Source organism: Pygocentrus nattereri, chromosome 2, assembly GCF_015220715.1.
Source record: "Pygocentrus nattereri isolate fPygNat1 chromosome 2, fPygNat1.pri, whole genome shotgun sequence".
Taxonomy (NCBI): domain Eukaryota; kingdom Metazoa; phylum Chordata; class Actinopteri; order Characiformes; family Serrasalmidae; genus Pygocentrus; species Pygocentrus nattereri.
The window spans coordinates 50,723,866-50,868,044 of NC_051212.1; the positions used below are offsets into that span (position 1 = coordinate 50,723,866).

At 41.6% G+C, this 144,179-nt stretch overlaps 4 protein-coding genes across 9 annotated transcripts; 1 reads left to right on the plus strand and 3 right to left on the minus strand.

The window, feature by feature from the left end:
• Positions 1–2,564: 2,564 nt before the first annotated feature.
• On the minus strand, positions 2,565–9,204 carry zgc:153115 (uncharacterized protein LOC768186 homolog). Its single transcript, XM_017714655.2, has 2 exons — positions 8,418–9,204; positions 2,565–5,163 (listed from the first exon to the last, which is right to left on the minus strand). Exons 1-2 carry the CDS (start codon positions 8,902–8,904, stop codon positions 4,937–4,939), a joined length of 714 nt encoding a protein of 237 aa, XP_017570144.1. The 5' UTR covers positions 8,905–9,204; the 3' UTR covers positions 2,565–4,936.
• Positions 9,205–18,921: 9,717 nt separating this feature from the next.
• Positions 18,922–91,449, plus strand: LOC108437497. Of its 4 annotated transcripts, none has more exons than XM_017714627.2 (63): positions 18,922–19,059; positions 20,761–20,811; positions 22,139–22,296; positions 23,837–23,907; positions 25,025–25,190; positions 25,829–25,966; positions 26,090–26,267; positions 28,952–29,091; positions 30,512–30,615; positions 34,289–34,454; positions 34,540–34,725; positions 34,837–34,989; positions 35,649–35,793; positions 35,983–36,141; positions 36,237–36,355; positions 36,456–36,671; positions 37,600–37,755; positions 39,642–39,826; positions 41,114–41,296; positions 42,590–42,681; positions 42,770–42,939; positions 46,048–46,201; positions 46,324–46,403; positions 47,547–47,727; positions 48,541–48,696; positions 48,776–48,909; positions 49,882–50,040; positions 50,405–50,588; positions 50,695–50,906; positions 52,182–52,370; positions 54,595–54,737; positions 54,921–55,080; positions 55,343–55,426; positions 57,929–58,054; positions 59,043–59,159; positions 59,269–59,486; positions 60,442–60,635; positions 62,455–62,649; positions 63,980–64,131; positions 65,285–65,362; positions 67,447–67,550; positions 70,638–70,719; positions 70,808–70,945; positions 71,743–71,872; positions 72,371–72,516; positions 72,703–72,849; positions 74,003–74,116; positions 74,629–74,760; positions 75,008–75,166; positions 76,428–76,592; positions 77,801–77,963; positions 78,331–78,512; positions 79,544–79,636; positions 80,153–80,357; positions 81,457–81,644; positions 81,753–81,850; positions 82,346–82,530; positions 83,684–83,886; positions 84,251–84,413; positions 86,181–86,290; positions 87,080–87,199; positions 89,083–89,230; positions 91,037–91,449. In XM_017714627.2, the coding sequence occupies exons 1-63, from the start codon at positions 18,984–18,986 to the stop codon at positions 91,042–91,044; spliced, it is 9,111 nt and encodes a 3,036-aa protein (XP_017570116.2). In that variant the 5' UTR covers positions 18,922–18,983; the 3' UTR covers positions 91,045–91,449. The 4 variants fall into 4 exon arrangements, with proteins under 4 accessions (XP_017570116.2, XP_037400847.1, XP_037400850.1 ...); XM_037544950.1 differs by having other exon boundaries at positions 82,349–82,530; XM_037544953.1 differs by having other exon boundaries at positions 36,243–36,355.
• A 1,817-nt stretch (positions 91,450–93,266) lies between these two features.
• Positions 93,267–109,534, minus strand: asip2b (agouti signaling protein, nonagouti homolog (mouse) 2b). 2 transcript variants are annotated; one of them, XR_005131603.1, is made up of 5 exons: positions 109,333–109,534; positions 100,387–100,469; positions 97,967–98,154; positions 94,253–94,354; positions 93,267–93,552 (listed from the first exon to the last, which is right to left on the minus strand). XR_005131603.1 is itself a non-coding variant. In XM_017714629.2 (3 exons), exons 1-3 carry the CDS (start codon positions 109,472–109,474, stop codon positions 97,978–97,980), a joined length of 402 nt encoding a protein of 133 aa, XP_017570118.1. In that variant the 5' UTR covers positions 109,475–109,534; the 3' UTR covers positions 97,539–97,977. The 2 variants fall into 2 exon arrangements, 1 of the variants encoding a protein (XP_017570118.1); XM_017714629.2 differs by lacking the exons at positions 93,267–93,552; positions 94,253–94,354 and having other exon boundaries at positions 97,539–98,154.
• A 21,507-nt stretch (positions 109,535–131,041) lies between these two features.
• On the minus strand, positions 131,042–142,294 carry LOC108437500 (sorting nexin-16-like). Of its 2 annotated transcripts, none has more exons than XM_017714630.2 (8): positions 142,169–142,294; positions 140,865–141,158; positions 139,418–139,504; positions 139,159–139,307; positions 135,070–135,139; positions 133,929–134,065; positions 132,515–132,652; positions 131,042–132,038 (listed from the first exon to the last, which is right to left on the minus strand). In XM_017714630.2, the coding sequence occupies exons 2-8, from the start codon at positions 141,126–141,128 to the stop codon at positions 131,924–131,926; spliced, it is 960 nt and encodes a 319-aa protein (XP_017570119.1). In that variant the 5' UTR covers positions 141,129–141,158; positions 142,169–142,294; the 3' UTR covers positions 131,042–131,923. The 2 variants fall into 2 exon arrangements, with proteins under 2 accessions (XP_017570119.1, XP_017570120.1); XM_017714631.2 differs by having other exon boundaries at positions 131,901–132,038; positions 132,497–132,652.
• Between the last annotated feature and the right edge of the window lie 1,885 nt (positions 142,295–144,179).

Consider the following 144,179-nt stretch of genomic DNA (forward strand, 5'->3'; position numbering starts at 1 on the left):
TGTATACAATTACCAGTCAAAATGGCCAGTAAGTTCAAGCTATTCATGTTTTCAGAGATATTTCTGAGGAGACCAGATAAAAAGATGATCCACATGAATAAAGAAAGGTAAAGCAAAAGTGAAAAAAAAAAAAACAGGAATTTAGAAAAAAGCTGGACCTGCGGTTAAGAAGCCATTACGTTCTCATAACAGTGGACTGTCCACCCCCGCATCCAGACCTCAACATCACTGTATGTGTTAATTTGGATTGTGAGAAGCAGAAAGTTCAACCAACTTCTCAACCGAGAAGTTGAGAACTCAACTGAACTTTTGAGGGGTGGAGAAATATCTCCTGCAGATTTCATTGAAAAAATAGGATTGGGAAAGAAATAATGGACATCTTGAACACCGAAATCTGGCCGTTTTGACTGGAAGTCAACCAAACGAAGAGTGGGCCCGATTAAGATTGTAGGGGGCCTGCGGCAAACCTGCGCTCGTCTTCCATTCACAGCATTCTCTTATGCACAAACCAACAAAAACCCACTCCAAACACTCACATAGTCAATCATTTTATTTATTATTTAAAAAGCACTGGCAGTTTTTTGTGGTTTGAGGCAAACAATTAACCCAAAAGTATTAGTAAAGTTTCATACCTCAAAATAAGCTATGGAAAAAAAAAAATACTTAAATCACACACAAATAATAGCATAATAAATAAATCAGCCGAATAATATAAAATGAAATGAAATTAAAAAAAAAAAAAAAAACAACGAAAGAAAAGAGAAGCATGCTTACACATCGGCGCTGCATATGAAGTATGGAGGTTTTCAGCATTTCAGTTTAGACACCTGAGGAGATGCATCAAAGCTCGTGTTCCAACCCGCTCCCTTTACCCCACCAATGCTGAGACAAGGCCGTATAGGTTAGAGACCTGGACGTGGTCTCGGGGGACATCATCTTAGTGTGATAACTGGCCTGAATGAGGATACGCATGTTTAGTGTGTAACGAAAAACGATTAAAAATAAGCTTGAGGTTGGACAAGGCCAAGATTGTATTAACACCAAGCAAGAAGGCAGCTTTAAAGGTTTTACATTCCCTCTCCACAAAACTTCCACTCTTGCCTCAACTGTGACCCAAACGCACAGAATTCATACGGGTTTGATGTACAGACATAAGCGACCTTGGGCACCGTGAATGATGCAGCATTATAAATCCACCCCCCCACCCCCTACCCCAGACCCCTACAGTACACTAGCGGTCCTCGCTAGCATTACAGCTAAGCTATGCCACTCTTGTGGACCTCACTCTTAACTACCTAGAAGGGCACTGCTGTGCATACTTTACAGGCCACTACAGTTCTGAGAGGAAACACTTCATCCAGAAAGGCTAACGCGGCCAGCATGATCATAATTTTAGCTAGGTTATTAGCGGCATTGACGCTTCTGCTGGAAGTGTTTCCTTCACATCTGAGCACTAACACACAGCACACAGCAGTGATGCTTTCCAAAATATAAAAAAATTAAGAAAATGCAAGGCATAGACAAAAAAAAAAAAAAAAAAAAAAAAAAGAATTCGCAGACTCTCGTTTTCTGTGGTGGCATTTACTGGTTGAGCGTCTGTGGAGCTGTGGATCGGCTGGACGTAGGAGGGATATCAAATGCAGAGTTTGATTCCGCAGCAAAAAGGAGGCTTTGTGAGAGTCGGACTCCAGTGACGCAGCGGCGCAGCGGCCTCAACTCGTCCAGAAAGAGATACAAGGCCGTGGCGGCCTACACACAGTGCGCTATTGATGGGGAAACGCGTTTGCCAAGAGCAGTACAACAGATCCAAAGACGACTCCAACCAAAAGGTCTGACACGTTACAGAGAAGAACAAAACTTAATGAGGCAAAAAAGAAACCCACACGACTCGTAGGAGGATCGTCTTTGATTTACAAGACACCTATTGAGGAAAAACGCTACCGTTGCTATTGAGAAAACTCCAAAAAACTGACTCCGTTTGATTTCTTGCTTGTTTAAAACTTGAAGCCATTGCTCTCCAGATAACTGCCAGCAGCCACCTGTTCAGCAGGGCGTATTGCATGATATGAGGCTTGAAGCCGTGTCAGAAGACAGAAACCACCAAAGGACTGTATTACAAAGTAAGGGTTTTGCTTGGGTGTAGAGGGGAAGACATTGAAGAGACTCAGTAGACGATGCCTATTTAGGCCGATCTACTGGGAATGGAGGCCTTTTTGAAAGGCAAAGCTTCTGTACCTGGAATTAGTTCAACTTGAGCAAAAAAAGAAAAAAAACATTTTTTATATAAAAACAGAAATGAATAATTCTCAAACAAGTCTATTTTTTTTGTCCTTTCTCACACTTGTCCAAGCACTTGGAAATATGTGCATACAGAGACTAAAGCATTGGGTTTATTGTGACAGGTCTTTCCAATTCCACAGTGTTCTTTTTTGTAGAAATACATTTTATACAGTGTTGCCCATCACACTAGCAGATAAATACCATCAACACCTATAAGAAAAGTGCAATATTGCATATGTGTATTTTCTTTAGTTGAGGAAATAAAAACAAAAACAACAGCCCAAAAAAAAAAAAAAAAAAAAAAAAAACCCAACATGCCTTGCGGTAAACATCACCTGTAGAAAAATGTACAACTGTTAACAATGGTGCAAAAGAAGTTGGATAGGATTAAGGCTTTCTGAGATTCCTGATGTGTTATATATTGTTCGCTGAGATAGATGTGAGACGTCCGCTTGTGGGACAGTTTAGAGAGAGACCTCTTTCCGCTCTCTCTGCTACGTACATACATACAGAGGCGAGACTCGCACACGTGCGCACACAAACAAGCGAGCAAGCAAGCAAACAGCACTAGCCTATCCATTAGAGCAAATACTGGACTGTGCAAAGGTCTGAGACCACTAATTTATGCAAATGTTTTACCCAAAAAAAAAGGTCATTAAGCAGGTGTTAATTATTAATCAGGACATTTTTGAGATCAGGTAAGATACGGAAAGAGAAGGACATAAAAAAAAAGTTTCCAATACGGCAACTGCGGTCAAAAAGATGTTAAAGGGAAGGAAAAGAAGCTGCTGGTGTTCTCAGGACAACGAACTGGCCACCACAAAGTCCAGACCTCAACATCACTGAATGTGGGATTATTTGCACTGTGAGAAGCAGAAAGTGCATCCAACTTCTAAGACTGAACTTTGCAAGTGAGGAAAACTAACCTGAACGCGAGGCTCTTGAAAAAGGATGGAAACCATAATAAAGGCAGAGGAGACACTAAACACTGATCACGTTGATATTTCACTCTGGAGGCTTCCGTGTTCTGTATATGCATTCTTTTCCCCTTGATCTAATATAATGAATGACTGGAAATTAATTGAACTTTAATTATTCAAATGAAGGGTGACTTCTGCACAGTACTGTATATGCTCTGTGTCCCCTAATATAAGGTCTACAACCCAACAGGCATCACTCCAGGTCATTTATATAACATCCCTACAGTAGAAGCTTTAGCATAGATATATATATACATACACACACACACACACACACACACACACACAAGCCATTTGCAACACTATCAGACATGGCGCTACATGTCTTAACGTGAGGATATTTCAAGGATAAATTATAAACGAAACTGCTCTATATGAAAAAGCAATAGGCAAACACCCTAAAAACAGAACACTGAACCGTTTCCATGGAACTTCAGTGTGAACTCTACTGGGAAATATATATATATTTATATATATGTACGTATGCATATGTAAATTGCCAATATAAGTAATTGCAAATTAAAAGAATAACTTATTACAACATTAAAGACCAAAAATAGCACAAAATGATGTTTCCCCACACATTACAGGCTATATTTCTACCCGAATGAGACCTTTTTGTAAGCTATCGCTTTCAGACGTCTTTTTCTTCATCTAGCTGTCTCGTCACATCAACAGAAAGTGAGAAAACATGCATCGCTGGGCTCTGTAAAGCTCAGCGGCTTAGTCAAATGTAAACCAACCACGAGAATGCATGATTTGAAAGATGACGCAATTCAGTGTATCTTAACGACTATGTTACAAGTATCACCCGACGATTACGTCTTACACCATTTCGATAATTCAGTCCGACTGCTGTGATGGAAAGACTGAGAGAAACTGAGCACCAGTGAATGCCTGCTAATGTCAACCCTGTTACCAGCTATTCTGGTCATGACAGGCATCGTGAGAAAGGACAGTGTGAGTGTGGTGTGCAAGATGTTTGGAATGACAGAGCAAAAGTGTCCATTTAACAGTGGCCTTACATCATAAATAAATCATAAATAAAAAAAATTTGGGTGACTTTTTATGACGCTCAAATGCGGCTGGTGAGTGATGCAATTGAACCAGATGTTGTGAAGGATTGTGCCGCCATCTCGTTGGCTTGGAACAGCTTCACCGCTTCCGAAGGAGTAGCGTGTTGTGCTTTTGTCGAGAGAGGCCTGCGCAACGTCAGCGGAATCGCTTCATCCTCTGGACACAAAGCAACCAAATCGGCATCACCCGTCAATCGTGCTGGAGTTTCTACAGTCTACAGACTCAAAGAGGAATGTGTTGAGGCAGATGGTCGTTGTTCTCTGAAGGGCAAAGGAACGTCGTCGCTGGGTGGTTTGGGAAGATTCTTGTGGACGACGACGCAGAGCTTCTCCCAAAATCATGAGAGTGAGGAGTATGGTGTGTGATCAAACACCGAAGTAATTCACAAGGCAGAATTTCTCTGTGAGCTCAATGTGAAGAACTATTCTGCTTTGTGAAATACCTCTCAGGTAGCTAGAGGGGCAGATAAAAAGAAAAAAATTGGTCGTGTCGTAGGACAAAGGGGTCCGACCGAGGTCCGGAAGGAAAGCTGGAGGAGACGTGAAGTGGACCACAGCGCTGACTTGCCGAGACTCCGTGCCGATCGAAGACCCTAAAGCCTAGGCTGACCCCTGCCCCGAGCCCTTGCGGCTGATCATGGAGGGCTGGAAGTCGGGGTGACGGCGGGCGTGCTTGATCAGGTGGTCGCTGCGCATAAAGCGCTTGTCACACAGCGGGCACTGGAAGCGCTTCTCGCCTGTGTGCGTGCGCAGGTGGCGGGCGAGTTCGTCAGACCGGGCGAACTTCTTTTCACAGCCGACCCAGGTGCAGGGAAACGGCCTCTCGCCTGCAACGGAGTGGAGAGGAAAACATCCCGTCATTCTTTACCAACACGGCCTGTTTTTCAAAGTTCATTACACTTAAGAGACATGATACAACGAGGTTTTTCACAGCAGCAGCTTGAGAAAAAATACACAATTATAAAAGTTTTCCCCCTGGCTCTAAACTAAAAGCTACGGTACAAATAGCTAATGTTGGCATGCTTGACATCTAAATCTTGTTCTGTCAGTTTTGAACTGGAGCTACGAGGCTAATATAGCGAAACAGGGGCAGTCGTGGGCTGGAGGTTAGGGATCCGGTTGCCGGTTCGACCCCCAGGGCCGACAGTCCATGACTGAGGTGTCCTTGAGCAAGACACCTAACCCCCAACTGCTCCCCGGGTGCCGTGGATAGGGCTGCCCACCGCTCCGGGCAAGTGTGCTCACTGCCCCCTAGTGTGTGTGTGTGTTCACTGGTGTGTGTGTGGTGTTTCACTTCACGGATGGGTTAAATGCGGAGGTGGAATTTCCCCCCGTTGTGGGATCAAAAAAGTATCGCTTACTTACAGTAACAGAAGCTAAAAATCTACCAATTATAACAACTGATTTTCTCAAGATTTTCAGATAATAGGTTGAAATAATGAGTTATTAGTAAGCAAATAAGTAAGTATTTAAAGATAAACAGTCATTATGATGAGATACTTGGTTACTACTTGGACAAAGCATGTCAATATTTTGACAGAATAAGTAGTTCAATATACCAAGTCATTATTTTGAGATACTAAGTCAATATTTTGAATAACAGAGAATAAACAGAGAACAAGGAAACCTGAATTGTGATTTTGTGCATTTATATATATATATATATATATATATATATATATATATATATATATATATATATATATTACACACACACACATAAATCCTCCTGAATTTACTGTAAGCAATCCCTGTATTATTACTATACAATACACCACAGTACACCAATGACAACAGTACGAACAGATGAAGCCACATGTCGTTAAACCTTTTCTTATTCAGTCACCTTTAATCACTATAATTAGACAGAACAAAGAGTCCTTCAAACTACTACTTTAAAGGGGACATTTATTCTGTAGATTTTGATGAAGGTAAATCATTGGCAAATATGAAAAATATTTCCTTCAGATACTGTTTTGCCTGACATGTTCCTCTCCACTATGAATGGATTTTAAAAATATATATATATATATATATATATATTTCAGCCCAAGAGCTTATATCAAAAACGCCCCAGGCATCATATTACACATGTATAAGCACTTTGGATGTTTGGTTCCTATCATCACCACTGTGAACTAGTTTTGATTTTTTTTTTTTTTTTTAAACACGGCACAATTTACATCAAACAACTCTGAATGACTGTTTACCTCTTGATGATTGAATCATGCAGAAATATGGGGGGGGGGTCTCATTTAAAGGGTAACTCACTCTTCAAAATTTCTCTACAATCAAATAATCAGGATGTAACCAAAGAAACTCAGAGCGGTTTGACGTCAAAATGTTCTGTTCTTTTCTTTCTCTTTTGCCATAATTCCATCATTGTAAATGTAAAGTCATTCAGAGTGGTCTGATGTAAAATTATTCATTGTAGAGACTCACTGGTAGATTTGGATGGTAAATAAAATGGTTATATCTGTGTTGCACACATTGTGACGCCCGGTTCCCATCACCACCACTGTAACGAAATCCAAACCGGTCTGTTTCTCGGCAAATGAACCATTTCACATCGAACCACTCTGAGTGACTGTATATGTATAAAAAACTGAATTAAGCGGATTTTTTTTTAGAAATGGTGGAATTCCTCTTTATGTGCTCAGCAGGTAGCTGAGGTAAAAGGAAATGGAACAAAAGTAGGTATTATAACCAACACTAGACCAAATAAAAAATATATATAACAATAATAATAATCCTAATAATAAAATTGACTCGTCTCCACACCTTTTTCCAACTAAACAAGTTAGAACCGAAGACAAAGTGAGCTCTGAGGCGAACATGTGCTGCCTAGGCAGCACCACCCCAGGGTCGAGCCTGAGCTTCATATGCAAATCTGAACGCCAGTCACAATTTCGGTCCTCCCTCACTCACTACTCCTTCCCTTTGTTCATAAATGTCTTTGTTCAGGATCCTCGGTCGGGAGTCTTAACCCTTTTTTAGTTCGCAACAGCCTCATAATGGCTAAAATCGTCCTTTTCTTATACAAATCGACCTTATTTCGACAGAAAGGTGGAGGTCTGGGCTGTGAGCGGGGTAAGAAGAGTCCATGACAACAGTAGTCAACAAACGGCCGTTACTACTATGTTAGCGTTAGCTAACGTTACCAAGTCAGAGCTCCTGCCCACATTTTGTCCGTTTCGCTTAATAATAAGTACATTTTACCCTCCCACCCTTTACTATAAAACTTCTTGGCACTACTGTCGAGAATTTCCATGAACAATAAGGCTTAGCCATCCATGAAGCCTAAAGGTTAAGGACCAATCTGGTGTTTTTAAGTTCGAATTCAACGTTCCACCTTAAATGGAGCAGCAGCGGCGTAAGCCATCTACATTCGCTAGACTATAACTGCCGCACCATTTAAGGTGGACCGAAAAATTCGAATAAGAAGGTCAGCCTCGTTATGTAAAGCACGATATTTGGTAAGTAACTACTACTAAAAGACAGGGTTAGGATTTTAGCGTCCGAAAGACTTCAGTGTTTTAAATCTGCAATTTTCCTAAAATCGCTAAGCTAACTACATACTAAAGACATCATGGTCCCAGTAACGTAGCTTTTTAGCTTTATTGCAGAGTCAACCTTCTTATATTCATCCGATAAAAAGTGGGACAGTTTGTTCACTTCCAGTTCTGCCTAACATTACATGTCCGGGACTTCTTGTCCGAGTTTGCCCGTTCCACCTTAAATGGCGCAGGAGTACAGCAATGTATCTTGCTGCACCATTTAAGGTGGAGCGGTAAAATTCGAACAAGAAGCCGGCGAATAGGATGCATCGGCAATATTCCACAATAATAATAACGGGAAGAATAAAATCAACATGTAAACACTCCAGATGTTCTCGGTAGCACATCAAGAAGCTGATTTCGCGTCGTATAAAGATCACACTTTTCAGAAAACGAAGTTGGAGAAGTTAACTAACTAGCTAGCGCCGCTAACTGGTCGTTAACCGGACGCCGGTGTCGTATTTTCCACTCTTTTGTTGTTCGCGTTGGAGCTAAAGCGCTAACATAGCCGTTAGCCTCCATACCTGTGTGGGTCCTGATGTGCGCCTTCAGGTGGGAGGACTTGCCGTACACCCTGTCGCAGCCGTCGAAGGTACACGGGTGACGCTTGGTGGGGGACCGGGGCGCCCCTCCTCCTCCTCCTCCCCACATGTGCTGCTGCTGGGGGACTGGGGTGGCCGAGGGGGTCATGGTTGGGGTGGCCGGGTCGGAAAGCGTGGTGTAGCCGCTCTCCCCGCACGACGAGTTGCTGCTCTCCGAGTAGGCGGACACGGGCCGCAGTTTCCCGTGTAGATCCGTCAGGACCTGGGCCACCGTGGCTATGCTGGATCCCTCCAGCCGGAGGGTTTCGCGGACCTCCCTGTCCTCGCTCGACCCGTCCAGCTCCCCGGGTGGAGGGCCCTGAGGAGGGGCCTGCGTGGCCGCCGGCCTGGGTCGGTGGAGGACCGGCCCGCTGGATATCGACACCAGGCACTCAGCCGCGAGATAATCCGAGTACGCGAACATCGACATTTTTTTGTGTTTTTTTTTGTCTCTGTAAGTTACTTTATTGTTCTTAACCTATTTCGCGGATCGAGATCACGCTGGTGTAACAGTCCCCCCACGACACTGATCCTCAGCCTCGTTTCCTTCCTCCTCAGCCTTCGCGAGTACACTTAAGTAACTCTTCGAATGCGCTAAACACGACCACGGTGAACAAAATGGATCATAGGAATGTTCAAATCAAACGAAAAAATAAAATAAATAAAACCGCCGGCTTATATTGTGCTCCGAGCCCCAACGTGGTGTCCTACATTGCCCCTCGTTTCATTGTGTCTGCGCGAAAGCCGGTGAAAACCACGCCCCCTCTCCCTTGTAAGACGGACTCATTTTTTTCCCCTTCTTTTCACACCCCTATTCCTAAAGGTCCCGCCCACTCGTGCGCTACAATTGGCCAGCTGCATCCCGTCACCTGCGCTGGGATTGGCTAGCAGTTCCAGTTCACAAGCAGTCTGACGCGGCTAGCCAATCGTAGCACAGAATGAGGAGGGTATGTCGGAAAAGGGGTGTGTAAAAAAAAAAGAAAGAAGCCCAACGCCACGCAGCGGATGACGTCGAGCGCGGCGTGGGCGTGTACCGAAACGGTGTATTGCGAAAGTAAATACTCGTTATTTTCATATGCTTTTTTTTTACTGCCTCGCCATGTGTTGTGCTCGATATGTTTTCATATTAGAAATATTAACATTATGTTCGACTGTGTTTTTTTTGTCGGCAGGGAAATGAGGATGAAAACGAGCCCATTTTTCATGTTTTCGTTACCTGAATATCTGCTCGTTCTTTCTAGTCTGTAAGCTGGAAGTAAACGCAGCTCCACATGGAATCCACCATAGGTTCTATAAGGCGTATTAGCGTGCTTTGTTGGGCCTGGGACCCTGAGTGAACGCCCATATGCTGGGGGGGGGGGCGGAGGAGGAGGAGGAGGGAGGGGGGTCTAGTTGGCCAGTAACCCGCTCCCCACTCCCACCCATAAAGTTTAGAGTGGGATGGGACGGGACAGGACGTCCGGCTATGGCCTCCTCAAATCTGCTTGTTTAGCCCAAGCCTGGTTCTCTCAAAGCAACTGCCACCCATGTTTTGATTGAGATCTCCACTTGTGGTCTACATGTGCTGTCCGTTTTCAGAGCCGGTGCCATCCGCTGAGAAATGGGGGGATGCAGCGGAGGAAACAAAATGTCCCACTGTCCATAAATGAGGTCACCAACTGTATAGAGGCTAGAGCCCCTCCTCCACAGGCCAGATTTTCCGTTTGTTTGTTTGGCTTAGGAAATCCTAGGCCAAACAGAACCCTTTTTGGTGCTATCTATATATATATATATATATATATATATATAGAGAGAGAGAGAGAGAGAGAGAGAGAGAACCAAAAAAAGGGTTCTGTTATTGTGTCAAGCTTGTAACAATAGAAAAATATCCATATAGAAAAAGGTTCCATATAGAACCATATACAATCTGCAAAGAACCTTTTAATCATGCAGATGGTTCTTTGAGTGTTCATGGTTCTATACAGAACCATTTTCTTTACTAAAGAACCCTTGAAGAAAAAGCATTTTTAAGCTTTTGCTTATAGGACATTATACACATAAAAAAAAGATGATTCTTCAAGGGTTCTTTAGTAAAGTGAATGGTTCTGTATAGAACCTTTTCATGCTTAAATGGTTCTTTGCATGGTAAAATTGTTCTTCAGATAGAGATCTTTTTATGTGTGTAGGTGTAGGAAATTATACACACTGAAAAAGATGATTCTTCAAGGGTTCTTTAGTAAAGCGAATGATTCTATTAGAACCACAGGTTCTATATAGAACCAGTCATGCTTAAATGGTTCTTTGCAAGGTGAAATTGTTCTTCAGAGAGAGAATGTGTATGTTGTTGGTTCTATGTAGCACCAAAAAGGGTTCAACTGTTGTTATGATGACATGCTTGTAACTACAGAGGAAGCATTTTTGGTGCTAAATAGAACTAGGGGTTCTTTAGTAAACGATGGTCCTTTGCATGGTAAAATTGTTCTTCAGATTGTGTTGTATAAGGTTCTACATAGAACCATTTTGAACATGGTTCTATATAGCACCAAAAAGGTTTTTCTGTTGTTACAAGCTTGACACTGTAACAACAACAGAACCTTATTTGGTGCTATATAGAGCCAAAAAAAGCACTGCTGTGTCTGATCCACTCAGACCAGCGCAACACACACTAACATGCCACCACCATGACAGTGTTAATGCAGTGCTGAGAATGACCCACCACCCAAATAGTACCTGCTCTGTGAGGGTCCATGGGGGTCCTGACCACTGGAGAACAGGGTAACAGAGTATCAGAGAAACAGATGGACTACAGTCTGAAACTGTAGAACTACAGAGTGCAGCTATACAGTAAGTGGAGCTGATAAAGTGGACAGTGAGTGTAGAAACAAGGTACCAGTGGAAATATGCAACAATACTCATCATAGTATACATCAATAAACAAACAAACAAACAAATAAATCAATAAAATTGAGGAAATGCTTTGTGAGAAAGGAAATAGGAAATGAGAAGCTCTTCTATAAAAGCTAAACTGCCTAACCATACGAGACACCAGTGGGAGACGAAGTACACAAACTATGGTAACCATGGTAACACCCAAGGTAAAATATCACTCCAGTAAAAGTAGAAGTTCCTCCCTTTAGACCTCCACTTGAGTAAAAGTACTAAAGTATTTCCCTTCAAATGTACTTAAGTATAAAGTAAAAGTACTAAAAGAGTAATTCTGGCTCTGATCTGGTCCTGTTATCATTTTTATAACCAGACTGGCTTCATGAACTCATTTCAGGTGAAAGTCCTCCAGCGTCTCTCTTGGTAAACCAGTCTTTTAATAGAACGTCATTAATTAGTGACGCTGACGTCTATTAAAATGATCAGAAGCACAAAACACTGAAGGTGAACAGTTTCCATCAGGGAGAACCGAGTGGCTCTGAAATCACTTTTTACACACAAGCAAAGTTTCAGTTTCAGATTTACTTACAACTTAGTTCCAAGTTTAAGTGGAATAAAAACTGGCTTTAAACTCAGGATCACAGATGAGCTCCTTTACTATGTTGATCTGTAGGCCTCTGTTCATAAACATAAACCAGCCCAAACTCATTTACTATAAAATGAAATGGTGTTTGTAGAAATTCAGAAAAAAGCCGCGTCAGTCTCGACTGCATATGTGGACATATTTCTATATTGTGCTCTATTTACACAAAGTTAGGTTAGTTCATCATTTATGTTGAACAGACTCTCCCAAAGTTTTACTCTGCTGCGCTGACGTTGAACCGCGTGCTGCACTGGGTCGGTATGACCAACAGGTCAAAACCAGCTCTAAACAAAGTGACCGCTGGGCCCTGATTGGTGCTCTGGCTTTGCGCTTCTTTCGTTTTGACATGTGACGTTTTTATACACACAGAAACCAAAAGGAGCGACAGATTTCTCAAAATGTAGGAGGAAAAAGTCGGATATTAGACTCTGAAATGTAGTGGAGTGAAAGGAAAAAGTCGCCCAGAAATGGAAAAACGTCAGTACAGATACACGAAAAAACTACTTAAGTACAGAAACTAATTACATTTACTTAGTTACTGTCCACCACTGTGAGACGCTATATATAGTGAATATGTGCTGACAGCATAAACTGGGAAAATACTGGGAAAATCTGCTTTTAGTCACAGCACCAGCTGGAATTCACTACAGGACACACTAAAACTCGGCTCACTGGTGTCACTCAGTCATTTTAAACTTTTAATATCAAACCACCTTCAGACAGCCTGTACCTGTTTTACTTAATCATATTTATTCGTAACTTTTATTTTTGTGTTAGTTCTCCTTAGTTCTTTATCTCCTTTTATTTATTTATTTATTTCCTCTCATTTTATTTTTAAGTTTTTTTTTTATCATTACTTTTTTTAATTTGTGATATTGTACTTTCCATCCATCCATCCATCCATCCATCCATCATCTTCCGCTTCTCCGGGGTTCGGGTCGCGGGGGCAGCATCCTGAGCAATGAAGCCCAGACCTCCCTTTCCCCAGCCACTTCCACTAGCTCCCTGGGAGGGATTCCGAGGCGCTCCCAGGCCAGCTGGGCGATATAGTCACGCCAGCGTGTCCTGGGTCTTCCCCGGGGTCTCCTCCCCGGTGGACTAACAAGATGCCCGAACCACCTCAACTGGCTCCTCTCGACGTGAAGAAGCAGCGGCTCTACTCCGAGTCCCTCCCGGATGACCGAACTTCTCACCCTATCTCTAAGGGAGAGTCCAGCCACCCTGCGGAGGAAACTCATTTCAGCCGCTTGTATTCGCGATCTCGTTCTTTCGGTCATTACCCAAAGCTCATGACCATAGGTGAGGGTGGGAACATAGATCGACCAGTAAATCGAGAGCCTTGCCTTATGGCTCAGCTCTTTCTTTACCACAACAGACCGGTAAAGAGCCCGCATCACTGCTGACCCAGCACCAATCCGCCTGTCAATCTCCCGCTCCCTTGTACCATCACTCGTGAACAAGACCCCAAGATACTTAAACTCCTCCACTTGAGGCAAGAGCTCATCCCCGACCCAGAGAGGGCTCTCCACCCTTTCCCGCGTGAGAACCATGGCCTCGGATTTGGAGGTACTGATCCTCATCCCCCTCATCGGTGACAAAGGGCAGCCCTGACGGAGTCCAACTCTCACTGGGAAAAAGTCTGACTTACTGCCGGCCATGCGAACCAAGCTCCTGCTTTGTTTGTACAGGGCCTGAATGGCTCGTAGCAAAGAGCCATGTACCCCATACTCCCGAAGCACCTCCCACAGAATACCCCGGGGAACACAGTCGAATGCCTTCTCCAAATCCACAAAGCACATGTGGACTGGTTGGGCAAACTCCCATGAACCCTCGAGAATCCTGGAGAGGGTAAAGAGTTGGTCCAGTGTTCCACGACCAGGGCGGAACCCGCACTGCTCCTCCTGAATCCGAGGTTCGACTATAAGCCGGACTCTCTTCTCCAGTACCCTTGCATAGACCTTACCAGGGAGGCTGAGGAGTGTGATTCCCCTGTAGTTGGAACACACCCTCCGGTCCCCCTTTTTAAAAAGAGGCACCACCACCCCAGTCTGCCAATCAAGTGGCACCACCCCCGATGTCCATGCAATGTTGAAAAGGCGTGTCAGCCAAGACAGCCCCACAACATCCAGAGCCTTGAGGAACTCGGGACGGATCTCATCCACCCCTGCAGCCCTGCCGCCAAGGAGCTTTTTAACTACCTTAGCGACTTCGGCCTCAGTAATGGACAAGCCTAGTCCCGTGTCCCCAGACTCTGCCTCCTCACTGGAGAACATGTTGGTGGGATTGAGAAGGTCCTCAAAGTATTCCTTCCACCGCCCAATGACGTCTTCAGTCGAAGTCAGCAGCACACCATCTCCACTATATACAGTGCTAGTGGCACACTGCTTTCCCCTTCTGAGTCGCCTGACGGTTTGCCAGAATCTTTTCGGAGCCGACTTAAAGTCACTTTCCAAGGCCTCACCGAACTCTTCCCACACCCGGGTTTTTGCCTTGGCAACGACTGAAGCCGCAGATCGCTTGGCCTGTCGATACCTGCCAGCTGCCTCTGGTGTCCTACAGGCCAACCATGTCTGGTAGGACTCCTTCTTCAGCTTAACGGCATCTCTCACCTGGGGTGTCCACCACCGGGTTCGAGGATTACCGCCCCGACAGGCACCAACTACCTTGCGACCACAGCTACAGTCAGCCGCTTCAACAATGGAGGAGCGGAACATGGCCCATTCTGAGTCAATGTCCCCCACCTCCCCCGATATCTGGTCAAAGTTCTGACGGAGGTGTGAGTTGAAGATCAATCTGACAGGTTCTTCTGCCAGACGTTCCCAGCAAACCCTCACTATACGTTTGGGTTTGCCTGGTCTGACTGGCATCTTCCCCCACCACCTGATCCAACTCACCACCAGGTGGTGATCAGTTGACAGCTCAGCTCCTCTCTTTACCCGAGTGTCCAGTACACATGGCCGCAAGTCCGCTGACACGACTACAAAGTCAATCATTGAACTGCGGCCTAGGGTGTCCTGGTGCCATGTGCACTTATGGACATCCTTGTGTTCAAACATGGTGTTCGTTATGGACAAACTGTGGTTTGCACAGAAGTCCAAAAACTGAACACCACTCGGGTTCAGATCAGAGAGGCCATTCCTCCCAATCACACCCCTCCAGGTCTTACTGTCGTTGCCCACGTGAGCGTTGAAGTCCCCCAGTAGGACAATCGAGTCTCCAGGAGGAGCACTTTCAAGCACCCCTTCCAAGGACTCTATGAAGGCTGGGTATTCTGAACTGCTGTTCGGTGCATAAGCACAGACAACAGTCAGGACCCGTTCCCCAACCCGAAGGCGTAGGGAAGCTACCCTCTCGTCCACCGGGGAAAACCCAAACATACAGGCGCCGAGTCGAGGGGCTATGGGAAAGCCCACACCTGCCCGCCGCCTCTCACCATGGGCAACTCCAGAAAAGAAAAAAGTCCAGCCCCTCTCAAGGAGATTGGACCCAGAGCCCAAGCTGTGTGTTGAGGTGAGCCCGACTATATCTAGCCGGTATCTCTCGACCTCGCGCACCAACTCAGGCTCCTTCCCCGCCAGTGAGGTAACGTTCCAAGTTCCAAAAGCCAGTTTCAGCAACCGAGGATCAGAACGCCAAGGCCCACGCCTTCGGACACTGCCCGATCCACAATGCACCGCACCCCTACTACTGCCCCTCCCATCGGTGGTGGGTCGATGGGAGGGGGGACTCATGTAACTCCTTCGGGCTGGGCCCGGTCGGGCACCATGAGTGAATGCCCGGCCACCAGACGCTCGCTGGCGAGCCCCTCCCCCAGGCCTGGCTCCAGGGTGGGGCCCCGGTAACCCTGATCCGGGCAGGGTACACGAGTCCTGCTTTGTTGTCCTCATAGGGGTGGTTATGGATCACACTTTGTCTGGCCTGTCACCTAGGACCAGTTTGCCATGGGAGACCCTACCAGGAGCTTTTGCTCCAGACAACATAGCTCCTAGGGTCCTTCAAGCACACAAACCTCTCCACCACGATAAGGTGGTGATCCATGGAGAGGTATTGTACTTTTACCTTACTAATTTCTTCTCTATTTTTGATCTTAATTCCTTACCATTTAAACCTCAAGTTCTATGTTTATCTACTTTTATCTTTTACTCACTGTTATTTTAAATTTTATTTTTAATTTAAAATGATTAAATGTAGTTATTATTTTATTTAGTTATTATTTAGTTATTATTTTCTTTGTCATGTCAATCCCTGTTTTTGTAAATGCTCGGCTACATTGAAAATGAGGGTTGCCCTCAATGTACGTCCGAGTCAAAATAAAGGTTGATTGATAAACAGCTGTATCCTGCAGTACACAGTGTAAAAGAAGAGCTCTGCAAAAGAGTGAAGCTGTGCAGTGATAATAGTGCAAACACACAGTGGTTCTGTGCCAAATGCATTGAGGTAAAAGCAGTCCGACTGCGCTGTCGCACTGCAGGACTGCTGTAAGCAGTTTTCCTTTGTAGACATGCATGCATTTCTGCAGCTTTCAGTGGAGAAATTCCCCCATAAAACACGTAATGACTCAGAATGGAAATGTTGAATTTTTAAAAGGAAAAAGAAACAATTTCTACCAAATGTTCTGAGAAGCGGGCGACACGGTGGCGTGGTGGGTAGCGCTGTCGCCTCACAGCGAGGAGGGCCTGGGTTCGATTCCCCGGCCGGGCGACCAGGGTCCTCTCTGTGTGGAGTTTGCATGTTCTCCCCGTGTCTCTGGGTTCTCTGGTTTCCTTTCACAGTCCAAAGACATGCAGTCAGGCCAATTGGACATGCTAAGTTGCCCCTAGGTCGGTCGGTCTGTCTGTCTGTCTGCCCGCCCTGTGATGGACTGGCGACCTGTCCAGGGTGTATCCTGTCTTCCGCCCGATGACTGCTGGCATAGGCTCCAGCACCCCCCGCGACCCTGACGGAGAAGCGGTTTAGAGGATGGATGGATGGATGTTCTGAGAAGCCTAATCCAGCAGAGCAGCAGAGGGCGCCAGATGATTGAGTTGTTCTGCGACATGAGCTGAGAGCTTTTAAAGAGCATGAACAGGAGCAGAGCCAGTGAAAAATGGCTGGTCAGTTAAGCCTAAATTTAAATTAAAAAAATTTTAAAAAACTAGTTTTAATCGACTCGAAAACTGACTTCGATTGAAGGAATCATTCGTTGACAGGGTTTGTTTAGGTTGAATAAAGCGAATTAATTTACTTCTAACCACATGAAGTCATTTTTTTAACTTGATATGACAAGTCATTTTTTCACAGTGTACAGTTTCACACTAATATGCCGCTGCTGTGGGAGCAAAACCTTGTTCCTGACATATTTTGAAAATGCCTGTTGGCCTTTGCATTGTGTGTACGCTTCACGATGAATGGACCGAAAGAAACGGCCCAAAATGACTTGGAAAAAGGTCTGGTTCCATTGACTTCCATTAAAGGTCAAGAAGGTTTTTTCCTTCTCCTGTGAAGTTCCCATTTTGGAGATTTTGGAGGTTTTTTTCCAACAGCAGCGATACATATATATATATATATTACACAGACCACATTTTAGGTTTTATTTTTCTCTACATGTAAAATTAGAACATCAACTAAACACACACACACACACACACACACACACACTCACACACCTAAACACACACAATCACACACACCCACCCAGACACACACCCGCTGACCCAAAAAACACAAAAGATGGTATCAATATACAAAGAAGAGGAAGACAAAAAAAGAGGGGGGGTGGGTGGGGGTGGGGTGTCCCTCCAACTCCCTCCTCAAGTATTTGCCCCCTTCCCAATTTCTTCTGTTTTTGCATATTTGCTGTTTTGCATATTTTTGGCATAGATGGTTCTGGATCATGCTCTATGTTTACTATATGACCAATGGCAGGTCTAGGCTGGAGATTATAGATGGTCTAGGCTGGTCTTCTTATAGATGCCTTCCTTCTCCTGTAAAGTTACCATTTTGCAGATATGCCAGTGATATATATAGTTTATTTCTGTCTCAATGAATGCCTTGACTTTAACATAATCATTAACCTCTTCAACTCCTGGAGGCCACCGGTGGCTTCAAACCGCACTGTCATGTTCTTCATAACGTTCATATTCCATAAGCTCCATTCAGAAGCTGGGAGTCGTGTGAGGCTGTAGCTCTTCTCTCCAGTCTAATAGACGGTGATGTCATTTTAAACCCTTATAATAAAAGAAGCTGAACTTTGTTTTTCTACTGAAAGTCGAGCCGTTTTTTCCCCAAATCTGGGCTCTAAACTATAAACAGATTACTTTTATGAAATAACAAATAGCATCTGAGATTTTTGGTTTTCAGCAGTAAACTGTAAGCAATTTGTGTAGATCATAAAACACATGTTCTGTTAATTTTACAAAAAATAAATAAAAATGGGCATTTATTTCATGCAATTACGATTTGGTCCCGAAAATTCAGATGGGCAAACCACAATATACTCTGGAGAATAAGGGGTTCAATAGTATAATCCTGTAAATATCTTAGTCTGAATGCTGCAGACCGTGGTTCAAACTGGTCCTCAAACTGTGGCGCTCAAAAAAATAGTATGAAAGCAACTGAAGCAAATGCACAGGCATGTCAATGAATGAATACATAAATAAATTCAGTCGTCTGCCAAAGTTTTGCTGAAACGACATGTTTTGTTGTTGTTCTAGGTAAAAATAAGTGAACACACTTCTGCACAGTTTAATGCACATTTACTGCTTATTTTTATAAACGCCGCCTGAGCAAAAGTGTCTAGAGACGATTTGCAAAAATAAACTGAGTTCAAAGCAAGTTTTTCACAGCTTTGAGCTTTAGATGGGCCAGTGGACTTCAGGCCTCCTGCTGAGGAACGTTCTCCTCATTGGTTTCTTTGGAGGTTTGCAGAGACTCAGCTCAGCCAGCTTCATCCACTGACCTGCCTGCTGCTGTCCAGAAATGTTCAGTCCTCACAGACGGTGTAAGACATCACACTGACCGCCCCGATGGCCATGTCTCCGATGGGTCTTCTGCTATTTGGAGATTCTCTCTGTGTTATGCTTCTGCTCAGCGTCTTCAGTGGTAAGTCGACTCATTTTTAGAGCTATTTCGAATATGAACAGAGCTTAATGACCTGAATCGCAACATGTTGAAGTTTAAACACTGAACGGGACTCAGTTCTGCTCCAAAGTGAAGAATCACTGTCATATTTATAAAGTTACTAGTAATTCAACAGTAAAAGATGTTTCAGGGTTTAAAAGTTATTTTAACAGAAAGTTATTGAATAATAAATAAAATTTTTATATATTGTCAAGTTTTCTGCCTTGACATCACCACTTTTACAAAATATATTATAAAATATAAAATATTATGGATATTAAAGGTATTACTTAATTTTAGATATTTTATGGAAACTTCATACTAGATATTAATATTATTAGAACTTTATACTTCATATAAATTTTACTTAAAATGTAATTCTAGATATTATTTCCTTAGATCTTTATTCTAAATATCACATTAGAATTTCATTCTAGACCTTCATCAATTTTATTAGAACTTTATTTTGGATCTTGATTTTATTAAAACTTCTTCCTGGATATTCATTTTATTACATTCTAGATGTTCATTTTATTAAAACTTTACTGTGGATATTCATTTTATTAGAACTTTATTTTAGTTATGTATATTATAACTTTATTCTGGGTATTCCTTTTATTGGAATTTTATTTAAAATATAAATTTGGAATTTTATTCTAGTTATTAATCTATTAGAATGTTTTTCTGATGTTCATTTTCCTAGAAATAAATATTCTAAATATAGATTTTCTTAGGATTTCTTAGAATATATATATATCTTTTAGTAGAACAGTAATTGTTACTTTGTGGATAGTTTACAGGTCATATGGATGTTTGTAATGAAGTAGTTCTGGTTTAAAGGACCCATTAAAAATTTTTGTTGTAAACTCCTCTTACATTTGTCAGTTTAACATACCAAAACAGTCTTAATTCATTTTTACATGACCATTTTATGTACAATTACATTTATTTACATTTGACCATTTTACCTCTCTTTATCTTCAGGCTGTTATTACTGTGCCTTTGATACTGATATATGTAAATGAGCTCACTTCTGATTGGTTACTCTTTATTGACCCTGTTCGAAAAGCAGTCAGAGCTGAAACAGTCCTTCAGTGTGAGTGGTTAGGCGGAGCTAAACTGCTGTAGGCTAAATAGATGGGGTGTATGTAAATGTGTTGCTTTTGCCACATCACAGAAATTTACAAACCCCATCAAACTCTTTTATTCCAAAAAAATGACATGGGCCCTTTGTCGGCTCACAGCAAGAAGGGTCTGGGCTCGATTCCCTAGCTGGGAGACCAGGGTCTTTCCTGTGTGGAGTTTCCTGTGTGGGTTTCCTGACATGTGGTCAGACCAATTGGAGACACTATATTGTCCCTGTGTATGCCTGTTTATCTACCCTGTGATGGACTGGTGACCTGTCCAGTATATTTCCTGCCTTCTGCCCAACGACTATTGGGATAGGCTCCAGCACCCCAACGATCTCAGAGGATAAGCAGTTTAGATGATGAACGAATTAACAACCGCACTTTTCATAAAGATGACCGTCAGGAAGATAATAACAGTTCTTAATTCTACAGTGCTTTTGGAAACTTGGTGCTGTCCAGCTAGTGATGGTTAATATATTTATGACTACTGTACTCATTAAATGATTTTTTTTCCCCGATTAACTTCTTTATTTTTCTGTTTCCTTTATGCTAGGCGAGTGCCATACAATCCATCATGGTCAACTCTGCAAACCTACTTGCCCTGGTGAGACAAATGATGCGAGAAAATCATCCATGTAAAGTGGGACAAAAAATATGCACCATCATTTATTAGCAGTTTGGACACTGACCTGACTGCGCATATCATCAATGTCCAAAAAACACACAAAAAACCCCATTTATCTCTGTTTTTATTTCCTGCAAAGTGACCGTTGTTTACTAAAGCAATAAGGCTCCACTTTGCATTGTGCCTAACAACACCCTTCCCTGTGGTAAAATTGTAGTATTGCAAGGCCTCAAGTGGCTTATTACTTTTATTAAATGGCAGCCATATCATAAAATATGATAAAATACACAATTTTTCTGAAAATAGTTCAAGTTATTATTAATAATAATCGTCATGAACAAGTATTCCGCCAAGAAATGTAGTTCCTTTAGCATATGGTATCGTTGCCAAGCAACCATAGAGCGCTGAATGAGGAGAACAGTCGCCCATTGTTGTATATTGCGGTCGTTTCATGAATTTTTAAAGATTTTGTTGTATAACGATGGACATATGATAACACAGCACTGTTTAATGCAAAAAACCTCACTTTATAAGTACCTGTTGGTGACCAAATGAATTTCAAATGGTGCCCTGCTCCCTACACTGTGCACTACATAGGAACATAAATACTGGATCCTGCAGCCCAACAGTGCAAAAATAACTAAGAAAGTCTTTTGGGATTCAGCCTGGGCTTTGACTCTGGTGACTTCTGACTGAAACACAAGCATTTGAAGTGTGTCAGTCAACTGATATTTTTAGACGTTTATGCAGCAGTTTTACAGTTAATCATATGGTAAACAAACCTGTGATATTAATGATGGACTATGCTTTAGCTGGTTAACTAGCTGACCAGCCTAGTTCTTGTGAAGAACAAAAATTGCCTCTCAGTTTAAACAAAAAAGGAGTTCTTACATCATGAGTATACTCGGTGGTCCATGCGAGCAGCAATAGAGTCAAAGATAGGTGTGCATACATAGTGGATTTTACAACGGCTTCAAGCACGGCTCAGCCAATCAGATTTTAGGACCGGAACCCTTTTATAAAATGTTTAAGCCCAAGTATAACATCATCCTAAACACTGTTGTACCTCTACAATTACTGGAACATGTCCTTATTAATATGTTTGAGCCAGGCAGGTGTGTTGTTGGCAGGGAGGCTGTAAAATCCAGTGCTTCTGATTTGTGTAACTTTCATAGTTTTAGTGACTTCATTATTAGTCTAAATTGTAGAACACAGTTATTAAAACTTTCTATGATTAGGTGCATTCCAAATGTTTGACTCCGGACCCAATGAGAAAACAGTTCCTCTTTATTGTGCACGGTTTTAGTGTCGGTGAACATACCCAAAGGTCAGAGGCACACGTACAGGTACAGCACCACCATCACAAGCTCCCTGAAAGGACCCTCGTCAGCAGGCAGCCAGCTGGCCTTCGACTGCGTGGTCGACATCGACGTCCATCCAGGGTGTCCAGATATGGTTTTAAGGGTACGTCTGTGGAATATTTACTTTGGATTTTATGCTCCTGCTCCCATTTCCTTTTTCACACTTATGGCAGAAGAGGAATTTATTCCGTTTAAAATTTTTCGATTTACCTCAAATGTTGATCAGCCAGAATGTGTTTGGTGTCTGAAGTTTGCTTCCTTAGGTTTACACTGGAGCTATGGGGCCAATGTAGCTAAGAGACAATGAAATCTTTTACCCCCCCCCCCTCCCCCCCAAATGATAAGATGCTAACAGCTTGCTTAAAGGGTTCATACCATGGAAAACTGAATTTTGCTCACTGATTTAAAATAAGACCCTATTCCATGGGGAATTTGCTTCGCTTTAAGCTTCAGCTCAGCTATAGCTGCTTTTCTCACATCTCTGGCAGGAAGCATTTCCCCAAAAGTGGAATAGTTTCTTGTAAAATGTCTCTTAATGTTCAGTTTTTTTATGAGGCTGAAGTCGGCGTCTCGTTTGCCAGCGTCTTGTTCCATTTTTCACCTTAAATGGTGCCGGAGACGCCTACATTCTGCATAATGTAACTGCAATGATGTTCATTTTAAATCTTTCTCTTTGCCTTTTCGTTAGCTACTAGCCGGGTGATACTGCTGCCTATGCTGCTATGGTGATGCAGCAGTCTGTGTGCCAAGGGTTAAGGTGTGAAAGAGCAGTTCTACATTAACTCCAGCATTTTAGACCATTTGTTGCTAAAACTGTTTTGCTATGATCAGCAGAGCTTTATTTTACTATAAAGGACGATTATTTTATTATTACCTAAAATCTAATTCTGCTCTGGAGCCGCAACAGGGCAGTAAAAGAGCCACATGCATCTCCGGAGCCACATGTTACCCATTCAGCCTACAGCAGTTTGGCTCCTCCCATTCATACTGAAGTTATAAGGAGTGTTTCAGCTGTTATATGTCTTTTATATAAATATATATATATATTAGACAATCTTGTGTCTCCATTTTTGTCATTTTTCAGTTTTTAACATGATTTAAACATGCCTGTGGCCCTTTATATTTTGTATAAATTTCATGATATCTGGATCAAAATAAGTGGCCAAAAATGACTTGTAAAAAAGTTTGGTTCCATTGACTTCCATTAAAAGTAAAGTAGTATTTTTCCTTCTCCTGTAAAGCTACCATTTTGATATGATTTTGAGATATAAGGTTTTCTTCCCACAACAGTGGTATATAATTGGATAAGAGTAAACATCTTGAAGCCTGAATTTTGTTCGTATCTGGTTTACTTTTTCAGCTTCAGACACCACACCATTAATTTACACAGACATATGTGTAAATTAATTTTTCACTGAATCATCGCTTCAATATTCACTGCGAGAAGTCAGCTATGAAGCAGTTTTTCCATTCCTTCCTCATTTTATCTAGTGCATCTAGTTATTCATTTAGAATTCCGTATTTATTGCGGTGTTCAGGCTGTTTTATGCATAATGGGATGGATAAAGTGCACTGTATCTTGATCTTCCATGATGACTCTGGTGCTGTTTGTATCACACTGAATGCTCTCTTATCATTTGCAGATAAGAAACCCACAAATTAAGCAAAGCTCATTGAAAAAGGACAATTCTGTGCTGCGTCTGAAAAACATAAGGTAAATCAGACACTCTTCTCTTTAAGACTGCCTGTGTTTTGTATCATATATTCTAGATATTGACTCACATTTGTCATTAAAGGTAACAGTATGGCACTTCGAGACATCGTGGAGTACAGCTCAAATGTCTGCTAATGTAGCATGTAGCTGTAGCACTCAAAAATGTGGTTTTTAAATGGTTAACTCCTCTAGGATGGCTTATTATGACAGACCACATGTGTCAGGCTCCAGTCCATGTGGGCCACAACACTGCACACTACCTCATTAGACACACTGATTCAGCTCATCAGCTAATTAGCAAAGCCTTCATGAACTGAATTCAGAGTGTTAGATGAGGGTAAACGTAGAACTTTGACTCTGAAGGTCCCCAGTTTGACATGCCTGATATGGACTGATACTTGTTTCCCATGTGTAACTATAGCATTCATGTTTTTCCATTGAAAACGCATGCATCATCTTAGCCTTGCTTTATACCATCTTAGCTTTGCTTTGTGGCATCAAATGAGCTTGAACCTATCAAGGTCCAGTATATGAAAATATGGTAAAGGCAGGATGAGGCAGGTGCTGAGGTGGGCTGCAAAAGGCAGCATAAGGCCAGCACATGCCGGAGCCCCATGTGCCAGCAATGGCCACGGGAAGCGAACTTAAGGTGCAAACGGTGTAAATGTGCCCTCAAAGGTACAATAGTGGTTTTAAGGGCCAACTGTGTTCCTTGAAATTCCTTGAAAGTTCCTTTTGAAGTTTTGTGGTGTGGAGTCGATACAACTTAAAAATCTATAATTACAGTGAAGTATGGCACTATTATGTTCCCTGACTAAAAGGTATTGAATATGTACTTTTGACGGTACCACCCCATTGACAGTTTAGTACCTTTTTTCTGGGAGTGGAGTATAAATTTCAGTAAAAATATGAAGATATGACCAGGCATCCACTTTCAGTTATAGTTAATGCAGTGTTCAATTGCTCTGCAGTACTGCGTGAAATCCACTATATTCCATTCAATCCGGTGATTAGTTTTTGATCTCTGACATAGTTTCTGTGCAGCAGTCAGTTGCACTGCAGTCATCTCCTATGGGTTGAGAGGTTGAGGGCCCATCTGGTGTTTTGCTTTTGGCAGAGAAGCGCTGGAGAAGAACCCCCTGCGATTCCTGCTTCAGGGGGGAAAGGTCACAGCCCTGTGCCAGCAGGAAGCCGAGCAGGTGTGGACGCTCAACATTAAGAGAGCCATACTGAGCATGCTCCAGACGTCCCACTCCGGACGAGCCAGGGAGACGGTGAGAGAGGTAAGAAATGTCTCAACAAATGGCTTTCCTTACGCACATGTATCGCTGTTGTCGCAACAAAACCTCGTATCTCCAGAATGGCAACTTTACAGGAGAAGGAAAAAAACTCCTTTACTTTTAATGTAAGTCAATGGGACCAGACATTTTTCCAAGTAAGTTTGGCCCGTTTCTTTTGCTCCATGCATCTTGAAATTAATTCAAAATGTAAACGGCAACAGGTATTTTCAAATGATATAAAAAACTGAAAAATGACAAAAATGGAGATACAATATGGCATCATGCTGGTGTTGTGGCTTGGTGTTGTCATGTTGAAATAAAAATGAACATCCCTGAAAAAGATGTTGTCTAGAAGGCAACATATGTTGCTCCAAATATGTATACATATCTTTCAGCATTAACAGTGCTGACACAAATATGCAAGTTACCCCCTAATATAACCCCAAACCATGACAGATATTGGCTTTTGAACTTTACACTGGTAACAATCTGAATGGTATTTTCTTTTATATCTGGCATGATTGCATCACCTGTGTGATGTTTTTGAACACTGTCTATACTCTTAAGTACTCTTTAATTTATACTTTCAAAAATTGGGTAAAAGTCTAAATCCCTTTACAAATTCTCTCATATCTCTACAGACTGACATATTTGGGACGTGTATGAGCTCATATGAGCAGAAGGGGCCTTTACTGGTGAAGACTCGGCATCTCCAGCAGTGCCTCAGAGACAGAGTGAATGAGTTTTGGTGGCAGTCCGTCCCACTGATGGAAGACACGGTAAGTTAATCATAATTCACTGTTTTGATGTGTTAACTAGAATAATCCAAGCACTTCTTTAAAAGGTCACAATAATTTAGTTTGAGTTTAGCTTTATATGGATTTATTATATTGTTCTATCAGACAGTGAACGCCAGCCTCAAATGCACCCAACACTACGGCACAACTGTGATGGACAGGGTGAACTGCACGGAGTCTGTGGTGATGATACCATTGTCTGGGTCACTTGATGTAGCACAGACGAGCACTGTCTCCACCCTGACTCTGCTGAGAACTCTGGAGGGGATACAAGTAGATTCAGGTAATGGCTATGGAGCGACTCACTTTTGGTCATTTATTTCTTTACTTCTTTAATTTTGCACTGGACCAAAGTCCTCATAGGAAGCTCCTGAGTGGCCCTATCATTAGGAGATCACAAGTTCGATCCCTGGTGATGCTACAGCCATCTGTGATCAGGAGTCCAAGAGAGCACAGTTGGCCTCGCTCTCTCTGGGTGGGTAGGATGGAACCCTGTCTCCCCCCATCACTCAGCGCAATGCTAGCCTATAACAGAACTGGTGGCTGGCTTGTTGAGCTGTCCATTGATGTTGTGTTAGCAGCAGTTCAAAAAGTGGCGTCACTTTCTATGAATGTCACGTTTGTAAGCCTCTATAGACACATTCATAGCATGTTATAATGCATTCATAAGGGATCATAACCATGGCTATAAATATTTATAAAAATGCATTACACATTATAGCCATGCTTATTGTGCATTATGAATTGTTAACATGAGTACTGTTCATAACACATTATAAGAGTTCATAACTTGTATTTGTCCGACTTAAGTAAAGTACTTACTGAAGGATTTATTGAAACACTAAAACATAAACAATAAAGCTCATTACAGGCTTCAAATGTCAGAGTTTAAACTAGAGCTGCCCTCAGTAATGTTTTTGTACTTGATTTGCTGTGATGTAATGTACCATTTAAAGTGAGACGCTGGTTAAGAAAAGCAAATTGTAGCAATAATTTGTTTGTTCAGGACCGAAGCCCCAAAGAGCCCCAACAACAACAATGGCGAGATATATAATACTGGAAATCTCAGGGTGTAAATAAACGTTGTATTTGTCTTTAGCTTAGGCTCTCCACGCTGGGACTGACCTCTTTGGCACTGCTAGTATAACATGTTATTAACACTACTTATAATGTATTATATTAACAATTCATAATGTATAATAAACACACACACGCACACATTTTCTAAGCCGCTTCTAAGGGTTGCGGGGGGGTGCTGAAGCCTATCCTAGTAGTCATCGGGCGGAAGGCAGTATAATAAATATGGCTATAAAATGTAATGCAGTGTAAATAATTTTTATAAAGTTTTATAACCATGTTTTTTAATGCCTTGTGGATGCATTATAACATGTTATAAATGTGTTTATACATGCTTACAAAGGTGACATTCATAGAAAGCGTTACCAAACAGTCCTTATAGAAAAGTCTGCTCACTCTGTGGCCATCACCATCAGGCAGTTATTTACAGCCATACAAGACCAGACTCCTCTTTTGTTGAACGAAAGAGATGAAAACACTTGAAATGTCCAATCAGCGTTTCAAAAACATATTTCACTCATAAAATCTGACAACAACCTCATAAATCTCATAACGTTTGTAGCTCAATATCTAGCTGCTAGCTTCAGGTTGTTCTTTCTACTCTGCAGACAACTAAGGGGGTTTCCCCACTCATGGCCTGGCCAGCAGGCTGGCTGGCTCTTTTTCTTGAAGGGTGGAAATTTCCCTGTAGACGCGATGTTGAGCATTACAAGCTTTCCCATTCATATTTCAACATTTATAGTCTCTGACTGGAGCTATGAGGCTAATGTAGCCAACAAGTAACAGAAGCTTCTGGATAGCAGTTAGCATTGTGCTAAACTGTAACCCTAAATCATCAACACTTGCCTCAAACTTCATTGAGTTGCTTAGTAATCTCAAATAGGCTTGACTGTGTGGTTTCTGGCCGTATATGACACTATTATCTATAAAAATGGACCAAAGTAAACTTCAACTTGAAGTAGACTTCAAGATGGCTGCTACAGCTACTGCTATAGGACAAGCTTTTGTCCATTTTTAGGTAACGGTATTCCATACAGTGTTTTAATTTGGGATCTTTGCTTATTTTAATGGGTCTGCATTGGGTATATTGAGCCCGATCTACTTCAGGTTCTTAGTGTCCATGAGGTGCTCTTTGTATTGACCACTAAAGTCGTGTTGTTATGCCCATATTAGCAACTCTGGGTCTAAGATGGATTTCTCCATTTCAAAAATGAATTGGATTTTTGAAAACCACAGCTTGCACACCCTGGAGTTAACAAGACGTTGCCAAACTGGATCCAACGTACGTTTTAACTCTTAATGCCACTGGGTCCTCTGAATTCCAAATTTGGAAAGTGTTCATATGAACGTTAATATGTCTAAAAAATGTCTTTTATTTTAAACGTTCATGTTAAATCTAGAAAGGTCAAGAAATGTTCATGTGAATCACCTTTAGCTCAGTGCTAACATACTACTAGAATCCCTTAGGGGCGCAAGCAGAAAATTGTCTTAGACGTGTTTTCATCAGTTTTGGCTTAGAGTCTCTTACAGTCATGGTTTGCTACGGATAAATTGGTGTGTCCAATCTACAGATTTGACTTTATTATCCCAAAACAACTTTCAGCTGAGTATCACCTGATACCCAGTGGTTGGGGACATCCATAGTTACAGTATAGATAGAGTGTTAGTCTCATAACTCTAGTGCAAAACTTAGGGAACATGCTTCAAACACCAAACATGTCTTGGCTCACTAATCACATTAGTGCATTTTTAGTGAATTGTGTTCATTTGATTTTTCACTCAGTTGTGTAAACTGGATTTTTCCACTTTAATATTCTGAAAATCCTGATAAATTAATCATGTCTACCACTTTATATGCCGGAGAATTGAGAAACTTTCATTTTCTATCAGGGTTGCAGGTTGAAGGTTACTTGACTGATCTGAGATTTACGGTGGAAGCTCTAAGCCCAGCGCGAGGAGGAGTTCGCTCAGTTCCAGACGTCTCCAACACTGTGAGGAGGCTGTGTGCTCACTCTGCGGATCAGCAACAGGTCAGGCCCTGCTTTGTCACCTGAATGCCTCTCATTGTCATTCGGCATTGAAGGTATTGATTAGGGAACTTCATAATTGATGAAGATCCTAAAGTATGAGCTCAGTACAAATCTGTGGCTATTTTCAAGCGTTGAAATACAAGAATAGCCTGATGTTTTGCTTTTGTATTCTATATATAGTTAAATTTCCTCTACTGTGGTAACATTTGTGTATTCAGGGTATTCTTAATAATAATGTTGGATCATACCAAAATAATACACTATATTGCCAAAAGTATTTGCTTGTCTGCCTTCACACGCAACTTGAATGACATCCCATGGCTTCTGGTACTGTGGCCAAACAGTTCTATCTGGGATTCATCCATCCATAGCATGCTGTTCCAAAAATCCTGGTCCTAGCCTAGATATCCCCGCAGATCAAAACTATTCTCAAAACTATTCTATATGTCTTTTTCTAATGGTAGATTCATGCACTTTGACAGCAACAGCTCATTTTTCACTAGATACGATGACACTGCAGACTCCAATGACAAAGAGAAAACCAGATCAGATATCTGAGGTTTAAATAAAACAGGATATTCGCTAACAGTGTTGTAATCATTAGCACCTGATTAGGTGCACTTGATTTCAAGTTGACATGTGTAAAGTAGTGATATACACTATATTTTCAAAAGTATTCACTTGTCTGCCTTCACATCCATATGAACTTGAGTGACATCCCATTCTTAATCCATAGGGTTTAATATGATGTCAGCTCACCCTTTGCAGCTATAACAGCTTCAACTTTTCTGGGAAGGCTTTCCACAAGGTTTAGGAGTGTGTTTATGGGAATTTTTGACCGTTCTTCCAGAAGCGCATTTGTGAGGTCAGACACTGATGTTGGATGAGAAGGCCTGGATGGCAGTCTCTGCTCTAATTCATCCCAAAGGTGTTCTATTGGGTTGAGGTCAGGACTCTGTGCAGGCCAGTCAAGTTCTTTCATACCAAACTCGCTCATCCATGTCTTTATGGACCTGCTTTGTGAATGATTCTGCAGAAAGTTGGTGACCTCTGCCCACTATAAGTCTCGGCATCCGCTGACCCCGCACTGTGACCGACCACTTCGTGGCTGAGTTGCTGTCATTCCCACTTCTGAGAGCGATCCATTCTTTCACTAATGTTTGTAGGAGCAGTCTGCAGGCCTAGGGGCTTGGTTTTATACACCTGTGGCCATGGAGGTGATTGGAACTCCTGAATTCACTGATTTGGATCGGTGAATGAATACTTTTGGAAATATAGTGTAGAATCCATCTGAGTTGTGGTAAAATGTGAAATTTCATGCAATTTTCCATACAATCAGAGTCAAACTGATTTTCTGAGGTCAGACATTTCCATGCCTGGTCTTCATGTGTCTTGCTCTCTGCTGTTATCTGCACTCCAGCAATCAGAGCTCTTCCTGAGTCTGGCCCTCCAATTGAGATCTTTGACCCTCCAGCAGCTGAAGGATGTCTGGCAGGAGGTCTCCTTTAAGTGCCGTGATGACTGGTCAGTGTTCAGTTCACAAAGTTCCTAGGTCTCCCAGCTGGACAGAATCATGAACTAAACAGCACAGGACTGACTGAACTGTGCCACAGTCAGACTGTTCAAAAACACATTCAGCACTGGATTCATCAAATAACACTCAATGTACAAGATCACAAAATAAGACAAGAACATCCAGTAAAACAACATGCCAGTATATCACTGCTGGCAGAACAAAACCTTGTATCTCCAAAATGGTAACTTTACAAACTCAAAGAAATATTTCAGCCCAAAAGTTGAAACGTATGTATTTTAATTACGTCACTTTCCCATTCCGTTTAAATACATGAATCCAATGTAAAAAAAAAGGTATAATAATTTGTATCTCCATCATGCTCAATAAACCTGAATGAATTAAATAGATAATTAATTAATTAATTAATTAATTTAATTAGAAGTGCTTGTAGGATTTATGCAATTCCTTTACACAACATTTATGTATTTATAAAGAGTTAATAGGAGCTTCTGTATTCACAGCACAATTACTAATACATTGTAAATGTATTAAAAGAGAAAACATGTTAAATTCACAAACATTTACTGTCGTCCAAACTGTAGTAACAGTATTTGAGACTCTTCTAAAAGTCTAATGTGAAAGAAATAAACAGAACTTTACAGATTTCACCCGTGATCAAATTCCCTGCTTTAGAATTTCTATTCACTCCCAAATTAACTGCTAATTAACGCAGATGTTTATGCGCACAACTTTCCTACTGAGGTGCAGCTCTCATGCTAACCATCACGCCAGTTACCCAGCTAACGCTATCAGTCACTTCATGCTATGCTAACGTGTCGAGGTAAGGTCACCTATAGTTACAAAAACCATGAACTGTTGATTTGCATGTTAATGGAATACAACTTTATATACCGGTTCACAATAAATCCCTCCCATTGTTTGTTTAATCTACCTTTTGTATCCGTTATCATGACAGCAGACCTAGCAAGGATTCTAGTTAGCTAGTTCATTGGTGATTGTCTAGAGTATCTCTCAAAATAAGCCAAATGAAACATTAATATCTGGTCAAAAACATTAAAAACACAAGTTAATGAGTGTCACTATTTCACTGCAGTCGCACTGAATAACAAAGGATGGCGGAGATTGTAAAGATAAAAAGAGCCATTTCATGTGCATCACACCAGCTGAAGCAGTTTCCAGCTTGATGAGGCGTTTCCTGTTACTCTGGCAGATAGACCACTGCAGCCGGTTGGGCCCATGTTGTTATGCCCATATTAGGAACTCCGGGTCTAGGCATCATTTCTCTACGGCCAGAATGAATAGGGTTTTCGAAAAATCGCCTGTGTTAAATACAAATGTTCCGAACTGGAAACGTTTTGTCCCGTGAACATTCTTCTCTCAAATATCACTGCATCCTCCGAATTACGAGGTCGTTAAAGAGTTGAAATATGAATAGCGCTACATATGAGCTAAAGCTATTGTGCACTGAATTCACATCATTAGACTGGCAGGCTCCTTAAGCGGGTATTGGCAGTAAACATTTCAATGTTCAGGTTTAGGGCAGATGAGAAGAAGTCTGAACAAAATCACCAGGTTTCCCTGCAGTTCTCTCTTCTTCATCTGGTGCTCACTGAAACATGATAGATCTCTCATTTTAGCTTGATTTGAAGTGATCTACAGCACTCAGGCTGATTCAATACAGACTCAGCTTAATAATCCCTGCTGACCCCCTGATAAACTGATTTAGGCTCTCAGGATATCCTGATTATTATTTTAGTGCCAGCAACATTTTTCTGTAGACATTTTCTCAGGACATTCGGCAGATTTTTGTTCGACTTTTCCCGTTCCACCTTAAATGGTGCAGCAGTCACGTTCTGAACTGCTGCGCCATTTAAGGTGGAAAGGGAAAATTCGAACAAGCAGCTGGAGAAAAAGAAGCTGACTTCAGCTTCATGGAGGGTTGAAAGGCGTGATATGATGAGGTTTCACTATTAACGCTTACCAGCTGAGTGACATTAACTTATTGTTGCTGTTTAACAGAACCGACAGGTCAGTATTTTGTCTAGTTTGCTAATGTTTGTGACAGCTACTCAGAGCTGCTGCACCATTTAAGGAGGAACGGGAACATTCAAACAAGAAGTTGTGAAAAAAGAAGCTAAATTCAGCCTTGTAGTTTTAAAATAGTTTAGTATAAGGTGTTTTAGCCTATCAAAATATCCTACTAAGAGGTTTTATTTACGAGTATACCCGTAAATATACGCTACAGTAAGACGTTTCGGTAAGATAGCACAGCTCGTCAGAGCACCGGCTCAGCCCGCCTTAGTTTCGTGTAGCATAGTAACATCAAATTAATGTGCAGGAGCTTTAGCTCACATGTAGCAACATTCGTATTAAGGCTCTTTAACAACCTCGTTTTTCAGAGGATCCAGTGGAAAAATGTACACAGAACAAAACATATTGGGTTCTGAACATTTTCATTCACCACAGGGGGCGATAGAGGCGATTGTTTTTGAAAACCTTATTCATTCTGGCCATAGCGAAATGGAGCTGAAACACAGAGTTCGTAATATGAGCATAACGAGGACTACAGAACGACACATGACTACAGTGGTCTATGAGCACTGCCTACTGATTAGATTTAGTGGACAAATCTAGGTCTTATACAATTCAATTAAATCTGTTTTAGATTTATTCAAACTGGGTTGCTTCTAATCAAAAAACTGTTTAAAAACTCCAGCAGTACTGCTGTGTCTGTTCCACTCATACCAGCACAACATACACTAACACACCTGCACCACATTAGTGTTACCGCAGTGCTGAGAATGACCCACCACCCAAATAGTACCTACTCTGTGAGGGTCCATGGGGGTCCTGACCACTGAAGAACAGGGTAACAGAGTATCAGAGAAACAGATTGTCTGTAACTGTAGAACTACAAAGTGCAGCTATACAGTAAGTGGAGCTGATAAAATGGACAGTGAGTGTAGAAACAAGGAGGTGGTCATGATGTTATGCCTGATCAGAGTATTGATTTTCCTCCTTTTTGCTAATGGATCAAACGGTCCTGTTAGAATGTGATGAAAAGTTCTTGTTTGTACAATACATTTACATTTTTGCAGTGTTTTTTGTCCATTTCTGACATTGAAGCCAAATGGACAAAGTCTGAAGTGCAAACTCAAATCTGTCGATACAGAACATAAATCTAAGTCATTATTATCTGTGTAATACATTTAATGGAATTACACAGAATGAATGATGTTGAATGTAAAGCAAAATGCCAATAACTCTGGACCTCTTAGGGTTAAACAAGAACAAAGTGTCTTTAAAAGACCTACAGCAGAAATAGTGGAAACTGACCCTTTGAACAAGCTTGGAAACATTATGTAGCATGTTGTCTACTTCAGGCTCTAACTTTAATTATCACTGCTGTCAGAACAAAACCTTGTATCTCCAATTTTCAGTTTTTGAGGTCATTTGAAAATGTTTATTGTTCTTTACATTGTGTGTAAATTTCATGATGAGTGGACTAAAAGAAATGACCCACAATGGAAAAAAGTCTGGTTCCTTTGACTTACATTAAAAGTAAAGGAAGGTTTTTTCCTTCTCCTGTAAAGTTCTCATTTTGGAGATACAAGGTTTTCTTCCGACAACAGCGATATGTTCACTGTACTGTAATTACAGGCAGCCCCTGATGGAGGCGCTTCCTGCCTGCGGCTCTGAGAGTTGCATCCACTTTGGTACAAACCTCATCCTCAACAATGAGATCGATCAGGATCATGTCGGCTCTCTCCTCAGCACCATCGCGTTCGCTCCCTGTCCCACGCCGTCCATGATCGGCCATATCAGTGTGAGTTCTCCTGCCCCTGAAAAAGAAATGTATTATCCAGATATGACACCCTGCCACCATCGTTTACTAGCATTTTGTCCCTCAGGCTCTGTTGAAGCTGCCTCTGGTTCGTTTGAAGACTATTCTGGCGCTATCCTCGCTGGTTCACCGCCTCTGCCAAAGACAACAGGCTCCATGCAGCCAGATGGCAGAAGTCCAGCAGTTTGTGCTGGTTCTGAAGGAGGGCCTAGCACAGGGCTGTGGAGAGCAGGGTGCTATCCCAGTCACAGAGGTTAATCGTTTTTGTTCAAGATGTTTTATTCAGTAGTACTCTCTACAATAAACATATATTTATCTGTACCATTTGACTGGAAGCCTGTTTTCACCTTTCTCTCTGACGCAGCTACTGCATGTCCTGAAAGCAGTGGAGAACATAGGCCTGGCTGCTACAGCACTCGTCCCTCAACTGAACAGCTGTATTCTCAACCACTCAGCACCGCTGGAGCTTCGACTCGCTGCTGTTCAAGCCTTCAGACGCATCCCATGTGACAGTCAAGTAGGTATTAACATGGGCAATATGTAAGAAGCATATTGGTCAGTCACAAGTGGAATGCTGATAGTTCTCAACAAAATCAGTGTAGAAATTCTGTTGGAACTTTCAATGAATACCGCATTTGTGTTCGTCTTGTGAGTAGAAGAAGAGATGTTTTATCGCTGCAAAAAATGGCATCTTGTCAACTGAAATGATCTCAAATCTAGTTGATATGTCTAATATTTCTCATGATGACCAATGGAGAAATGGGTTTGTGCAATCAGGAGGGACCTAGGAGTAAACTGGCCTATGAAGGGGAAGTAGCAGTACCTTTGTGACCAGCATAATCACAGTTTAAAGTTGATGCTGTTCCCAGTAATGTTCCAGTGGAACAGTTGCCAAGTTGGTCCTTAAAAGCTGTCAGCATTTGAGAGAGCAAGTGCTCAACAAAGTGTAGATTTTGTCCACTATACCAATAAAGCAGCCAGCAGAGGTGGCATGTGTGCCTGGTTAGCTTTTGGCCAAGTAGCTTCTTGCCAATTGCTTCATCGAAGACCTCTGTCTCACTTACTTTAAATTAGCTGACCAGAATGACCATAATTTTTGAATGGGTAAGGTCCAATGTTCGTCTTGTTGTCCACAAGACTGCAGGCCAACAATGCAGTAATGCTATCTCTCTTCAGAGAGGAGTCCTTGCTTGGGCCTACCAGCAGCATCAAGAGGATGTGGAGGTCAGAATCGCTGCGTATCAACAACTCATGAAATGTCCTGACCAGGAGGTGTTCAGGATTGTAAGGGATACCTTACACAGTGAGACATCCACCCAAGGTAAGACATGTTTGATAGCTTGCTTCTTTTGTTTTGCACTGGAGCTTTGAGACTCCTGTAGCTTACATGCTTGCGATTACCATTGTGCAGTTGTGACTATAAGCAACAAGATATCTAAGAGAGCTATGGTTCCTTTAATGCTTTGTCCCAAAAAACCCTTTTCAATCACTGAATCCTCTATGAATTCAGTTGGGTCCTTCGTCTGGAGCCACCTTTTCAACCTTCAGAAGACAGAAGACCCTCTGAAGAAAGATCTAATGGAGTCTCTGCCACATGACATCATCAGTAAAGACTTCGAGGCTGAACCATGGAAGTACTCTTCATTCGTGGACTTTACCACAGATGCTGGTACGTTTTGAGTCACTCTGTCGATCGTTTGAGAGTAAATCACCCGGACTTTGTTTCGTCTATGACATTTTTGTGTTCTCTCATGTGTTTGCAAGGATCAGCCATCGCCAACATTGAAGGAGCCTTGGTTTTCTCACCTAAATCCTTTCTGCCACGTTCTACCATGGCCAACGTGACGGTTCACCTCTTGGGCAGATCATTTAATCTCTTGGAGGTGGGAAAAGGACACTTTCTTCTTTCTTTTGAATGGTTTAGTTCATCCCAAGGGGAGATAGTTGGAATTGCCTCTCACTGGACTGTTGTGCTGCATTCAGGTTGCGCTCAGGATGGAAAACGCAGAGCCTTTTCTCTGGAGAATGTTTGAAGGTCATCATGCCTCTCCTGTTGAGAAGCCTGCCGGTCAAACACAATCTACATCACATGGGATGAAAAGGAATAAGAGAAGTGAGGAGAGGTGGCCAGACCAGCAAGAAAGAGTGATTCCGAATGATGACTGCAAGTCCAACATCTTGAGTCCCCTTAAAGCTAAGGTGAATTGCCAGATTTGGGGGTTTCTGACGCAAATGTGTGGTATACACAATCATTTTTTTCTGGTTTGCCATGATTCAGAGGTTCCAGAGTGGTTTAAGTGGTTTGCCCCTTCATCATGAGTTTCAAACCCAGCTGATGCTACGACTTGTAAAAGGAGATAATGTGTGGCTGCTTTCTTAATCGGTGACCTAACCAAGGTGCAGCACTCAAAATTGAGTGTGTTTACGTGCGCTAAATAATCTGATAACTGCAGAAAATCAAATTTTGTCAGTAATCTGATCGACATGTGTACATGCACTTCAGTAATCAGATAAATGGGAAACTCTGGGTCTACATGAGTCAGACAGTAATCAGATTTCTGCTTTTGCAACCAGCCAGCAAACTCACAAAGGACGATGTGACGCTAACGTAATGTAAAACTCAAACTTCTTGCTGCGGCTTTTGTTTTTTTAACATCGCGCCACTTTACCTGGAAATATGAACAGACATCATCTGTCTAAATCCTTCATTCCGTCAACATGTAGTTGGTTGCTTGCTTATTTCCAGTACTGCGGTCTGTTTTCGCACATGCGCAGACTGAGAAATCCAAAAGAAATCAGAGTAAGAGTTCACATGCGCCGAGGAGTCTGATTACTGAGCTAAAATCCAGGATTTCTTACTCGGATCTCAGAGTGTGATCAGATTATTGAGGGCATGTAAACACACTCACTGTGAGTTAGGAGAATTTGGAAGAACTCCGTGCCCGCGAGTTAAACATGTTTGAAGTAAGTTGGCTTAAAATTTTAAGTTGACCTTACTTTTCATTGCATATACTTGAAATGCTGCTTTTCGATTATCATGTATAAATTTAGTTAATTATGACCGATCTGGGAATTCCAGCGTCCACAGTGTGGGGATTTAATAAGTAAACCATGTTTTTGGCTTAAGTCCACAGGGCAGAGGGAAAGGCACAGCGAGTTCCGATGTTGGTTGAATGTGAAGATGTTTGGCAATGACCTTTCTTTCATTACCTGCAATGACCTCCTTGACCAGCTGAGAGAGCTATCGCTCAGAGTGGCTGGAGTCACTGTGAAGCTGTTACAGGTGAGAGAATCTCTTTCAACTGACCATACAGGCTCTTGTAACAATGCAAAGAGTATTTGAAGAGTTCATAAAAATTATAAATGGCATCCTTTAAAAAAACAACTGACTTCTGGACTCTAAATATGTTTTGTCAAAAAAGCTGTCGTTGTCATTCATCGTTTTACAGCAGAAATGGTCAAACACAAGGGCTGTTCTTGAGGAGAACCCAATAAACCCGTTCAGTGAATCAGCACACAGTATTCGGATCAGGTGACGCAACGCTGTTTCAGGCAGAATCTCAAAAGGTTCCCTTCACCCTACAAAGTGCAGTGGCTACTGCATCTAAACAGAGCAGTCTGCCTAACTAAGAACCACTTTGGATTCAGGCATGTGTGCACAATTCTATACTGGACATGCAATATTTGGGTGTTGAAGCCAAAATTTCATATAGTGCATTATTTAGGGAGCAGTGAGCTGTTTGAGATTCAGCCTTAGGATTTTCTTTCTACTGAAAGTCGACCCATTTTTCCACAAATCTGGGCTATAAACTATAAACCGATGGCGTCTCTTCAGCGATCTGCTCTGTAAACATTACTTTTATAAAATAACACAAAGAGCGTCTGAGATTTTTGGCCTTCAGCAGTAAACTGTAAGCATATAGTGATATGTGTGATCATACAACCTGTTCTGTTCATTTGAGGGAGCTTTTACAAAACTTAATGAACAAATAAAATCAACATTTGCATTTATTTCAGGCAGTTACTGAATAATTTGCCTTATGATTTGTTCATGAGAATTCAAATGGACAAAGCACTATAGACTATAGACACTATAGACATTGTAACGTAGGAGGCAGTGAGGCTGGATGCAAGTGCGAGTTGCTTTTATTTGCGTCCAGAAATGGAGTAGCAGAGGTTTGTAGTCCATGATGGAACAAAACTAAACTAAACTAGAAACAAAACTTACAACAAGATCAGAGAAAATAAGCAACATGGTAACACAGACAATGCCAGACATAAGGACTGAACACAGGGGTTTAAATAAACTGAGGGGACACAAGAAACACCTGGGACTAATGACTTGGCGAAACTACAGAATACAGGCAGGTGGATCAGATGACAAGGAGGTAGGACCAGTGAAGAGACACAGACCAAAGCAACAACAAAAGCACATGGTATAAGAAAACAAAGGCACATGACAGATGTAAACAAAAACACATGGCACTGGGAAACAAGAAAACCAAGGATAAAACGGAGAAAGACAAGGACAGAGTAAGACAGGACATTATATACACAGTGTTGTTTAACTCTGAAGCATGAAATGACCATTGGAGTTATCTAGTTTTGCCAAAAAATTAAAAATAAATGTAAATAAAAAAAAAAAAACTATATCTGTTTTTTGCAACTGACCTCTTCATTTGGTTGTGGACAAAACGCAATCCAGTTCCAAAAAGCAACAATAAACTCTATGCCCAAAAGTATCCAGATGCCCCATTACTGAATTCCGCTGCTTATGGCCATTGCTGACACACAGTTTGTATAGTCTCCATAGAAGAGCACTGCAGATAGAATGGGAAGCTCTGGAGCAGCCACAAACAAGCCTAAGGTCACCATGCCCAGTGCCAGGCTCAGGGGTATAAACTCCCCAGCACTGGGCTATGAAGCAGTGGAGCTTGTAGTGGTGTTTGTGCTCTGACTTGACCTCACTAATGCTCTTGTGGCTGAATATTATCAAATCCTCTCAGCAATGTTCCAACACCTGGTGTAAAGCGCCTAGTGTAAAGCATTGTGGGGGGAGGGGAAGGTAAACTAGCAGGTGTCTACCAACTTTGGGACATATAGTGCATTTGTATTTCGTTTCCCAGGTTGCATCACTGGCCATCTCTAGCTAATCTCTTCTCTTCTCAGGGTCAGGAGGTTAAGGTGAACCACAGAGCGATTGTGCTGGCAGAAGAACTGGTGCTACCATCACTTTCAGGGTTGCCCATCAAACTGAGCATGAACATGTCTTCATTCTACTCTCTCTGGGTGAAGGGCACTGCCAACTTTCAAGACTGGTCTCAGTTCTCTTTGGCCGGTTACATAAAACCAAAGTAAGCACTACTATAACATTCTCACCTGTGTCCTTGGTGGCTGTACAGAAATAAAACACGACTCTTAGAGCTACGCCCTTAATTTGTGCCATGAGTATCGAAACTCCAATACTACCAAAGCTCATTTCTAGTGCCTCTATGATGGTTCTAATAGTATGTTAGCACTAAGCTAATGCACACTAACATTTTAGTAGTTCTAGATTGAACAGACATTTGAAGCTTGTAAAAACATTCCATTCGTTTTATTTGAGGCTCAAAAAAACTCTTAAAAAACATCGTCAAGGGTACTTCAGTAAATTAAATGGTTCTATTTGGAACCATGAGTTGTATATAGAATCATGTCATATTTAAATGGTTCTTTGCATGGTGGCGTTGTTCTTCAGATTGACAGAGAATGTGTTTGATATGGTTCTATGTAGAACCTTTTTGAAAACTGTTCTATATAGCACCACCAAGAGTTCCTTTACTGTTACAAGCTTGACATTGGTGCTGTATAGAACCATTTTTTAAAGATGATTCCAAAGAATCATTTTACCATGCAAAGAACCATTTGAGCACGAACTTGTTCTAAATAGAACTCATGGTAACTTGTTCTAAATAGAACCACTGCCTTTACTGTTGAACCCTTGAAGAACCTTCTTTTTTTAAGAGTATACTCCAGATTGAAACCTTCTTACCCTCGGTTCATGTTCGCAGTTAGTGACATGTCTAGAACGCCAAGAAGGGCCTAGAGTATAGAATATTGTAATCAAAATGTGATTGGTTGATTCCATTGTCACTTTCTAATTATGCTGATAGCGAATCTAATATGTAAGGCCTTCTGCTCAGCTCATGAAGTCCTAACCATTGGGATACCTAGCCTGGCTGCATCTATCTACACACCACAGGGGAAAACAAAAACTGATTGGGCAATTTTCTGTTGGTCATGTCAAGATTTTAACTATTTCCAACCAAAACCAAACCATGAATGAAATAGCTCTAATGAAAGGGTAGAGTTAGGACGATAAGCTTATAAGCTAGAACCAGCTTATGTTGGCATATAGCTATTGTCATATATTCATACGACACTTACTTTTTACACAAGTAAAGTAAAGTATAGTCAAAGTCAAATGCCGTGGTAAATTAATTCATAGGGGAGTCGAGACATTGACTTCCTTTGGGGAAGGCCTTGATTAGAGGCAGGGGGGTCAATGCCTATCCAAACGCCCCTTTAATTTGCATCTTGGTGGTGACCAATGCATTGCTGAATGATCTCTTTCACTCTTTTGTTCTTGTCCTCACATCCAGTGCATTTGTTGGCATCTCAGCCAGAATGGGAGTGGACGGAGTATTCGGTCGAGTGGGGCTAGAGTGGGCGACCCAAGTTCGAACCTCCACCAGCTTAGACGGAGGTGTATATGTGCACAATGGGCAAAGTCTAAAGATGGTCCTCAACACACCTGAAGATGTTATGGATATTGTGTCTTTTAGGTCTGAATTTTTTTTTCTCTCTGTTAGAATAGGCCGCTGGGATAGGCTCCAGCATCCCCCCGCGACCCTGAGGGTGTGTGTGTGTGTGTGTGTGTGCTGTTAGAATAAAACCTCATATCTCCAAAACAGTAACTTTACAGGAGAAGATAAAAACATACTTTACTTTTAATGCAAGTCAATGGAACCAGACATCTTTCCAAGTCATTTTGGGTCGTTTCTTTTGGACCATCCATCATGAAATTTACACACAATGTAAAGGTCAACAGACATTTTCAAATTATGACAAAAATTGGAAAAATGACAAAAATGGAGATACAAGTTTTTGTTCCGACCACAGCGATATGCAGTACTGTGCAAAATCAGAGACCATGCTTTGTTTATTTAAAGTCCAGTCAAAACAGCCATTAAGTAAAAGTTATTCATTTTTCAGTGTCAGAAAACAGACAGTTAACAGAAAATCAGACGGCCTCAATGACTATCTAATATAAAGAAGTTTGAAGAAATCCAAAGTTCAGTCTTAGGTGTTGGTTGCATTTTCTGCTTCTTATAATCCAAGTAATTCCAAATAGAAATTTAGAGTCATCAGTTCAGAAAACCACATCTCAGATCACATCCCAGTTTCAGTGTTCTAGGACAAATTTTTCTACCTTTTTTTTGTTTTGTTTTTATCTATTTCCTTTTCTCAGTGGGGCGTCTTTACAGCTACACATCCTTTCAGACCCATAGCACAGAGTGGTCTTCTCACAGTGAAAGAATGGACAGAAATAAGGGTCACTTAATCTTAATCTTAAAACGCCTGTGGACGTTTTCAGACCTGAAGCAGCTTGATTTTCTTCTCTCTCTCAAAGGTGACAGTTTAAAGTGCTGTTTATCTGATGGGGACAGTTTTGGTGGTCCTTCATATATATGTTTTCTGGTTTTTCCTTACACCGAAAGTGAGTAAATAGTTTGTAATAGCTGTTTTGAGTGGAAATTAAATAAACGAAAGGGGAATATCTTACATGTATGCATAAAAAGTGGTTGGTCAGTGTAGTGGTTAACACCTCTGCCTTCTACACTGTAGACTGGGGTTCAATCCCCCACCTGGGTAAACACCCTACACTATACCAATATGAGTCCTTGGGCAAGACTCCTAACACCGCCTTGGCCTTCCTGTGTAAAATGACCAAATTGTAAGTCGCTCTGGATAAGAGCGTCAGCCAAATGCCGTAAATGTAAATGAAAAACAATAAAACATGGAAGTCATACGCTGTTGGCTTACAGAATCTAAGCTCAGTGCACTTTTTGAAACAGCTCCAGAATGTATCGTGTGAGTGGAGAGAGCAAAGAGGAACTCACAGCCTCGAGGAACCTCAAAGAGAAGACCACCTGCACGCCTAAAACATGTACAATCAAAATATTACAGTATCAGTTACAATAGAATGATTTTTTTAAGAAGACAAATGCAGTGAAACTTTCCTCCTTATGCCTCAGGGTCGAAGCTGTTTGGATGGCAGTTGTGCTCTGATGTCACGTACCCAGTGTCGCTGATGGGAAGAGGTTTTCCGCCCGCTGGCCCGGTGCTCTTTACTCTGAGGTTTCAGAAATTGGACCGAGGCCTTCAGAAGTATCTCCTAGAGGCAGCGTATGCCTTTACTGCTCAGGTAAGCTTTTTCCAGTCACATAAGCTCAGTTTCCGTCCACTTTGTGCTCATTTTGCAAGTAATAAAATGAAAATATGTTAAAAATATAGTTTTAGCTGCCTTTTTTCATCAAACTGACAGATAGCAATAAAAACGTTATATTTAATGAGGTTCTGTGAGCAAAACTACAAGACATCAGATAAAAAATGTCATTACATTGAAATTTCCCAAACTTTCTTAGCTTTGTTTTTTAGCTTTTCCAAACTGGTAACAATGACAAAAACATGGGTAGAATAAAAATAAATGAATAAATAAATAAAACTTCTGTCAGGACTTCGAGCGATCCAGCCTCCGCCCCAAGTCCGGACGTATGTTACATTACAACGAATTAATTCTAAGTTAAGTTTTAGTTCTAAATGAATTCTGCTCTCTTATGCAAAAAGGGTAATAAAATGAAAAGTAAAAGAGAAAGGAAAAGAAACAAACTTCAGTCGATGAGTTCTTTTGGAAGGAAGGAAAAGGTCCTCTCTTCATTTATTAAGCTCCAGGTGGCAAGATGCTTCCCGGACAACCAAATGCAAAGATCATTACAAAGCATCCTTCTTTGTATCCCATTTCAGAGTGAGCTCTCCACCCCTCCCTTTTTTATATGTCCCCGAATCACCATTTGGTTCCCATTACGTCTTGGCTTACCAGGTCTTTTGAAAACCCTTATTTCCCATCAATCTTAAGATAATTTTTTAAATATAATTTTCTCATCCCTTCTGTATCAAGTCATTCTGACCTCTTCAAGGCCTTTAGTTGGCAGAGGTGGACGAAGTACCCAAATCATGTACTTGAGTTAAGATAAAGGTAAAATATCACTCCAGTAAAAGTAGAAGTTCCTCCCTTTAGACCTCCACTTGAGTAAAAGTACTAAAGTATTTACCTTCAAATGTACTTAAGTATAAAGTAAAAGTACTAAGAGAGTAATTCTGGCTCTGATCTGGTCCTGTTATCATTTTTATAACCAGACTGGCTTCATGAACTCATTTCAGGTGAAAGTCCTCCAGCGTCTCTCTTGGTAAACCAGTCTTTTAATAGAACGTCATTAATTAGTGACGCTGACGTCTATTAAAATGATCAGAAGCACAAAACACTGAAGGTAAACAGTTTCCATCAGGGAGAACCGAGTGGCTCTGAAATCACTTTTTACACACAAGCAAAGTTTCAGTTTCAGATTTATTTACAACTTAGTTCCAAGTTTAAGTTGAATAAAAACTGGCTTTAAACTCAGGATCACAGATGAGCTCCTTTACTATGTTGATCTGTAGGCGTCTGTTCATAAACATAAACCAGCCCAAACTCATTTACTATAAAATGAAATAGTGTTTGTAGAAATTCAGAAAAAAGCCGCGTCAGTCTCGACTGCATATGTGGACATATTTCTATATTGAGCTCTATTTACACAAAGTTAGGTTAGTTCATCATTTATGTTGAACAGACTCTCCCAAAGTTTTACGCTGCTGCGCTGACGTTGAACCGCGTGCTGCACTGGGTCGGTATGACCAACAGGTCAAAACCAGCTCTAAACAAAGTGACCGCTGGGCCCTGATTGGTGCTCTGGCTTTGCGCTTCTTTCGTTTTGACATGTTACGTTTTTATACCCACAGAAACCAAAAGGAACGACAGATTTCTCAGAATGTAGGAGGAAAAAGTCGGATATTAGACTCTGAAATGTAGTGGAGTGAAAGGAAAAAGTCGCCCAGAACGGAGAAACTTCAGTACAGATACACCAAAAATACTTAAGTACAGTAATGAGTTACATTTACTTAGTTACTGTCCACCACTGTTAGTTAGTCACCTTCCTCATAAATTTGGCTTATGGGCTACTTTTTGCCAGTTCTTATCTAGTCTTCTAATTAGGAGCTAGCTCGTTTTCGTATTTTTGTTGTGCAGGCAGTGTTTCTCAGGCTGCTCCAGGTGCCTTATCAAAAAAATCCTTTTACATGATGCACTGCCCGTGCCTGGGTCAGAAGGTCATTCTGTCCCATGGATGCAAGCGTTGGGCCTGATTTTCTGCTGAAGAGATCTGTCTGCCTCAGCTATATGCCTATAACTTTGTTTCAATCATTTCTAAGTGAATGATTGTTGTGAACTGTGATTCCAGGACATATTTTATCAGAATGTCTGACAATTCACTTGAAAGAGGCCCTGAATATTCTGTCGTAACTCCAGTTAGGATAAAGTCATTTGAACCAAAAATATGCGCTACATACCTTGACGTGTGTGATGCTGGAAGTGGTCTCCGTTTCTGCCAGACACGTGAAGGGATAAGGTGGTCTTCACCCAGATGCTGCAAATGGCAGTTAAACATTGGTACCTCATTGCCGGGCATCCCGGCTTGTTCGAAGCTCCATATACTGAGGAGCACACTGCACCTTGTTGCACTCAGATGGCTTTGTCCTAACAAGAGTTATTACAGCATATCCGGGGCCTCTTTCGAGTGAATCTCCCTGTATTATAATAATAACAATAATAATAATATAATAGGCCATTTGCTAAAATATGAGTGCCTCAATTAATGACTCTGTTCACCACAGTTAGAGTCCGTATCACAGAAAACTGAAATTTCCTCACTTTTTTCAAATGAAAGACTTAGAAAAGTAAAAAAAGAAAAGTAGTATGTAAATAGTATGTAAGTAGTATGTAAACCCTGATTAAAGGGTTCCTTCCATGGTAAAATGGTTCTTCAGATTGATGAAGAATGTGTTGTATAGTTCTATACAGAACTTTTTTAAAAAGCGTTTTTTATTTCTTCTTCGTATAGTTCTTCGTTTTCATGATGCCAACCTTGTAATAATAGAAGAACCCTTTTGGTGCTATACAGAACCCTTTTAAAAAGGTTCTATGTAGAACCATATACAACGCATTCTCCACCAATCTGAAGGACAGTTTCACCATGCAAAGAACCGTTTAATCCTACAAGGGGTTCTTTAAGTGTTCATGGTTCGATGTAGAACAACTTTCTTTACTAAAGAACCCTCATTTTTAAGAGTGTGGACGAGTGCCAGCTTTGCTGTTTATATTGGAGAACCCAACATGCCCGGCGCTCGCCTGTTTCCTGCAGCAGCTGTTTATGTTTAATAGAAGAGCTCCTGGATGCCGCTGGAGGCCAATCTTCTCCTTTTCCTTGGCACACCTCAGTCCACCATCCCTCGAGATGTATCCCTGGACTTCAGCCTCAGTCCTCGGAGGCTGATGGTGAAAATGACCCACCCTCTGAAAAGCATCCTCATTCAAGGTTGGACCGATGAAGCTGTGAATGCGTCAGAAATATTGTGCATATATCAGATATACAGACGGACACACTGAATGTATCAGAACGAGGCTGATATTTCTCATCTTCTGTGTTTATTTCCACAGGGCAGCTTGATGAGGTGAATGGTCAGTGGTCAGGGAGAGCAGAGTTGCTAGTCGATGATAGCTACCATTATTACCTCAAGGTAATATGATTGTACTCCAATAACATTATGACCTTGTTTCTACACTCCTTGTCCATCTTATCAGCTCCACTTACTGTATAGCTGCACTTTGTAGTTCTACAGTTACAGACTGTAGTCCATCTGTTTCTCTGATACCCTGTTCTTCAGTGGTGAGGTCCCCCATGGACCCTCACAGAGCAGGTACTATTTGGGAGGTGGATCATTCTCAGCACTGCAGTAACACTGCTGTGGTGGTGGTGTGTTAGAGCGTGTTGTGCTGGTCTGAGTGGATCAGACACAGCAGTGCTGCTGGAGTTTTTAAACACCTCAGTCTCACTGCTGGACCGAAAATAGTCCACCAATGAAAAATATCCAGCCAACAGCGTCCTGTGACCACTGATGAAGGACCAGAGGACGACCAACACAAACCGTGCAGCAGCAGATGAGCTGTCGTCTCTGACTTTACATCTACAAGGTGGACTGACTAGGTAGGAGAGTCTAATAGAGTGGACAGTGAGTGGACACAGTGTTTAAAAACTCCAGCAGCACTGCTGTGTCTGATCCACTCATACCAGCACAACACACATTAACACACCACCACCACGTCAGTGTTACTGCAGTGCTGAGAATGATCCACCACCCAAACAGTACCTGCTCTGTGAGGGTCCATGGGGGTCCTGACCACTGAAGAACTTGGCTAATTAAGGGCTTACATGATAATTCTACAATTTATTTCAAACATTTTAGCATAATTAAATAGGTAAGACATGAACAAAGTCATTCAGAGCGGTTTGGTGTGAAATGCTCTGTTGTAGAGAAAATTACAGAGTCAGAACTGCTCAGGAACGACAGATTTCTCAAAATGTAGGAGGAAAAAGTCGGATATTAGACTCTGAAATGTAGTGGAGTGAAAGTAAAAAGACGCCCAGAAATGGAGAAACTTCATTCCAGTCCAGTGAAAATTACATTTACTTTGTTACGTCCACGACTGTTATGTCTGCGTTCGTCTGCCATAAGTCATAAAGGTGACCCTAGATGCAGTAGACAGCAAAACTCCCTGTATATGAAGGTTATTATAATTATATTATATTCTTCTTCGACTGCCTTGCCCTGATTATATAACTCCTCATATATTCTGTTACCTGTTTTTCCTCTGTGTTTTAGGGATTGATGGAGACGCTGAGTCTTCCATCAGAGATGAGAACGCACTACCAACTGGAGGCCAAAGTGGCAGCGGATGGTCGTCCAGTCACACTCTCTGTTAATGTAACACAGGGCCTAAGCAGGAAGATCGGTGTATCTGCTAAGCTGAGAAATGTCTTCAGTAAAGACGCTTCCTTCTCAGGCAAGAGCACCTGTCTAAGCTAGGGGTCACTAAAGGTTAAAGGGCTGGTGTGGCTCCAAGTTTTCATTCCATTCAAGATCCCACTCTTTCAATCAGTTGGTCTCAGTGACATAGCATTTAAAAATAATGACTTAGTAACTCAAAATAATGACCTACTATCTCAAAATAATGACTTAGTAACTCAAAATAATGACTTAGTATCTCAAAATAATGACTTCAAATCTCAAAATAATGACCTGGCATTTTAAAATAATGACCCAGCATCTCAAAATAATGACTTAGTATCTCAAAATAATCACTTAGCATTTTAAATGAATGACTTAGTATCTCAGAAGAACGACTCACCATCTCAAAATGACTCAGGTTCTCAAAATAATGACTTTGAATCTCAACATAACGGCTCAGCATCTCAAAACAACGACTTAGACTGTCAAAATAATGACTTACTATCTCAAAATAATTAGCACAAGTTCATATAGTTGAAGCAGCGCATCAGGACCCACCACAGCCTCAGCCTCATCATTTGAAGTGCTACAGTTGAGGAAGAACGTTTTTTGATGTTGTTATTCTCAGATAACACGTCCTAAGTAAGTAAGGTTTTAGAAACCATCAGCTCATTGTTCAGGTTGTCATGACCTAAGGTTAGTAACACTGAGCCAGTCTTGATGCTGAGTCAGATTGGCCAGCTGCACTAGCTAATATTCAAAGGTAACATTGACGGAATGGATGTTATCTCGGTTTCATATGTTTTCTTTATTTAATAACGGTTTTGTTTTTTATTTATAACGATGTTGTTTGTGACTTCATCCACAGTGCAGCTGGAGCGGAGGCAGGACGATGGCCGGCGGCAGTACTCTGTGGACGCGGGGCTTCTGTTGCCTAGCTTACTAAGCACCAGGATCCTAGGGCTTGTTGAACACAGTGGGCCTGAGTGGAGCTCCGGTCTGAGGATCAGATACGGTGTGCCAGGTGAGAGATCTCATCAAGCAGCAGTACTACTTAAAACGAGTGGAGAGAAATGCATCAACTGCAGTCTTGTTCTCTCCAGATCACTCACGCAATATGCACGAGTGTCACATGTCTCAGAACCTGAGGGACGAGGTCGAGCCGGACGAGAGCCACTACAGCATGAGAGCAGAGCATGAGCTCCAGTGCTCCCACATCACCTTCATAAACCACAAGGTAAAAGCAGTACATAATGGACGTCTGGAGAGGCCACGAGCTGTCATGATCATTTTCTGGATTGTTTTCTTGCGATAACGAGTTAATTATCTTGTGACTTCAAAGCAAAACTTTATTACCTCAAAATAACAAGATAATTGACTCGATATTTCAAGAAAACAACTTTGTTATCTCAAAATGACAAGACAATGAACTCATTGTCTCAAGAAAACAACTTTATTATCCTGAGTTCAAAAATGATTAACTTGTTATCTCAAGAAAACAACTGTTATTTAGAAATAAGGTAATTAACATGTTATCTCAAGAAAACAACTTTATTATCCTGAGTTCAAAAATGTTGAACTTGTTATCTCAAAAAAAACAACTGTTATCTCGAAATAAGATAATTAACATGTTATCTCAAGAAAACAACTTTGTTACCTCAAAATGACAAGACAATGAACTCATTGTCTCAAGAAAACAACTTTATTATTCTGAGTTCAAAAATGTTGAACTTGTTATCTCAAGAAAACAACTGTTATCTTGAAATAACAAGATAATTAACATGTTATCTCAAGAAAACAACCTATCTCAAAATGATAAGACTATTAACTCTATTACAATTAACTCTATTAAAAAAACAACTTTATTATCTTGAGATCACAAAATAATGAACCTCTTATCTCAAGAAAACAACTGTTATGATCTTGAGATAACAAGATGATGGTATCTTGCGATAATGAGCTAATTAACTTGTTAGCTCAAGATAACAATCCAGAAAATTATAACTACCTCATGGCTTCTCAGGACTTCCATAGTATATTGTATACTGACAATAAAAACCTTTTTATGTTCAAGTTTTGCATTTTGAATTTTATTTTGGCAAATTAAGTGAATCTTATTTCCAAAATCACTGACTTTCACCTTCAGATTGATTCATACAGATCTATGCATATTCACACCCATAGTGTAAACTGTATTCCTCAATTACAGATACAGCTCAGGCATGAAAGGAGTCCAGTTCACGTCCAGTCCTCACTTGACCTGAGCTATGGCAAGCAATGGAACCAGGGCAGCAACAAACAGAGAGTCCTCCTGAGTCAGTCTATCAGGAACCAGTCTGGAGAGAGTCTCACCAGCTATGCTCTTGAGGTGCACCATTGATTTATAATCAAACATCAGCTTAGTTGCCTCATATGGAACTAATTTCTCCATCTAAAGATTAAAACGAAGCTTATTTGGTTCAGTTCTAGCATAAATGGTTGACTGAGGCTGTGCTCACCTTACCAGGTTAAAAGGAGATCATCTTTTTGCCTTAATGTGCTGCAAATCCAGTCTTTTCAGAAGATGCAAAATCTGAGAAAGCATGCATAGGATAAGTTTTACCTACAGCACAGCAAATGTGACTCCTCAAGGCATGTGAACTGTAACTGAGCAAAGCCTCGTAGTGTGAACGTAACCTGAGATGACGGAGTCTGAAAGGAATGATGCTTACCGCTCTGCCTTCCTTCTCTAGTTCAGCCTGCGAGTCCCAGAGAAAGGACTGAACTACAGGACTCAGCTCCTACACTCCCACCTGAGAAGAAGGAAATCCGAGAGCAGCACCCACCTGAAGGTCAATTATAATGACCAGATTCCCTTGGTGGCTGGCCTTCACTGGAAAGACATGTCTGCCAAATCATTCTTAAGGAAATGGGAAGGTACGGATTTACCTCTTCAGAGGCATCACACTGTAAACCTGGGATAAAGGTTTTAGAGAAAGCCCCAAACCTTTCACTGAGGCCTCTTCTTTCACCATACCTACAGGCTCCTTCAACATGGACACACCTTGGGTTTATGTCTACATGGCTCACAAGCTGACTCAGCCTCAGCACGGCACCACGCAGTTCACCTCCGAGATTACCACCCGCAAGTGGGTTACCATTCGCAACTTGATGCTGGAGGGGCTCTACAAGGAGAGGAACAGAGACAGAGAGGGACACTTACACATTTTCACAGCTACGGACACCTATCTGAAGGTGTGTGGTGCCATCTAGCCTAAGCCTGCCCAAGCTTGTTCCTCCCAATGCAATCACCTATAGGTTATAACAGCTGCACAGCACTATTCAGTTTGGAAATACTGTTTAAACACATGAAGTCGGTATTTTCAAAAATATAAAACCAGTTTGGAGATACAGTACAAATCTAAAATGATTAAAAAAGGTAAATACTCTGCAACTTCATCCTCAGGCTCCAGAAATTTTGGTCTAACTTTCCAAATACAATCTGACAACTGTCCAAGCCTGAGCCCACACTTAGCACCAGGTTTTGAGCCTGAAACTGACCAGAGCTTGGGAAAATGATCCAAACCAGCCCATAATCACCTCACCTCATGCCCATAATCTGATATTTCTATTTCTGATGCTAGACGTGTTTAAGGTATTCCATAGTGACTAAAATAGCTGTCATTATATAATATAAAAATAATTCTGAAACAATATTGTGTTATTGTAACGCTGTGGAGCGATGAGGAGGTGGACGCATGTGCTGAGATAAGCGCGATTTATTACGAGGGTCAGGGTAAAGACAGTCCAAGTTCAATGAGCCAACACGGAGAGAACGATGGGCAGACATAACGTAACTGAACACAGAATAAACAAGCAATCCAAGACAAAGACTAAACACTTCAAACAATACTAACACCTCAAACATGAACCAAACCACGAGAATACAAGGCATACAATACAATACAAAGACCAGCGACCACACAGGGGAAAACACAGGGCTTAAATACAACACAGTAAACACGACACGGGTGGAAAACAGGTGGAACCAATCAGGGGTGGAGTCAAGAAAACAAGGGGCAGGACCGGGAAGGAATCACAACAAATGCACCCTGGACAGGACTGGAGAGTAAACAAGAGCACATGGAAGACCAAAACACAAGCATAAGGATAACTGGGAGGAGCCAATCATGACAATTATAATATAAATTAAGCTTAAATTCTGCTTTAATTAATTTGTCAAGCTCTGCTTTAAACTGGATACGCTTTCCCTACTGCACTATACTTGTGTGTTGCTGCTATAGACAAAACATTATAGCCTTCACTGTTTAATTAAAATTGTGTATTTCTTTATGTAGAATATATCAAATAAATATCCAAAGCACCTCCTGGTGTTTAGTTTATAATACATTTCGAATTTGTGAGTTATTGTTGAATAATTCAAACCTTTTCAACTGGATGGAATTCAGAGTAGATGATTCAAACTAGCTGATTACCGAGTGACATGCTTATGTGATGGCTTCTCTCCAGGTTGGCGGCTGGGGAATGCTGGGGAAGCGTAGAGTTAATGCCTCCTGCTCCATCAGCACAGCCTGGACACCAGGCTTGAGGTGGGAGATCTCATTGGGCAACGGAAAGCAACTGAAGACTCTGGACATGAGCACCAGCTATGGAAAGCAGCATCTTAAAATCTCTGCAAGCCTCAACACCCTGGAAAAGGTAGAGTTAAGAAAACTAAGAATCTCTCATTCCCTTATAAACCACAAGACCACAACCCCTACCACAGCTCAGTGTAGCCTAATGAGATACTCTGTACAGTACCCGTTCAAATTTAGTCACACTTCAAATATTTTTCAGAGTCTTCCACAATTGGGGTGTAAAGGCTTATGCTTACATGCTTGAGATGACTTCCTAAGAGAATATATGAGCACAGAATTTGACCCTTATGTGTGAACTTACAAATCCCCTTTCCGGAAAAGTTGGGAAATAAATAAAAGTTGTAAAATTGGAAAAAAAATAAATCTATGCTTTGTTCATTCTCTTGATCCTTTTTATGTTTTGGCTGACCAACCTGAGAGTATTCTGTATTGTGTTTATGTCATATTATATTTATAAGCAATTTATTTCTTTTATGCCTGGAACACACTCAAAAAAGTTGAGACAGGGACAAAATAAGAGTAAAACGTTGATAAAATATTCAAGTTGAACTATTTTGAAAAATTCCAAAATAAGCAGTTGAATTAGTAACAGGTGAAGGTGTCATGTTTGGGTATGAAAGAATAATCTACCAGGCAAAGATGGGTCATGGCTCACTTCTTTGTGCCAGTTCAGAAAGAACATTTCTGAAGACAAGACTGCAAAGAATTAATATTTTTTACCATATACCATACATAACGTTATGAAAGGATTTGGGAAATCCAGAGAAATCTATGTCCTATGACAAGACTAGAAACCACTCTTGACCTTCGAGCAGAGAAAGTGTCATGCTACTGTGTTAAATATAGCTGCATGGGCTCAGGAGTACTTTGGAAAACTGCTGTCACTCAAAACCGTTCACTGCTGCATCATTAAATGCAACATGAAACACTATTATGCAAGGAGAAAGCCGTACATCAATTCTACACAGAAACGCCGCCGACTTCTCTGGGCCCAGCTCATCTCAGATGGTGGAAATGTGTGGTGTGGTTAGATGGGTCTCCATTTCGGCTTGTTATTGGGAAAAACGGATGGCAGGTTCTCCATACCAAAGTCATAATATGGGGGGGGGGGGGGGGGCGGTGCATCAGTGCCTATGCCATGGGTAACCTGCATATCGCTGCTGTTGGAACAATACCTCCTATCTCCATTTTTGTCGATTTTCATTTTTTGACATAATTTGACAATTCCTGTGGCCTTTATATTGTGTGTAAATTTCATGAAGGATGGACCAAAATAAATGGCCAAAATTGACTTGGAAAAAACTCCGGTTCCATTGACTTACATTGAAAGTACTGTGTGTTTTGTCCTTCTCCTGTAAAGTTACCATTTTGGAGATACGAGGTTTTGTTCCGACAGCAGTTATATGTTTGAAGGTACCATAGACGTGGAGGTGGGGATTTTTAAGAGACATTTGCTGCCATCAAGACAGTATCTTTTTCTGGAAAGTCCATGGTTACTTTACCAAGACAGTGCCAGGCTTCATTCTGCACGTGCTACAACAGCATGGCTTCATAGACAAAGCGTGTGTGCTTGACTGGCCTGACTGCCGTCCAGATCTGTCTCCTATTGAAAATGTATGCCGCATCATGAAGAGGAGAATCAGACAATGATGACTGTTGAGCAGCTGAAGTCTTGTATCAAGCAAGAATGTGCAAAAAAACCCACTTGCAGAACCGCAGCTATTAGTTTCATTAGTTCCCCAATAGTTAAAATGTGTAATTAAAAGGAACGATGATGTAATGTAGTGGTAAACATGCCACTGTCCCAACTCTTCCAAGTATCTTGCAGGCATCAAATTCTAAACTTGTTTATATTTACAAAGCACAATAAAGTTGGTCAGTGAAAACATTGGAAATCCTTTCATTGTTCTCACCAATTATTGTTTTTATAGAATTTTACAAAATGTCCCATTTTTTTCTGGATTTGGGTTTTATGTTCTCAAAACAAAAAATGACGTTCTCAGAAAGTTTTTGAAACGGAATTTAGAAAAAAAAGGTTGTAGCAGTTTTAAGCGGCTAACCAGCAAGTTCTCTGCTTGTGTGGAGTTTTTCAAACCTGTTGGCAAAGCGTCCAAGGCTGCTCTTCATGAAGCTGCTTGGACAAAACTAGACCACAGCAATAGAGACACTACTTATATAGACATTTTCATTGAACACTTTTTATAACCTTCATAATTCCAGGTGTTATAGGTGTTATTTCATAATTCTGATGTGGAAAATATTTTTATGTCCTTTTTTTGTTTCAGAAGCTGAAAAAGAACGAGGTGATGATGAATATGACCTTGTCAGAACTAAACAGTCCTTATCTAGAACTGGAGATAGGGGGAAGAGTGGAGGAAATGAGGAAGGACAGGAATTTGTATCAAAAAAGATGGGTGCTCCACTTCAGGTCAGTCTGGAAAACTTTATTGTGCTTCTTATGTTTATTGATGCTGACTTTTACCATGATGACAATAAAATTAAAGATTCAACTGATCATGGAAATGACAACATTACCAGGAAAAATGATGACGGTTCTTCTGATGGAGTTTAGATGTATACTGGTTAGAGCTGTTTGGGTTCCGTTCAACAGGCAGCCGTTTAAGTTCCTTCCTGAAGGTCTACTCTTACAGGAGACTTTCACTATTGACCTACATAAGGGAGTCTACATTCTGGAGTCCAAGTCACTGCTTCAAGACAGCAGAAAAGCCACTCATGTACTGACCCTGGGCTATCAACCACAGCACCCATATGTGAGTTCAGAAAGGCTAAGCGTTATTTTTTGCATTATTTCCCGTTTTTGCTTTGTAGGCTCCTGCCGGAAAGTACATTTTTGTTGTAAACTGATCAAACAGCAAATTACCTTGTTAGCCTCAAATATTCACACACAGGTTTTGAACATTGGTGTCAAATACCATACCTTCCTACAATATCTTAATTATTGGACCGGCATGTGGTTGGAAATTGAACATTCTTCTTTCAAATTTTTGAGAATTGTTATGTGTTTTTTCTTAGGTGTGTTCCTCTTTGATTCATTCTTTTCACTTGGAAAATATTCCCCAAGACAATGAGATTTGCATCAGTCTCCATAGTAATCAGGTAGGTTGAAAAAGTTATAGTAGCTTTTGGACATCTTCTATTGTAAAAAAAAAAGAAAGAAACATTTTCCAACAATGTTGGACAGATTGGTTAGGAAAATCCTTAATCAAATAGATTAACATCACTTCATATTTGGAGATACAGATAAGTTTTCATTTTACCCCTTAAGTAGCCAGGGCCTGCCAGTTACTGAATAAGAACTTTTAGTATTTACTAAGCCTGGGATTTTAGGGGGTTAAACAGTGTTGATTGATAAATGAGTCATAATTTAACAAGTGACACTTGGAATTGACATTTTTGTCATCTTTTATGAAATTGAAATAAACCATTTTTTCTCATGTGGAAAAAGTGAGTTTAACCCTACATTCACTATATTGCCAAATGTTTTCACTCACCCATCCAAATCATTGAATTCAGGTGTTCCAATCACTTCCATGGCCACAGGTGTATAAAGCCGAGCCCCTAGGCCTGCAGACTGCTTCTACAGACATTAGTGAAAGAATGGGTCGCTCTCAGGAGCTCAGTGAATTCCAGCGTGGTACCGTGATCGGACGCCACCTGTGCAGCAAGTCCAGTCGTGAAATTTCCTCACTACTAAATATTCCACAGTCAACTGTCAGTGGGATTATAACAAAGTGGAAGCGATTGGGAACGACAGCAACTCAGCCACGAAGTGGTCGGCCACGTAAAGTGACAGCGTGGAGTCAGCGGATGCTGAGGGGCATAGCGCGCAGAGGTCACCGACTTTCTGGAGAGTCAATCACTACAGACCTCCAAACTTCATGTGGCCTTCAGATCAGCTCAAGAACAGCGTAGAGAGCTTCATGGAATGGGTTTCCATGGCCGAGCAGCTGCATCCAAGCCTTACATCACCAAGCGCAATGCAAAGCGTGGAATGCAGTGGTGTAAAGCGCCGCCACTGGACTCTAGAGCAGTGGAGACGAGTTCTCTGGAGTGACCAATCACGCTTCTCCGTCTGGCAATCCAGTGGACAAGCCTGGGTTTGGCAGTTGCCAGGAGAACGATACTTATCTGACTGCATTGTGACAAGTGTAAAGTTTGGTGGAGGGGGGATTATGGTGTGGGGTTGTTTTTCAGGAGTTGGGCTCGGCCCCTTAGTTTGAGTGAAAGGAACTCTTAAAGCTTTAACACCAAGAGATTTTGGACAATTTCATGCTCCCAATTTTGTGGGAACAGTTTGGGGACGGCCCCTTCTTGTTCCAACATAACTGTGCACTGGTGCACAAAGCAGGTCCATAAAGACATGGATGAGTGAGTTTGGATAGAACTTGACTGACCAGCTCAGAGTCCTGACCTCAACCCGATAGAACACCTTTGGAATGAATTAGAGCGGAGACTGTGAACCAGGCCTTCTCATCCAACATCAGTGTCTGACCTCACAAATGTGCTTCTAGAAGAACGGTCAGAAATTCCCATAAACACACTCCTAAACCTTGTGGAAAGCCTTCCCAGAAGAGTTGAAACTGTTATAGCTGCAAAGGGTGGGCCGACATCATATTAAACCCTATGGATTACGAATGGGATGTCTCTCAAGTTCATATGGATGTGAAGGCAGACAAGTGAATACTTTTGAAAATATAGTGTATATCACTACTTTACACATGTCAACTTGAAATCAAGTGCACCTAATCAGGTGCTAATGATTACAACACTGTTAGCGAATATCCTGTTTTATTTAAACCTCAGATATCTGATCTGGTTTTCTCTTTGTCATTGGAGTCTGCAGTGTCATCGTATCTAGTGAAAAATGAGCTGTTGCTGTCAAAGTGCATGAATCTACCATTAGAAAAAGAAATATAGAATAGTTTTGAGAATAGTTTTGATCTACGGGGATATCTAGGCAAGGACCAGGATTTTTGGAACAGCATGCTATGGATGGATGAATCACAGATAGAACTGTTTGGCCAAAGTACCAGAAGCCATTTCTGGCAACAAAAAAAAAACCAAAGCATTTGATCAGAAGTGACTCAAACAGACTGTAAACTATGGTGGTGGTAGTGTTGTGGTTTGGGGCTGCTTTGCTGCCTCAAGGCCTGGCCAACTTGCAGTCAATAGTTCTTGAGGAGAATGTGAGACCATCTATAAAAAGCTGAAGCTGAGGAAGTGGACCTTCCAACAGGATAATGATCCCAAACATACAAGTAAATCCACTAAGGAATAATCCAAAGGAAGTTATGGAATGGCCTAGTCTAAGCCAAGATCTGAATTCCATTGAAATGCTGTTGGGGGATTCGAAATGGGCTATACATGCAAGAAGCCCGCCCCAAACAAAAAAAGTCAAATTTCCACTGTTTTTTTTTCTAATACATAACATTTGTTGCTGTTTATCTGAAGATCAAATACTGTTATGCCCATATGTCTAAAAAGAAAAATATTTCATGGGGTGTACTTACTTATTCACACGACTGTATACTGGTGGGACTAGCTGGAATTTTCTGAAGGAAACATTCCATTTCAACACCACGTGATCTCTTCTTGCAGACTGTGCAGGAGCTGCAGTGGAGGATGTTGACTGCTAAGACAGAGAAGTTTGGAGTTCTTGGACAGGTCCAACTTCATGGTCAACAAGGTATCACAATCAAAGTCAGCCTCACTCAGTTGCTTCAGGTAAACCGAAGGACATACTTCTTCTTTCCCTTCCAGCAGCTGTTCCAAATGGTTTAGAAGTCTAATTTAGAATTTTGAGTTTCATACAACTTTATAAGGAGCATCAAGAGTCTCAATGTATCTATACCTTCATTCTAGTTAAAATCAGAAAGTCTCAACTAAACTTTTTTCACCTGCAAGGCTTTATTTTACCATATGTCCAATACAGAGGGGGTGAATAATGTGGGATATGAGCCAGATATTATTGCACACTATCAATTTTGCACCAATCAGGCATAACTTACTACATAGGTGCACTTTGTAGTTCTACAGTTACAGACTGTAGTCCATCTGTTTCTCTGATACTTTGTTAGCCCCCTTTTACCCCGTTCTTCAGTGGTCAGGACCCCCATGAACCCTCACAGAGCAGGGACTGACGTGGTGGTGGTGTGTTAGTGTGTTATGCTGGTACTGGTGGATCAGACACAGCAGTGCTGCTGGAGTGTTTAACCACGGTGTCCACTCACTGTCCACTCTATTAAACACTCCTACCTTGTCAGTCCACCTTGTAGATGTAAAGTCAGAGATGACAGCTCATCTGCTGCACAGTTTGTCACAGGACGCTGCCCGCAGGACGCTGTTGGCTGGATATTTTTGGTTGGTGGACTATTCTCAGTCCAGCAGTGACACTGAGGTGTACTAGTGCAACACACACTAACACAAAGTGCACAAACTACAAAGTGCACCTATATAGTAAGTGGAGCGGATAAAATGTAGAAACAAGGAGGTGCTCATACTGTTATGCCTGATCGATGTAAATCCAAGGATAAGACGTATAATCTGTCAAATATCAGTCAGTCATTGGTCATGTTGCCTGTTTACGTTCTATCGCTGATTGATTTCAACTCTGGTCTAAATCCATACCAGCTCCTACGTATTATGTAGTTTTTGTCTGTCTTCTCTTAACTGCCTGAATGCCATTGACTGATTACTGCCAATTCCATTCCAGTTGAGGTTTCCAGCAACAGTAAGCCTAGATGTGGACTTGTTGAGAAGCCACAGGAGAAGCCAGGAGTTTGAATACATCGCAAAGGGAAAAGTGACCATTGATGATAAAGACTATAATGTAAAAATCTACACATCATTATGTCAGCATTAAATAAAATGTTTTTCTGCAGGTCACTAGGCCAAACATGCCATGATAACGTATGTTTATTTGTATATATCTGTTTCAGGCATATTTAACAATAGAGCGATCTAATGGAAATATTAGCAGTTCAATACATTTGGAGTCCCATGGAAAGAAGACTGCTAGGCTAGATGTCTCTTTAGCTAATGCTGCGCAAGTGGGTGTTCATTTTCTCAACTTCGACATAAGCTTTCAGCAGACTGTTTTTCCAGCGGTCACTGCCGATGGCCACCTTCATCTCAGTACGAATTCATCCTCAGAAAGGTATTTTTTCCCTTGTGATTTTCAGAATTTCTCTCTTTTTCATTGGTTTTGTTATCCTTGGTACTGCAAAAATCTAATTTACTCAATCAATCAAGACTAGTGGTGCGTTGATACCGATACTAGTATCAGGTATCGGCCTAACAATATACTCATACTCATAAAATTGCATTGATATTAACATCTGATATCACATAACCTTGTATATGACATAAACCTTGTACATGCTGCCTTGAGGACTGTCTGTCTTGTCTGCTCGCACTGCTGACGATGCAACAATTGGACGCAAAGTTGTCGGTCACTTTAAACGTCCTGCCACTTAAACTACACATCGCGATTTTAGCCCGTTTCGAACACATACAAACACAATCTTAACCACTTCCCCTCACGATGAACACATGCATGCTAGCAAAATGAAGGAAAACGGCTTTAGAGGACATTCAACTACAGTTCAACCAGCCAAAATGACTCCAACTGGATGTAAAACTATACAGATGGGCTTTTCAGATGTGATTCTTGCTGTTCTCTGCTACAGAGACAGTTAGAGAGAGATGAGGATCAAAACTATGAAACTTACTTTACTGACAGCTGCACAGAAGCTTTTCTGATATAGAAAAGGTAACCAGTGTAGCACAGACAGCTAACGCACATCACTTAAACTCAACAAGATTTTAATGATTTATTCATTAAGGTGCATATTTGATATATTTTTGTCCATTAAAGTGCTAATCGTTAGGGTATAGGTTTTAACTTGTTAGCCACATTAGCATTGTAGTAGTTCAGAAATAAAAGCAATCTTTAGACACCAACATCTCTTGATTGATCACCTGCTTTTTGGGAAGACGGGAAGTTTGTTTAAATGATATATTTTGTCAAACTAACTCTTTCATTTGTGTGGATTTATATGTCAACATTTTCCTTTGTCTCTTACATCTCTTGCCCCCTCTCTCTGTCTCAGTTTCTTTGTCCTGTGTGCGCTGGGGAGGAGAGAGGAGATGTTTCGGGCCCAGCTGAGCGGAGCTGTAGCGCAAGACCCTGAGTTGTTGTTGTGTTTGTCAGGGAACTTAAGTAACTCGCTGACCGGCTACTCCCTCCTGCCCCACACTTCCAGCCTAGCAGGGCTTTTGAATCAATCAGGCAGTCTCACTGAAGGTAGGCAATGATGTAAAGCATATGAAATAAGTATTAAGACAAATGAGAAAAGCTGTTTTTCTGGGACATTAAATTTATATCTGCTTAGAAAGGTATTAGAATCCTTTTATGAATGTCTGTCCATTCGACAGCCATCTTGGCCACGCCGCCGGGCAGTTATTTCCATATGTACAGGAGCAAACTCTCATTCTCTCTACTATTTGAATGGGGAAAGGCCTATAGGACCGAAACCAAAAGCCCTATTAATGTTTAAAATGCACATTTGAAATCACTGATAAAATCGGAGAAAAACAGTGTAAATAGTTTGTTGTGTTTGGCTCAAAAAACACACAAAAATGTGATTTTTCAGATTGTTTTGGCTCCTGTGCTTGTGTATATCTCTATGACACGGTGAATTTTTCCTACTTCTAGCTTAAACAGCAAGCTGAGTGGCTAATTTTATTGATGTTCCTTGTAAACAGACACCATTTTAACCAGTGACCGTCTCCTCCTTTATAATGTCTCTGATACCTCCAAGCAAATGCAATGGCAGCTGCGTTAACCCAAGAAATAATACAAACTTTTCAAAAGTATAAAATAGTGCACAAAACCACGAGTCAGTATTTAATATCAGGCCTGGTAAATCGGAACAGGTTGTTCATTATAATAAACTCCTCCCAGTATTTTGCTTTTGAGAGGGAACCTGTAAATATGTTTTAGACACCAAACATGGCAGAACTTAGCATGCGCTAATGTCCTAGTATAGGCTAAAAGTGATTTAAGCTTCAGCTCAGCTGTAGCCACTTTTCTCGCATCTCTGGAAGGAAACTTTCCGACAAAAGTAGAATAGTTTCTTGTAAAACTTTCAACGTTTGATTTTTTTAGTAGGCTGATTTCAGCTTCTCGCTCGCCAGCATTCTGTTCGAATTTTCCCGTCCCACCTTAAATGGCGCCTGAGATGCCAGAATGCAATGGCTGGACTGTTTAAGGTGGAACGGGACAGTTGAAAAGCCGTGAATGAAAAGCTTTAGTACTTTTTAGCATTCGACAGTTTCTTGTTGCGGATTAAACGTATCAGGAAACCAGCTGGAGTGATTATAAATTGAAATAAGTCAGTTCGTCTCCAAATAATCAATGTTTATCTTAAACCTTTCTCTTAGCTGTGTTGTTAGTTACTAGCTCGGCGAGACTGTTGCCTGCATTGCTATGGTGACAATCTGCACCCTGGTTTTCAGGGTTAAAGGGTGAATTAGCAGTTCTACATTAACTCCAGCGTTTAAGGCGGTTTATAGTAAAAACCATGTTGAACAATCAGCCGAGCTTTATTTTACTGCAAAGGAGGATCATTTTATTATTTCCTAAAAATAAAAATAATTCTGTTTTGTTCTGCAACAGGACAGTAATAGAGCCGCATGCCGAGCCCTGTTTCTCCATAATATACTCTGCTTCTTGGGTCTTCAGGCTTCTTAATGGCTGGTTCATGATTCCACTGAGTGACTGAACCCATCCATCTTGTCGTGGGCTGTTGTCTTCCTCTTTTACCCTCAGCTGTTTCAAGCATAATTGTCTTTTTGAGCAAACTGGTTCTTCTACTAATGTCTCCTAATATGGTTCTTCTCCTAATATGTAAATCAGTTTGATTATCCCAGCTTTGAGTTAGAGGTGAGGCTTAATTGTTTGTAATGAGTGCTGAAAGTGCTGTTGCTCCTCTTCGGTAATCACCACTTCGTAACACTAAAATAGGGTCTCAGGAGTTTGAAACATCAGCCCACCTTCATGATGATGATATAATATTGAGGGCTTTTGATCGCTGCTTTATCTTCCTTCTGGTGCTCTACAGGCCAGCTGACCGTAACAGTGGATCATGCTGTATATGGCGTGAAGCTGAGGCTGGACAGCTGTGAAGGTGCCTGGCTTTGTGTGCTGGCTCAGGAGCGGTCACTCTGCATCAACATCAGCAGCAGCTTCGTAAAGAACGGCCAAACTGGTCTCCATGCCCAGCTCTACCACTCCTTCCCCTCGTTACTATCTGCAGGTAAACCCTTCAAGGGTTCTATATAGCACTATAGGGCACTTAAGAACCATTTGCATGCTTACAGGGTTCTTTGCATGGTGAAATGGTTCTTCAGATTGATGCAGAATGTGTTGTTTATGTTTTTATGTAGTAGCACTGTCTTTACTAAAGAACCATTTAAGAACCATCTTTTTTAAGTGTGTAGAACCATATGCAACACATTCTCCATCAGTCTGAACAACCATTTCACCAAGCAAAGAACATCGTAAGCATGCAAAGGGTTCTTTAAGTGCTCATGGTTCTTAAAAAGGATGGTTCTTAAATGGTTCTTTAGTAAAGACAGTGATTCTAAATCTAAATTCTAAATAAAATGTTCTAAAGGGTTCTTTGCATGGTGAAATGGTTCCTCAGACTAATGGAGGGTGTGCTGTAGATGAAAGGGGTAGCTGAAACCCCTTTTTGAAAGGGGTTCTAGATAGTACCAAAATGCTTTCCTCTATTGTTACAAGCTTGACGTTGTAACAACGGTAGTGCTCTTTTTGGTACAATGTAGAACCCCTTTCAAAAAGGTTCTAGAACTATATATAGCGCATTCTTCATTAGTCTGGACAATCATGCAAAGAACCATTTAATCATGCCAAGTATGTGAGTGTTCATGGTTCTATATAGAACCAGTTTCTTTACTAAAGAAGACTTGAAGAACCATCTTTTTTAAGACGGTATGTAAAACCTTTTTGAAAAGGGTTCTATAAAGCACCAAAAGGGTTCTTCTATTGTTTTAAGCTTGACATCATAACATTAAAAGAACTCTTTTTAGAACTCTTTTCAACAAGGTTCTATGTAGAACTATATATATATATATATTTCACATTCTTTATCAATCTGAAGAATCATGCAAAGAACTGTTTAATCATGTAAATGGTTCTTTGTGTGTTCATGGCTCCATATAAAGCCTGTCTTTACTGTAGAACCCTTGAAGAACCATCTCTATGCATCTGAATCAAATCTGGAGACTTTGGCTCGATTTCCTTGCCACTTTCCACTGAAATGCATCCCCAGTCAGATCAGATCCAGTTATATCATAGCCACTTTAAAAGCTCAGTAACACATACTGCATTCGCGCCCTGACAGGACGGCTCTGGTTTGGGGGGGAGGGGTGACTCCAGACCAATAGACCCTCCATCTTTTGTTTCCCTGTTTGCCCTTTCACCTGCTGGTCAACACTCAGCATATTTGTGTGCATATTTACCATGTAGACACGACCTCCAGTGTTTTTTTTTTGTCCACTGTACCCATATTTCCTCTCGGAGAGCGCTAACATACATTCCTCTGTGTATTTCCATTGGAGCAGGGCTTCCTTTTAACAACACTGCAGTGGTTCATGTCAACTGGAGTGAGAATGGGCTGTTGACTGAGGTGGGACTCCATGCTGGGTTCAAAGAGCTACAGATCACTCTGCAGAGAGGAGTGCATAACTCTACAGAAACCACTGGACACTTACTGGTCAGTACACCATCGATTCTTCACCTTTCTTACTGAATTTTATTCAAATCTCACGATAATATTCATCTCACATGGTGTTCCACCAGTCAAAAGCCTGAACACGCTTATCAGAACTGACTTTTCTTCAGAACAGGTCCCAGAACTGGCCCCCATTCCAAACATTCCAAATGTGGAAAATGATAAAACCCTATTCATAAAATTCATAAAAAAGCAATTATATATATATACATTTTCAAATGATGTGGAAAACTGAAAATCGAAAAAAACTGAACCATTTTTCTTTTGCTTGATATTTTGATATTTAAACTTCTAAATTTCTCAATTATACAACAGTTATTAACAATTAAGCATTTATACAGTTTCCCTTTCTCACTGCTTTAATAGGATATGTATTATTTGTGTGGTAATACATCATTAGCTAGGCATAGCAGTGGTAATCGGATAAACAAATTCCACTTATAAAGATCATTTTACCCCACTTAACCTTTAAAACCCTGGGTTGATTATATACTAAGGCTTATTATTTAGTAACTACGAGACTTCGATGCAAACTGGTCGAGCTATTCTTAGTTAATCGAAGTGTGTAATGAAACTTCAGGCCCAGGCTGTTTAAGGACTTAAGCTACACTATGTAATATTTGTAGAGACCTCTCTGGTGGAAATTGCTTCCGACCCCTTGCCCAAGTGGACGAATCTGATGAGTGCGCTAATGAGAGCTCAGTTAAAACTCTTTTCTGAGGATGTGAGTGAATCATCTACTGTCGTCATCACATCTTCACCAGTATAATGTTAATTTTGCATTTCAACATCAAGCCCAGTGTGGCCTTCTCCCAGTTAAGCCTTTTGAGACCCCACCCTGTTTGGCTCAAACACATTATTAAGGGCACATTACTCCATACTCCCTAATTGTGTTTGTCTTCGAAGTGTGTCCAGACTTTTGACTGGTAACGTATGTGTTACAAGTTCAAATCACTCACAACAATCACTTCTTGAAGCTTAAGCACGCATCACTTTAGTGGTTTTGCATGGTCAGCCTAGAGACCCTGGTGCTCTCGGGGTCTGTCGGCGTGTTATTGGAGGGAAATGCCTCTGATTCCACGCTCCTCTCCTACGAGGAAGACAAACTAATGGGAAAGACGGCTTGTTTTAACAGGTGAACTTCACAGGGGAGTTAAGCCCGGACCACCTGCTGGGCCTCTGCTACACACAGGCTCTGGACCAGTCGCTGCGGGTATGGGGGGTTCCTCTGATCACCGTTCTGTTGATTCGGAGGATTGATGCTGTTCAGTGCTCACTTCCTTCTTTTCATAATAATAACCTAAACACCAATAATAACCTAAAGACCAAAAGGTAAATACTCCAATATTTCATAGGGCTGCTGGGAATGATTACTGAATAAGCAATAAATAATAAAATATTTCAATTTAAATTATTAGTATATTTAATATAAATATTACTATAAATTATTTTATTGGAATATTGGTTGATTTTTTGCTCATAACAAAAACATGTAGCATGTCTGTTTTACTGAGGGGAGCTAAACCTGGACTGTATGTCATATATATTAAAAAAAAAAGTCAATGTGAATTAAAAATCATAACACGTTTTCCCTCCATATGGTATCAGGGAGGGTCTCTAAACTAGCCGAGCGCTTCATCCCCTTGGAATGATGAGGTTCTTGCTGACATTTTTGTCAAAGTTGATTATTCATATTTTCTAGCTTTCTAGCTTCTTTTTAAACTTTTTTTTATGTTATATACATTTATGCCTCCTTATCTAGAAAACCAAAAGTTTGTGTCTCCAAAGTCAAACCCTAACTTAGTCCTATATGGTTCTATCTTTGAGCCAATCAGCACTTTGAATTCACACAAGAGGACCAATCAGGTTCTGCTTCATTGTCAGGCCAGCGCTCTGCTCAGTGACGGCGGGAAAAGTTTATAAAACTTTATGAAACATGAAAGCATGTTGCTTCTTACAGCTCTTTAAAAAGTCGTATTGTCCTAAATGTTGTAAATATTAAGCTTTAAAGGTTATTAAATAGTGAACATTTGAATTAGTGGGCTCTTAATTACAACATAAACATTCATTTCATTCATTTATCCATCTTTTCTTTTTATTTTTCTCCCAAAATGAGAGAATTTGGCTCATTAGAGTCACATTTACTGATATAAAACTAAACCTCACACTGCCTTTAGACTGACCTGCTACACTTACTTGCTGGGACAGTTTATTACACTAGCTGGTTGCGGTGAAACCTAAAGGACACATAATCTAATGGTTCCTACCTAAAATTGACCTCTGCACTGGACAAAATATTTAGCCCTGACTTTGATATTTAATCTACCAGTTGATGCTCTTTTAAGAAAAGGATGAAACAAGAAATAAATGTGATTAAAAAAATAAACAATAAAAAGTAAGTGCCATAAAAATGTCATTGAAAGCAGTGAATTTAACTTTCTGACACATGTAAGCACTAATTTCTTTGTTTTAAAAACAGATTACGAGTACAAACTGTTTGTGTTCCTTGCTTCGTCAGATAGAACCTCATAATTCCAAGCAGAACGTGAGTTCTTAGGATTGGAATATTGATATGATATGATATGAATATGATATTATTAGTAGTAAAACGATTTGTCCTGCCCTCTGGTGCACAGTGACAGTCAAAACCTGTTTTAGAGGCAGTTAAAACCACATCCACGCTGAAAAGGGTTACACTACAGCAAAGAAAGTTGAGGTAGATAAGCACTGAGAGGCTCCTCAGCCTGAAGCTTAGGGTCCAGGTGCAGCCTCCTCCAGTTTTTGTGGTTTCTTTCTCCTGTTTGTGCTGTAAATGCGCTCAGACAGTGAGCTGACCATCATGGGAAAACCGGCTGGAGAGTCACAGTCATTTGCCAACCACCTTGTCTAATAAATAAACTTGGGCAGTAGCTGATCAGTGGCTGTGCCCCACATCATGCAGGTGTAGATGGATGGGCAAAACAATGAATGGCAATAACAACCAGAACTTATTAACCCCTTCAAATCCCAGACTTATTACATCCTAAGGCTTATTATTTAGTACCTACAGGGACTCCAATGCAAACTGGCTGAGCTATTCTTAGGTATAGAAGTGTGTAATAAAGCTTTGGGCCTGTCGGTGGGCTGTGGTTATTTAAAGAGTCAAATAATACATTGTATAGTGTAATTATGCACTTTTGAAATATGAGGCCTTCTGGATATCCATAATTATAATCCATATATATCCATTATTATGACTTCGCTTTTACATGTGGATACACAGAGCCAAACTAAGCCTTTCTCTATGTGCATTTGTAGGTGAAAATATGGGTCAATCTCACAGATTCCACTCGTGTTGAGCCAGAGAAACCAGAGACTTCATCGCTGGCATTCGAAATCCAGGGTCACCGCATTTCTTCCAGGTTCAGTACAAACACATCTGCTTTAATGAATATCACAGGAATCATTTACACAATTGTTCACTTATTCCAAATATAGTCAGACACGTTTTCACTGGAGCTACAAGTGTAATGTAGTAGTCTAGATTTCTTTTTGAGTTTACTTAACAACTGAACACAGTTTAAGACAAGTGTGATGTTGTCCTGCTCCCACCTTCTCCCACAAGGTCTCATCCTGCTCCCACCTGCCCCCGCAAGGTCTGATCCTGCTCCCACCTTCTCCTGTTAGGTCTGATCCTGCTTCCACCTTCTCCTGCTAGGTCTAATCCTGCTCCCACCTTCTCCTGCTAGGTCTGATCCTGCTCCCACCTTCTCCCGCTAGGTCTGATCCTGCTCCCACCTTCTCCCGCTAGGTCTGATCCTGCACCCACCTTCTCCCGCTAGGTCTGATCCTGCTCCCACCTTCTCCTGCTAGGTCTGATCCTGCTCCCACCTTCTCCCGCTAGGTCTGAACCTGCTCCCACCTTCTCCTGCTAGGTCTGATCCTGCTCCCACCTTCTCCTGCTAGGTCTGATCCTGCTCCCACCTTCTCCTGCTAGGTCTGATCCTGCTCCCACCTTCTCCCGCTAGGTCTGATCCTGCTCCCACCTTCTCTTTTTACAGCTACAGCTAACTCATTTCTCTTAACCTGCATCTTATAGCACAGTCAGCTTACTTAAAAACAGTGGTGGGCGAAGTACACAAATCATGTACCTGAGTTAAAGTAGAGATGCCCAAGGTGAAATATCACTCCATTAAAAGTAGAAGTTCCTCCCTTTAGACCTCCACTTGAGTAAAAGTAATAAAGTATTTGCCTTCAAATGTACTTAAGTATAAAGTAAAAGTACTAAAAGAGTAATTCCGGCTCTGATCTGGTCCTGTTATCATTTTTATAACCAGACTGGCTTCATGAACTCATTTCAGGTGAAAGTCCTCCAGCGTCTCTCTTGGTAAACCAGTCTTTTAATAGAACGTCATTAATTAGTGACGCTGGCGTCTATTAAAATGATCAGAAGCACAAAACACTGAAGGTAAACAGTTTCCATCAGGGAGAACCGAGTGGCTCTGAAATCACTTTTTACACACAAGCAAAGTTTCAGTTTCAGATTTATTTACAACTTAGTTCCAAGTTTAAGTTGAATAAAAACTGGCTTTAAACTCAGGATCACAGATGAGCTCCTTTACTATGTTGATCTGTAGGCGTCTGTTCATAAACATAAACCAGCCCAAACTCATTTACTATAAAATGAAATGGTGTTTGTAGAAATTCAGAAAAAAGCCGCGTCAGTCTCGACTGCATATGTGGACATATTTCTATATTGTGCTCTATTTACACAAAGTTAGGTTAGTTCATCATTTATGTTGAACAGACTCTCCCAAAGTTTTACGCTGCGCTGACGTTGAACCGCGTGCTGCACTGGGTCGGTCTGACCAACAGGTCAAAACCAGCTCTAAACAAAGTGACCGCTGGGCCCTGATTGGTGCTCTGGCTTTGCGCTTCTTTCGTTTTGACATGTTGCGTTTTTATAAACACAGAAACCAAAAGGAACCACAGATTTCTCAAAATGTAGGAGGGAAAAGTCGGATATTTGACTCTGAAATGTAGTGGAGTGAAAGGAAAAAGTCGCCCAGAAATGGAAAAACTTCAATAAGTTCAGATACACGAAAAAACTACTTAAGTACAGAAACTAATTACATTTACTTCATTACTGTCCACCACTGCTTAAAAATAGTAAATGTGGTTGTCTCTTCATGAGCTGAAGTAATTTCACACTGTAAAAGAATCTGCAGCTTTAAACTTTAAAAAGTTTCCAGGTTAACTTGACAACTTATTGAACTTTAAGTTGTAATACTGTATCAAGTTCACTGAACTCAACCTTTCCACTTACTTTTTTAAAAGCTGCGGAATGTTTTACAGGGCAGGGGTCTCGAACGTCCTCTCATCATGTGATCATGAGTTTGCATCCTGTAGACAACACAGCCCTGCATGGTAAAAAGAGGAATTAATACTCCGACCCATCCCCCCAGCCCCCTCCCCAGCCTGGGGCATCATGCGATAGGATAGAAATTAACAGGGACATTAATTAGGGGGGCAGTGTAACTAGTCAGCTCAACGTAATCTATTGTCTACTTGACTAAGATGCAGCGCTTAAAAAGTTAAAACTATCCCGCATGCAGGCGTGTAGCCAAGGGGTGGCTGGGGTGGCCAGTGCCACCCTAGTATGACGTTTGGCCTTTCTGACCATCCCAGGTATGTGCAGTGAGATATGCACTTTGCTGAGCAAGCAGATGAGTGAACAGTAGAACAGTAAAACCTTAACATTAGCTTTGTTCATTTAGCTTGAAGAAGCTGTTAATACTGGACTACTGTATAATACTGGAATACTGGCTCTACAATAGGGAATAGGAGTTATAGGCACCTGGACTGTTGGAAATGAAGGTTCTGTGCAGGTACATTTTTCGTTCATCAAGCTACAAACAATGTAAATGTTCCCTCGAAGGTACAGCAGTGGTTTTAAGGTCTGATTGTGAACCTTAAATCATTTTTTTCCAGGTGAAAAGTTGGTATTTGTACCTTTTCATAACCGAATGTTTTAAAACAGAACAGTAGAATATAAGCCGGGTGTGTGGAGTCAGTACAGCTTAGGAAATATCATTTCAGTGGATTATGGTTCAGTTATGATCCCTGAGTGACAACAGGCTTCCTGCCCCAGTGACGGCTTACTACCTTTTATACTGAGAGTGTACGTACATCTCGACATCAATATAGTGCAGTTTGTTATATGCTATGCTGTGGATCACATGATGTTAACCAATGACACAGCATTCAGCAGTAAAAGTGATGCACGGCCAGTGTATTTACACTGAGCCTTAATAAAAACAGGAATAAAATTGGTTTCTGTAAAAATGTGGTTAACCAGTTCATTTAAAAAGCAGGTATTTTAGTAATGTAGGCCTCAAATAAGCACATAAGAATGTTACTAGCTGCCTTCCAAGTTACAAGCTCCATACACACTTGCATAAAGCTGTCTTCACAAAATGTAACTCATATAGCTGTTGGTTTCATTTTAGCACCGGACTGAAGGTGGACGTTACCCACAACATCTCTTCTTTCCAACCGTATGTGCCATTGGTGTTTCATGCCAAGGCGCAGGTATGAAAAACCCAGATATTCCAGCTCTTTATTCGTGCTGACCTTATCTACAACAGGTCACTAATCTCATGCATTTGACTCCATACAGCTGAAATATCTGTCTTCTGCAGTCCAGGCAGCAACAGAGTCACTGATAGACAGTAACATGGTGTCTTTTGAAGGCCAGTTGGTCCGCACAAAGCTTGGATTCAAGCAGATATTAGACTTCTATCAGTCCTTACCACAGGTAAGCGACTGGCGTGTGGAAGCAGCTGTGACATACAGACATCCACAGATCATAATGACCATCTGATTGTTTCTATGCTCATTGTCCATTTTATCAGCACCACTTAGTTACCGTGTTCTTCAGTGGTCAGGCCCCCATGGACCCTCACAGAGCTACTATTTGGGTGGTGGATCATTCTCAGCACTGCAGTAACACTGACGTGGTGGTGGTGGTGGTGGTGGTGTGTTAGTGTGTGTTGCGCTGGTGTGAGTGAATCAGACACAGCAGTGTCCACTCACTGTCACCTTGTCAGTCCACCATGTAGATGGAAAGTCAGAGACGACAGCTCACCTGCTGCTGCACAGCTTGCATTGGTCATCCTCTAGTCCTTCATCAGTGGTCACGGGACGCTGCCCACAGGACGCTGTTGGCTAGATATTTTTGGTTGGTGGTCTGTTCTCAGTCAACTTCAGCAGCACTGCTGTGTCCGATCCACTCAGACCAGCGCAACACCCACTTACACACCATTGTAAGGTTTAATGCTGTTTAGCATTGCCTGCTTAAAGCATCACAAACCTGCCTCATCAAGGTGTTAAGTAATCTCAGATAGACTCACTTGTATGGTTTCTGGCACGTAATAACATTAAATATACAATATAGAAAATGGTTCATCATGACTACTGTCTGACGCATACTTGGAGCTGTATGACACACATCTCGGCTGAACGACCACGTTGTCTGTATGTTATTTATTCATATGTAGTGCCTGTACTCCCCTGCAGTCTTATGAATGTGTCTTGTAATTGTTGTGTATACAGCTGGCCTTACTTCCCAGCACTGTTTTAATAAGGACAGTGTATGCTGGGCACAATGGCTCACATCTTCTGACACACCACACAAAGTGGATGCATCAAGACTCAGCTGGACCTGCAGGATCTCAACAACAAGGTACTGTACACATAGACCTTATGTAAGCTGGGGTACTTTTACCTGGGAAGGTCATGTAATATACACTCACTGAGCACTTTATTAGGTATACCTCCTTGTTTCTACACTCACTGTCCACTTTATCAGCTCCACTTACTGTATAGCTGCACTCTGTAGATCTACAGTTACAGACTGTAATCCATCTGTTTCTCTCATACTTTGTTAAACTTGCCAATGGTCAGGATCCCCCACCCTAGCTATGCTGGACCTAGCTGTAAGCCTGAAGCCTGGCTTGTTGTAAGGAGTGGCTCTGGCCTACACAGTAAAATATTTCGGTCAGCACAATGCAGGCCAGTCTTTATGTCACATTGCTGATGCACCAATGTATTTTTAACTCAGAACAATACACGTGTAGCAACATAATCACTATACTTGTGTCCTGTCCATATATTGCGTGACCTGTGGCAATACAGTCACTATTTCTTAGTAAAAAAAAATGATGTGAACGTGCTTCCTCAGATGAAAGTGGTTCTCAGGCCAAAGGATGGAGGTTAGAGGTGAGACTGGAGAAGGAAGCTCACCGCAGACTGGCCAATGTGCTAGCTAGCTGGACTGGGAGTGGACACCAAGCACAGAACAAGAGCAGGAATGGACAATGGCCAGAGGTTAAGTTCTTCCTTACTCCTGTAAATATTGCAAACATTGCTTCATCTGTACTTCTATGCTTGAGTTTATGCTCTGTTTTTAGAGTTTTCATACGCTGCGTTTTGGATGTGCTAATGGACGTGAAATTGTTTGGCTGTGTATGTGTGTGTACGCATGTGTGTGTGTGTGTGTGTTTGTTTATGCAGATCAGAGCTACAGGATCATGGAGCTGTGTGGGCAGACAGACTGAAGCTGCGCTGGAGCTCCAACAGTCCTTCACATCAACTCTGTCCCACCTACAACTGCACACACTGTCACACAGCCTGGATCATGGACACGGCAACAACAATCAGGTATACACACACACACACACACACACGCACACACACACACACCCAACATGAACATAATGTTCTCAGAACTACAACTCATTAGTGTGTATATATATATATATATATATATATATATATACATGACAGTATTTGACTGAGGTAACCTTGAGCAAGGCACCTAACCCCAAACTGCTCCCTGTGCACTGTGGATAGGGCTGCCTACCGCTCCGGGCAAGTGTGCTCACTGCCCCCTAGTGTGTGTCTTCACTAGTGTGTGTATGTGGTATTTCACTGCACGGATGGGTTAAATGCAGATGTGAAATTTCTCCACTGTGGGACTAATAAGGCTCACTTAAATGGTCATAGTATAACCTTTATTTACCAAAACATCAAAAAAACTATACAGTGGCATACAAACGTTTGGACACCCCCTATCAGATATTTTGTTGATTGTGTAAAGAAATAAGCCGTGTAAAATAATAAAATAGTAATTGTGGCATGTGCAAGCATTTGGACACCGAGCTAAGTTTGTTCTTAGTAAAAGCCCTTTAGGCACACGTTACAGCGTGCAGCTGCTTTTTGTAGCCAGTTATAGGTCCTTCTGTTCTTGTTTTTCGGACGTTTCACTCACTCTTCCTTGCCCTCTTGCATGCAAATGTATGTTTAAGATCCGCCCATCAATTTTCAGTGATGCTCAAGTCAGGGTTCAGTGAGGGCCAGTCCAAAAGCTTGCATTGTTCTTGCATTGTATTTGGAGGCACTTTTAGGACTGCTGTCTAGTTGTAGGAGCCAGCTTCTTTTCCTCTTGTCAGACTTTTTTCTTCACTATGCCACATTTGCTTCCAAAACTTGCTGATATTTAGTGGAATCCATTCTTTCATCTACCCATGCAGTGTTTTTTTTCTGCCACTGGCTGCCACACAACCTAAAAACCACAATGGATCACTGCCCCTGCTTAACAGTTGACAAGGTGTTCCTTTCATCAAATGCTGCTCCAATACCTAATGATTGTTAATGACTGTGACCGAGTTAAATATTTATTTAATCAGTCTACGGTCAGCATACTTGCATTAGCAATTTGGAACATAATTAAAGTCAGAGGTCCAGTCTCTTTTGAAGGTTAAAATGCATATTTTGGTTGCTTTAAACTTTACATCCCTAATTTTGTCACTAGGTCCATCTCTCCTGGGATCATGGGACCCCTGCGAATCTGTCTGTGACTGTGAGTAAGCACAGGAGCTCTGAGTCCAGCAGGGGCCAGGCCTGTGTCTATTTCTCACCTGGACAGGTAAAGCATTTTTGCCCCAAAACATAGAAACAGTATTTTTGGTTATAGGTCTTATTGCGCAATACCTTTGTTATGCTTAGAATACTGTAAACGTACACAGTTCTGAGGTCAGTTTTGCCATCATTTTCACATTACAGCTTAGATTATAATACATGGTTGCTTTAGTGGATCGTGGATCAGTTCCGTTTGTCACTGATGAAATACTTTACTGATGACTGCCTGATGCTGTTAAAGTGCAATATAAACAAAAGAAGGTCAAATGTTTTTCGGCATGCATAACAGGTGTTTATGACAGTTAAACGAGCTTCTGAGGTCTAGACTCACTCTCAATGGAAATGAATGGAAGTTCTTTAACCCCATCAAACTGCAATGTGACCACACATCATCTGAATCAAATGAATTTCACTGAATCGTGTAGAATAGTTGCTAAGTAATTGATCTTGGGAAGGACAATCGAATAGTAAGCCTAATTGAGGGGTTTAGAACTGCATATTTGTGACTCTGCATCACAGATGCGGTCAGTGCTCCCTCTGGTGGACGCTCGAGGCTGCGTCTCAGTGGCCCAAGAAGGAAAATCCTCCTACTCACAAAACGCTGATCTCAAGTGGAATGACAAGAAAATCACACAGAGCCTGAAATACCAGGTAATTCAGACTGTTAGGTCATGGTACCTCATGAGAGTTATTCATTCTCTCACTGAGCACCTGGACTACTTCCGATCACTCACAACATTCCCTTTATTGTTTCATTTTTCATCTAAAGGAGGCCAAAAAGGGAAGAACAGGGCCCAACACACTTCAGATCCTAAGCTGATAGATTCTTTAGGTATGATGAAGTTTGCTGTGATGTGAAGACTCAAGCACTTTTGTGCGTTCTCGCTGCTTTGAACAGAGAGGATCCAGCGGAATGCACACTGTCCAGGTGGAGGTGGGAGTCCAGAATGTCTCTCCCAGTCCCTGCCCATCTCACACCTTCCTGTCTCAGATGCACACAAACCTCAAAGACTTTCTAGAGCACCATGTCGTCCTGGGGCTGTGTCCTCCACAACCAGTGAGTAGGCACAACTTTGTCCCTGTTAAATTACATTCCCCATTCACTTCATCAGAACCCCCTACCTTGTCCTGCTATGTTCTTCCCCACTAATGTAAACTAAGCTGACCACTGAAGTTGCTCCTCCCTAAGCCATTGACAATTCCTCAAAACAGTTCCCATCCCTAAACAATTCCAAACTTGAGACAGATTTAAGGTGGCAATACATTTAAGGCAGCTCTGAATTTAAGGTGGAAGTGAATTTAAGGTGGCACTGAATTTAACGTGGAACTGCATTTAGGTTCGCACTAAATCTAAGGTGGCAGTGAATTTAAGGTGGAACTGCATTTAATGTAGAACTAAATTTACGGTGGCACAGAATTTAAGGTGGCACAAAATTTAAGGTGGAACTCCATTTATGGTAGCACTAAATTAAAGTGGTACTGAATTTAAGGTAGAACTGCATTTACGGTGGCACAGAATTTAAGGTGGCACTAAATTTAAGGTGGAACTCCATTTATGGTACCACTAAATTAAAGTGGTACTGAATTTAAGGTAGAACTGCATTTAAGTTGGCGCAGAATTTAAGGTGGAACTCCCATTTTAGGGTGCACTGAATTTAAGGTGGAACTGCATTAAAGGTAGCACTAAATTTAAGGTGGAACTCCATTAAAGGTAGCACTAAATTTAAGGTGGAACTCCTTTTAAGTTGGCACTAAATTTAAGGTGGCACTGAATTTAAGATGTAACTACACTTAAGGTGGCACTGAATTTACAGAGTAAATGCCTGTTGGGATGGGATTAGTTTTACATGAGTAAGTGGGGTAATGTAATTATTATCAGCATTTCTTTGTGATTTTGGTCCTGTCCATGCGCCATGTCAGTCATTTTTATAGACTGTGCTCCTGATTCAGTAGAGATTCTAGTGGCTTTGCCTTTTGTAAAACAAGCCATAAAAAATTCATATCATATCCAGTGGAAAAGGGGTTTCATAAGTGTGGAGACACTTTAATAAACGTTTACTTGCAGCTAAAGTTGGTTCATGTTTGCCAGGTTCTTGTTCTGTTTTTTCCACCTTAAATAATGCAGCAATTATTACTTTAACAACAATGTAACTGCAGCACCAGTTGAGGTGGAATGGGAAAATCTAAATAAGAAGCTGGCGAATAGGAAGCCGCCTTTAGCTTTGTTGTTCTTTGTGGCTAAAATCAAGCTGATAGATAGATTTCAGAAGAAAATACTGCTCTTTTCAGCTTTGTAGTAATTACTGTGCTTCTCACAGGCTCTGTCTTGGTCTGGCTCTCACCGTGTAAACTCAGGAAAGGACCTGCTGTACAGCCGGACCGGTCTTTCAGTGTCTGGTCAGGCACTGCAGCACAGCACCTTCGTTCTGGCCCTCAGGAACGCCAGCAGCAGCCAACGCAGCAACTACTCCCTGCTCACTGAGGTCCACAGTTAGCCAGACAATTAATGCACGATCAGTGTTCAGTCTGGTCATACTAGTCTGAAAAATATGTGCTCAAACTTCTGCAGTTACATTTCATTTAGATGGTTTTTTATAGCTCATCTACAAGTTGGTTGATATCAAGGTTATGATCAAAGGGAATATAAAGAAATAGTTGATGAGTAATTACAATGGCAGAACTTTGGACACCAGACATATCTTGTCTGAAAAGGCAAAGTCCTTCTAAAATTCTTGATTGCATGTAGAAATGGACAGAAGTGCAGGTTAGTACACCAAATGTGTCTTGGCTAATCAACTACATTTGAGGTTTGGAAAAGAAAAATGTGTAAATCTGATTTTTCATAGAAAAATAGCTTTAAGTGTAGAAGAAGGGTTATGTTGAAATAAACTGATACTAAAAGCTGGACTAGGTGATTTTGTAGAAACCAGAACTGAAAAAAATACCACCCCACCCATTTCATAGGGAAGATTTCTACCACTACCCCTTGTAAGTCAGTTCCAAGGGGCAAGGTGACACTTGAAAACAAGGGGAAGGGTAAAAATGCATATGTTGGACTAATACATACTGTAGCTGAATAAGTAGCTATGCTTCATTGGCTACATAATTCAGGAAAATAACAAATTCCTCTATAAACATAAGAAACCAGATAATTACCAGTCCAACAGAAAATGAGCAGTTGTTGTATCTCAAGAAATATAACACAAAATGTTTCTAATATAAATCACCTACTCCACCTTTAATTGAATATTTAAGGCAACAAGAGCCTCAACAGCGGAGCATCCAAATAAAGTGTCACCACAAATTCTTGTTTGAAAGAAACAGAAACTGGTGGGTTGGAGTTTTACATCCAGAGGAATGTGACTTTGATGACCATGATATAATCAGGAGTTAAACTGGGCCAGAGCTCACCATTGGTTTATGAGTGGTCCAGTGATGTGATGGAAATAATATTATTAATATTTATTTAATTAATTAACTTATGAATAATTATCAATATAATCTTAGTTCAGATATTTGAACTATGTGATGTGATAAATGACAGACATACATTTAAGTGCACGCCTGTATCCAGTTTTAATCTCCAGTGTCAATGCTCAACACTGCCTATAGGGCTCACTCAGCCCATATCCCAGTTTACGCACTACAGAGTGCATGATGACAAAGTATATCTGTGCTGTGTGTATTGCAGTGGAAGTTTGGTAACTGGAGCGTTGAGCTTGGGGGCAGTGGACATTCCTCAGGCAGGAGCACAGGAATACAGGTTCAGGCCAATTTGGACCGCTCTGAGCTCTTCTGGCTGCAGGCTGCGCTGGGCAAACGCTGCTTACAGGCTGCTGCTGGACACGATAGCGGTCAGTTTACACTGGAATTCTTTTTTTTGCCTGCCAGGAATAATGTATTCATATACAAAGGAGTCTGATTAAATGTATGTTGTATGATGTTCATAATCAGCATACTGTATGTAAATGCTAAGTGCTATAAATATGTAAAAAGAATAGTAATACATAAATAGTTGAGTTGATGCCTACATATGAATTTATTCCTTAAAAAAAAGATCAATCATTAAATGATGTGCTTTGTTGAAAGTGGAATTACGGGAATGTGGTTTGATGTTAATGCGACTGAGCAAAATAGTTATGTTGCTGTTTGGGTGGATCTGAAGAGCCAGTAAGACTATTGAGCCCATAAAATGAGCCTTCGTTACACGTCCTCTCTCAGACTCGTCTGACGACCTCAGGACCAGCCTCTGCTTGGAAGGACGGCACTGGCTGACCCTCAAGGCCCAAAGGGGAGGAAGTGGCATTGAGAATGAGACTCTAGCACTCATCTCCATGGGCATAGCCAATCACAGCCTTATCTTCCAGGCCGAAGGGTGTGAGGAGTGCTTACAGGCGACAGAGGTGAGCCGAATAAAGGTAGAAAGATTGCTCGTCAAACGTTTGGAGACCTAGATTTCCCTTTTTTTAAAATTACAAATGATTGATTTCTTTATCTAACACTAATTCACAGTTTAAACAGAAGGCAGTTGAAATCGTGCCTGAGAAAGATCCACCACCCTGCTCTGTGAGGGTCCATGGGGGTCCTGAACACTGAAGAGCAGGGTAAAAGGGGGCTAAGAAAGTATCAGAGGAACAGATGGACTACGGTCTGTAACTGTAGAACTACAAAGTGCTCCTATGGAGTAAGCCGATAAAATGGACAATGAGTGTAGAAACAAGAAGGTGCTCGTGAGTGTTCATTTCTTCTTTTTGCAAATTTTATGTGTATCAACATTACATGATTATTAACTAATTACACCAACAGTAGGGTCTACCATGGCCACCACATTGAAAAGGTTCTGGCTACATCCCTGCGCTGGGTATGATATTAATAACTAGCAATGCAGCATATATTCATATTATCTGTCTGCGTATTAACAGACATGTGCCAAAACATAGCCGATATATTTAGCAAACAGCTGCTTTTTATTGCAGAACTTAGCAGGTACAGTTTCTCCCATAACTGAGAATTAACAGTGCATACCGATCATTACGCAGTCATGGGGGCGTCATGGGGCAGTCGTGGGCTGGAGGTTAGGGAGCTGGCCTTGTGACCGGAAGGTTGCCGGTTCGATCCCCAGCACCGACAGTCCATGACTGAGGTGTCCTTGAGCAAGACACCTAACCCCCAATTGCTCTCCGGGCGCCATGGATAGGGCTGCCCACCGCTCCGGGCAAGTGTGTATGTGGTGTTTCACTTCACGGATGGGTTACATGCGGAGGTGGAATTTCTCCGGTTGTGGGATTAAAAAAGTATCAATTAACTTACTCAGAAAATGGGAAGGCCTGGTGTTCCCAAACTTTTGATGAACAGCGTACCATCCATATATCTGCCATATCCCCCCATAAATGCCACATTTTCTCATTTCTGACCCAAAGCACTTTCTCCGCAGGCACGGCTCCAGCAGCTGGGCTCACACGTGAAGAGGAAGCTGCTGGACAGAGTTCAAAGACTGCATAATCTTCTGCTGGACTTCAGGAGACAGGTTAGTGGGAAACACTCACAAGAAGCATGAAAACTATGTTCACTAGTCTTCAAGATTCACTGGCTATTTGGAAAGCTTTTCTGGGTTATACAATGACTGTAACCCACTTTTTTCATATAAAAATAAATACGTGTGAGATGCGGCTGTGCAGTGAAACACCCACACACACACACACACACACACACACACACACTAGGGGGCAGTGGGCAGCCCTGTCCACGGCACCCGGGAAGCAGTTGGGGGTTAGGTGCCTTGCTCAAGGGCATTTCAGTCATGGACTATCAGCTTAGGGGATCGAACTGGCAACCTTCCGGTCACAGGGCTGGTTCCCTAACCTCCAGCCCATGACTGCCCCTAAAATATGGATTGAATCGTCACCTTTTGACCGATTTCTACGCTTGTTTCTGTGAGCTATGAAGTGAAATTGCAGTGTTTATTGTCGCTGATAACTGTAACTGTTCTATGGCTAAGAGAGTTGTGGAGGAAGCATGTGACATGGATCTGATATGTGTGCAGGCGGGAGGCAGTGTGGCCTTACACGAATTGAGTGACTGGCCGCTGCGACTGACCCAGAGGGTCGAGAAGCTGCTGCTGCAGAGAGCAGCCGTCCCATGGAGCGTCTGGACCAACGGCTCTCTCCGTCACACACTGACCCACAGCCTGCCGCAAACACTCCACTTCTTACACCATATGTCTCAGCTGGTCCAGCAGGAGCTCAGGAGTGAGTAGAGCCCGTGGAACTCACTCGTTCCCAAGCCTGGTTCTGCACAATTTGACAATTTGCCTGCAATTTTCTTTCAATAAAATGTTAAAACACAATTTGAGTTGAATAAATCATCATTAAAATCATTAAAGTCACAACGATTGTTAATTAAAACATCATTTTGAGAGTTTATGGGTCAGTTTCCTTGACCTAGAATAAGCTTAACCCCTTAAACTTCAGGTTGTCCACATAGAAGATTGGCATTTTGATGTATGTCAAGGGTGGGTCACTACTGAAAGACTGACAGTCTTGGATTAGCCCCATTACTGTTCATTCCTCATGGCTATAGACCAATAATATGGTTTATTATTACTGACCTTTGTCTACCTATTAAAGTGATCAAACTGGGTTGCTTTGGATTTAAGTATCTGCCAAGCTCCATAGATGAGATTAGATTAGACCCTTAATTTCACCTCCGCATTTAATCCATCTGTGCAGTGAGAAGAACCCCTTTCATACACATCCACATCATAAGGCTTATTAATCAGTAATAATAAACCTTATTATTAATTTATAGCCATGAGGAATGGAAGGTAATGGGACTAATCCAAGACTAAAAAGGCTTTTCAATGGTGACTCACCCTTGACATACATCAAGAAGTATCAAGACACCTGCTTGTCAAGCACTTTTTACAAAATTATTAGCAAATTTGCCCCTGAATCTGGTGAGTTGGAGTGGGGGGAAGCAGCTTAACTGCCCAGCGCTGTGGCCCTATGGGCCTTTGACACACCCGAGGTCTTAAGTCTGACGTCTTATCCAAGCTGCTTAGTCACCATGACAACTTCAGTTAAGACTGAATTAAGGACAGAAGCTAGTTTCTCAGTTAATAAACAAAATAGAACTTCTATTTTTACTGTTTTCCCTCTAGCTGGAACTCTTTCCATCAGGCATTTTTTCCTCTTGGGCCTCCAGAGGTGGACAGCTGTGGAATTGCTGGGACTCAAACACATAAACTGAACACTTGATGATGACACTATATTTTTCTGCAAATGAACGAGCGCATATTTGTGAGTTTATGCTTGTGTGGTGAAGTTATGAGGACTCTTTTACCCGCAGAACCGCTGGCCACACTGGCTGGAGCTTACCACGATGTGACAGGAGAGCGCCTGGACACTGCATGGCAGCAGGGCCTGGAGCTGTGGCGCAGAGAGTTGGAAGAGCTGCTGCCTGCCATCCTGCACAACCACCAGCTGAGGGGGCCATCCCTGACCGCTGTCCATACCACGATCGCCGCACTGGACATGGTGAGACAGAGGCCATTCATATCATTCATAACTCCAGTTAGACTTCTCACTGAGCGGTACGAGTAACAGAGGATGTGTGAAAGAGTTATGTGGTGCCCTCTTCTCCAGGTCAGCCAGCAGACAGTCCACTGGGCCGAGGCCAGGTTGGCTGCAGCGTTAGTGGGGATTCGGAGGCAGCTAGCCTACATGTACAAGTTCTCCAAAAGGTGGGTTTGCAAATCAGGGCTAAAATGGCTCGTTTCAACACCTTTTGTTGCAAGATAATTAGGTTGTGATCTCACGATGACATCATGAGTTATCTTGAGATTACAAGAGAGTTGACATCATCAGTGAATTGCAATGACATTCTAAATCAGGGGTGTTGGACTGCGTTTCTTCTGGGACACAGCTCTGCAGAGTTTAGCAAGGTCATTATGAGCTGAAGTCAGAACGCTAATCTCTGCCAGGCTTTGGCCTTGAAGGAGCCCAGTTTGGCACCACTGGTCTAAATAATAATAAAATTTATTACTAATAAATATCAATAAATACGGGTAGTTGTTAGAGCTATCCACGCTTAGATCCAAGTACAGCCTCCGCATGGCGGGATTATACAGCGCTACAACTCAGCGTCCCAAAGTAAACAGTGAGAAGTGCGTTCCTCATATAGATTCAAAACAGTTCATACAAGTTGTCATGTCCTAATTGGCTGTGTGTCTCTGCAGTAGCGAGGAAGTGAGACTGAGGCTACGTCTGCCACAGACTCCCTGGCCAAAGGGCTCAGTATCCGGGGTGGTGGAGGTTCTACTGGAGGAATTCCTGCTGAAGCCCCTCCTAGCACTGAACTCAGCCAGCCTCACTGCGGAACTCTACAGGATTAAGAGGAGGTTAATGGATAGTCCATTCAACCGTGAGTCTCTGGATTTGAGGGATTTGAGGGATCCTCTGAGGGATTTTAACAGTCAGCCTATGATGGGGTGGAATTTTTAACCAGGCATGTCTTTAGGATGTGAACGGTCCTATCAGTATCCTAACTGCACTGACCATTGCAGACCATAGGAGGAAAAGTCTTAAACAGTGGAGTTTATGTAGAACTGCTAATTCACAGTAATTGGTGGTCACTATAGCAACACAGACAACATGCCAAGCTAGCAGCTAACGAAACGGCAAAGAGAGAGATTTAAGACAAACATTGATAATTTGGAGAAAAATGGACTTATTTGCGTTTATAATCACTCCAGCTGGTTTCCTGATACGTTTAATCTGCAATGAGAAACTTCAAATACTAAAACATCACAAAGCTCAAGTCAGCTTCCTGTTCGAATTTTCCCGCTCCACCTTAAATGGTGCCGCAGATACATTCTGGTGCCTCTGGCACCAATTAAGGTGGAACAGGAATATATTGAAAAGAAGCTGGCAACTGAGAAGCGACTTCCGCCTCGTAAAAAATCAAACGTTGAGAGACATTTTACAAGAAACTTCTACTTTTGAGGAAAAGTTTCCTGCCAGAGATGTGAGAAACTTTGTCATACACAAAGTAGCTAAACAGAGACGTAGAAGGCCTAGTAAGCACGTGTAGCAATACTTCACAAAGTGTAATGGAAAGACTGAGCTTTGAAACAGGTGGTTAATGAGAAACAGCTGTCCGTAATCAGAACGCTGGTGATCTGGAGCGGAGATGATTGGTGGAGCGGTGTGGTGTGATTGTCACATGACTCTCAGAGGGATCCTGGGAGTTTGAGTTCTCAGTGGACTCTGTACTCGGTTCAGGGTCTTGTAGTGTGTCGGAGGGATGTGTGACAGAAACCCTGCACTGTTGCCTTCAACTTGCTTATTAGGAGCTGAATTCATGTTTCAGGAAAGCAGTTTTGGGACAATGTTTATTGTAAAAATAAAAAAGCCATTCGTAAACAGATTCATTGGAAACTGAACTGAACTGATGCCACTTGAACTCTGCGTGGTTAATCTGGTCACTCACTGTTTTCCATTCTTTTGTACTCATTTGAGTTTGTGAATTCATTATTTTAGACCACTTTCCCTGATAAATCTCACCCCCTGTCTAGATCAAGCTATTCTGGTAGCAGATAAATTTGCAGTATCGTTTGATGGACACCTGTTGGAGCTCCCAGCTTCCTGCGATCTTATCTTGGCAGCTGATGTCCAAAGTAACACCTTCACCATCGCTCTCAAAGCTAGCAGGCCAAAACAGCGCTCTCTAGTGGTGCAGCTGAAAAACACCACTGTTATAATCCATCCCAATGAACAGGTATGTGTGCAAAATAAAGCTTTATTCTGTGTAATAAATGTCCACTCATCTGTCACTTTATTAGGAACCTCTTCCCTTGTAGCTTCATTTTGCGGGTGTTCAGTTAGGGACTGTATCTGTTGATATACTGTATTAGCCATACTCATTGGCCCGTCAACAATGGTCAATTTCTGACCACAGAGTCAGTGTCACTGCTGAGAATGGTCAACCACATGAATAATACCTGGTCATCAGATTTGGGCTACAGTATGTAATTGTACACCTATATAGTGGACCTGTAAAGTACGTGGAGCTCAAGTGGACAGTGAGTTGAAGTACAAAGTAGCTGTTTTGAATAAACCGGACTCTAATCTTCTGTTATCAGGTGGAAGTTGACTGCCGCAATATACATCCACCCTTCACTAACCCCGATGTGGCCATAATGAGGGAGCTGAATCTACTAACAGTGTCTAATAGAAGAGGATTGTCGGTGTCATGTGACCCCTATCTGAACGTGTGCAGTGTAACGCTGGATGGCTGGCTCCATGGTAAGATGGCTACCTGTTGTTATGTTCCTCTGGACAGTTAGCGACTTAGTTCATGCTTACCTTGCACCATATCAAATCTCAATCAAAACTACAACTGCATGGAATAATATACGGAATATTAGACGAGTGTGGAATATTAAATAAACATTATTATGATGGTCACCATCTGCTTTATTAGCCCTCTGGGGCCTAAGGGCATCTCAGTGTTTGCGTATCCTCCCAAAATCGCCTTTAAAGGCACTTACATGTCAAAACACACCAATATCTGGGAATGAAAGAGCGACTCTACAGATTCAGGAAATGTTTGAACTATATTTCTTGCATTATCACAAAGATAGACTAACATATATAGAAACACTGAGAATATTTGATGCACAGGCACCTAGAAGGTTATACTATATACGTGTACAGTTGCAGACAGTTACCCTAACCCTAACCCTAGACTGTAGCCTAGTGCATGTGTGTCAGGCTCCAGTCCTCGTGGGCCAAAACACTGCAGACTTCAGACCTCATTAAACACACCTGATTCAGATCATCAGCTCATTAGCAAGGCCTTCATGAACTGAAGCGTTAGATGAGGGTAAACGCTAATATCCGTGGTACTTTGGTATGGATGGTCCCCAGTTTGACCTGCCTGGCCTAGTGGATGCCTGACCTTTTTAGAGCCTTATGTGCAGTTTTACTTGCTGCCCCATCCCATCCACAATGCAACTTTCTTATTGATTGTCCATACTATGGGTATTCCGGAGTGCAACATAAAGAATAAGGAAAATTTGAAGCAATCAAAGCAATGTAGAAGATTGGGAATGTGGCATCAGACCGCAGCCAGTAAACGTGATTTAATGCTGGAGGGTAGTGGGTGCACACATAACTTGCATAATCTGAGGAGCTTCTGTAAGTTGCCACCCTAGGTAATATGCCTGGAACCTCCTTCTGGTGTTGTGCACAGTTTGTCAACCACCTTCCACCTCCTTGCAAGGCAGTCGTGGGCTAGAGGTTAGGGAACTGGCCCTGTGACCAGAAGGTTGCTGGCAGCGCTGACAGTACATGACTGAGGTGTCCTTGAGCAAGACTCCTAACCCCCAATGCTGTGGATAGGGCTGCCCACTGCTCTGGGCTCTGTGTGTGTGTGTGTGTGTGTGCTTGCTCACTGGTGTGTATGTGGTGTTTCACTTCACTCAATGTGGAGGTGAAATTTCCCTGTTGTGGGACTAATAAGGGTCTCTTTAACTTCAGAACCCCTGTTGACCAGATGTTACTCAGACTGTACGTTAGCAAGGTGCAGCTACAAATTAGGACTTCATCATAAAGTGACTGGTGAGTGTTTTATTTACAGTGCAAAACAACTAAACCATAATGGTTGGTTTGGGGAGAAAAAGACAACAAAACGTGGTTCCCTATGGAAAAAAGCTCACAGCTGGGGTCACTGGCTTCCATGTTTTATTCAACATGTTATACGATGATGTACCAGGCACGTCAAACTGGGGAACTTCCATCCAAAGTTCAGTTCATGAAGGCCTTGCTAATGAGCTGATGAGCTGAATCCGGTGTGTTTAATGAGATGCTGAAGTCTGCAGTGTTTTGGCCCGCGAGGACTGGAGCCTGACATGGGTGCTATACCATCACATGCACTGTGATCTAGGTCAGCCAGTCTTTCCGGCTGTCATAAACAATCGGGTGCCTTTATCTTTCTACACGTCTTGACAAGCCTCTTAAGTTCAGTTGCACATCATCGTCTAGCTCATTCTATTGTCTTGGTGCCATTAGGGATGGCCAGCGGACTTCTTGGCACCAATGACAACGAGGCCGGGAATGAATATCCTTTGCCGGACGGCTCCCAGGCCCAGAGCTTGGCTGGATTCACTGACGACTGGCAGGTAGGAGTCTGTTTAATGAACACCACAGATGTTTAGCACATGAGACTGAGGGGCAGCCAGAAAGAGTGGCCATATGGCATTCCACTTCCACTCTGTGGTGTTTCCAAGAGGCGATTACAAGCCGTGAGTCATGTTTCTACTGCTGAAGCAATCAGTCTCGGTCCACTGTTCCATTATAGCCATGTTTTCTGATGTCTAATTTTGTGCATTGTTTAATCTAATGCAACTAAACCGTTTAAAGCGGTATCACGCAGAGATCCATTTCCATGTCGTTTTGCTATTTTTTGTGTTTAAAAACTGAATACCAGAGAGTATTTCACAAAGCAGCTTTTCTCGATCAGATGGGTAATTTAAGCCAAAAGTGAGATTTACTGTTTTCCCCTCACCCTAGATTCGCATGATCGGCCAAGGCACGCTTAGTGTCCAAAGTCTTCTTGGTTAGTTTTCCCTGGGGGCTACCAAGCTTATGTAGAGCTCATGTGGTAGAAAAAGAAGGGTATAGCCACCATTTAGCCCTGTGCAAATGGCATTAGCCTCACATCTAAAGAAGTGAAAGAATAAAGAAGGAAACTTTTATTGATTAACCACCAAACTTGGAGGCTTGGCTTGCCTCCTCATTCATCCTAATGGGAATCTATTTGATTTTTGGTCGAGCCATAGCTTGAGCTCTTTATACGCAAGTATATGGACAGGAGGCTTTAGTGTGGGAGTCATTTGCCCAGTGGTAGCCTACATGTAAGGTATGTATAACAACACAAGCTTAAGTCATGGCTGTGTGTTTTGCTCTAGGCCAGTTCCAGCTGCAACAGTACCAGATCTGGGACCTGCCAGAAATGGACCACAGTGGTTCCATCCTGCACACTCCTCTTCTCCTCCTTCACTTCTCCCCTCAGCCCCTGTTTCAGAGTGGTAACTATCAGCCTCTCCTAGTAGCTGTTAAATGGCATTTGATCCAAGTGCAACACCTCCTTGTTTCTATACTCATTGTCCATTTTATCAGCTCCACTGACCATGTAGTTCTACAGTTACAGACTGTAGTCCATCTGTTTCTCTGCATACTTTATTACCCTGTTCTTCAGTGGTCAGGACCACCACAGGACTGAATAAGACAGCTGTGCTGCTGGAGCACTGGAACATTCTGCCCACTGACTGTCCACTCTGTTAGACAGTCCTACCTTGTTGATCCACCTTGTAAAATTCAGAGACGACAGCTCATCTGTTGATGCAGTTTGTGTTGGTCATCCTCTAGTCCTTCATCAGTGGTCACAGGACGCTGTTGGCTGGATATTTTTGGTTGGTGGACTATTCTCAGTCCAGCAGCGACACTGAGGTGTTTAAAACTCCAGCAGCCCTGCTGTGTCTGATCCACTCGTACCAGCGTGACACACACCACCACCATGTCAGTACCACCGCAGCGCTGAGAGTGGACAGTTTTAGAATATACAACATACACTTAACATCTGACCTACTTCATCAGAAACAGTTATGTTGTGCTTCTATTAACTGGCCACTTTATTCACTTACAGGTCACTATATAATTGTACAGTTACAGACTGTAGCCCATCTATTGCTGCACAGTTTAACACCCCCTGTACACCTTTCATCACTGGTCAGGTTCAGACCAAAGGACCGCTTGTTGAGCAGATGTTATCTGGGTGGTTGATCGTTATCAGTGCAGCAGTGACTGACCTTATAATGCATGGGCTGGTATCACAGCGGTGCCAAGAGCAGCTCTGTGGTCAGAAACTGACCCCTGATGAAGGCTAGAGCAGTGATTCTCAAACCAGGCCTGAGGGCCCTTCAGGTGCTCTTGAAAGCATAGGGATGGAGTGAATATTGCACAGCAAGGTGGAGCTACAAGGCAGAGGTATCTAATCAACTGAATATCAGTATAGGATTAGTAATACAGTCATTTATGGGTCAGTAACAAAGTTTTAAAAATCGTAGTAATAATATGCATTTTTATACATCCATATACATTTTAGATCTTAAGAATATTTAGTGTTATTAAAGCTTGTAAGTAACTATTTCAGTTATTAGAACTGCTGTTCAGGTTGCCCCATTTAACATTTACTAGTTGTGCCTGACTTTTCATACTAATTTCAAATGAAACGTTTATCTACTTAGACATTCTTAGAAACCTTAGTCCTCGAACTTGAATTTATACATTTTTTTTTCCAAATAAATAAATATTATTAATGACAATTCCACATTTTCATGTTTTGTTCTGAGGTCTGACCACCTGACATGATAAACTGAGCCATTCTAACCATGACTCAAACATTTTTCCCCAAAATTTGACCTTGGCATTGCATCATAAGGCATGTCGAAACATGTAAAAGCATGTCAAAATAAAAGTCCTTTGTTTTTGGCTGACATTTGAGAAAATTTTCCGAGGAGGTACTTCTAAAGTTTTACATCACGGTTTTTATTTTAAAGTTTTCGTACATAAAATCATGTCAAACTAGAATTTTATATGACTACATTAACTTTTTTCAGTTTACTCAATCAGCATATATGGCTGGACGGTGCACCAATTGACTTTTGGAGGCAAAAAAAATTATATAAATAAATAAATAAAATGATTGGTATATAGATTCACTGAAAATTGTTTCATATTAAAGAGGTGTTGTTGAATAATTCAATATATTTACGTATTTATTAAATTATTTTTGGGGAAGTTTAGGAAGTTGGACACAAAAAATGCAGGTGAGTAACCCTCAGGTCACCGTCTGTGGTGTATTCTGTTATTTAGTGATGTTAACTCATCATGTCCTTTCTCTCATTCTCAGATAGACCCCGAGCAGTTCCTTGCAGTGTGTGAACAAAGACGCTGTGACTCTGTAGATGCGTCCGGAACTTCTCCCTGCAGGCTGGCTTTAGCCTACGTTCACTTGTGCCATAGAAACTACGTTTCTCTGGAGTTGCCCATACAGTGTGGTTAGTATCCTACTTACCCTCCAGGGCCATTTATAGCCGTTTGTGTGTGTGTATATGTGTGAATGCAGTACACTCACTTTCCACTTGATCAGAAACCCTGACCTTGTATTTCCACTCATCGGTCCCTTTATGAGCTCCACCAACCCTACTGCACCACTACTTGGACAATTACCTGTAGCCCTTCTGTTACTATGAGCAATATGTCCGTCAGCCTCTACCTTGTTCCTCATTAGCCAGTTTCTGACCACAGGACAGCTTGTAGAGTGATGGATCATTCTAACACTGCGGTGACACGGACATTGTAGTGGGACACCTTACTATTCACCTACTGGGAGTGGTCTACCACCCAGAAATATCCGGCTAAGAATGGGTTCCAAGAGGGCTGGCACTAACGTTTTCATCATACGTAGCCTGAGCGACACTCAGCCCCAACAAAACATTTCTTTAACCCTCTATTGCATGATGTTGCCTCAGGGCAACAACCATTGTTCACACTTTACAATAGCATTATACATATTTAACAACAATATAGGGTTAACCATAAAGAGCACAGTAGGCAAAGTAAGTCAATAAAAATCATGTATCTGATCATACTATCTCTTAGTGGGCACTTCTAAACCTCTTTTCTAAAATTTTTAGTGCAGAAAACTGTTTGTTGCCTAGAAGCAACGTTGTGCAACAGCGAAATGGATTTAGTACGTCACAAGTCAGATCCACTTCAGGCAACGAGGATCTATATCATTTCGTCCCATTGTTGAACAAGGTTGCCATAAGGCAACATACACCAAATGGACCACTACACAGATTATTATTTACAGAAACTGTGGCCAGGCTGAACACCCTGTTGTGTTCTGTAAGCAGCTAAGGGTGTCTTCTAACATCTTCAATTGTTGCATACACCAAGCTGCATCAGCTGCATGTGTAAAGGACTGTATTTGTCCTTCAGCCCAGAAACCGCAGCAAAACATTGTGCAACATTTTGAGATTGAACATGCTAGAAGTCCAGTGCCATCAAGTGGGTACCTATGTGATGTGCATTGTAACTACAGTAAGCACTATTCGGCTGTGTCTACATTCACTTAGCTGTTTAATCAGAACACGACTAGCTAGATTTCTGGACTCGCTGTGTCAAAGCTGTGTCTGTTGATGACCACAGGTGATTGTTCAGTCATTGTAGCGCCAAAATAATGTTATTTTAGAAAACATTTACAGTGAATTTCCGGATATAACTGCCCACAAATACTGTAGTTTGTAGCTCCTAAGAGATTTGCCATAAGCCATGACTGCAGTAGGCTACATTAGCAGATACAGATACCTGTTAAACCTCTGTAAAGCCCCCAGGAGGTGGGTCGTTTAACCCTAACCGTGTGCTTGATCTAGACACCTGCCATCTAGACGTTCATTCATTTTTGGGATCAGTTTCTGAGCTGCTGTGCTTGTATTAGTAGAGCTACAGCTGAAACACAGCTAGTGTGTTTAGTGACATGAATGGTGGCCCTTAGGTTGTTGCTGGGGGAGTGGGAGCGCACATTACGTTGCAGTGCATGCTGGGGACTGTAGTGCAGTGGATTGTGAAACAGGTTCATCAGTCAGACAGGAATGTGCTGAGGGCCTGATCTGGCCCACAGACCTTGTGTTTGACATACGGGGTCTGGAGGATGCCTAACGCAAAGTGTTTATCACCAAATGAGCTACCGTCTATAACTGAACCCCAGCAAGGTGGAGCTTCTTATTAAGTGGCCAGTGAGTGTAGAACAGGATAAGAAATGTTACCAATATGCAATTTTCTTTTTTTTTTATTGTTAGCAACATAAGGCCGCTGTGAAGCACTGGCCTCAGCTGAACATGACGTACCCACTGACCAGAGCTATTTCAGGTGGCAGGAGCCACATTCACATTTTGCTACTTTGCAATTGATCTGTTTCATGGAATTTTGTATTTGGTTTTTTGTTTGTTGTTGTTGTTTTTTTTTACATTTTATTGTAAACTTGTATCCACAAGTTTACTTGTAGACCACAGTAATGACTTTTAAAGTACACTGCCTTCTAACCTTCTAAATCTACTACATATTTAAGACAAATTTCAAGAGCTAAAGTCAGTAACACTTTCTATGAATGTCACGATTGTAAGCGTCTATAAACACATTCATAACGTGTTATAATGTATTCATAAAGCGTCGTAGCCATGGCAATATTTATAAAAATGCATTACACGTTATAGCCATGCTTATTGTGCATTATGAATTGTTAACATAACGCATTATAAGTACTGTTCATAAATTATAAGAGCTCATAACTTGTATTTGTCCACTCTAAGTAAAGTGAAGCGTACTGGACTAAAGTTAGTCCAGGGTTAAGACTGAGGCTTCAAGTTGAAGTATTTACTGAAGGATTTACTGAAACACTAAAACATCCACAGTAAAACTCATTACAGGCTTCAGATGTCAGAGTTTAAACTAGAGCTGCCGTCAGTGTTTTACCCAATGAGGGAAAGTCAATGTACACCACTGTTAATGTGCACCACCGTTAGCCTGGCACTAACTTAACACTGCATATCCAATAGAATGCTAGCAGAAATGAGCCTTACTGTGCTGTGGTTGTGTTACAGAGTGAAGGGTTCTAACACTCAACACTAGAAGGGAGCAAGTTACAATGACAACACTATAGTGTGGTTGGGATAGTGTAGTGGTTAACATCTCTGCCTTCCACCCTGTAGACTAGGGTTCAATCCCCACCTGGGCAAACACCCTACACTATACCAATAAGAGTCCTTGGGCAAGACTCCTAACACCGCCTTGGCCTACCTGTGTAAAAATGACCAAATTGTAAGTCGCTCTGCATAAGAGCGTCAGCCAAATGCCGTAAATGTAAACTATAGTATAACGTCATTATCACTACTTATATTACATTATGTTAACAACTCATAATGTATAATAAACAAAGTGTAAAGTGTAATTCAGTGTAATTCATTCTTATAAATATTTATAACCATATTTACAATGCCTTAAGAATGCATTATAACATGTTCTGAATGTGTGTAGATGCTTACAAATGTGGCATTCATAGAAAAATGTTACCTTAAAGTCTACTTGCTTGAGGAAATACCTTCAGGATTAACAGGGTTTTCTAAATTAGATGTCCGAAACAACTTTGACCTCTCTACACACAAATAAATGTGAGCACGGTTTTAACCTTGACTTAAAAGACATTTAATGCCCTCAGTAAAAACAGGCAAGTACATTTTGTTCCTGTGCTGGATCTGGCCTGAGGCCAATAAAAACTTAAGGGCAGTAAAAGTGAAACATAGTGAAGAAGATTTATGACTCAGATTGATGTCCAGTGGCCCTGAATACAGAGAAGAAGACATCAGGAACTCTTATCTGTCAGATCTGAACTCAGGCTGTGTGGAAAGAGAAATGCTTTTAGTGATATTTCCAGTGTTGGGCAAAGTTAACTGATAACAGTTTATTTCCTAGCAAGGAAAAATGTCTTTGAGGCAGTGAATCTAAAGTGAAACTATGAAGGGACTAAATTGAATATTTCTTCTAATCTCGTTCTCTTACACTTATGTAACACTTTGCATGTAGAAACGTTGGTTTAGTTTCTAGGCATTTATTTTAAGACTTTTTTGGTTCATGCGAAGTAACAAGGTAATAAATTGAGCACGATAGTGGGACAAGTGGGGAGGCAAAATAATTAAAAGAGGATAAAATGATTGATTTCTTCATTTTTTTCTTATGGCGGCTTTTGTGTTGTACAGTGCAATAAAGTGATTTGTGTACCGACGCTTTTTTGTTGCAGTTCCTTATTTTGAGGAAGGCAATTCGTGAGTCTAGAGGTGGGTAATCCAGGTCCATAAAGTAAAAACCCTCCCCAGGATTTTGTTCCAACTGCTTGACTTCTTTAATTTGCTCAGACCAGCAGCAAAGGTGTTCAGGCAGTTGGAACAAAATCCTGGGGAGGGTTTTTACTTTATGGACCTGGATTACCTAACTTAAAGTCAGGTCCATAAATATTTGGACAGTGGCATCATTTTTGTAATTTTGCCTTTTTTTGCACCACCATAATGGAGCTGATATGAAGCCGTCAAGATGTAACTGATGTGTAGACATTCAGCTTTAATTCAAGGGGTTTAACAAACATATTGCACTGTATTTGGACAGCTGGCAGTTTTATGGCCAAGTGTGACCAGTTGCCTTGGTATTCCTTGACAAATTAAGCAGATAAAAGATCTGGAGCTGATTTTAGGTATTGAAGATGAATGTGGTCGCTCTTCATGGGCACTCCAAGAGGAGCTGATGCAAGTGAACTGGGGCATCAAACCTATCAGAGAGATAGCAGAAAGTTTAGGAGGGGCCACATCAATAATTTGGTGCAGTGTTGGTGCAGAAAGAATGGACTGGTGAGCTCAGCAACACCAAAAGGCCTGGAAGACCGCAGAAGACAACTAAAGTGGATGTTGGCAGAATTCTTCCCATGGTGAAGAAAAACCCCTTCACAACATCTAGTCAAGTCAAGGACATTCTAGAGGGTCTACAATCAAGAGATGCCTTCATGAATGTTTGTTTGAAAATATACGAAAAAGCCTGCCCAGTTCTGGAACAAGATTCTTTGGACAGATGAATTGACGATTAACTTGTACCAGAATGATGGGAAGAGAAGAGGAATGGAGAAGGAAAGGAAGTGCTCATGATCCGAAGCATACCACGTCATCTGTGAAACATGGTGAAGGTAGTGTCATGGCATGGGCAGCTATGGCTGCTAATGGAACTGGGTTACTGGTGTTTACTGATGATGTGACTGTTGACAGAAGTAGCAGGATGAATTCTGAAGTTTAGAGAGCCGTGTGTTCTGCTCAGATTCAGTCAAATGCTGCAAAACTGACAGGACAGCACAGATGGATAATGACCCAAAATATACAGCGAAAACAATGCAAGCAGGCTGAAAGCAGAAAGACCCACAAACAAGCAGCAAGGCGGCTGCAGTAAAGGCCTAGCAAAGCATCGCAAGTGAGAGCACTCACCATTTGGTGATTTCCATGGGTTCCAGTCTTGCATTTGCATCCAAGTATTAAAAGAAATCCTTGTATTTTTAATTATGTTGCTTTCTCCAATTACTTTTGAGCCTGTGGAAGTGGAGAGACACCCTAAATTAAATTAAAATCAAATCTTGCCTGCTTCGTTTCAAATCTATTGTGGTGGTACAGAGACAAAACTACAAAAAGTTTTACCGTCCAAATACTTAAAAACTGACTGCATGTTGTTTCTAGGATGCAAAAGACATCTGTGCTCTACTGGAGCGCGTAGGGCCTGCTGGAAGCCAGACCCCTTGTTCTGTGGACAGCAAAACCTGGGCAAAATAATTAGCACGGTTAAGCCCTGATTACACCATGAACTCATTTAAAAGGGCCGCCGACTGATGTTCGAACGTGTTGTCCACTGTGAACCTGGGAAGGCCGCTGGGCGTTTCCTGTTGTTCTCAGTGAGCAATGTTTCACAGGGAATGATTGAATCACCATTAAAGATTGATTTTCTGCTTTTTCATGTCAGTGCCAGACGTCCACTGTTTTCTGAAGTTATGCAAAAGTCTTACATAAGATGTAGCGTGAAAGATGGTGGGAGACAGTTGCTGTTTAGGAATCCTCAAAGCGCAGGGATGACCTCTTCATAAGGTGAACCCACGGCAGGAGTGCCTAATCCTGGTCCTGGACATCTACCACCCTGGAGAGTTCAGGCCCATCACACAGGAGGCCTTCGTCACCAATATCAGGTGTGAGAGATTAGGGTTGGGGTAATAAGGTGGTAGATCTCCAGGGCTCTGTGGATTAAACTGACCATACCCATACCTTCCTTGTGGATATACAAGGCCACTAAGTCATCACAGTTTTCAGATATTACTGACAAAACACTCAGAAAGTAATTAGCATAGTTCAGTCATGCTACTGAACCATCATTCATTTTTACTTTGTACCATGTTGAGTGTCCAGTGTTTCCTTCTGGAGCTTTTAGGCTAATAAACACTACCAATCACTGTTTTTTAAAACACATCAACAATTGTGTTGCAAATACGTGTAGAAAGCAATTCTAACGTGATGTAAACATTAAGTTTCAAACAATTTGTAAGAAGATGTTAAAAGTTTGAACATATTCAAAAAGCAGTTAGCAAATCTCACTGCCCAAAGCTTTTCATTAAGAAATGACAATAAATATATCATTAGTTTATTATGTGGCCTCTTAAACTCCTTGGAATCACCGGAGGTTCCAAAGCGCGCTTCGTCATATTTTTCATAACTTTTATAGCTGGGCGTCGTGTGAGGCTGTAGCTCTTCTCTCCAGTCTAATAGACGGTGATGTCATTTTAAACCCTTATAATAAAAGAAGCTGAACTTTGTTTTTCTACTGAAAGTCTGTTTTCCCCCAAATCTGGGCTCTAAACTATAAACAGACGGCGTCTCTTCAGTGATCTGCTCTGGAAACATCACTTTTAGAAAATAACACAAAGAGCGTCTTGAGATTTTTGGCTTTCAGCAGTAAACTGTAAGCATATAGCGATATGTGGAGATCATAAAACACACGTTCTGTTCATTTGAGGGGCTTAAAATAAAATAAATAAAATAAAACATTCATGCAGTTACTGAATAAGGACAAGTTTCTCTAGGTCAGAAAATCTTTGATCTTGTTTATGTTTTTAGGGCGATGAAAAAGGTGATTTGAGTGATTTGAGTGCTTTGACACGACGGCTAAAACTAAGATCAGAGTCCATTAGTACACCAAGGTAACACACGAGTTCTTTGGAGGGCTCGCAAAACCAGATAGGCAGCTAGTCTGTGCCTCTCATTGCTATTCATGGATAAAATAAACAGCAGAAAGTTTTGTTCCCATCCAGTTAGTGACAAAGTGAATTGAGGGGACCGTAGTTGTCTGGGGAAAAGGGGCCAAGTAGATCTGAGTATCATCTGCATAGCGGCGGTAAGACAATCCATTCTTTGTCCACATCAGCACCAACCTAATTCAGCGGAGGAATGTCTATAATGGCTGGGAGGGGGATCGGCCTGAAAAACAACCTGGAAAAACGGCTTTCTTTTAAGTATTTATTAAAAAAGAAATTACAAGAGAATTAGACAGTAATCATTCCGCTTTACTCAATATGACCTGACAGTGGGTGCGATCATAACAATGGCTGGCACTCGATGGCTGTAAGGCGTTTCTCAGCCTCCTGTCTTTCGTGATTTTAATATTGCTAAAGGAATGAAAAGCCTCGAGTCAGTACAAGCACTATGAACTGAATTCTTTAAGTCCGCAATGAAGTTGGTGCTCGGTCCTGCGTTCTCTCCGTTTGTTTGAACCAACCAAAAAACGTTAAGCACAACAAACTAAGGTTAGGACAGTAACTGTTGAAACGCTGCACGATTAAACAGAGAACTGGCGCCACCGATTCATTGGTACCGTCTAAAGAGAAACATCAGGATGCCTACTGGACTGTCAGTCTCAGCGGGAATACTAATCCACTTGGAATACAGCTGTGTGGTGAAGTTCATAGATACTATGCATGCACACTACAAAAAACTACTATAAACACTCTTTACAGGTTCTCAAATGTTTTCAATCTGTGTGCCGTAGAGCTCGTGCAGGAATTTCAGTGCATGTGGAGGTGCAGGTCTGCTCACATATGTTAGCAATCTGCACAGAAACCATGTGTGAGTTTGTGAGGTGTTGAAAGGCGTGTAAAAATGCACCAGTGGATCACTAAAGCTGAATTTGAAATGTCAAAATCATTTATAACATGATGAATAACACACAATAAAGTATTTGAATCAAAATCACATTCTTAGGCTATTTTAATACCCAAAAACTAAAAACACCTGGTGTTGTTTTTGTCTGCGTTCCACCGGTGCCTGTGTCTGGTGATGGTTACCACAGTAACAGCCCCCTTTGAGAGTAAAAACTAATTTAACGCTAGTAAAAAAACATTTAACCATTGAGTATGTTTACATGCACTTAATAATACTGCAGAAAATCTGATTTTGTCAGTAATCTGATCAACGTGTTTACATGCACTTGAGTAATCAGATACTGGGGAAACTCCAGGTCTACATGAGTCAGACAGTTATCAGATTTCTGCTTTACAACCAGCTAATAAAAACTCACAGAATACGACGTGACAAACGTAATGTAAAACTCAAACTTCATGTTTTACCTGAAAATATTAGCATACATCATCTAGAAGATGAATATTTAAGTCCTTCATTTCGTCAAGCATGTAGTTGGTTTCAGTGTCACTCCAAAAGTGACACTGTCTGTTTTCACACATGTGCAGACTGAGAAAACGAAAGAAATCAGAGTAAGAGGTCACATGCACTGAGAAATCTGATTACTCAGCTAAAATCCAGCCTCTTCATCAGATGTTTGGATTGGATTTCTAGACCTTACTCCAGTATAAGGAATCAGACTGAGCTGTTTACACGACCATTTGAATAATCGGATAACTAGAGACATAAAAGGAGATGATTGGATTATTGAGTGCATGTAAACACACTCATTGTTAGTTACTTTTAGACAGTGTTTTAATACCCCCTGCCCCTGAAGTCCTGGTTTACCTCTTTACTGCGGATATTTTCCTGAGACGATTCTGTTGCTGGCCCAGGCCTAATTTCACTACTGCGTAAATAGTTTTAAATGATTCAGAGTCGTATCAAAATAACTGAAAATAATGGTAACTGTGAGGTCAGAGATCACACCCTTCTGTATGTTAGGTCTTTTTGGGGCAGCTTCCCAGCCTCCAGCAGTGGCAGATGGTGTTGAATAGTCGACAGTGGCAGGAGGCGCAGGGCTCGCAGCAGGGGGTTCGTCCAGAGCAGCTCTCCATAAGACCAGCACAGCGCCGCACCGGGACAGGGGCTGCACCCACCGGCTCCATCTTGGGTCTCTGCAACACATATGGGATCACAGATTAGACAGGACACTACACACCAGATATAAGAAATGTGTCATCAAGCTCAACGGTCGCCATTCTGTGGCCAGTGCTGATATCAAAGATTTTGCATTTTTTACAGTTTGATCTATATTAGCAAGAAAAGTACAGCACGCTTAAGCAACTCAAAGGAAATTTTTCAAAATTCAGCACAACATGTAAATACAGCACTGCAATATAATCAACTGAAGGCAAATTAGGCATTAGGAGTCTAGCCCAAGGACTCTTAATGGGATAGTGTGGTGCCCAGGGCATCGAACACCAGTCTGTCGGTGAAGGGTAATGGTATTAACCAACTACACAGCGCCAACTGCTACAAAACCATGCAATTATGAACTGTTATCAACTATCCAGAAAATCTGAAAAATTGGTGTAATTCCCTTTTAAACTCTAATTGTTATGACGTGACAGAAACCCAGACGCTAGCGGATAAGAGGTTAGACGGTTTATTCGTCTACCTAGCAGCCAAGGCAGCAAAAAGGGGCAAAACACAAAGGAGTAGTCCCAGTCCAAATGTCCAATAGCCAATCCAAACAACCAGCTAAAGGGAACGAATCCAAAAGGTCAAAATCACAGTTCAACAAGAGAGAACAGGGAGAATAGACTCGGAGAAAACAACACCTCGCACTGACTGACTGCCAAACCCAGGCGTTCGTACTCTGTGCTCTAATGAGACCCAGGTGACATCAGTTAAGCCTGGGGACTGTGAGGGCTGATAGGTGAGTCCGGAGTCACCGGCTCTCCCAGGGTATTCTGGGAGTTGGAGTTCAACTGATGAGTCCAATGCGTGACACTAATGCTCCTAGTTGCAAATGCCAGCTGTCTCATGTCCAGATTGCTGGTTTTTATGAGTGACTGGGTAAGAAGAATTAAAAGGAGAATTCAATTCCACTAATTTTTCCAAATTTCAGCATAATGCAGTCGCTGACTGTCATTCAGAGTGGTTTGGCGTGAAATGGTTCATTGCAGAGAAACTTACCAACTCAAAGTTCGTTACAGTGATGGTGACAGGAACCAGACGCTACAATGACTACAACACAAATACGGCTATTTTATTTACTCTCCAAAACCACCAGTGAACCTACACAAGTCTTCTGAGTTTTATATTTAATGTTGATAAAAGTAAATTAGTAGTAAATCAATAAAACGGTACACTTTCTTTGGGGACTATTTTAACACTCTTCATGTGCCCCTCTGCCATGAATATATTTAATAAATACACTTTAGAGCAAAATTTTATCTCAAAACTATCGCAAGCCTCAGGCATCAGACAATGTATTTGTTACTATTTTAGTTACTAACTTTTTTGAGGCATTACACTCTTCAGACGTCTCTTCGCCCCAAACCACTCTGAATGGCTTTGATGGCAGCTAAAGGATTTAATTAAGCAGAAATACAAAAACTGTGGAACTCCCCTTTAAGAGTCCAGTGAATTTATCATTATCTTTGGCCCGAAAACGTTTTTTAAGCTGAAATTCTTCCGTCCTCTGCCGAAACTGAAGAACTTCCACACCGGGTGTGTTTACAGGCACTAAACAATCTGATAACCACAGAAAATCAGATTTTGTCTAGAAGATGATGAATATTTATCCATCCATCCATCCATTTTCTAAGCCGCTTCTCCGTCAGGGTCGTGGGGGGGGTGCTGGAGCCCATCCCAGCACTCTTCGGGCAGAAGGCAGGATACACCCTGGACAGGTCGCCAGTCCATCGCAGGGCAGACAGACAGACACAGACAGTCACTCACACCCAGGGGTAATTTAGCATGTCCAATTGGCCTGACTGCATGTCTTTGGACTGTGGTAGGAAACCAGAGAACCCGGAGGAACCCCACACAGACACGGGGAGAACATGCAAACTCCACACAGAGAGGACCCTGGTCGCCTGGCTGGGGAATCGAACCCAGGCCCTCCTCGCTGTGAGGCGACAGCGCTACCCACCACGCCAATTGGACCAATAATAATTCAATTAAAACCTCCATCAGCTACAACATACGGGCTGTCAGTATACTGTACACCCCTATTACAAGCTAGAACTCAACAGTTTAGTGCTTTCCCTGCTCTAACACATGAGGATGAGGTGTATTAAAGCTGGGAGAACAGATTCTACAGGGTAGGGAACTCCAGGACTGAGAAACACCGAGATACTGGGTGTCCTTCACAGGTGCTACAGTGTGGAATAAGGTACCGGAACATGGAGTCTCTGTGTAGATAGGTAACGTGTCCTGGCGAAGAGTCGCTTTGGTTTCTCCTCCGCTGGATTCCAGGCCCCTGGAAGAGAGACAACAAGTTCTTAGTTCTTTCGAATTAGGGCTTTTTAAAATATCTCTACAGAAGTTTGGGCACTCCTGGTCAAATGACATGTGTTGTTGATTTTCTAAGTGGAAATAAGTGAACCCCCTTTACAGAGAGCACACCTCCGCACACGTTAATGCACAAGTGCTCTTTATTTGCTGAACTCTTTATTTAGCGTACTGAGAATAATAATAATCATTTATGTGGAATATAAAAATTTATTTGCCATCATTTATTCCAAACTATTTTAAAGCAAAGTCTTGGGCAGCCATTCCGTGTAATAATTTCCTCCGAGGGAGCTTTTAGAAGGTATTCGACTCTTCAGACATCTGGTTCCTATCACTACCACTGTGACCAATTCTGACTTGGTCAGTTTCTCTAGAACAGAGTACTTCCCACCAAACCACCCTGAATGACCGCTTAAATCTTAAGCTTTTATTTATTTATTTATTTTATTTTTACCCGATTTTTCTCCCCAATTTAGTCGTCTCCAATTCCACCTGCTAGTTACGACTCCCCCAGTCACACAATACTACCAACGCTAGGAGGGTGAAGGCAGCACAGGCTTCCTCCTTCTTTACGAACTGCCGCTCACGCAACATCACGGACAGCCGAACGCGCTCGGAGGAAAGCGCCGACCGCCAGATCTCTTACGTCACCTAACAGACGCCTGCGCTGACTAGTATCGTGCTGAGTGATGGGGGGAGATGGGGACCATCCTACCCACCCAGAGAGAGCGAGGCCAGCTGTGCTCTCTTGGACTCCCGGCTACGGACGCCTGCAGCATCACAAGGGATCGAACTCGCGATCTCCTGATGCCAACGCTTAGACGGTTGCGCCACTCGGGAGCCCCAAACGGTTAAATCTTAAGCTTTTAACGATGCGGAATTCTGAAAAATTGGCGGAATTCCCCTTTAGGTTTGGTCACTTAAAAGGGTGTGTTAACTTATTCTCACTGCGCTTTACAAAGAAGCAATTTTAAGAAAGTAAGGAGAGCCAAGCTAAAGCTCACGAACAAACGGAGACGTCTGAACCCCCCCTGGTGAGGCTTAACCGAGTTTCAGAGACTTTGCTTCCGGTATTCTGGGAACTTACCATGAATGGAAACCACAAAACAATACACCAGGAGAAAGACCCCTCACAATTATTACATAATCGCAATTATTTAGACCGGCTGCAGTCACGTTCCACAGTCAGCAGCTGGGCTGAGCCACTATCTAATTGCGATTTGCTCGAAATGTTCACAGCAGTTCTAATGGGAACCAGACGTCTGAAGAGTTCATCACCTGCAAAAGCTCCTCCCTCACTGATGGGTATTAGAAGATATGGTTATGAATACACTGCTGATGTGCGTTGAGTGCGTTTACATGCGCTTGAGTAATCAGACAATGAGGAAACTCAATGGGGATTTCTGCTTTACAACCAGCCAATAAATTCACAGAAGACGACGTGACGCAAACATAATGTAAAACTTTTTAACATCGCGCCACTTTATCTGAAAATATGAACATCCATTATCTAGAAGATGAAGAATATTTAAACCCTTTATTTCGTGTTTGGTTTCAGCGTCGCTCTGAAACCCAAAGAAGTCAGAGTAAGAGTTCATATGCACTGAGAAATCTGATTACTGAGCTAAAATGCAGCCTCTTTATCAGATTTATCAAACCATTTATTTAATAAACTCTTGGCGGAGAGACACATGCAGGGTGTTGTGAGGCCAAATAGTTCCCAATAAAACTCCACATTTACCTCTATATTACCACCATCGCTGTTACATTAGAATACATTCTGGATATTAAATAAAATGGTTGCATTTGCATTGTAAACATGGCAACTTGTGAGTCCCATCGCCATCACTGTGAAGAAATCCAAGTCAAATCCAAGGCCAAGTAGCTTGAATTGGTACAGTAACCTGGAAATAGTGCATAATCTTCAATATTTCTTTTTCATTTAACTTAACATAATATTTCTTTGTTTAAAATGTTCTCAATTTTAAAACTTTCTGTTTTTCAGCTTGAAATGAAAAAAATATCCCAGATTTTCAATGTGGTCAAGACCAGTGGTGGACGAAGTACACAAACCATGTGTTTGAGTTCAAGTAGAGATACTCAAGGTAAAATATTCCTCCAGTAAAAGTAGAAGTTCCTCCCTTTAGACCTCCACTTGAGTAAAAGTACTAAAGTATTTGCCTTCAAATGTAAAGTATCAAAAGTAAAAGTACTAAAAGAGTAATTAACTTAAGGCAACATAGTTCCAAGTTTAAGTTGAATAGAAACTGGCTTTAAACTCAGGATCACAGATGAGCTCCTTTACTATGTTGATCTGTAGGCGTCTGTTCATAAACATAAACCAGCCCAGACTCATTTACTATAAAATGAAATGGTGTTTGTAGAAATTCAGAAAAAAGCCGCGTCAGTCTCGACTGCATATGTGGACATATTTCTATATTGAGCTCTATTTACACAAAGTTAGGTTAGTTCATCATTTATGTTGAACAGACTCTCCCAAAGTTTTATGCTGCTGCGCTGACGTTGAACCGTGTGCTGCACTGGGTCGGTCTGACCAACAGGTCAAAACCAGCTCTAAACAAAGTGACCGCTGGGCCCTGATTGGTGCTCTGGCTTTGCGCTTCTTTCGTTTTGACATGTTACGTTTTTATACACACAGAAATGAAAAGGAACGACAGATTTCTCAAAATGTAGGAGGAAAAAGTCGGATATTAGACTCTGAAATGTAGTGGAGTGAAAGGAAAAAGTCGCCCAGAAATGGAGAAACTTCAGTACAGATACACCAAAAACTACTTAAGTACAGTAATGAGTTACTTTTACTTAGTTACTGTCCACCACTGAATAATACACTGGAATTTATTTCTTTTTGTCAGCAAAAAATGCTACGTTCAACACAACTTTAGAGTCAGATGCAAAGTCAATCTGTTTATCATTACATCACTTATTTCTAGTTATTACTTATTACTTACTGTAGTTTAAAATTAGGAGGCGTAATCAAAGTTTTAAGCTTTGGGTGAACAAATGCATCAGTGTGTCAGAACACTCACACATTTGACAGTTAGAGCTCTACAAAATAAGGGCATTTAGGGTTGAGCAATATGGCAATATATATCAATGTCATGAAAAATCTATGATAAAATGATTTCAACATGCTGTTCTGAACATATTGTGTATATCGTCAGTACTTGAAAGCCAAAACACTGACTGGCCGCATGTTCCTCTATTAAGAGAGAGCGAAATTAGTCCCAATTAACACGATTTAGTGCCAAATATTGAAGAAATGGTTTGAAGCACTCAGCACTTTAACTTTAGACTCATACTTTGCACAATGTAAGGTTTACAGGTAGGACTGTGTGTGTTTGTGTGAGTGAGTGAGGTAGGAATGCAGGTTTTATTTTATTTTTGTTATATTATTCCCTATATGTGAATGTCTGTCTGATACTCTGCACTCAGCATACCAGGTCAATAAAGCTTGATTCTGATTCTGAATCAAATAAAATGGTGACAACCTAAACGGAAGGTGATCAAACAGCTCTGCATGGCAAAACATCTCATATAATGTCCCATTTCACCCCTCACCCCTACCACGGAGCCCTTAGCCCTCCGTGTTGCACGTTCATGCCTTGATTTGTGTAGAGATAGAGGGGTAGGGCAAAGTGTTAGGGCAACATGGCCCTCCAGATGGAAGTTCAGCTTCATATCACTGAAGAATTAGCGGTGGGTGATAATGAATAATTGTTGTATCCCCCCTCTTTGAAGGCAGATGAGTCCCTAAATGTAACTACAGCCCAGCAGTGAGGAGCTGACCTTCACCCTCCTCTGCTGTCACCGCAGACGGGCCGGGTCGCCTTCAGAGCGGCGCTGGTAGCTGTTAATGAAGTGATGCTCTTTATTTGAGGGTCCCATTTCATAGAGAAAGATTTCAACCACTTGAAACACTTGAAAACAAGGGGTGGGGGTAAAAATAAGAAATGGGAATTACATTTAATACCATTTGCGTTTGAAGCCGATGGAAACACAACAAGTGCGTTCCAGCAGGAACGTCAGTGCCTGACTCTTTCGCTTTAAAGCTTTATGACATGCCTCCTGCAGACCACAAGTAACATGCAGTTCCATGTTTTTTTTTCCTGCTCCAACACATCTCAGCTACTTATCAGCCCTTCCTGAAGAGCTAATCAGATGCGAGAGAGCAGGAAAAACCCAAAACTGCAGAACAGAGCCTCTCCGGACCTGTACCGGGCCGGCCCTGTCCCAGCTGAACACAGAGCCTCTGGAGTGGATCATCTCTGAATGGAAACAAACACAAATCCCATTACTCGCTGATGTTTACACGACAAATCAGAGATGAGATGAATCAAAGTTTGACCGTTTGTCCTACCTAATCCACTGAACACACAGTCCAAGTAGTCTGGCTCTAATCTTCTTTTGATGAAGACCCAGACGCCTGAGGCCCTTGGAAGGGGTTTCTGAAGGATAGTCTACTCGCTCCTTTTGATTTTCTCGAAAAAGCCTCACTAAAATGAAAATAACAACTTTTTTCCTCCCACCGCTGCTTTAGTCCTGCCTTAAATGGGACTAGAAGAAAGGTTCACTTGTGTTTTACTGGGGGAACATGACAAGAAAGGCTCACCAGTCAGGCTGACAGTACCTCAAATCTGTAGAGCCCTTTGTGGTGTTGAAACTAATTAGAGGAAAGTAATTAGAGGTCCATACAGGCCAACTTGGAGCTTTCAGAAAGAGTGCCACTTAAGTGGGATTCTGAAGGCTCCCCTGAGTGGGAATCTGAAGGCTAGAACCCAAGAGTTTCCGAGAATTTGAAAAAAAAAAAAGTTGAAAAAGCTTTTTACCAAGCCAAAGTTTTATTACACACTTTTATAATCTCAGAAAAAGCTCCATTAGTTTGCATTGAAGTGCCTGTAGTTACTGAATAATAAGCCTAGATATGTAATAAGCCTGTAACAGTCATGTCATATAGCTTGGTGTGAAATGCTTCATTCCAGAGTCGGAACAGTTCACAGTGGCGGTGATAGGAACCAGACGTCTGACGAGTTTAATGCCTCTACAAGCTCCCTGAACAGAACGTCATTCCATGAAATGGCTAGGAATGGCTAATATATGCCTGTGACTTTGTTTTATGATAGAAGACACATGGAGGTGGTTTTGGATAGTAAATAAAATGGCTATATTTGTGTTGTATTCATGGTAGAGCTGGGCGATATGGCCAAAAATGTTATCACAATAAACAAAATTCATATCATTTGATATCGATACATATCGCAATAAATGTCAAATCATTATTTCTTTCCCGTTTGGAGGCTGATTTTTGCTCCTGGGTGGTTAATCGCCGTTCTAAACGATCCTTTATGGACAGAACACGACAAACACTCACCAAACAGTGGAACATCTCACAGATCTGTCATGGGACAGTGGGAGAAAGTGTCTGGTGAGCTGTTTTACCAGCTGGAAAAAAGCTCAGCTGCAGTTTTTGTAATAGTCATAACTTAAGAAAGAAAAGATTATTTTTAGCTGATTATGATGAACGCTCCTACCACACCCATGAACGCTCCTACCACACCCATGAACGCTCCTACCACATCCATGAACGCTCCTACCACATCCATGAACGCTCCTACCACACCCATGAACGCTCCTACCACATCCATGAACGCTCCTACCACACCCATGAACGCTCCTACCACATCCATGAATGCTCCTACCACACCCATGAACGCTCCTACCACATCCATGAATGCTCCTACCACACCCATGAACGCTCCTACCACATCCATGAACGCTCCTACCACATCCATGAACGCTCCTACCACATCCATGAACGCTCCTACCACACCCATGAACGCTCCTACCACATCCATGAACGCTCCTACCACACCCATGAACGCTCCTACCACACCCATGAACGCTCCTACCACACCCATGAACGCTCCTACCACACCCATGAACGCTCCTACCACATCCATGAACGCTCCTACCACACCCATGAACGCTCCTACCACATCCATGAACGCTCCTACCACACCCATGAACGCTCCTACCACACCCATGAACGCTCCTACCACATCCATGAACGCTCCTACCACACCCATGAACGCTCCTACCACATCCATGAACGCTCCTACCACATCCATGAACGCTCCTACCACACCCATGAACGCTCCTACCACACCCATGAACGCTCCTACCACATCCATGAAAGCTCCTACCACACCCATGAACGCTCCTACCACATCCATGAACGCTCCTACCACATCCATGAACGCTCCTACCACACCCATGAACGCTCCTACCACATCCATGAACGCTCCTACCACACCCATGAACGCTCCTACCACATCCATATCACAGTATTCAAACACCAGCTAGCAACGACTGGATTTGTCTATTGTATCGTGGTAGTTTGAGGGGTGAACCGCAATATATCAACACCAGACAGACAGTCCTCCTTTTAGGTATGTCATACTGAAAGTGGTGTTTTTGTGTCTTGTTTGATCTTCAGTATCATCAATTTGCCATGTTGTGTGAGTGATGGAGCGCTGCTCCAAGTTAGCCAGCAGCTAAAAACAGCTACCCTGGAAAGACAGCGCTCTCCCGCTCTCCAATGCCCTGGTGCCCTTTTCTACTGCAAGGATGCGACGCTACTCTGCTGTCGCCAGGATTTTCGACATGATTAGATTAGGGGTGACGCGTAAAAAAGGATCACCAAATACACTTTAGCAACGTCTGAAACGTGTGACCAAGTGTCTCCTGTGACCAAGTGTGAGTGACGATGTAAGTGCCGTAACTGTACCGTAGTGCAGTGAGCTCACCTCTGTCTGTACATCCTAACAAGCTTTAGCAGCATTAAATCACATCTGATACTCACAGCTACAGCGCTGTTACAGCGCTCAGTCAAATTTTAGCATTAGTGCATTCCCAAGCAACAAAAGTGAAAGAAAGAAGTGCGTTCATATGAGTTACAGCCCTGATTTGTTAACTGAGGAAGCTGTGAGGCATTGGAGAGCGGGAGAGCGGATCTTTCCAGACCGGTGTATTATATCGAAAAATAAACATGTCTTATTGCTCTATCGAGGAAAAGTTACATCGCGATAATTATGGTTATCGTTTTGTCGCCATAATTCATGGTGAACCCTGGTTCCTATCACCACCACTGTAAAGAAATTTGAGTCTCTAAAATGAAGCACTTCACACCAAAACGCTAAGAATGGCATCTTAACCCCTGAATAATACAGAAATGTTTAACTTGCTGTTTTTGTTGTTTTTTTGCTAAGGGGTGTGGTCAGCAACTGCCCTCACTTCAACACATAAACAGAGCACCATCTGGCACAATGTCTATGGCATTAACATAAAAGTGGATTTAGGGGTGGGCATGTTTCATTACAAAGTGGGCATAATCGAATAAAAAAAAAACACTACTTATAAGTAGAGCTGGACAATAAAGCAAAGTTATAATATCATGATACTGTAAGAACTTTTCATGATGGACGATATGCCAAATTGGAACAGACCCCAGTATTGCCACATTAAAAAAAAAAATGACCAAAGCAATGAATACAATAATATCTAAACATTTTACACCTTGCACTGCGATATTTCCCATTCAACAGATGAATGATGCTCTTTTGTAATAAAATAAAAAATAAAATATGGAGCTGATTGTTTTTCTAATACTGACCATATCCACGATACACCCAGAGAAGCACTTTGTGATGTAATGTATGACGGTAATTATAAATCTCTAGTGTATTATTACTATTATTCTTGTTATAATATTTTAATATGTGTTCTATTTTGTCTGTTCCAACTTGTTACATCACAGAAAAATGAAGCCGTGTGATGCAGGTCGTGTATCGTGAAACGGTCTTGAGGCATCGTGATATAATTATTGTGATATTTCTCCATATCGCCCGCCTCCAAGTGTGTTCACTCTAATGAGAATATTTGCATTCCCTTGCAATAATTTAGTGTTTCCTTGCAATAATTTTGATTATTTTTACCTGTGTACATCGATAAGAGCGTCTGCCAAATGCCATACATGTAAATGTAATTTTATATTCTATTGCAAATGTTTTGCATCCCCTCACAATAATTCTGTTCCCTTGTAATAATTTAGTGTTTCCTTGCAATAATTTTACAGTCCTTTGCAAATGTTTTGCATTCCCTCACAATAATTCTGTTCCCTTGCAATAATTTAGTGTTTCCTTGCAATAATTTTGCATTGCCTTGCAAATGTGACCATATCCACGATACATGAAGCATTTTGTGACGTAATGTATGGTGATGTATAAATGTATATATACATTATAAATGTAATATATAAATTATTTATTCTCATTACAGTACTTTAATATGTTCTATTTTGTCTATTTCAACTTGTTAAATCTCAGAAAAATGAAATAGCCTGATGCATATCGTGTATCGTGAAAAGGTCTTGAGGTACCGTGAAAACACTATCGCGATATTTCGCCATATCGCCCGCCTCTACGTGTGTTTAATGAGAAAGCTGGTTAGCGCCGAGCAGCAAGTTAGACTGAAAATAAGACAAGCAATGCCATTTTACCCAAAAGGGGGGATTCGAGGAGAGAAAAGACGGAGATAAACAGGTGTTTTCCCCAGAGAAGAGCTGGAAACTACAGAAAACCCGTAAAATGAGATTTATTCTCCTGAGGTAAACCGCATTTAGTCTAATTCAAGCCACAACATAAAAGCCTTCACGCGGTAAAACAACCCCCCCCCCCCCCCCGGAACGAACGACAGGAATGGAGCAAACCCGGAGCAGAATGTGAGGGCCGACTCCTCAAACTCCTCAGTCCTACCTGGTCTAGCGGAGGAGGAGGCGATCTGATGGTGAGCTGCGTCGTTTTCGTGCTTTTTATGCGAGTCCACGGCGCCGACTGAGCGCTGGACGAGCGAGAGGAACAAGCAGATGCAGAAGCAGAGCCGCAGACCCCCAGCCATGCCGCCCGGGAGGAGCCCGACTGATCAGCCGTGAAACGGGTTGCCGGTTCAGGCAGAGCTTCAGCCCGGCGGAGTGATGAGAGCCGAGTCTCCCCCTCCCCTTATAGCTGCACTGAGCAACAAGCCACGCCCCTTTTACCTCTGCCTCATTTTCATTTGCAAGAGACCCTGGTTTAACAAAGTAATGCAATTACCTCCCCTCGCAATAATGTGACATTCCCTCGCAAATGTTCTGCATTCTCTCGCAATAATTCTGTGCCCTCGCAATAATTTTGCAATCCCTCGCAAATGTTCTGCGTTCTCTTGCAATAATTCTGTGCCCTCGCAATAATTTTGCATTCCCTTGCAAATGTTCTGCATTCTCTTGCAATAATTCTGTGCCCTCGCAATAATTTTGCAATCCCTCGCAAATGTTCTGCGTTCTCTTGCAATAATTCTGTGCCCTCGCAATAATTTTGCATTCCCTTGCAAATGTTCTGCATTCTCTTGCAATAATTCTGTGCCCTCGCAATAATTTTGCATTCCCTTGCAAATGTTCTGCGTTCTCTCGCAGTAACTATGTGCCCTCGCAATAATTTTGCATTGCCTTGCAAATTTCCTTGCGATAATTCTGTTTCCTCTCAATGATTCTGTGTTCCCTAGAAATAATTTTGCATTCCCCCGGAATAATTTCATGTTCTCTTGCAATAATTTACATTCCCTTGCAAATGTTTTGTGCTCCCTTACAGTAATTCCGTGTTCCCTCCCAATGATTATGTATTCCCTCCTGATAATTTTGCATTATCTTGCAAATGTTTTGCATTTCCTCACAATAATTCTGTTCCCTCACAATAATTTGGTGTTCCTTCACAATAATTTTGTTTCCTTGCAAAAATTAGCAGCCTTGCAAATGTTTTGCGATCCATCTCAATAACTTTGTGTTCCCTTGCAAATGTTTTATGGTCCCTCTCAATTATTCAGTTCCCTTGCGTCAAGTTTGCAGTCCCGCGCAAAAGTTTTGTGTTCCCTCGCAATAATTTTGTATTCCCTTGCAAATGTTTTGCGTTCCCTCGCAATCGTTCTGTTCCCTAGCAATAATTTTACATTCTCTTGCAAATGTTCTCCCAACAAAAGTGGAAAACATTAACACAAAACACAGTATATACTGTGTCCACTGTGTGCTGAGTTGCCTTCTCACAGTGGAAGTGCTGTTTATCTGATGGGGACAGTTTTGTTAGTTTTGTCTATCAGGTCTTCCAGGTGGTTGTTAGGAGTCCCATTTTCTTGGTATCTTTTACTAATTTTTAAAACAGTTTTGAAAAAAAAAGTTTGCAGTTGTTTTATTCTGACCTTCTCCTTCCTTATTCACCGAGTTTATCTTCTACCTAATCTCCCCAGAAACACCGGATGAAGAAAAAAGATCTTTTGCACAGTTTTAATGAGCCGTGGTAGAGGCGTCCAGCTGTTTTTCTTTGTACTTGCACATGTGTAAGCATGTAAACCGGTGTTTGTATAGGACCGCCGCACGTGTATTAAACCCTTAAGCTCAGACCAGCCCATTTGAGGGTCCACACTTCTCTAGTGATTATAACTACGTAAACATAGCAATTAATTAGTTACCAAATAATGTGAGCTACTCATTGTGAATGAATCCTAGTAGTTCATGAATAGTAGCTGAAGTCATAGAGTTATCAAATGGCTTTCCATTGTTACAGATTATTACACTAATAACAAAATAATAAGCCTGCCTAGGTTATCCAGGGCAATCTAAATCCCTCCGGGTTTATCTGAAATATTTCAATAGGCCTCGACCCAGCCTATAGTGCCATAAAGCCTAGAGATATGTTCTCATGTAAAGCTATAAATAGTCATCTGTTTTGCATTGCTGGGAAATCATAATATCCTGTCTCAAGTGATCATATGTTCATTATTAAATTTAATAATGCTGTCTGACAGAAATGCTATAATTAAAGTTCTTGGAAATATAGAATTCTTGGAAATACAAAACTAAACACTAAATTCAAGCAGCGCTGAACATACAGCATAGCATCTTATAGGATATTTCTCTTTCGGGAAGGGAAAATATTATTCTATTGTAGCGTTCCTTTTGATTGTGCAAAAGTCAAAATATGATGTTTGATAGTGGTCATGAAATGCATTTTTGCTCATACTCTTCATGAAGCTAACATACAGGAACCTATTACATCAAGTCAACTGGTCCTTTTGTCATTCCTCAATATAACTCGTAGACAATGGAACAACATGTTGTTCTTCAGGCGCTATAATGCAGCGCACAACAGCAGTAAACTACACATGACAACATAGAGCGCAGAACACTGCCTGATTAATAACTGATCACATTGATTTATCAGTCTACTCAGGCTTTAGCAGAGCTCAGTAACACTGAGATTAATAACTGATCATAACATTGATTTATCAGTCCACTCAGGCTTTAGCAGAGCTCAGTAACACTGAGATTAATAACTGATCATAACATTGATTTATCAGTCTACTCAGGCTTTAGCAGAGCTCAGTAACACTGAGATTAATAACTGATCATCACATTGATTTATCAGTCCACTCAGGCTTTAGCAGAGCTCAGTAACACTGAGATTAATAACTGATCATCACATTGATTTATCAGTCTACTCAGGCTTTAGCAGAGCTCAGTAACACTGAGATTAATAACTGATCATAACATTGATTTATCAGTCTTCTCAGACTTTAGCAGAGCTCAGTAACACTGAGATTAATAACTGATCACATTGATTTATCAGTCTACTCAGGCTTTAGCAGAGCTCAGAAACACTGAGATTAATAACCGATCACATTGATTTATCAGTCTACTCAGGCTTTAGCAGAGCTCAGTAACACTGAGATTAATAACTGATCATAACATTGATTTATCAGTCTACTCAGGCTTTAGCAGAGCTCAGTAACACTGAGATTAATAACTGATCATCACATTGATTTATCAGTCCACTCAGGCTTTAGCAGAGCTCAGTAACACTGAGATTAATAACTGATCATCACATTGATTTATCAGTCTACTCAGGCTTTAGCAGAGCTCAGTAACACTGAGATTAATAACTGATCATCACATTGATTTATCAGTCCACTCAGGCTTTAGCAGAGCTCAGTAACACTGAGATTAATAACTGATCATAACATTGATTTATCAGTCTACTCAGGCTTTAGCAGAGCTCAGTAACACTGAGATTAATAACTGATCATCACATTGATTTATCAGTCTTCTCAGACTTTAGCAGAGCTCAGTAACACTGAGATTAATAACTGATCACATTGATTTATCAGTCTACTCAGGCTTTAGCAGAGCTCAGTAACGCTGAGATTAATAAATGATCATCACATTGATTCATCAGTCTACTCAGACTTTAGCAGAGCTCAGTAACACTGAGATTAATAACTGATCACATTGATTTATCAGTTTACTCAGGCTTTAGCAGAGCTCAGTAACACTGAGATTAATAACTGATCACATTGATTTATCAGTCTACTCAGGCTTTAGCAGAGCTCAGTAACACTGAGATTAATAACTGATCACATTGATTTATCAGTCTACTCAGGCTTTAGCAGAGCTCAGTAACACTGAGATTAATAACTGATCACATTGATTTATCAGTTTACTCAGGCTTTAGCAGAGCTCAGTAACACTGAGATTAATAACTGATCACATTGATTTATCAGTCTACTCAGGCTTTAGCAGAGCTCAGTAACACTGAGATTAATAACTGATCACATTGATTTATTAGTCTACTCAGGCTTTAGCAGAGCTCAGTAACACTGAGATTAATAACTGATCACATTGATTTATCAGTCTACTCAGGCTTTAGCAGAGCTCAGTAACACTGAGATTAATAACTGATCACATTGATTTATCAGTCTACTCAGGCTTTAGCAGAGCTCAGTAACGCTGAGATTAATAACTGATCATCACATTGATTTATCAGTCTACTCACGCTTTAGCAGAGCTCAGTAACACTGAGATTAATAACTGATCACATTGATTTATCAGTCTACTCAGACTTTAGCAGAGCTTAGTAACGCTGAGATTAATAACCGATCACATTGATTTATCAGTCTACTCAGGCTTTAGCAGAGCTCAGTAACGCTGAGATTAATAACCGATCACATTGATTTATCAGTCTACTCAGGCTTTAGCAGAGCTCAGTAACACTGAGATTAATAACCGATCACATTGATTTATCAGTCTACTCAGGCTTTAGCAGAGCTCAGTAACACTGAGATTAATAACTGATCACATTGATTTATCAGTTTACTCAGGCTTTAGCAGAGCTCAGTAACACTGAGATTAATAACCGATCACATTGATTTATCAGTCTACTCAGGCTTTAGCAGAGCTCAGTAACACTGAGATTAATAACTGATCATCACATTGATTCATCAGTCTACTCAGGCTTTAGCAGAGCTCAGTAACACTGAGATTAATAACTGATCACATTGATTTATCAGTCTACTCAGGCTTTAGCAGAGCTCAGTAACACTGAGATTAATAACTGATCACATTGATTTATCAGTCTACTCAGGCTTTAGCAGAGCTCAGTAACGCTGAGATTAATAACTGATCATCACATTGATTCATCAGTCTACTCAGGCTTTAGCAGAGCTCAGTAACACTGAGATTAATAACTGATCACATTGATTTATCAGTCTACTCAGACTTTAGCAGAGCTCAGTAACACTGAGATTAATAACTGATCACATTGATTCATCAGTCTACTCAGGCTTTAGCAGAGCTCAGTAACACTGAGATTAATAACCGATCACATTGATTTATCAATCTACTCAGGCTTTAGCAGAGCTCAGTAACACTGAGATTAATAACCGATCACATTGATTTATCAGTCTACTCAGGCTTTAGCAGAGCTCAGTAACACTGAGATTAATAACCGATCACATTGATTTATCAGTCTACTCAGACTTTAGCAGAGCTCAGTAACACTGAGATTAATAACTGATCACATTGATTCATCAGTCTACTCAGGCTTTAGCAGAGCTCAGTAACACTGAGATTAATAACCGATCACATTGATTTATCAATCTACTCAGGCTTTAGCAGAGCTCAGTAACACTGAGATTAATAACTGATCACATTGATTTATCAGTCTACTCAGGCTTTAGCAGAGCTCAGTAACACTGAGATTAATAACCGATCACATTGATTTATCAGTCTACTCAGGCTTTAGCAGAGCTCAGTAACACTGAGATTAATAACCGATCACATTGATTTATCAGTCTACTCAGGCTTTAGCAGAGCTCAGTAACACTGAGATTAATAACCGATCACATTGATTTATCAGTCTACTCAGGCTTTAGCAGAGCTCAGTAACGCTGAGATTAATAACCGATCACATTGATTTATCAGTCTACTCAGGCTTTAGCAGAGCTCAGTAACGCTGAGATTAATAACTGATCACATTGATTTATCAGTCTACTCAGACTTTAGCAGAGCTCAGTAACACTGAGATTAATAACTGATCACATTGATTTATCAGTCTACTCAGGCTTTAGCAGAGCTCAGTAACACTGAGATTAATAACTGATCATCACATTGATTTATCAGTCTACTCAGGCTTTAGCAGAGCTCAGTAACACTGAGATTAATAACTGATCACATTGATTTATCAGTCTACTCAGGCTTTAGCAGAGCTCAGTAACACTGAGATTAATAACTGATCACATTGATTCATCAGTCTACTCAGGCTTTAGCAGAGCTCAGTAACGCTGAGATTAATAACTGATCATCACATTGATTCATCAGTCTACTCAGGCTTTAGCAGAGCTCAGTAACGCTGAGATTAATAACTGATCATCACATTGATTTATCAGTCTACTCAGGCTTTAGCAGAGCTCAGTAACGCTGAGATTAATAACCGATCACATTGATTTATCAGTCTACTCAGGCTTTAGCAGAGCTCAGTAACACTGAGATTAATAACCGATCACATTGATTTATCAGTCTACTCAGGCTTTAGCAGAGCTCAGTAACACTGAGATTAATAACTGATCACATTGATTTATCAGTTTACTCAGGCTTTAGCAGAGCTCAGTAACACTGAGATTAATAACTGATCACATTGATTTATCAGTCTACTCAGGCTTTAGCAGAGCTCAGTAACACTGAGATTAATAACTGATCACATTGATTTATCAGTCTACTCAGGCTTTAGCAGAGCTCAGTAACACTGAGATTAATAACTGATCAACACATTGATTTATCAGTCTACTCAGGCTTTAGCAGAGCTCAGTAACACTGAGATTAATAACCGATCACATTGATTTATCAGTCTTCTCAGACTTTAGCAGAGCTCAGTAACGCTGAGATTAATAACTGATCACATTGATTTATCAGTCTACTCAGGCTTTAGCAGAGCTCAGTAACACTGAGATTAATAACTGATCACATTGATTTATCAGTCTACTCAGGCTTTAGCAGAGCTCAGTAACACTGAGATTAATAACTGATCAACACATTGATTTATCAGTCTACTCAGGCTTTAGCAGAGCTCAGTAACACTGAGATTAATAACTGATCATGACATTGATTTATCAGTCTACTCAGGCTTTAGCAGAGCTCAGTAACACTGAGATTAATAACTGAATACATTGATTTATCAGTCTACTCAGGCTTTAGCAGAGCTCAGTAACACTGAGATTAATAACTGATCATCACATTGATTTATCAGTCTACTCAGGCTTTAGCAGAGCTCAGTAATGCTGAGATTAATAACTGATAACATTGATTTATCAGTCTACTCAGGCTTTAGCAGAGCTCTGTAACACTGAGATTAATAACTGATCATCACATTGATTTATCAGTCTACTCAGGCTTTAGCAGAGCTCAGTAATGCTGAGATTAATAACTGATAACATTGATTTATCAGTCTACTCAGGCTTTAGCAGAGCTCAGTGACACTGAGATTAATAACTGATAACATTGATTTATCAGTCTACTCAGGCTTTAGCAGAGCTCAGTAACACTGAGATTAATAACCGATCACATTGATTTATCTGTCTACTCAGACTTTAGCAGAGCTCAGTAACGCTGAGATTAATAACTGATCATCACATTGATTTATCAGTCTACTCAGACTTTAGCAGAGCTCAGTAACACTGAGATTAATAACTGATCACATTGATTTATCAGTCTACTCAGGCTTTAGCAGAGCTCAGTAACACTGAGATTAATAACTGATCATCACATTGATTTATCAGTCTACTCAGGCTTTAGCAGAGCTCAGTAACACTGAGATTAATAACTGATAATCACATTGGTTTATCAGTCTACTCAGGCTTTAGCAGAGCTCAGTAACGCTGAGATTAATAACTGATCATCACATTGATTTATCAGTCTACTCAGGCTTTAGCAGAGCTCAGTAACACTGAGATTAATAACTGATCATCACATTGATTTATCAGTCTACTCAGGCTTTAGCAGAGCTCAGTAACACTGAGATTAATAACTGATCACATTGATTCATCAGTCTACTCAGGCTTTAGCAGAGCTCAGTAACACTGAGATTAATAACCGATCACATTGATTTATCAGTCTACTCAGGCTTTAGCAGAGCTCAGTAACGCTGAGATTAATAACTGATCACATTGATTTATCAGTCTACTCAGGCTTTAGCAGAGCTCAGTAACACTGAGATTAATAACCGATCACATTGATTTATCAGTCTTCTCAGACTTTAGCAGAGCTCAGTAACACTGAGATTAATAACTGAATACATTGATTTATCAGTCTACTCAGGCTTTAGCAGAGCTCAGTAACACTGAGATTAATAACTGATCACATTGATTTATCAGTCTACTCAGGCTTTAGCAGAGCTCAGTAACACTGAGATTAATAACTGATCAACACATTGATTTATCAGTCTACTCAGGCTTTAGCAGAGCTCAGTAACACTGAGATTAATAACTGATCACATTGATTTATCAGTCTACTCAGGCTTTAGTAGGCATTTCACTGTTTGTAAAGAGGTCGATAACTGAGGTCTTCTGTAGAATTCATGAATTGGGATTATCTTTGCTACATGCCATAGTCAATAAACAAGCATTGATGGTATTTTTTCTGAAGATTGTTTTTTATTTATATAGTGGGTGAGTATTCGATACGTATTGTCCTATAATGTAAAGAGTATCTGTATTCTAAATACAGCCTTTACAAAATCTACCTTGGACTGAATACAGATATTTCATTTCTGTATTCCATATTCCCAGTACTGGTTTTCCATTACATCCCAAGCCTGCATACATATGCATGGATTGGCATCTGGCAGCATGTTAGTGATGAAATTGTGAGAATAACAATTTATCTTTTTTTGTTATTTTTAAAGGGCTCCCATTCTCAGTCTTATGTCAATGGGAAAGGCAGGCAAGAAACCGCCGGCTGTACTGACGTATTCAAGTGGCAAGTTGAGTCCTATTGATTCAGACCATTTGTGAGATATTGCACTGTTTGTTCAGACTATTTCTGAGTTGTGATACTGTCATCTCGACTGGTGATGATAACTCATAGCCAGAAAGTTGCTAAACTTCACTCCAGGCTAGTTTCCTAATCTGTTGTGACTGCTACAGCAAAGCAAAGCTATGAGCACTTGGCACTATGACTCTGTCGAGTGTGAGGTCATGGTTGGACATTCAAGTATCGATTCCATTTCCTTCATAGCCTGGATGGGCTTTGAGTTTGCAACTTCCAGCTGTGGAAACAAGCATAAACAAGTCTCCCTTGGTTCTTTGCTTGGCAGCTTCCATATCAGGAAGGCAATAAATCTATGATGGGTGCTCTTTTTTAAAACATCAGGTAGCGGAGGCCTTCTTATGTCAATAAACAGCACACAACCAAGTGGGAATCCAGGCCTGATGGGTGCATTTTGCAAACACTTTTTACAGCTGACGGATTTGCATGGCTAAGGCTGTTAGAGGAAATGGTTCATGCTGAGCTATTGAAATGGACAGCCTGGTTCCATGAAAACAAATATCACTTTTTAGTAAAAGTTCAGTAAAATGACCACAGGAATGTCAGGTGCATACTGTTTAACATTATTAAAGACCAAAGGGGCCTAAAACTGTGTACAAACTATGTCCAGTCAATCTTCCGGTGCTCAATAAATGCGCAATGTATTTTGCCAAATTTCTCCCCATTTAATGAATGCTGGGTGGTCCTATACTTACATAAGCATTACCCTCACCAATCAAGGTTACTGTGGCTTGTCCTGCCCCTGCAACTTTAACTAAAAACATTTTTCCCACTATCTCTCTCCGAGTCAGAGAAACTCACTGTACAAAAGCTAACAACCAAGCGAAAGCTAACCTAGGAAACGGCGAGTGTTGGAGTGAGGGACATCAATCAAATGTGCATCCAGATAGGTGAGGTCTCAGAGAGGTCTTATGAGTCTTTTTTCATATTGGATGTTTAATGTAACACTCGATTTTGGCATCATTCACATATTTTTAATATTTTACTCTGTGCTCCGTTGGACGTTCATCATACATCAGTTTATTGAGATAAAGTGCCAGAATGGCAACATGACAAGTATGGCAACATGAGAAGTATATTTAAAAATAAATAAAAATTACAATGACGTGCTCTGTGACCACGTTTCAAGTCCCTTGTCCAGCTGTGCCGTCCAGGGGTCAGACTAATGAAACAGATTGTTCTCATTCAGCACCCAGTAAAAATTATATGTTCACAGGATGTTCCTCAAACAGAGGTCATGGCCAGCGTTTACTATGAAAACACAAGAAGTCATACCATAATTCTTATCCTCACACAATCCTGAACTTTCCTCAAAGGCTTTGTTTGGCTGAGGCTGTTATTTTCATCCAGTACTCAAATGGTTTAAACTGAAAGGTTGAAATGAGAATTTCTAATTATCAGTTTGAAACTGTTCAGTTTGTAATTTAAGCTCTCCAGCAGAACAAGGCCAAGAATTCAACCACATTCATCAAGCAGGTCCTGCTGTCAGCCTCGTTCACTGACCCTGAGATTAGTCTCACTCAGGATGTTCTTCAGAGGGAAGCTGTTACAGAGAATCAAACACCTTCTGCACCCCTGATCTTCAGCCTCATTGGACACTAAGCCATAGCCAGTCTATCAACTCCTTCTGTAGAGGTGTTTGCTCCACTAAGAGCAAACAGGTCAAACAAAAAGTCTGTCTTCCTCTCAACACAGAGGAAGTCGTTTTTGTTTCACTTTTCTAGTTCGGCCTTTGTTTGAGCACGCTGCTTTCAGCGTTTCCTTTGTTTGCCTTTTTCCTGCCCTTTTTATTTTCCATTTGTTGAGGTGTTTTTCCCATTGTCGCCTGTGCTTCCTCGAGCCTGGCTCTGCGTCCACTCCAACCCACCTCAACATGCACAATCACCAAATTCACACTCCATCGCCTCAATAAAAGAATCTAAGACACTTTCTCAGGTTTTCCCTTATGCACTTGCGTCTGCCTCCCTGCCATCCTGCAACAGCACTGTTTGTGTATGTTTTGATGTTTCCCTGCTGGCTGAGGAGTTTGTCATCATATCTACTGAGATAGTGGCCGAACCGCAGTAGATTCTATAAGTCTCAAACTGTGCTGTGGGGATCTTTTGGATGGTATTTTGATGACGGTGGTGAAGAGCGCTGTCCAACATGTTGGTCTCATGGGTGCTGATTTTGGTGACTGTGCAGACCAGCCCACCTTAAACTCTAATTGTATTTCTACCGCTACAAACACGCACACAGTACTGCCTTTCTGCATCATAACATTTTCTAAAGTCGGCACGTTTTCATCTTATTTTCTTCTTTTCTTCTTATTCTTTATTTATATGCTATATTGAGATAAGCATGGTGAATTTCTGCTTTGCAGCCAGCCAATAAACTCACAGAAGACATGACATACATCATCTGGAAGATGAAGAATATTGACATCCTTCATTTCATCAACCATGTAGTCGGTTTCAGCATCACTCCAAAAGTGTTTTGCTGCATCTTGCGGTGATGCTGCTCGCTTATTTCTGGTACCACCGTTTGATTTTACACATGCACAGACTGAGAAAACGAAAGAAATCAGAGTAAGAGTTCACAGCACTGAGAAATCTGATGACTGAGCTAAAATCCAGCCTCTTCGTCAGATTTCGTAATCGGATTTCTACGCCTTGCTCTGGAGGTTAGGGACCCGGCCCTGTGACCGGAAGCTCGCCGGTTTGATCCATAGTGTGGTGTTTTACTTCACGGATGGGTTAAATTGGGAGGTGAAGTCCCCCTGGTATGGGACTAATAAGGCTCAATTGATTAATTAGTCTAAGAAATTGGAGGGTGCAGTTTAAATGACCATTTGAATAATCAGATAACTGCAGAAATCCGGTTATGATCAGAATACTGAGTGTGTGTAAAGGCGCTCATTGATGAACTCTATCTGCTGTCTTAGCACCACAGCATTGTGCTTACTTGATAATCTCTTGAGACTGATGTTAGCTTCTTTTTGGAATTCCCATTCCACCTTAAATAGTGCAGCAGTTACACACTAGCACCCAAACAGACGTCTGAATGTAAGTGCTCCATCATTTAAGGTGGAACGGGAAATAAGAATGACAAGCTAACTTCACCTTCATCTAATCTCTGTTCTCTAGAGGAGTCACAATCAGCAAACTGGGGCTGTAGCATTAAATTACTGTATATATATTCACACTTTTAGTATAAGACGCTTTATATAAATGCTTTGTGTTTTCCTGAATCCAACTAATCAGCGTATTATCAGCCCATTATTGAGTTAAAGTGGCTGCGTTACAGTGGAGAATGCACTCAAATGTGCAGAGCATTGGGCCTCCAGGACCAGTGTTGAGAAACACAAGCATATGATTTACATCATTTTCATACTCAAACCAGTGACCTTTCTACTCCTGTGGATCCATGATCATCAGGGTAGGAATATTTCCACATAGGATAAACATAATCAGTCATTCCTGGTTTGCAGTGACCCTTCCCAAACTATGTGGGCCCAATCCATGCCAGCAAAAAGACCCCCACAGTATAACAGAGCTATCTGTTACAGAAAGATAGCCTTCAACAGAAAGGCTGTGTTTAGGGTTGGGGTTGAGATTGTACTCTTCCACACCAAACTCACCCAGTCAGGCCTTTATGGACCTTGCTTTGCACACTGAGGCTGTCATGCTTCTTCCCCAAACTGTTCCCATAAGACTGGAAGTGTAAAATTCTCGAGAATGTCTTGGTCTGCTGAAGCATTAAGATGTCCCTTCACTGGAACTAAGGGCCCCCTGAAAAACAACCCCATCTCATTATCCTTCCTCCACTAAATGTTATAGTTGATATATCATGCAGCCCTAATGGGAAAACATAGGCCCAATCCCAATTCACCGCTCTTCTCTACCACTTAGCCATCTGTTTTGCATGCTCATGCCCAGGGATGGGTGATAATAAATAATTGCCCCCCTCTTTGAAGGCATATGATGCCCTAAATGTAACTAAAGCCCAGCAGTGAGGAGCTGAACTTCACCCTCCTCTGCCGTCACTGCACACGGGCAGGGTCGCCTACAGAGCAGCGCTGGTAGCTGTTAATGAAGTGATGCTATTTTTTATTTGAGGGTCCCATTTCATAGGGAGGATTTCAACCACTACCCCTCATAACCCAGTTCCAATGGGCAAGGTGATGCTCGAAAACAAGGAGTAGGGGTTAAACTAAGAAACAGGACTGGGCCATGTTGTCCTCTAAACTGCATGCATGCCTAGGCTCGTAAACCCAGCCTCACAAAAGCCGAACGAGCCGTGGGTAAAGTCGCTGGATGAGCACAACGGGGTACTTAAAGCAACAGCTTTAAGCCAGTGCAGCCTTTGCCACATGTGGGCTGTGGAGCTAGAGCTGCATGTCTCCAAACCCACCGCTGACCCCCAGCTAAACCTTGTTTCATCTGCCTTCTTTTGGATGCCTCAAGCTCAGCGAGAATTCCCACTGCACACTAAAATCTAAAACATTTAGGTCGGGCAGCTTCCACTGGGTCGATCTCTTCAGTTTCAGCTGGAATGAGGCTCCCTCAAGAAACACCATGTACTCTTCTGGCCATACGTTGTTCTCGCAGCCCTGCTGTGATCTGAGCCTGCGGTTTGATGGGCTGCAGATGGAAGGGTATAGGCCTGGCTTTGTTTCTCTTTTTCACACAGCTGAATTCTGTCACATTCAAGCTAAACGGAGATGAGAAGGCACAATCCGAAAATGATCAGCGTTAAAAGTTTGTGGTTCGGCAAACCGCAGCTGGAACTGTTGAGTAAAAAGTGTCAAGAAACAAGTTTCCAACCCTTATTTACACTCTTAAAAATGATGGTTCATCAAGGGTTTTTAGTAAAGAAAATGCTTCTATATAGAACCAGGAACATTCAAAGAACCCTTTGGTTCTCTGAACCCTGAAAGGGTTCTTCAGATCGATGGAGGATGTGCTCTAGACGGTTCTGTATACAATCTTTTTGAAATTGCTTCTATATAATCACCAAAAATGGTTCTTATATCGTGAGGATGTCAAGCTTGTAACCATTTTTGAAAAGGTTCTATGTAGAACCATCTACAGCGCATTGTCCATCAGTCCAAAGAGCAATTTCATGTTGCAGAGAACCCTTTAATCATGCAAAGGGGTTGTGAGTGTTCATGGTCCTCTATATAACCATTTTCTTTACTAAAGAACGCTGGAAGCACCATTTTTTTAAGTGCTTATGCACAACATGAGTGCATGTTTTAAACACAGCTTGGACTGAAAATCAGCACGGAGTGGGAATTTTAATCAAAAGCACAATTACAAACACTTCAGAACACCAAACATCATGGTGTTAAATGAAACAGCTCATTACAAATGCAGCATATTCCAGAACTTGGAAACCAGCTCAATCTTCTCAGCCAGGGGTTATGTGGCTTGAGGTATTTCACCACCAGTGGTAATCATGGACTACAAGAATTATGCTGACAGACTGTATTGCTTTCTCCATCTCCTACTAGAGCCCTCAGGGTCTTTTGGCATTTAGAGAAGGCCTAAAGATTCCTTGGAACCAAAAATTAATAATGTTTAGTTTAATTTAATAGAACTGAGCTTATACTGAAACTCTATATGTATTAGTTCTCTTACTTCATTATCAATAGCCACATTTACATGCAGCCTAATAATCTGACTAACAGCTCAAACGGAATAGAATACGTCCATGTCAACACATCAGTCAGAATAGTCTAATCCGATTGAGGTCATTTGGAATACAATTTCTATCCGATTGAACGAGGTGGGTAATCCTGTAAATAATCCGTTAAATAGAAGAATAATACCTGTGTAAACGCCTGTATCTGATTACATTCCCTATCGGAAAGTTTAAATACATTCTGCACTTGTGTGTTGCTTCATAGCAAAAGCAGAGAACTCATAAACCGGCTCTGGCAAAAGTTTATAATGTCCAACATGGCAGAGCAGAAACTGGTCTGCAGAGGACAGGAAGTTTATGCTCTGACCCTTAAAAGATGGCAGTGGGACGGACGTCCAGCTTATGGGACACAACATCTTCCTCTCGGCCTTCTTTAAGAAGCACAGGTGAAGAACATTTCCCAAGTCTGACGTCACTTTAAAGTAATTAAAACCACAAGCACCGCTCACTGCTACTCATCTCACTCTGACTGGACTCATGTGATGTTCGTTGTCACGGTAACCTTTACTCTACGTGGTTCTCCATGCACGTGCATCATTTTGTATCAGATAAGTTGTAGCACGCATGTAAGTGAAGATTTTCCATCAGATTGTTGAGTGAAGTGAGCGTAAACACCTCCGTCTTAATCTACGATCGAAATGCATTCAATCAGATTGGCAAAAATCTTTGCATGTAAACACAGACACTGTTCGGAAACACCCTATGGAAAACTGTCCAATCAGACTTCTTTTCTCTGTGGTATCTAAGTAGATGCAGCCAAGCGAGCTCTCCCATTGGTTAGGACTTCAGGAGCTAAACTGAAGAACCGTGACCAAGGGATCAACCAATTATGGGCGGGAAGTTTAAATAAACAAATATCAAAAATGTCAGTCTAGGTTTTCTGGATGTTCTAGACGCGTGTTACTTTCTGTGAAAATGACTGTAGTCTAATCAGGTTTCAGTCAATTTTGTCATTTGTTTCAGCATTTGAGCAGCTGCCCTTTACATTATGTGAATTACGTGATGAACAGAATTGCTCTAAAATTGCTCGGCATAAGATCTCTTCACATTAGCTTACTTTAAAATTAAAGAACATTTCTGCCTTCTCATATAAAGAAACATTATTATTATTATTATTTATTTTTGGACAGTGACAATTTGTTAATGTCTGTTGCGAGTTTAAATAAATATATGGAGCGCCTTTCATAAGCTTCAAATGTCCGTGTTTAATCTAGAATGGCCAAAAAATAATGTTAATGTACTTTGACATACGAATCCCATAAAAGACTAACATGAATTAGCGTTAGCATTATAACAGTGTTTTTCTTTGACCACCTTTAGGAAATGGACAATGGAGAAATGAGTGTACAGTCTTACACCTGTGGTCAAACAAAAAACAAAACATAACATGCATGTTTCCATGTTTTGGTCAATTTTAGGGATTTTTCTAACATATTACATTAAATAAACACTTTTCAAGACTAACTACACACTTAAAAATGATGTGGTGGCGTGGTGGGTGATGCTGTCACCTCACAGCAAGGAGGGCCTGGGTTCGATTCCCCGGCCGGGTGACCGGGGTCCTCTCTGTGTGGAGTTTGCATGTTCTCCCCGTGTCTGCATGGGTTTCCTCCAGGTTCTCCGGTTTCCTCCCACAGTCCAAAGATAAGCAGTCAGGCCGATTGGCCGTGCTAAATTGCCCCTAGGTGTGAGTGAATGTGCTGACATAGGCTCCAGCTCACCCCGCAACCCAGAAGGAGAAGTGGCTTAGAAGGTGTGTGTGTGTTAAAAGTGGTCAGAGAATCCCCTGGAGAGGGTGTGTTAACTTCGAAGAGATTCGAGCAAACGTGTGACCTTTGTACTGTATATGTGTGTTGTGTCCTTTTTTCAGCTCTCGGTTTATATACTGTCTCCTCTTATAGGAGAGGGTGGTGTACTCGTCCTGCACCTCGAGCCAAGAATGTTGTGAGAACTGGCAGGCGTGGAAACACAGGAAAGAGACACAGTAGTGTGTAAAATCTCTTCGAGCTGAATGAGGGAAAAAACCCTTCATGCCTGGACATCAGCAGTAATCGTTTCCAGTCAGTCTGGTTCTGAAAGCCACTGACTCAACAAGCAGCAAATTGTTTGAGAGTAGAGCCAAAACTGCCACTGGAAACAAAAAGTCTATGTAAATATCACTCCTTGATCAACAGGTTCATATGGGTTACGGCTTGACCACAATCAGTCCCGGCGTAAGAACGTTCCCCATCTAATTATCATGGTCTCATTTCGTTAGGCCGGTCTGCTGAGTGACACCGTCCACAGAGCCGTGTGGTCATTTGTATTCACATGGGAAGGTTTTTGCCAATCTGATTGAATGCATTCCAGTTATAGATTAAGACTGAGGTGTTTATGCTCACTCTACTCATCAATCTGATGACAATCTTTGTTTACATCCACACTACAAGTAATCCAATCCAACATTATATGCATACGTAGAGAACCAAGTAGTGTAGACGTTAGCATGACAACAGGCTTCACATGAGTCCAGTCAGAGTGAGATGAGCAGCAGTGAGCGGTGCTTGTGGTTTTAATTGCTTTAAAATTATGTGAGACTCAGGAAAACATCCTTCACATGTCCTTATTAAAGAAGGCAGAGGGGAAGACACACAAGCTGGATGACCATCCCACTGCTGTCTCCTCTGCAGACCAGTTTCTGCTCCGCCGTGTTGAGCGGTATAAATTTTCTCTATGACATTTACAGCACTTGGCTGACACTCTTATCCAGAGCAACTTACAGTTTACACAGGTAGGCGCAAGTAGTGTTAGGAGTCTTGCCCAAGGACTCTTATTGGTATAATGTAGGGTGCTTGTCCAAACAGGGGACTGAACCCCAGTCTACAGTGTAGAAGGCAGAGGTGTAACCCGCTACACTATCCAACCACCAACGATGCGCCGCACAGAACAGACTTCAATTTTCTGATAGGGAATGTAATCAGATACAGACGTTTACATGGATATTTAACAGTTTATTTACAGGATTACCCACCTCGTTCAATCAGATAGAAACTGAAATAATATTCTGATTGGCCTCAATCTGATTAGCCTATTCCGATTGAGCTATTAGTCGGACTATTAATGGATTATTAGGCTGCATGTAAACGTGGCTACTGAGCTCTGTGTGCGTGATGTGTGTTGTGTGTTTGGTAACACTTCTGCAGTACATCCCAACATTTTTACGGCATGTTCTCCAGGTCAATCACAGGTCAGCCCACCTTCTCATGAAGCCCATTCTGTAACTGCTAGAAATCTGATTTGTGCTTGTCCTGTTTGAGTTGACCCCTCAAACATAAAGCAGTACTGATAGTGAGATCAAGAATGGATTGGATTTCTAAATCAAATTAATACAGCTGGGCCAAGAAAAAACTAAGTAAATGTAATTGGTTACTGTACTTAAGTAGTTTTTTCATGCATCTGTACTTTACTGAAGTATTTCCATTTTGGGCGACTCTTGGCTTCTGTGTGTATGAAAACGTAATATGTCAAAATGAAATGCGGCTTTTTTCTGAATCTCTTCAGAAGTTCTTTGATGCCAGTCTCGAGGGTCTCGTACACGAACCATGATTTTGGTCCGTAACAAAAAGCCCATGCAGACATGGGTAGAACATGAAAACTCAACACATATGACTGTTCAAATGCAGTACAAAGCTAAATAAACGAACGTGTATTATTAAAATGGGAGCGGAATACAGGGTTTGTTTTTTAAATCTTAGGGGTCTATTTTATTAACAGCATTTCACACACAATGTAAGTAATGGTTGCCTCTTATATAGTTTATATACACACACTCACCGGCCACTTTATTAGGTGTTCAGTTGCTTGTTAACACAAATAGCTAATCAGCCAATCACACGGCCGCAACTCAGTGCATTTAGGCATGTAGAGGTGGTCAAGACAACTTGCTGAAGTGCAGACCGAGCATCAGAACGGGGAAGAAAGGGGATTTAAGGGACTTTGAACGTGTCGTGGTTGTTGGTGCCAGACGGGCTGGTCTGAGTATTTCAGAACCTGCTGATCTACTGGGATTTTCACACACAACCATCTCTAGGGTTTACAGAGAACGGTCCGAAAAAGAGGAAATATCCAGTGAGCGGTCAGTTGTGTGGACGGAAATGCCTTGTTGATGTGAGAGGTCAGAGGAGAATGGGCAGACTGGGTCCAGATGATAGAAAGGCAGCAGGAGCTCAAATAACCAACCAGAATCTCTGAGGAACGTTTCCAACACCTTGTTGAAAGTCTGCCACGAAGAATTAAAGCAGTTCTGAAGGCAAAAATGGGTCCAACCTTTTACTAGTAAGGTGTACTTAATAAAGTTGCCAGTGAGGGTATATATATATATATGCCCTCCCTCCTTGGCTTGTTCTTCCTTAGAGTCTCCGAGGCGGCCCTCTCTCTGCTATACACAGACTTCTTTGCTTGTTGACTCCAGCTGAAACAACATGGTACTGCGGCCCCTTTTCACTCATGTTCTTCCCTTCGGTGTAACGTAGCTGTCCAACGGGTTCAGATGAGCGCTGCACACATCCGATTATTTTGAATGACGGCTTGTCGCTCCTTTTTACTATGATTAACCATTTCTTTCTGAGCTCATCATCAGATGGAAATGAATGAAAACTCAAAACCGGAAATGATTTTACACAGAACTTCCCATACCGGAAATGTCGATCCCGGAAATGAGGGAAAGGCTCATAGGAGCTGAGCATTGAGCAGTGTAGCACACGCTTTATTTCCACCAATGTGAAACAGTACGCTACTATTTTTTGGTACCTAGATAACGTTTCCTACAAACGATGCATTAATGGTGGCAGTGCTTTCGCCGCAAATTGACAGTAATCACAAAGACAAAATACTGTTTTCCTTACATGCTGACGGCATGGAGATTAAATAAAAGCAAGCACACAAGCGATTTGTCACCAGGAGTCCTTATTTGCATAAAGTTGAATAAATTTACACACTGTGAAATTAGATCTTTGCATTTAACCCATCCATGCAGGGAAACACCCACATACATGCACACTAGTGGACACACACACTAGAGGGCAGTGAGGACACTTGCCTGGAGCAGTGGGCAGCCCTATCCACAGCACCCAGGGAGCAATTGGGGGTTAGGTGTCTTGCTCAAGGGCACTTCAGTCATGGACTGTCAGCTGAGCGGATTGAACCGGCAACCTTCCGGTCACAGGGTTGGTTCCCTAACCTCCAGCCCATGTGAACTTGAACTCAAGTTGCTCAAGTTTGTCAAAGTTCGCTCCGCCTCCTGTCACCCGAAATCGGCAGCTCTCATTGCAAGCGAATGACCTCCAGCCGCTTTGTTGCGTTGCGTCATGTCACATCGCTACAGGTGTGAACAGAGGGTAAAACTGAATGCGGTCAAATCCTCACAGCAAAGTTCCAACATCTACTGTAAAGCCTTCCCGGGAAAAGCAGAGGCTGACTTCAGATGAGCAGGTGTCTACAAACTTTTGGATGTACATTGTAGCACATGATGGGAAATATCTGTTCAAATAACTGGAGTGTGGCTTCTCCTTCAGTACCATTCAGCCTTAATTCCTGCCTTAAATTACACACTGCCTGTTTTATCTTCCATGACTCACGGCTGACTTCACGGCTGAAGAGTTACAGCTACCATTCCAGATTGTTTGACTAGGTATCGAGAGTTCATTACACATCCAGTGTAGCCAACACACTAAAAGCATATCAACCCTCTGGGTAATGAATGTGGCTGAAATGCGATAAGGCCTGTGACAGCTCATGATATCACACTCGCCAGGATTAATGTTCCATGATTTACAGTGTCAGTGCTTATACAGTGTCAAACAAGTGGAGAAGGAGCAACATCTGGTCTCCTGCAATTGTTGCTGACTAAGGCCCAATCCCATTTCACCCCTTGCCCCTAATACTTAGCCCTACCCCTCCGTTCACGTCTAGGGGTAGGGTGTCCCGATTGCTGTTGAGATGGAGGGGTAGGGTGAAGTGTTAGGGCTACATGGCCCTTCAAACAGAGTTTTTTCAGAGGCACTGAAGGGTTGAAGGGTTGTCCCATTTCATAGGGGGAAGATTTCAACCACTACCCATTATAACTCAGTTTCAAGGGGGGGGAGGGTGGTTACACTCGAAAACAAGGGGTAGGGGTAAAAATAAGAAATGGGACTGGGCCTAAGAAATAAGCTTAGTGCATCACCAGGTGGCCTATATTGGGGAAAAAGAGGATCAGACCATGTTTTAATCAATATGTTCAAATTATATTTTTGGTATTACATCTAAACCATATAAAGCAATGACAAACAAACAGTTAAAGCTCATTATATCACAACCAGGTTCTTAAAGGGGAATGACACTGATTTTTCCCAATGCAAAATGGTTCACTGAGAAACCTACTCTGATTTCTTTCCAGTGGTGGTGATAGGAACCAGGGCTCACCATGTCTACAGCATACATATGACCTTTTTATTTACTATTCAAAACCACTAGTGTCTTCAGAGTTTTTATATACAGTACTGTGTGAAAGTTTTTGGCAATTTTTTCAACAATTTACCTCATTGAGTGAGCAGTGAGTTTATGACAACACACATTAGAATAAAGTCATATCCATAACTCAAATAAACATAAAAACTAGAAACAGTAACAAGAATTTCTTGGGTCCATATTTTTCCTGGACACCTTCACAGCCGCCACAGAGACTCGTTAATATCATTAATTACATCATGAGCTCAATTTACTGAGCACTGATTGGTCAAACCAGGAGCTGCTTTTTAACTACATGTAATAGTGGGGCTTCCTCGAGGAGAGGCTTGGAAATGGTTAAACACACTAACATCCACAAAATCACTATATATATATATATATATACACATTATTGGGTGCCTATCCTATCACCATCTCTAGAACAGAGCATTTCGGGTCAAACTACTCTGAATGATTTTTGCATATTAATGATTTAATTTGTAATTTGTAAAAAAAACCTGCGGAGCTCCCCTTAAAAAGAATGAATACAGTACAAGCAAAGGCGCAGAAGTGAACTGTACAAACGCTCAGAACAATTAGGTCCATAACATACATAAAAGATTTAAGAGGCACTAGATTAACTTGCTCACACAGAAGATAACACTTCACTCCTGCTGGTGAAACGTGGCATCAAATGCATAAATCTTGAATTATTTCGGTATAAATCTGAGCACATAAAAGGCCTTTAAGTGCACCGTTTGCTGATTTAGGACTGTGGGGTGGAAAAGGCACTGGATCCACTAAAGCTAAATTTAAAAGGCTGTCATGTGACACAAGTTAAATCCAAACAGTCGTCCGCTGTTCACACTGTTACAGGGTTCACTAAGGGGTCTTAAAGGGGAAAATTCAAAGAGTAAAAAGTAAAAAAAAGTGGTTTAATGTGAAACAATGTTCTAGAGAATCATACCAAGTCAGAGGTGTTCACAGTGGTGATAGGAACCAGACGTCTGAAGAGTTTAATGCATCTAAAAGCTCCTTTTTACACGAAAATGATGAAAGATCTTACTTGAATATGCTGCAACATTGTTTTACGGTAGATTTGAGAGAAAGTTTTGGACTAAAATATATGTTTTTTAATTTGCTGATGGTGAAGAGGAACATTCAGGGCCTCATGAGGCAAAACAGACCCCAAAGAAAACGTATTTTTCCGATTTAGCACTATTTTATCATCATCAAAAATGTGTAGGCTCACTGTTGGTTCTAGATAGTAAATATTTGTGTTGTAGACCCTGTGACGTCTGGTTCCTATCAGCACCACTGTAACAAAATCACAGTCTGTTTCACTACAATGACGCGTTTCACATCTCAACCACTGAATTATACAGAAATTTTGGAAAAACTGGAGGAATTCCCCTTCAATCTTCTAACTTCAGAGCCAAGAAAAAAGTGAAGATATTGTTAATCTTCAAAAACATAACTTCTTTATTACCTTTTCTCAGCTGCTGTTTTTGAAAAAAAAATAGATATATGTAAAATAGTATTTTTGTAATCTTACAGGAAGTTAAACTGGTTGGGACCACAGCTGTCCAAAATGTGGCCTGCAGGGCAAAGTTAGCCCACAAGGATGTTTGATTTGGCTCACCTGAAAATTCCCTAACCCCACCCCTCTCACCCCCTGAAAGAAAGTTCTCTGCTATGTGACATGATGCTGATTTGTCCGATTGCAAAACAGCTAAAACAGATCCAGACCTCTAAGGGTTAACTCTTAGAAGACACAATCAATGTGGCCACAAGATCTAAAGCTGGTCTTCTAGAACTGCTGATGTTTGGAAACAGACACGGTCTTGGTTCTCAGTAGCTGGTCCACTCCAGCAGGCTCCATAGCTTCTGTTTGGCAACTGGATCTCTAAACTGTGGTGGCAGACAAACAGGAGTTTTATGTACACGACAAACGGTTCAGTTTTTGAGACATTTTAAGAACTTTAGACTCACAGTGATCTTCTTCAACCTGGCATTGTCAGATTAAGCTGGCTTTTACACTGTGTGCTATTGTCATCACACGTGGAGCAATAGAAATGCTCCCAAATGGCTTGAAATGGAATCTATTTACATTTTCTCACATTAAACATTTGACGAAAATCAAACTTAAGCAGTTTTCCATCTCCCCAGATGAGGTCCATCGTCTGAGACATGATGCTTCTTTAGTTTAGTACTGGAGCTATGAGGCTAACCTTCCTAACACTAGTCAATAGTCACCCAAATCCTTTTCATAAACACATCAGCAAAACTTCTCTCAACCTCCTCAGACCTGCATCTAGGCCTTCATTAAGGTCGCACAGATGTGATGTGGTTTAAGACACAGTGGTCACCTTAAGATGAGCGGTCACCTTGTGTCTGAGCTCCTCATGCAGTCCGGCTCTGCTGCTTCAAGCACCCGCTCTGTGTCTGCGTCCGCATTCACACCACTGCTCTCACTGATCACTGCTCGGAGTTCGCAGAGCTCATGCTGGGTGCTGAATATGCCACTGCAAGCAACACAACATGTGGTTCAATCTAGGGGTGCACAGCTTATATTAGTGACCATATCTTCATATATCAGACATTACCTCTGCATACTTTCTTACCCTGTTCTTCAGTGGTCAAGACCCCCATGGACCCTCACAGAGCAGGTACTATTTGGGTGGTGGATCATTCTCAGCACTGCAGTAACACTGACGTGGTGGTGGTGTGCTAGTGTGTGTTGCGCTGGTCTGAGTGGATCAGACACAGCAGGGCTGCTGGAGTTTATAAACACCTCAGTGTCACTGCTGGACTGAGAACAGTCCACCCACCAAAAATATCCAGCCAACAGTGTCCTGTGACCACTGATGAAGGTCTAGAGGACGACCAACACAAACTGTGCAGCAGCAGATGAGCTGTCTGAGGTGGACTGACAAGGTAGGCGTGTCTAATAGAGTGGACAGTGAGTGGACACAGTGTTTAAAAACTCTAGCACAGCTGCTGTGTCTGATCCACTTGCACCAGCACAGCACACACTAACACACCACCACCACAGCAGTGTTACTGCAGTGCTGAGAATGATCCACCACCCAAACAGTGCCTGCTCAGTGAGGGTCCATGGGGGTCCTGACCACTGAAGAACAGGGTAACAGAGTATCAGAGAAACAGATGGACTACAGTCTGTAACTGTAGAACTACAAAGTGCAGCTATACAGTAAGTGGAGCTGATAAAGTGGACAATGAGCGTAGAAACAAGGAGGTGGTCATGATGTTACGCCTGATCGGTGTATAATACAATATATATACAATTTTTGTATAATTTTACTCTGATCTCAGAATTATCTGACTTCTGCACAGTGCTGTATGTGTACTGTTTATTAGTTGGCAATGTTCTCAATGTAGAGCACAATAATTACAGCAAAATTATTATTTTCACTAATATCAATTATCGGTCTAGGGCTGATGTAAAGGGAACTGAACAAAGCAGCATCACTGGATGGAAATATCTGAGTGGCAGAGCTAAACTCTTATGTCTATCCATCAGAATGTAGCCACATCTGAATGCATATGTGCTTCCAAGAGCCTTGTATGAAATATGTCCTGCATTCTCCTGAGTGCACGGTCAGCGCCGGTTTGTCCACATAATTCACATAATGGATTAGCATTACTCTTCATTGCCTGGAGGACAATAAACATTTGAATGGAGTCATTTGTTCCCCAGGCTCAGGCCAGTGGACAATGCTCTCCTTCCAGCCTTTGCTTCCCCAGCAACCAACAAAACAGGTCATGTGGTTACATTACTTCTTTGTTTTCTCCAGCTTGCTGATCTGGAGCTCTCGGCCCTCCAGGATTCTTCTCAAAGACTCGATTTCTCTCTGTTTGTCCAACAGCTCCCTCTGCAGGCGATGGTTGGTCTCCTCTAGGGTCTCGCAGAAGGCCTGTAACAGGAGCCACACACTGTTTCACGCGTCCAGTCTGAAGTAGTCGGCATCCTGTGGCTAGCTAACCTGATCAAAGCAAGCAAGATGAGTCCAGCCAGCTCATGGCAACACTAACAAAACCTTAAAGGGGAAATCTAGGTTTTGAACTAATTAAATGGTTAGGCTGTAAACAAAGGCATTCAGAGCGGTTTGGTGTGAAAAGCTCTGTCGTGGAGAAACCGAGTCAGAGTTGTTCACAGTGGTGGTGGTGGTGAACCAGACGTCCACCTCTAAAAGCTCCCTCACAGGAAGATATTAAAGGAAATGGGTATGAATTCACTGCCTGATGCCTGAGACACTGACTCACGGTAGGTTTTAGATGAGGTTTTGGGCCAAAACATATATTCAAAATCCATTTATAGCGAAGATGCATGCAGTGTGTTCTACGACAAATTAGCCTCCAAAGAAAACTTTTTTTTCCCAGATTTACTTCAATTCTATCATCATCAACACTGCAAATAAAAACAGCGCAATGTACTTATACTGTAGACAGGGTGACCCCTGGTTCCTATCACCACCACTGTAAAGCAATCAGAGTTGGTACGTTTCTCTTCAGTGAACCACTTTACATGAAACCAGATGCTGTTTACATCTCAACCACTGCATTATGCAGAAATGTTGAAATGTTGGTGGAATTCCCCTTTTTCCTGCTTAGGTGGAATCTAAGCATATGTATGTGGACATAGTTGAAACAGGAAGACGGCAGATTTGTACACTGTAAGCTGTACAAGCCGACTGCGTAGGTCAAGTGTCCCTAAATCAACCACAGGACTCCTGCTAGCCGCACACAATAAATAAATGCTACCCTTCCTCATTTTGGTTTCCATTCATGACAATATAAGTGTTTCTCATCAGGATGTTCACATACTAATCATTTAAAACATGCATATACCAATAGCTTAAAGAGTACACCCGGGAAATAACAGTGGTCAAACACCACTTATCAAGATAGATGTTCTTACCCTGCTCTCTTCAAGACTGTCGAAAGGGCCAGGTGGGTCATCCAAGCACAAGAACCCTCGTACTGCCTCACTGGGAAAAGAAAAGAACAAAGACAGATCATTCAGCGTCAAATAATCTATAATGAAGTCCCATCACTGTATTGGCACCAAAGAGATCTACAACCTGAAAGAGCCATTTTGTCCTTTCAGCAAAAATTAAACCACACTGAGAGCCACAATATTGTATGTCCATTTCACCATCTTGGCTGTAAATGTACTATATTTCCAAAAGTCTTCACTCACCCATCCAAATCATTGAATTCAGGTGTTCCAATCACTTCCACGGCCACAGGTGTATAAAGCCGAGCCCCTAGGCCTGCAGACTGCTTCTACAGACATTAGTGAAAGAATGGGTCGCTCTCAGGAGCTCAGTGAATTCCAGCGTGGTACCGTGATCGGACGCCACCTGTGCAGCAAGTCCAGTCGTGAAATTTCCTCACTACTAAAAATTTCACAGTCAACTGTCAGTGGGATTATAACAAGGTGGAAGTGATTGGGAACGACAGCAACTCAGCCACGAAGTGGTCGGCCACGTAAAATGACAGAGCGGTCAGCGGATGCTGAGGGGCGTAGTGCGCAGAGGTCATCAACTTTCTGCAGAGTCAATCACTACAGACCTCCAAACTTCATGTGGCCTTCAGATCAGCTCAAGAACAGCGTAGAGAGCTTCATGGAATGGGTTTCCATGGCCTAACAGCTGCATCTAGGCCTTACATCACCAAGCGCAATGCAAAGCGGGGAATGCAGTGGAGTAAAGCACCGCCACTGGACTCTAGAGCAGTGGAGACGTGTTCTCTGGAGTGACCAATCACGCTTCTCTGTCTGGCAATCTGATGGATGAGTCTGGGTTTGGCGGTTGCCAGGAGAACGGTACTTATCTGACTGCATTGTGCTGAGTGTAAAGTTTGGTGGAGGGGGGATCATGGTGTGGGGTTGTTTTATAGGAGTTGGGCTCGGCCCCTTTGTTCCAGTGAAAGGAACTCTTAAAGCTTCAGCACCAAGAGATTTTGGACAATTTCATGCTCCCAACTTTGTGGGAACAGTTTGGGGATGAGCCCCACCAGTGCACAAAGAAAGGTCCATAAAGACATGGATGAGGGAGTTTGGTGTGTAAGAACTTGACTGGCCTGCAGAGAGTCCTGTCCTCAACCCGATAGAACACCTTTGGGATGAATTAGAGCGGAGACTGTGAGCCAGGCCTTCTCGTCCAACATCAATGTCTGACCTCACAAATGCACTTTTGGAAGAACGGTCAAAAATTCCCATAAACACACTCCTAACCCTTGTGGAAAGCCTTCCCAGAAGAGTTGAAACTGTTATAGCTGCAAAGGGTGGGCCGACATCATATTAAATCCTGTGGATTAAGAAAGGGATGTCACATAAGTTCATTTGGGTGTGAAGGCAGACGAGCGAATACTTTTGGAAATATAGTGTATGTCTCTGTATGTGCTAACATGCCAATATAGGCTAAAAAACATCTGACTTTGCTCTGTTTGAAGCTTCAGCTCAGCTATAGCTGCTTTTCTCGCATCTCCAGCAGGAAACTTTTCCGCAAAATTACAACAGTTTCTTGTGAAATGTCTCCCAGCTTTCAACTTCTTACAAGGCTGAAGTCGCTTCTCATTCACCAGCTTGTTCGAATTTTCCCGTTCCACCTTAAACTGTCCCTTAAGCACCAGAGTGTAATTGCTGAACCATTTAAGGTGGAACGGGACAATCTGAACGAAAGCTGGTGAAACTTCAGCTTCGTAACTTTTTAGTGTTTGACAGTTTCTCATTGAATATTACACAGATCAGGAAACCAACTGGAGTGACTATAAATGCAAATAAGCCGATTGGTCTCCAAATTACAAATGTTCATCTTAACTCTTTTCTTTTTGTCTTTTCTTTTAACAGCGCTGTTATATTTTTAAGAACTTTAAAACTCATGAACCTCATGAACCAGCTCTGACAGTGCAAGTATCTACAGGTAAACCTGTGTGACGACTATCAGCCGCTAGTTTCAGTACTCCTTTAGAACATGCCATCAAGAACAGTGCCTTATTTACTCTATTAGCTCAAGAGAAGTTTGTTAGATGAAGGCGAGGAACTGAGGAATCAAGTGGACATTAGCAGCAGAACGTGCCCAGAAACCACTGGAATCTAATTATGGAACCACCCGGCCGGGGAATCGAACCCTGGCCCTACTTGCTGTGAGGCGATGGCCACAACTTAGTAAGGCGTGGAAACAAAATCTTAATGTGGGGCCATGACTTAGTAATGCATGTGAATAGCCTTAACCACAGCTAAAATAAGGCATCATCTTGTTCCCATGCCTTGCGTTGTGGCCAGGACTTAACTATCTTGTTCTCTTGCCTTACTAAGTTGTGGCCACGACTTAATTACCTCATCCCCACGCCTTATCACACCACACATTATTTTTATTTATACGTGATGTCACCAGCAGGGCTCCACATTGACCACCCTTCATTTATTTACTTTCCAGTTTAAACAGCCTTTAAGTACAAGGCAGTCGTTTTTCAGCATCAGGAAAAAAGCAGAAAACATATTTCACAGAAGCCTCAACAACTTCATATAGCACCTTATTTTGGAGTCTTTAGGCCCAATCCCATTTCACCCCGTGCCCAACCACTTAGCCCTTAGCCTTCATGTCTAGGGGTCAGGTGTCCCAATTCTTGTTGAGATGGGCAGTAGGGTGAAGTGTTAGGGCTATATGGCTAACTTTCCTGTTCCACCTTATATAGTCCATCACTATTGATGCTTGAAGAGCCAGAATGTAACTGCTGCACCATTTAAGGAGGAACTGGAAAATTCAAACAAGAAGCTGGTGAACAGCTTCAACTTCGTATCACCAAAGAATTAGCAGTGGGCAATAATAAGTAATTGTCTTAAACCCCCTCTTTGACAACATATGATGCCCTAAATGTTACTAAAGCCCAGCAGTGAGGAGCTGAACTTTTCCCTTCTCTCCTATTACTGAAGACCTACAGAGCAGCACTAGTAGCCTCTTAATGAATGACTCAGCGCCAAAGGGTTAGGGTGATGCTCGAAAACAAGGGGTAGGGGTAAAAAGAAGAAATGGGTTTGGACCTTAGTGTGTCCACTGTTTGCCTTCACTGTGGCTTCCATTCTTTTCTGGACACTTGCTTTCAGTTTCTTGAAGTAATCTGCAGCCACATCTCCAAAGCTCAGCCACAGAGGTTGATTACATTTTCTGCTTGTCACAGTCCAGGTAATCAAACACACTCAGTGATGTTGAAGTCTGGATTCTGAGGTGGCTCTGAGTCACTGCCTCTGAAGGACGGCTGTGGATGTTTTCAGATCTGAAGCAGAGGTTGATTTTTCCTCCTCTTTCAAAGATTAAAGTTTCAGGTGCTGTTTTGGTGTCTACCAGGTCTGCAGATGGTTGTTAGGAGGCCCATTTTCTCTGTAGTTTTTAAGAACATCTTGTACATCCGTTTTTTCCCCACTTACTTTCATTGGACTATCACCTTCCTTATCATAGATGATTTTATATCTAATCTTTATATCTAATCAATTTGTGCACATCTTCTTAAATTCTCCTTCAAAGGCTCGTATCGTATATCGTATCACATCGAATAAAACCTTGTATCTCCATTTTTATCGTTTTCTGTTTTTTTACAGTAATTTGAAAATGCCCGTTGTTCTTTACATCGTGTGTAAATTTAATGAGGAATGGACCCAAAATGACTTGGAAAAGGACCCAAAATGACTTGGAAAAGGACCCAAAATGACTTGGAAAAAACTTTGTTCCACTGACTGACATTAAAAGTAAGGTATATTTTTTCCTTCTCCTGTAAAGTTACCATTTTGGAGATATTATCTCATGATGAGACCAGATTCCTTTATTGAATCCTTTATTGATCCCAGAGGGAATTCAATAAAGGGTTCTGAGATACAAGATGGAATGGAAAGAGCGACTCTACAGATGTAGAGAAAGACAGAGAAACAGATATAGAAACATCAAATTTGAGTTCACGGACCCCAGAGGCCTGAACTCAGCTTCAGATAGCTATAAAGGCTCATCACCTGTTAGTGATGTCTTTATGGGCGACCAGGTTCTGGAGGAAAGCCTGCAGGCCCAGCTGTCTCTCTTCCAGGAAGTTCAAGTCATAATTGTCTTTGAACCAACGCTTGGGTGGCAGAGCGAGTCGGAATTTGGGGAAGATCTCTTTGAGCTAACACACACACACACACACACACACACACAAACAAAGAAGATCAGTGTGAGGCAGTGACTGGGCCTTTATTACTCTCCTGCCACCTGACTCGTCCCACTTCCTCCTACCTTGTCATTAAGCCTGGAGAAGTCAGTGTATCGTCTAAAAATCACCCAGCTCTCGTCCGGCGCCCTCCTCACCAATACCTTATAGACCTATAACAGCCAGAAAGAGAGGAATTCATCATCTAGTTAACAATGAAAAGCTAGAAAAGATCAGTTTCACTTGGATTAGGATTTTCATGGTCAGTCGTTTCCCAAAGCAACTTTTTGGTGGTGTTTCAAAAATAGTTTTGAGCTTCCACGTCTAACATCATGTGTGCATGACTGTTACAAAGACCCACTTCGTTTATTTTCAGAAAGGTTTGGGCATGACACGACTCCATTCTGAGGCAGAGTAAAGGCTATGACCACTACATCTTCCATAGCAATTCAATTACAGTGCAGACATCAGACTGATATGGTGGAAAATGCTGGAAATGATTTCTATAACAAATAAGGCCTGAAATATCACAAATATCTTGTAGCATGTAATTAAAAGCAAAGGTGAAGTAGGGCAAGTGATAACACACAGTACATAGCCTTAAAACTGCTGGCTTTTTTTAATGAAATGTGCAGTTATGTGCATTTAACTATAGTTTTAAATGGCTATTTTAACCTCTTACCAAGCCATGCTTTATTACATGTGTCTATAACTTAAGAAAAGCTCCGTTAGTTTGCACAGAAGTCCCTGTAGTTACTGAATAATAAGCCTTAGTATGTAATAAGCCTGGAATGTTAAGGGGTTAATGCTGAATTGCACTAATTTATCATCGTTTCTTCATGATTCAGTCATTAAGTAGTAAACAAAGTCATTCAGAGTGATCTGATATGAAATGGTTCATTGTAGAGAAACCTACCAACGTCTAAACAGTGGTGGTGGTGGTGGTGGTGGTGGTGGTGATGGGAACCAGGGGTCATGATGTCACATTATGCAAAATATAGCCATTTTATTTCCCATCCAAATCTGCCAGAGAACTTAAACGTGCCTTCTAAGTTTTTAAATGTAATACTGATGATGCTAAAATCGGAAAAATCGGAAAAATACATTTTTATTTGGGAATGTTTGACCTTACAATGCACTGAATGTACCTGCCATGAATCGTTATGTACAAAATATGTTTTAGACCAAAATCTTACCATGACCAATGCCTCTCATGTCTTGTAAACTCTTCAGACGTCTGGTTCCTATCACCACCGCTGACTCTGTATATTTCTCTAGAACGTAGCACTTCACACCAAACCGCTCTGAATGACTCCGTTCACATCTTAAAGATTTAAACATGCGGGAATATTGAAAAAGTGGTGGAGTTCCCCGTCATGTGATGGTGCCTCAGGACATATTAAAGCTTTTAAAAGACAGAAAAATGTCAGTATTGCTATCAGAAATGGGAAAGAGGCATCGCACCATCTCTACTGATTCACCACAGAAGGTTTTTATATCAGAAGGACGACACCTAGACCTCAGAAGCTTTACCGTAAACTTGGCCCTTTCCTCCATGACCTCATAGCCAACTAAGGTGGCTACAGGTGGCCTGTCGTGCAGACTCTCTCTACTGGCTCCGCTCTCCGAACTGTTTATCCTCCTCAGCCCCCGCTTCACCCATATGTTCTGGGCTGATGCGTCAGAGCTGGCGGAGAGGTTGCTCAGGCTGGAGGTTCTCCTGTACGCAAGTCTGGAGTGAGGGACAGACGGACACCTTTCCACGGGGTAAGGGACAGGGACAAACGGGCCGGCCATAACTTCAGCTTTAAGCAAGAAACTGAGGAGCTGTTACAAAGGAAATGTTTTCTTGAGTAGGAGTGCAAAAGTATTCAGACAAAAGAAGTGCTGAGAACTTAGAAGAACAATGGAACTTCTAAAGCCAGTGCACAGTACATTCAGCATCTATTAACAGAGTTTGTTAGGTGCTATTTTTCCACTTTAGGAAACCGTTTGGTCTAAACTAAAATTTTTACAGCTGCAAAGTGAGAACCTTCTAAATAAGGTGTGGCTACAAGTTACTCCATTGGGGCAAAAAATGGCTATAGTGAGGCCACAAATTACTATACTAAGGCCAGTTAAGTTTTGTTAACTCATGGTCTCAATATATTGATCTGTGGCCCTACTATTGTACTTTGTGGCCTCAATATATGACCTGTGGCCTCAGGATGTAAAGTCAGGGCCACAATATAGTAGTTTGTGGCCTCAGCGTCGTAGTTCACAGCCTCAATATAACAATTTGTGGCCTCAATAGTAGTTCATGGGCTCAATATAGCAATTTGTGGCTTCAATATAGTAATATGTGGCCTATATATTATAATTCAATATATAAATATTCAATATATAAATTCAGGGCTTCAATATAGTAGTTTGTGGCCTCAATGTAGTAGTTCATGGCCTCAACAGAGTAATTTGAGGCCTTCATATCATAATTAGCCTCAAAATATAACTGGTGGCCTCACCTTATTAAAACATAATCAAGATGTCCTTTTAGGTGCTCCATACAGAAATGTTAGTAACAACAAAGCCGTCCAGAAGATGAACTAAGACACCAGAATGAAATTCAACCCAGAAGAAGAATAATTAAGATGTAAATATGACTAACGTTACAGTAAAACTGAATTAAAGCAGATTCCTCTCTCATAAACATAGTTACTCGTGTACAGTTAAACGCATTAGCTGCCGTTTGAAAATTCTCACATCAAATTTGTATTTAAATACCTGTAAATAAGGCAATATGACTTGTTTTAGTACAATAACAACGCATTTGTGGTATCAGAATCTAGCAGGTTGCTTACCAGCAGCAGATTAGCTACGGAGGCTAATGAGCGGTGTGTGGGAGCGCCGGGGCGAGACGACCGTTAAATGGCCGAGTTTAATGCGAGATTGTTGGTCCAAAATCAGCTGACAGCTTCTGTCTTTACCCCACCCGCATTCCGTAAAGCCCGCCCTCTTCTAGGATTGGCTAGCCGTACCCCCGCTCCTGCGCTAGGATTGGCCAGTAGTTCACGCTCGCAGGCCAGCCCGTAGAATTGGCCAATTGTAGCGGAGTTAGCGTGACAGTACTAGCCAATCCACGCCCAGAAGGGCGGGACGTGTGGGAATACGGGTGGGATAAGAAGAACACCGACACACTCACATAATCGCTGGGGCGTTTTCATTTAGAGGCGGGACAGTGAAGTCGCAGTATGATTGACAGCGAGCGAAGCCAATCATATCTTGCGAAATATCGTCCTCGCATAAAACAAAACAAAACATGTGGAATATTTATTGTTACTTTAACTGAGATGTATTCAGTTCGTGTTGGAGCCAAAAAAAAAAAAAAAAAACACAAGACCAAAGCCTACTTTAAAGGGACACTTTAAAAATATACCATGCTACATATATTGTAAACACGTCTCCCTTCATTCCTCAGGGGCACCGCAGTAGCCTCTGGAGCAGAGGTCACTAATAGGCAGACCACGGTCCGGACCTAGACTGGACCTATAACCGTTAAACTAAGGAGCATTGTTTAATTTTGACGGTGTAGACCTACTCCCTGTACACCCACGACTGCTCAGCCAGACACAGCTCCAATGTCATCATCAAATTTGCAGATGACACCACACTTGTTGGCCTGATCTCCAATGACAACGAGGAGGCCTACAGAGAAGAGGCCAGCTTTCTGACACTCTGGTGCCAGGAGAACAACCTCTCTCTCAATGTCAACAAGACCAATTAGCTCATAGTGGACTTCAGGAAGCAAGAGAGTGTGCACATCTCCATCACCATCAACGGAGCCATGGTAGAGAGGGTCAGCAGCTTCAAGTTCCTCTGTGTTCACATCTCAGAGGACTTGACATGGAGCGAACACACCACACGGGTGGTAAAGAAGGCACAACAGCGCCTCCTCCACCTCAGGCGGCTGAAGAGGTTTGGCATGAACCCCTGCATCCTCAGAACATTCTACACATGTACTGTGGAGAGCATTCTAACAGGCTCCATCACCACCTGGTATGGGAACTGTTCTGCCATTGAGCGGAAAGCTCTGCAGAAGGTGGTGTGGACAGCCCAGCACATCACCGGGGTCCAGCTCCAAAACCTTCTGGATTTATACACCAGCTGCCGCCTGAGGAAGACCAGGAGGATTCTGAAGGACTCCACCCACCCAAGCCACTGTCTGTTCTAACAGCTGCCGAGCGGGAGGAGGTAGAGAAGCATAAAGTCCAGAACCAGCCGGTTCCGAGACGGTTTCTTCCCTCGGGTCATCAGGCTGCTGAACAGCCAGTAGTGCTGGTGTATCGGCCTAAAGGCCTGTCACTGCACCTCTAAGGCATCATCATGATGATCTCCATGGACAATCCAGACCTCATCCAAACCAACAGACTCACTCTGATCTTACGGCACCTTCAATATAGCAAATCTGTACTTACACATATAGACTGGTATGTGTACATCTTCTATCCGTATCCTGTACAATCTGGAAGATTTCTATATCAATGTTCTATCCCTGAGAACCTGCATCTCATTTATTATCTCCCTCAAACTAACTGCACATACGGAATGTGGACAACAGCACATTTCATAGTTTTATTTCATAACTTATTACTGTACAACTGTACATTGGAATAGTGCAATATTAGTGTATATTGAGTATGTGTATATTCAAAGTCAGTGTATATATATTTCTTAGATATTTATATATTTTTTTATTTAAATTCTATAAGGGGGCTACGCACCTAAGATTTTCACTAACTTTCCACCTGTGTAAATGTGGTGTGACCGATAAATGTGATTTGATTTGATAAACATCATTTGATTTAACCAGCG

Coding starts and splice junctions, on each gene's coding strand:
- zgc:153115 (XM_017714655.2), bottom strand. CDS start 8,904: ATGTCGATGTTCGCGTACTCGGATTATCTCGCGGCTGAGTGCCTGGTG. Junction 5,164..8,417: donor GCACATCAGGACCCACACAG/GTATGGAGGCTA, acceptor ACTCCGTTGCAG/GCGAGAGGCCGTTTCCCTGC.
- LOC108437497 (XM_017714627.2), top strand. CDS start 18,984: ATGGCCATGTCTCCGATGGGTCTTCTGCTATTTGGAGATTCTCTCTGT. Junction 50,589..50,694: donor ATTCTTAAGGAAATGGGAAG/GTACGGATTTAC, acceptor CCATACCTACAG/GCTCCTTCAACATGGACACA. Junction 82,531..83,683: donor AATGGATAGTCCATTCAACC/GTGAGTCTCTGG, acceptor CCCCCTGTCTAG/ATCAAGCTATTCTGGTAGCA.
- asip2b (XM_017714629.2), bottom strand. CDS start 109,474: ATGGCTGGGGGTCTGCGGCTCTGCTTCTGCATCTGCTTGTTCCTCTCG. Junction 100,470..109,332: donor CTCCTCCTCCGCTAGACCAG/GTAGGACTGAGG, acceptor TCTCTCTTCCAG/GGGCCTGGAATCCAGCGGAG. Junction 98,155..100,386: donor CACAGAGACTCCATGTTCCG/GTACCTTATTCC, acceptor TATGTGTTGCAG/AGACCCAAGATGGAGCCGGT.
- LOC108437500 (XM_017714630.2), bottom strand. CDS start 141,128: ATGGCCGGCCCGTTTGTCCCTGTCCCTTACCCCGTGGAAAGGTGTCCG. Junction 134,066..135,069: donor ACAGTCTTGAAGAGAGCAGG/GTAAGAACATCT, acceptor CTCCTGTTACAG/GCCTTCTGCGAGACCCTAGA. Junction 132,653..133,928: donor AAGCTGGAGAAAACAAAGAA/GTAATGTAACCA, acceptor TGTTGCTTGCAG/TGGCATATTCAGCACCCAGC.